The following is a 102,897-nucleotide window of genomic DNA, read 5'->3' on the forward strand; positions in this document are numbered from 1 at the left end:
TGTTGTGCACAGCAGAATGTTGTAACACAGACCAACCAATTGAATGCAGTTTCCTACACAAATAAGGTCCCAACAGATCCTCAAGATTGCCAAACCTGAGCTATGGAACAGAGTAAAGAAAAAGAGAACATCACCAAGACAGTTAAAGGATCATAAAAAATTAATGAGTTCACTACACAACATGACATGATAGCTTTTTAAGAAATTAAATTTATTTTCATTAAATCTTTTCTTTCCTCAAATGATTATAGAAAAATTAAAATTGATTTCTGAGATGTTTACTTTCTTCACATAAAAAAAGGATATTGTTTGTTCAAGATTAATGAAAGAGTGTCTATGTCAACATATAGGAAGAACAGCAAAACGACAACAAGTCATCAATCACACAATCAAGAAATTCAACAATAGTTAAACCATAGCAAATTGATACACCAAAGCTAGAAACCTGGGTAAATAGTCTGATAAAATTGTGAAAATCTCCCAATGGAAAATTATAAAGCAGGGCATACTAATGCTAGTTCATGCAAGATAGAGTTTTCCAATAAATTTCACAAAATCCTACTATCCATGTGATATCGAGGTACTTACAGAATCTCATCTCCCACAGCAATGATTGATGCTGTGAGCATGCTGTTTTTATATGAATCCTGGCTAGTCAGGCCATTGCTCTCTGCAGGAATTTGTCCACCAGTTGAAGTAGATGGCCTTTTAGCCCTCCCTGCCCTCTCTAATCTTCCGTCAGCAAGTAAATATGCAGGTTTGAATTTATTGGAAGAATTGCTAATGCATAATAATGAGTTGGGAACTGTGTCGTATATGCTCCCAATTGAAGTATAACTGCACAAATTCATAAAGAAATAATTGCACACAAAAATCCCCTGAATAAATACAAACATCTAGAACTTAATGTCAACCATGATGGATCAATTATTAAATTCAGCAATAGAGAACGTATCAGTCAGGTTATTTAGTGAAGTCTTTTTAAATAGTTTGCAAATCATGATCAGATCTTCATCCATTTTTTTTCCCATTGACACCTATTCTGGGGGAAAACTTAAACAAAAAAGGAAAATATGACAGGCAGAGATAACAATACAGTTCAGCATATTTATTGAGTATTACCCTTGATCATAAAGGCTGCAATAGTTCACCTTGCAAGTTAAAAGGAAGGCCCACACGTCTCTGTATAGAAATATAAACACCATAAGTAAATGAAGCAATTAACATTATGACATTCCAAAAGCATCAATGTAAATAATCATGGAAAAGAACAAACACTATTTTCCAAGTGATGGTGCTCTCAAGATAAAATGCAAATTGAGGGAAGGAAACCAAATGAATTCCCTGAGTTATTAGGCTCTACTTTCTAAGAAAATTACCCTTTGAAAAATTCTGATTACTGCAAAAAGAAAATTATATTTCAAGTTATAAGTTATAACAACAGCCATTGGGCTATATCAAGAAAATAAGGGCCCATTTCCTGTGTTTTTGTTTCCTATTTTTATTTTCTGTTTTCACTTTTTAATTACAAAATTGTCACTTTGTTTTCAATCTGTTTCCTGTTTTCAAAGATTTGTACAGGAAAGATTGAAAACATTTTTTTTTCATGTTTTCTCTATTTCCTGTACAAATCTTTAAAAATAGGAAACAAATTGAAAACAAGGTTAGTGAAAACAGAAAATGACAACAAAAGTAAATGGGCCCTATGTTTTCAAAAAATCCATTTAGAGTAAAGTCTTTTTTTGCTATTAACAAGCTACCCCTCACCTTTTACCTGAGGTTTTCTAGTTTTCTCTGATTTTTCATTTAAATGGCTGACCAAACATGAGAGTCTGTACATTGCCAAATGGTTATAAATCTAAGAGAACTTGTACCAAGGACAAGAAATAACCATAAATCATACAGCTGTCTTCAAAAGGGAAGAGTTTAGATATAAAGAAAAGTATGCCAAAAAAATAAATCAATTTGGAAATGAGGTAGTCTATCTATTAGTGGCACTGCTCACACAACTAGTAACCACAATATTTTGTCTCCAATACATGTTTTAGGGACATGAAACATATCATCCAACGCTAGCAAATATGAGACAGCAGACCTTGTAAGAGTCAAATTTATTACAAAATGAAAAAGATTTACCCACAAATTGGCATCAACCACTAATGTCTTAAAGAGAGAATTCAATTCTTTCAGATCTTTATATTGCTTGCTCGTCCAGATAAGAGTTTAAAAGAAAAGCACCAAATATAAGCACTGGTTTTAATTTTATTTAATTAAAAGCAAGAAAAAGAAACAGCATAGAACAAAGTATCAAACCTGTATGACCAATCTAAAATGGGATTCAGCCTCATGAAAGGTGGCCACCCAGGTGAACTAGGGGAGAATTGTTCTTGACCAACCTGTAAGGTAGGAGCACACATGTATGAATATAATATGTCAATAGTCCAGTTTTCATTAAACCATGGTAATTAAATATTGGTTTAAAGAGCAAACACATACAATTTTAAGCTTTTACAGTTTACTAAGGCCATACACTTGATACTTTTTCTCAAAATTGTTTTTGAACGAACATGTTTGAAAATTTCCTGAAGGAAGTAAAGTGGAAAATGAAGATTCTGATAAGTAATTTGACACTCTTCAAATAGATGATTTTTCACATGTGCCCTAATTATCCTCTCCTCAACAGCTTAGAGTAATCTTTTCAGCCATATTCTGGTTATTATTCTGGTGATTTCAAACTAATAGTAAGTTTATACAGAAATTGGGGAACCTAACTTTAGGTTGAATTTGCTCTATGGGAAAATTTTACATTGATTTTGAGCATGCAATAGTGTGGAAAATTGAGATATTTAATGCATGCTGCAATTGTTCCAAAATTGTAGTATTGGCAAATCATAAATTATGCATAATATGTCTAATGATCATATATAGTGAGATTAATGACAATGTTGAGGTATTCAAAGAACATTTAGAAGTTACAATGAGTCAATGACAAGTACCACTTTATATTATAATAAGTATCATTTTGTCATCGTTTAAGCCATTTTATCTTTACTAGATTGCAAGTTTGCAACTTATTGAGTAATGAGAATGTAGCTAAGCTTTTTCCTTAACATATATCTAAGAATAATTATATATGTGTGTAGTTTTTTTAAAGATGTTCGTATATTGTTTGTAAAATCTTCACTTACCGCAGTAGGGTCTCCAATTCGAACTCCAAGGAAGATAGCTCGAATCGGTTTTTCCTTTAGCAAAGCCTCCAAACCAGACTTGAAATCTAAGCTGATGGTGTCAATTTGCAACCCATAGCTGCTCAAGAAAAAAAATCATTAGCTGCTCTACCTTTAAAGGAGGACAAGCCTCCAAGTTTAAAAATTACAAACAATGGTAGAAATTAAGGGAGGAATATATCACCTCTCAATATTATCTAAACTTCAATGACAAATAAAAAAAAAAAAAAGTAGAAAGGAAGAAGAAGCTTCACTCACATGGCAGCAGTATCATAGGTAAATGAGTTGATTTCTGGGAATGCACAAGGACTCTCAAAATATATTGTTCGAATTGGAAAATCTTTTAGATCCCCATTGACACTATTTTGCCCCTTTTTATGCAAGAAATAGCCAGCCCTGAGTATGTGCAACAAAACCTGCATGCCGAAGGTCAATGTCACCATTAACGAGTCCATAGATTCTGATAGATCATAAAAGATTACAGACATTAAAACTTACTGTTGAATCCTTTCCTCCATTGAAACTGAAGGCAACCTCCTCAATACTGTTGGAAGAAATACATTAATACAACAGACATAATAAGACAACTTACATTAACAAGGACAATCAGCATTGAGAAGATAAAATTGTCATAAAAGATCATAATTTTTTCTCCATTCATAATTTAAAACAAGGTATGACTTATAGCAAATGAATTAGCAAAAAGACACCAAAAAGTAGGGAGACATCACTCTTTGATGTATATGCAGTTGTCCCCAAAACAATCAAATTTCAATCCCCAATTTGGCCATCATCAATGCAAAATAGTCTTCCTATGTAGCTGTAAGAGTTGTTGAGTTATTTGGAATGGGTACCCTGTTAAAAAATCAACAGATGGAGTGCATATCGTCCCTTCTTCATAAACTTACATACAATTATAAATGTCAAAATAAAAGCTATTTCCAGTTTTCAGATAACACCATCGTAAGAATTCTCCAGTGACTTAGACCACAGAACATCGTCACAGATCGTTGTTTCCAGATATCACATTTCCAGCAATATTTTCAAGTTAACAGACTCAAACATTTTCAACAAATGCTTGCCCCTAAGACAAAAGCAATCAAGGAAGGAAATTCAATATACCCCATAAACTCATAAAATGGATCCAACATAAATCAACAATAAATCCTCATTGAGCACCTATTCATCTTTCCAGTCAAAACAACATCAAAAATCAAGTCAACACTCCTCATTTTCTGATTTACACTAACCAACAGAAAAGGGGCAAATGAATCCAATTCCTCACACATGAACTCTAAACCTATCTCATAGAAAGGTTCAAGACAACAACCCCACAAATTGCATGTCCCAGTTCATAGGAGACAAAGAACGACTTACGAATACAAAGCCAAAGCTCTCTGAACAACATAGGTAGCGTTGTTGTACTTGGTCTGAAGTCTTCGATCGTCACACTCTCTAATTGCCTTATCGATCTCCATGTTGAAAAGCCTGAGCAAACGAAAAACAGAATCAGAGCAAAAGGGGTTCCGAAAAGATAGCGAATTTAACGTTGTTAAACGAAAAGCAAACATGGGTCGTCGTCAAAATGGTACCTTGTAGCGAATTGGAGAAGGGGGGGGGGGGGAGCAAGGTGTGAGTGTACGACAGTGAAGTGATTGAATGAAAGATTGTGGCGTTTTCAAAAGGGGATTGGATGGGAGTGAGAAGACGATATATATTTAAGAAGAAGAAGAATTGGACATGCAGAATGTGGTTGGTTATTATGTGACAATGAAAAAACGCGCAGAATCTGAACAAAACAACGATGGTCTTATCTACGTTGTGTTGTCGCTGCGCACGAAAAATGAAGTGGCCGCTCCAACAGAAATTTAATAAGATAACCGGATCCAGGGGGGGTCACCCTCCTTCGCAGATAGAAAGCCTAAGATATTACCCAATTATGCCCCGTCGTGCTTTCGTTATGAATGCTTTGTTTTTTTTTTTTGTTGTTCAAACTTTCAATAAATTAAAGGTGATTTTCTTCCTCTTTGTACTCTCACCTAAAAGCTTTATTTATTTAATTAATAGTTTAATTTTTATGTAAATTTAATGTAAAAAATAATAAATTTATCATCATTTATAAATTATAATAATATTCTCCGTGTGATTAATTAATACGAGATTCTTTTATTTTAATCAAATGTCTAGATATTTGAATCATGATTATGAAGTTATGTTAAATAAGAATTTTATTATCAATGATCATTTCTAACTTAAACATAATTATCTAATAAAGAATACTTGTATCATAAAAAAATAAAATCATCTTATCAATATATTAATTTGTAACCGAATAAAATATAAAATTCTTTTGTATTTTTAATGCATGAATTATTTACTATTACTTTTGGTTATAATTTTTTTAAAAAAAAATAGATATAAAACTTATATTAGTACATGTCATTATATATATGAAATTAATTTATCAGTATGTTATAAAAGAAAAAAATTAATTTAATTCATTAAGATGGACCTAATAATTAAAGTTTGAATAGTTTGCACGTTTCACTTGTTATTCTGAAAAGTAATATAAAATTAATTATAAGTACCAGTAATAATTAATTATAAGGATTAGTATAAAAAAAGTAATAATTAAACAAATATTTAATCTTTTTTAATATGTCAAATCACTATGTGAATTTCTATCAACAGACGTGTTGTAGATAATAGAATCCTATTATACGACAAAGATTCACAAATATTTTTCTTGCCTACCACCCTACCATGTCGAAAGAGATTCTGAAATAAAGAAAGAAATATCTTCGGATTAAGCAAAAAATGGAAATATTTATTTATTTATTTTCTTACAATACTCTGACTATGTTTCCTTTCTTTTTGGATTGGATGCTTGTGAGGAAGCAATACGGACTTTTTATGTTTGGCCATTTTCATAAGAAAATTGTTTGCAATTAATTAATAACTAATAACGAGTAAAAAAAGTGCCAACATATGTAAAGAAGAAAACACTAGGTAAAGGCCTATTTTTAGGAAGCATTAAAGTGAATTTTCAAGTAAGAAAACAATAATTGAATATTTTTTTTAGACGCGATTGAATCAATTTAATATAATTGGTTTGTATGTATTATTTTTTATCAGAATAATTTCATTTTTTACAACATAATTTCAATGATGTAAAGTCATTTTCAATACTTTTATGATATCTTTCCATTAATCTTCTTATTTATTAGGTGAAAATATCGATTATTGTATGTATTTCAGATACCATTTTCATTCTTTTTTATCTATTTACTTATTTATTAAGATTTTTTTATGTGCTTTTCTTCTGAAAGAGTATTTTTAGGGGTTTTTTCTTACCCTCTTTTCTCTTTCAATTTATCATTTTCAACATCTTTCATTGTAACTTAAATTTTGATATTTTTTAAAATAAATTATCATTATCAATAATTAAAAATAATGTTACATCACAATATTAATTATTTATCAAATTTAAAATATAATAAAAAATTATATATAAGTATATATATAAATTTTTCATTCGTTAATCTTGTTTATATAATCAATCAAATTCAAAATAAAATTTAAGCTTTTTCAACAAAATGAACTTGAACAATTAAGCTCATCTATTAGCGTTGATTTAGGGTTTACTGGATTTAGGTTGCAACAAGGGAACTTCAAAGTTCAAAATTTGGACTAGTCATCGTCTATAAATAATTGGTCATGACAAAGGTTACAAGATGCACGCTCTTCGTGTAACATACTCCATGCTTTATTATGCTTTTAGACCAATAACTCCGGTCCCTTATACAACAATAACAACAACTATGTTCACCTCTTTTCTTTTCTTTTTTTTCTATTTCACAGTTCTTATTATATCACATCAATTATCATATTTTTTAACTTCCTTTTTCTTCGTTTATTTTTCTTTTCTGTTTCTACCTCCTATTTCCTACACCCAACTATAAGGTATGTATCTACCACTTTTTTGTTCCACAAACGCATTTCTCAAGCCCGACATTTCAACTTAGTAAACAGTAAAAAAGATTATAACAATGTTATCCTAACTCCTAAAAGGTGCACAAGGAAAAGGGGATGGAAAAGTGGATTATACGGAAAGCAACGAGACATTCCACATATAGTTTTTTTATGATTTAGATTGCTCTTTTAAACTAGGAAAACTCACACGAATATTCCAAGATCCAAGTTAGAACAATTGAGTATATTAATGGTGTTAAGTGAAACAAAATATTGTTTAATATTTTATGATTATGATATAAGGAAAAATGAAGCCTGGCTGTTTTTAACCTTATTAGCAAGGGGCAGGGGCACGGCTGTAAGCCTTTAGCCTTCTGCCCTGGCTCGTCTAGTAGGGAAAAAAATGATAAGTTGGTAAGTGGTAGATGAGAGGGAATTTCTTCATATGCCTCAAAAAAACTCCACAACACCCCCTTTCATTAGCGAAAAATGCCTTTGAGGGTGGTGGTAGAAATTTTTTGGGTGCAAGAAGTTTTAACCCAAACGAGATCAATATTCCGTGACTTCTGCATTATTAACATAACATTATAAACAACTGAACTAATATGACAATTATGTTAAAAAAATAATTAACATCACTATATATAACTCTAAAATTTATAATTTATATTTAATACACATATAAGTTTTCATAATAAATTTAAATTTTGTAATTGAGCAAAGAGCCTGAGCTAAAAGAGATTTGGTACCCATGCAAAGAGCTTTTAATTAAGCAATTGAAAAAGCAAATTTAGACCTTAAAGAACTAAACTGTGCACTAACTGAAGGCCAAATGAAATAATACTTTCTCAATTTGAAGTCTCCTTTTCTATACCAAACTTTTTCAAGAATAAATAATTCCATAAAAAAGTTATCATTGATTGGCAAGAATCAGTTACTTACATTAGAAACATTACATTAGTAAACCAACTAAACAAAGTTCCAGTAAATTTACTAACTGTTCATGTTTCATGCAAAGCATCCCTTCCCTCTCTGGGCAAAATGATAACTACGAATCAAATCAAACTCAAAAGTTGGGTCCAAAAAAATTTTGTTCCCAATTTATGCCATTATCAAACATATGTTTTTGCTAACAATACATTGCTGATGAAGGGCTGTCTAAATCTCCTTTAAGTTACCACATATCAACTTTCACCAATTTACAGGCACAACGCAACATCTCAAAATCTAACACACTAAATCCGAAAAGAATAAATGAAATCAATAAACCCTGTTTTCCAATTTTCATTTTACTTTTGTACTACAGTTACCAACACCAACTCACATTTACCACAAAACCTAGCCATCAAAATCAAACAACACAGCAACATTGATTTGACCACAATAAATTATCACTCCAGTAAATCACTTCGGCTTCTCTATTCACAATAAGTGCGGAGAGAAAGCAGTGTATCTTTTGGTGTTTAACTTACGAAGAAAGAATGATCTTTTTATATTTCTCCATTTACAATTTAACAACCATGGTACAACTGCTAAAGCTTCCAGACCAACTGAAAACGTATTCATATCAGCTTCCATGTTCTGCAACCAAATTACCCAATCCATAGGTAGTGTTTGGCCCGTCATTTTTTTAGGCTTTACTTCTCCTTTTAAGGAGAAAATAGGCCAAACATTAGTTTACAAAAGCTCTTAAAATAAAAAGGAGCTTATTTATAACAGGGGGAAAAAATTAAAAAAAAAAAGAGCTTGAACAGATACTTTCACTATCTTTTATATAACTTCTCAGTAGCTTATTACCAAAGGCCTCTCTTTGATCCCTGAACTTTGGCTTTTTAAAAGATTTTCTCTTAATTGGTAAAAGAAAAGCTTTTCTTTAAATTATTAACAAAAAAGGTCTCTTTGCGCCTGAGTGACTTCCAGCAAAATCGGGTCATGCACCAATTTATCCTCCCTTAATTAGTTAATTGTGTCATTAATATCCAATATATCCTCCATTGAGTGCAAGTAATTGCTCATCAAGTAATTTAAAATGAACTTTTAAGTTTTAAAAAATAAAATTAACAACTTTCACTTTCTATTTTAAGTTCTTACGTTTAGCTTTAAATTAAAATTAGCTTTTAAGTAGAAAAAAGTTGGGCCAAACATAGCCTTCTCCATACATGGAATACCGGAACAACTCAGCCCTGGACTAAATTTTACTGGAACCAGGTATCTTCCGCACTCTCCTTTCCCTCATCTTACTTCTCACAAGGGAAACATCTATCCATCGCTCTGCTGCTGCATAGATGTCGGACAACAGCACATAATTAGCTGCATTTAGAGGCTCAAGCTCAAAAAGTCGATTAGCAACAATCTCTCCCAACTCTGAATCACCGTATAGTTTACATGCCCCAAGAAGTGCACCCCAGGCTCCAGCATGAGGCTCCCGGGGGATTAATTTTATAAGTTCATAAGCATCCCTTATGTGCCCTGACCGGCTTAGAAGATCCACCATACATGCATAGTGATCAGGCAATGGACTAATGCAGTATTTTTGCTTCATGGACTGGAAGTAGTTCCGTCCCTCATCAACAAGCCCAGCACGACTACAAGCTGTGAGGATGACTGTGAAGGCCACCTCATCCGGAGTTAGCCCTTCCATCAGCATCCTGTTAAACAGATTCACGGCCTCTTCACCGCGTCCATGAATTGACAACCCTTGTATCATCGAACAATACAAGACTACATCTCGCCTAGGTTTTTCATCAAACAATTTCAACGCCCTTTCCATGTTTCCACACTTTGCATTCATATCCAAAAGCGCTGCAATTACATGGTCCTGCTGAAGATCAATACAGATCTTGCTTACATAAGAATCAACCCACTGAGCAAGTTCTAAATGACCCAACTGTGCGGAAGCCGACATCAAGCTAACCAATATAAACTCATCAGGCTTCACATTCATCAATTCCATCTCGAGAAACACTCGCAACGCCTGATTAGGCAGCCCATTCTGGACATAACCTGATATCAAAGCAGACCAAGCAACAACATCCTTCTCCAGAGAACAATCAAACAAGAACCTCGCCGCCGCCATGTCACCAGCCTTGGCATACCCATCAATCATGGTGGTGAAAGAAACAACATTCTTCTCAGGCATTGCGTCAAACACGCCTCTAGCACCGCTCAAATCCCCCATTTTCACAAAGCCCTGCAACATTGAGTTCCAAGAAGCCACATTTCTGTGAGGCATCTCATCAAACAGCTTCCTGGCCTGAACAACATCCCCAACAGCAACGTACCCAACAAGCATAGCAGTCCAGGAAACCACATTCCTGTCAGACATTCCATCAAACACCTTACGAGCATCAGCAATCTCCCCGCACTTCCCATACATGTCGATCAAACTGGTGCCCACGTAGAGATCCTGGTCGACGCCGCACCGGAACGCGGAGCCATGAAGCGATTTTCCCTCCCTTGCCTTGCACGTGCCGGAACAGGCCTTAATGACAGAAGGGTAGGTGAAGCTATCTGGGAGTGCCCCATGTGCCTTCATGCGAGCGAAGGCGGAGAGGGTGTGGGAAAAGAGATTCTTTTGGCAGTGGGATTTGATGAGAGTGTTCCAGAGGACGGTGGAAGGGGCGAGAACGCGGTGGAAGACGGAGGAGGCGTAGGAGAGAGTGGAGAGGAGGGTGTGCGCGCGGGAAATGAAGAGGAAAACGAGGAAGTGGTCTTGCTCGAGGCCGCGATGGATGATGCACGCGTGCACTTGTTCGAGGTGTTCACGTTTCTTGCAGGCTTTGAGGAGGGTGGTGATGCTTGCAGCTGAATGAAGACGGAAAGGAGAGGAGTGAGAGATTGAACGCATGGAAGTGGAAGTTGGAATGGGAATGACAGGGAAAGCCTGCATTTGCATTCCCGCAGTAGCTTTTGAGACCAAAATGGACATTTTAACTCACTTTTCGATGAAATCAACCATCTCACTCTTTTTTTTCTTCAAAATTGAACGGACTCAAAATATATAATATTTAATTAAAAAATTATATGTTAAATTGTTGGTTGATGAACTATAATCAGGGTAGAGAATTAAGTTGAAAATGATTGGATAATTATATGTTATGTTAATTGTCTGATCAATCGTTAGCATTTAGATTGGATAGATTTAATCTTATCCAAAGTACAAACTAGCAATTACAATTGATCACGTAATTATAGAGCACCCTTATAATTACAGAAATTGTGAACCACTTGGTTATGACTATTGAGATCTTCACCTCTGTCAATTGTTGTTTATATATTAGGTAGACATGGTATAAATTTGATTAACGAAGGAAGTTTGAATTATTATTGAGCGTATTACCCAAATAGAATTACCTCCTAAATTCCTTCGCATCATTGTTAAGGGACATAAAATAATATTTGGTAAAGAGATAAGAAAATGAATAAAAGTGAGAAAAATAAAAATGAATTGAAAAATAATAGAAAGAAGTGAAAAGTAAGATGGTTTTTGAAGTGAAAGAGAGTGAAAAAAAAATAAAAGATTTGAATTAAAGTAATTTAAAAAGAAAAAAAAAGAATTTAATATTAAATAAAAATATATTACCATTATTATAATTATTTTATTTTATCGTAAGTATATTATTATCATTTCGTATTATTTTTATTTTTATTGTTAATATTATTATTAAGGGACACGAGTTCAAAGAAAATAACAAGGGAGGGGGGCATGACATGAGACGAGAGTGGTCCGTGGAAAATAAGAAGGTTGTGAAGAAAAAAAAAAAAAAAAAGGGATAATCCATTTTATCATTTAGTTGCAAGATACATACACATATAATATGGGTTTTCTTGAAAGTTGTGTCATTTTTATTTATTTTCATCTCATTTTGTAATGTAAAACTTTTTTTATGGCCCTTTCATTTTTTTAAATCTTTCCGCCTCTCTCTCTCGTCACAACCAAACCATCCTTATTTTTTAGTTTTCACACTTTTCAACTCTTTCACTTCTTCATACGTTCGTCTCAACCAAACTGTCATCAAATTCGAGTACAAAAATGGCTCAAATTTTTCAAATGGTTTGCTTTTTTATGGTTTGATTCGGTTTTCTTTGCACAACTCGTGTATGACTCGGTTCTTTTCAAAAAGACGGAACAAAACTGAACCATAATACTTAATAAAAACTGTTCAGTTCCAACTGAACCGTTTTACAGAAATAGTTGAGTTTTTTTTTTACTCAAATGATATATGGTTTCATTATGGAATGTTTCGATGCAGTTCGATCGTTTCGCACACTCCTAGTAAAATTGCATTAGAAAGCTATTGAACAATGGCAATGCAAATGCCATTTTCTTTTCAAATTTCATTACAAATTTGAGTGAGATTGCCCACTTATCACTATGGAAAATGCATTCTAGTTTAAAAAAACGTAACTAGTCCGATGAATGTTTAGCTGCAGCAGCCACAATTTGACCAAAAAATCCAAGGTGTTGCAGACATAAACTGCTATGAAGCCTACCTGTGCTAAGAGAACCAATTAAACTGTCATTCAATGATTTCAACCAATCTCGCGATAAAGGATTTGTATAAATATAAACAATGTGCTTCCGAGGGATCTGGGCACAAATAAAACTCTGCCGAGTTCTCACTTAAACTTACAGTAGAATTACCTGTCTGTAATCTAATCATAGAGACCATCCTCGAGCCAAATTTCAACCAAAAAACTTACCATCTCCTGCAGAACCCAGCTTACCATCATTCTTTTCTTTTTACACAAGTATTTCCCAAATTTGAAAAGAAAGCATAGGAATGTATACTAAACAACTTACAGATAATAGTATTGGTCGTTTAAAAGGTTCTCTAGATGCAAGCACCTCTTCATAAGTCCTTGTGACGCTGCAAGAGATGTCTAAGTTATGTTTGGCAACATATAAATGGATAATGGTTTCCAAAATCCTAGTGGATGGATTAGGTAAAAACAATAAGAGTGATTCTGGACCTCCCATTTTATAATAAGCAAGAGTAATGACTTTTGGCTACATTTATAGGCTACATTTATAGGTTCTTGGTAATTTAGCTATATATACTAGGAAATTTGAAGTCTAACCTGATTGAATCTTATGAGGAATTTTCTTTTCTGAACATAGGAAAAAGTATAATTACATCATTGACTGAGCAGACCCCCCTCCCCCTACTTTTTCAATCATTTGTGAGAATGTGAAACTATTGATACCTTAATGTTGAACCTTTAGGTGACCTCCGTAATTTTTTTGATTGATCACCAACCCATTCTGTCCTCATTTGATGCCAGGCTAACTCAGCTGCATGAGAAAATTAGCATACGTGAAATTATTCCACAAAGAGGCACACAAGTGGACTGCATTTGATACTGGAAAGTTGATTACGAAAAGAGTCTCATAGCAGTCAATATAAAAGGAGAAAAAATATATTAATATATTTTGTATTTCCTGAGAGGCCTTCAGGGGACTGAAAAGCATTAACATCAGATATTTTCTATAAAATGTTTGTTTCAATCTGGCTAAGTTAATTTGTAAGTTTGCAATTGTCTGTGTGTCATATTGAATAAAGTGTAGCAACTAACATAACCATATGCCAAACTATGTAGCTTGATTAGTTTTTACATTTTCTACCTTTTCCTACTTGGAAACCACAGGGTATGACTACGCATTTTGTCTCAACTTACCTAGAAAACAAAGAACAAAAAATATAGGATTCTAACATATGAGTGAAAAAATTTACGTTCTAAGTGATGAGGAAAACAAAACTACTTGTGAATTTAAACACGAATACATCAATCTTGTTGCAGAGCCAAACCTATTAAACCTGAATACTGAATATGAGCATTACTCAGCCCGCCCACATTGCCTTGTGCTCACTGGATACTTGAGAAACTTGAACCATGAATGAGGTTTTTTTTTGTTATTGTTGAGTGTTAACATATGCAAGCTAATTATTATTATTTTTTCTAAAGTATAACTAAAACATACCATGGTTTACATAGACTTCTTTCTCAGTTAAATTCTTGTTGCCAGCATTGCTTGAGCCCCTTGAAGAGTGATTCTGATGGGGAACGGCATCTGAACTAGTACCAATTAGTTCCATTTTTTTTTTGGAGCAGTACAGCATTATCTTCTAACCTATTAATCTGCATAGAAAGTATATGAACAAATCAATGATAAGAAATAAGAAATTAGGAATATAAACACATTCCTATTTCCTATGCCACCACCTAATAGTTTGAGCTTTAAGGAGATTTGGTACCCATGCACAATAGCTTCTAATTAAACAATTAAAAATGCAGATTTAGACCTTAAAAATCTATATAACTGGAGGCCAAATGAAATAATACTTTTTTCAAATTTGAAGTCTATTTTTTATACCAAACTTTTTCAAGAATAGAAAATTCCATTATATATATATATATATATATATATATATATATATATATATATATATATATATATATATATCTTACATTAGCAACATTGCACCAGTCAACCAACTAGCCAAAGTTCCAGCAAATTTACCAACTGTTCAGGCTTCATGCAAAGCATCCCCTCCCTCTCAGAGCAAAATGATAACCATGAATCAAATCAAAACACAAAAGTAGGGTCTGAATTTTTTTTTTCTTCTCATTTTATGCCATCATGAAACACATGTTTTTGCAAACAAAACATTGCTGATGAAGCATTATGTTTAAAGCTCCTTTTCATTTTCCACATATCAACTTCACCAATTCACAAGCACAACACAACACCACAAATCAAACACATTAGAACAGAAACGAATAAATGAATCAATAAAACCCTTTTCCTCTCTTTCTTTTCTTCAATCATGTTTTCCAGTTTTCATTTGACTTTTGCGTCACAGTCAACAGCACGAACACTCACACTCACCACAAAACCGTGCCATCAAAATCAAGCAACACCGCAACATTGATTTGATCACAATAAATCACTTTTTCTCCGTTCACAAAAATCTTAGTCTTAACTGCAATCAAAACGAACCAAGTTTCTACTCCGCCACCACCATTCCAATAAAACAGTAATAGAGAGAAAAATATTCATCACAATCGAGCCAAATATAAAACCTTAAAATAATAATAATCATCAACAAAATTAAACTGCAAAAATTGCAATATTGCATCAAGAAGACAAGTGGTTACCAGAGGAATTCAAGATTTACAGTGTAGACGAAAATGACGGTGTTATTTACTGAAAGGGGAAAAAAAAGAAAAATAGATTAGAAAGGAATAAAAATGCAGAGAAGGAAGGGGGAAAGAGAAAAACCTTTAGAAGAAGAAGAAGAATAGTGCAGTGCAGAGAGTAAGCAGTGCTTTAGCTTAGGAAGTAAGAAAGAAAGATCTTTTTTATGTTTCGCTATCACAGTATTTAAAGCCAGAACAGAATCACCGTACAGAAACTCAATTAGTCAATAGAGTTTAATTTTTAAGCTGTGAATCTATTAAAAATTACTGAGGAACTGTTACAAAAGTCATTCGGCTTCAACCGCTCAATCGAGATCAGTGGTCGTTGGATCGCTCATGTATTGGACACGGGATGGTCTGGTTAAACCCAACCAATTTTGTGAAAATATGTGACCCAACCAATTTAAAAACCTCTGGGTTGTGCACATTAGGAAAAATAATGGGAGTGAAGAAAACAATCATGTGAGTGCACCTTTTGTTTAATAGAAAACTGGATTTGTGTCTAATTTTGTTTTGTTTATTGAAAATAAGACTTATGTTTTAATTTAGGTAATTACTATTTGCATTTTTTTTATTACTAATACAGGTTATTTGTATTATCAATTTTAATATTTCAATTGTTATTTTAGATTTTGGAGTACGAAATTATGGATAAATTTTTCTTAATTAAATAATGTTAGTTATACTTATATAATATATATATATATATAAAATTTTAAAATTTTTAATATAGAGCGGTTCAAATTAAGTTAATTACTAACCTACCAATTAGACTATTGATCCATTATCTGGATCGACTCAATTAACAGACCAAATTTCACAGCTATGTATGGTATTAAAAATATTCTTCAGCCCTTTCAAAAAATATATTCTTCACCCCACGTTTTATACGAGTAATATTTTAACATTTTGAAGTTATGTGTTTTATCTTTATAAATCGAATTAAGACTTTGTCTTAAAAGTTAATTTAAATATTTTTAGTAATAACTTATTTTAATTACATTTTAAAAATATAAAAATAAAATTTAAGAAGAAACAATCTCGAAGGCAGCCAACAAAATAATAAAAACACATTCAAATTATAATTTTGATTATTTTTAATTCTTAAGTAATTTTTATCTTTCTATTTTTTATAATTTTAGTCCTTATATTTTAAAAAATTTAATTTGATCCTATTTTCAATTTTATATTTTTTATTTTTTTTATTTTCATCCAATTTGATCCTTAGTTTAACAAATTCATTTAAAGGATCATAAAAAATAATTTAATAAATTAAGACGTAAAAATTTAAAGAAATAAACATATACAAGATTGAGTATCTAACTAAAATTACAAATTTTCTCAAATTTCCAGAGTAAAATTGCAAAAAAAAAAGTTTAAAAAAGCAAAATCACAGATAAAAAAATTAAAAAATGAACAAAATTATAATTTAGCATAAAAGCATTTTGCTACCTAATGTCTCGATTTAACTCTTAACGAAGAAACCATCACGAAGCCCACCAATTAATTTTATACGAGGTGTCCGTTACTCGTCGGGGTTTTTTTAGTGAATAGTTAGTTCATTGCCAAAAGTCAGACGGACTAAAGGCCCACTAAGAACAATGGACCTTTGCTTACTTGTGTATCTACAAAATACTGAAATTTTTGTCCAAAAAAATAATATAGTATTTTTAATTCAATTATATTCAGTGTTAGAACTTTTTCATGTCATATTTTTATCTTATCTTATGTCACAATATTATTTTTTAGACAAACATTACTTGCATTGTACTATTGTAGTGCTTTTTTCATGTGTATATTATTTAGATTCTGAAGTAGTAAGATGTTTTGTCTCCTTACCTTACGTCATGTTCAATCCTCCTTAAACTATAGAGATAAAACAACAGATTTCTCTCTGCTATTTGAAATTGTTTATTTAATCAATTTTATTTCTTATTTTGATGATTAATCATTCACTTTGATGAAGATTGGACTCCTACCTTGGGACTAAAAAATTACGACCATGTTCAAACTGAATGTTTTTTAAATATTTTTACTGTATGTTTTAAAAGTTCATTTAAAATTTTTCTATTATCTTCTAGTGTCATAAAATTGATAGTAAATAAAAAAAAATGATACATTTAAAATGAATCTATTTACATTAAAAATGAATTATGATATATTTAAAAATATCCATTTTCAAACGGAAAAATATCTAAAAAAATCTATTTACATTAAAATGAATTATGATATATTTTATATCCATTTTCAAGAAAAAGGAATATATATTTTAAAACAAGTAAAAAAAAGTATAATTTAAACATCTTTCAAAAAGAAAGAAAAATATAACTTGCTCGATCTAACATGATCAACGCAAGTCATATGCAAATTTATATTCTTTCTAGAAAGAAATGAAGATTTATATATATATTGTTTTTGTTTTTGTTATGGAGCATTGAAAATGCATGCCTTTACACTGATAATGAGTTGGATCAAATGATCTTGGCGTTAGACTTTGTTCCTTACGAACCCTTCAAATATACTATATATGAAACTGTAGCTAGAAGCTCAAGGTAAAACTATGGCATTAAAAGTGCATACTTGATGTTCAAAATTTATGTAAAACCTAATCTGAGTGTCGGTGGGACAATCCTTTCAAAATGTCCACAAATGGGAAGGGGGATTTTTCCATGAATGCAAGGCTTTTAGCAAAGCTTTTCAGATGCTTTTTTTTTTCTTCTTCTTCCCTTCTCTCAAAAATGCTGTGGATGATGTGATCAGTATCCAAAGGCTTTGTAGAAATTAATTCCCATCTTATGGTTGCGATTATCCGCTTCATGTTCATGTCTTGTGCAATCAACCCATGTTGGATTCCGTTTAGAAAAATATATTTAGTCAAATACATATCCACATAAATAATAATTCTATTATCTGTATCCTTATCCATTTGGATATCTATGAATTTGTATCTGAAATCATTATATATCTTTTAGTTAACTTAAATGTCAATTCTTATAATGTATTTATTTAAGAAACTACTAGATTATGAATGTTATTATAATTATAATATTAAAATTTGTGGCTTGTGCTAAGTGAGTATTTATCGTTCCCTCACTTAGTTTTAATAATTTTTTGGATTTATTAAAAAATTGTAATACTAAATTTAATGATAAAATATAATTAAAAGAGCATTGATTAAATATATATTATATAATTTAATTGAATATTATTCAAATATAATTCTAATTTTAATTATGATGCATTAAAAAAATATTTCAAAAATTTAAAAATTTAAAAACCTTTCAAAAATTGATTATATAATATATTAAATAAATTAAGTGAATATCAATAAAATTAAATATTATAATATTTATATTCATGAAAAATTGAAAATAATTAAACATACTCTAGACTTATTTAATATAAAAAAAACTTAGTTATTTTGAATGATTTTTGTGAATACTCGTTAAAACTCAATCCGATTACTGTCCTTGATTGAAATCGTGGAAATGCATGAAGCCATCATAGTAACAATGAGAAAAATACATACATTTCGTAAAACATGAAATTTTGCGTGGCATAAAACTAAAAAAAATTTATGGCCCCTCGTTGTGGCTTGTAAAAAAAATTAGTTATTTTTTTAATAAGTTTGGTCACAAATGTATAAGCATAATCTGACTCTAACCAATTCTTATACGCAAGCCCCATTTTAGCAAGATAAAGTGGTTTGATATTCTCTTTTACGGTGAATATATGAAAAGTGTCAACAACAACATCTGTGGGTTTTAATAGTTAGGTGGCATGTCGGAGGCCAAAACAAACAAACAAAAAAAAATCGAAGTGACAATATTATCGACTTAAACTAATTTTAATATAAATTTTGGTAAAACATATTTTATTTATGAAAAAGTAACTTGCACATCGTGACGGGATTGCATTTTTTTCTATATTTTTTTTAATACATCACTATATTGCTCTACTATCGATTTGATAAGTCTGCTTAGTAAATTATAGGATTGCCTTTAATAAATAAATTAGAAAATGATAGAACATTATATATGAATAAGTTCTGTTATATGTTTAATACATTTTAAAATAAAATAAGACATAAATTCAAAAGTGATGTATTTATTTTAACTAAAAAAATACTAAATTAAAGAAAACGCACTAGCATAAAATTATTCTCCTCTATTTACCAAACAGGATGTAAAGGTTACTTAAAAGTATCTGTTAATCACTTAATCTACATATATTCATTATATTTGACCACTTTAATATATTATTATTTAGATTTTAAATATGTTTTATTGATAAAAAAGCTTAAGAATATTTTTTTCCTCAAATTTATAAATATGTATGTTTAGTTGGCAAATAAAATTTTTCGTCAAAATCATGAAATACTATATTTAGTTCCTCATGCGATAATTCATTCAAACTATTAAAAAAGTTAGTTAAGAGTGATAAAAAAAGTATTTGGTGAATTTAAAGGATTAAAAAATATAAATTTTAGTTAAAAAGACTAAAAAAGACAAAAGATATATTTAATTTTTTCTTCACAATACTATAAATGTTAAGTATTTATTAGTTTTATTAATAATTAATTTACGCTAAAAACCCTAAAACTTAATAGACTTTATTTTTTCATTTGCATTTTTTTATTTATAAATTTTGAACCTAAAATTTTACTTAAAGAAATTAGAATGCAACACACTCAAAGTGCATAATGTTGGGTTTATCAAACATATATAAATGATAGTTTTTTTTCATCCTTAAGTTTTTTCATATAAAAAAGTACTTGATAATCTAAATTTTATTCAAATATTAAAATACATTTGTTAACAAAACTCAAATATATCTTTTTGAGTTCAGAACACACACATATATATATATCGAGAAATATATCTAATAACTCTTACAATCTTATTCAATATCTTTAAAATAAGCCTAAATATATTTGTAAAATTACTTTATCAACTCTATTATATATGCAATGCCATAATTCTGACGACTAGGGACATAATTCCCCTAACTTCACGTGACTTATAAGTGACACCTCAATTATGTGACAAATAATAAGACTTTTTTTTTTGGTGGATGACTAATAATAAGACTTAAAAACAAAGAATGATAGACCATTCAAACTGAAACAATTATTGCAATCAGCTCTTGAATCAAGTCGCATTTACTTACAAATGGTAAATGCTAGAGATCGAATGCTTAATCATCAAATAAAAGTATAATTTTTTATTAAAAATATTGATTGCCTATATAAAATGTTAATATTTTTTCCGTGTGAATGCCTATTGCCGTTACTAATTAAATTGTTTTACTATATAAAATGTTAATATTTTATAGTTTATTCAAACTTTGAAATGTGTATTATTATTTTTAGAATGCTAGCGATATATGAGTTTTTTATCCAAAAAAAAAAAATATTTATTCAAATAATATAACTCAAAAATATTTATGCTAATGATTAAAAACACTATAGCAAGTGAGAAATGGATGCTTTTAAAACTGATTTTTACTATAAATTAGATCATGAGAAATCGATTTTTAAAGTAGTATTTTTTTTTATACACATTGGTAGTTTTTTTTTTTCATAACCAACAAAGGTGTGGTGCTTGTTTGTATGCCCCCGCAATTGCAATTTTCAAGTTGGCTAAAGAGACGCTTACTGCTACTAAAACCCATAACTGTATCTTCACCACCTTCCCACACCAACCCTCAGGTAATGCCTTCTTCTCAACATTGGGTGCATCATCCACTATGTTCCCTTTTCGTTTCATAGCCCCTTTTGCATTCTTGGTTACCCAGTTCCCGTGATGGGTTTGTTTGCGTTTTTGAGTCTTCTTATAGGAGACCATGGTTGAAGCCTGAAGGGTTTGTTCTGCACTTTCACTTTCACTTTCCCATGTGAACACATCTTGCTTGATGAAATGCCAATGTGGGGGGTTGGTTTTGCTGTGCTTGTTGGAATGTGAAATGGTCTGGTGGGAAATCAAAAGATCAAACATTTTTTATGTGTCTTTCCAGATACATTGATGTTTCCCTCCTGCCCACCTGCATCTCTACCGAGAAAAGCTTTAATTAAATGCTCAATGCTTGTTTATATGTGTTTGTTTGTATTGGTAAAACATGGGTACTAGTTTCTTGCATATGGACTAGAATCTTGAAAATTAAAACAATTTTTTTAAAAAAATACTTTTGGGGGAACCGATTTCTAAAGTCCTAAAAAAAAATATTTCTCACTTGTTATGATATTTTATATCATTAAGATAAATACTTTTTGAATTGTATTATTTAGATAAATATTTATTTTTTTATATTTTTTGGGTAAAATAATCAGCGATATCTCTTATAATTTTTTTTCAATATTCTTGATCAGTTAGAATTTGTTAAGAATCAATAATTTTATTGGATTCCATACTCAAATCAAGAAAAATAATTATTAATGATAAATAAAATCCATTAAAATTGATGTTTTTTAATAATTTTTAATTGATTACTCTTAAAAAAACGTGTGACAGATAAAGTATCATTAGCATTTTTATTTATTGAGACTTTTTTTAGAGGTATTTATTGAGACTTGATATATATCCAATCAGTTCCTTCTTTGTTAATTAGACTATCATTTATTTAACATGTGTGCATGATTACATGAGCAATGAATAGAAAAACTATTAACTAATTTCTTATCATAATTTTTTTTTTTTGCTTCTTTAGTGTATTTATAAATATTTAATATAATGCATTAATAGTCTTTATCATGTGTTGATAGTCGCACACTAAAAAGCCAATCGAACTTAAAACATCATATATAATTTAATTACATAAGAATGACAATAAATACAATTGGGTGACAATAACTATTTATTGACGCGTATTTCATGGGATAAGTTTTAAGCTACCATTTATACGAATAGCTCTTCTAAGTTCTAACCAAAGAAAATTGAATTGACAAAATCAATATTTTTTTCTATAAAATTTATTTATTTATTACTTGAGTCTCTATTTTTTAAATTTAATTCTTTATGTTTGTACCATGCAACATATTCGTCTTTTCTTTTAACTTGGTTTAACGCTAAGCTACTTTGTGTTTGTGCAACAATTTTATATATTTTTATCTAATTTTAATTTCATCATTTTCCAATAAACTCACTTTTTTATGGAAAACTCGCTATTTTTTTAGTCCGTTTTGGATGGAGTAGTTAGAAATAATAAACTTATAATACTTTACAAAATACAAAGACCTAAATCAAAATAAAAATACAGAATTTAAATAAACAATTGAATAGAATGATGAAGAAATTAATTTCACCAAATAAATCCACACGTGTATTACTTAATTACTGGAAGCGTTTATGGTGTTCCTTGTAATGGGTTCATGCACGGTTCACTTTAGTTACATTTTTCCTTTTAAGAAAAAAGTTCGGTTAGATTTATGGCAAAAAGTTATCCATGATAACAATTATATAATAAGTCTCTTATAAAAAAAACATTATACATCATCATTTATAATCAGTATCATTATTCTTAATTTAATAAGTAAAATGTCTAATACACATGAAGTTAATCACATACAATCATTACCGAAAGTATAAAATGTAATTACATAATTTTATCGATCAATATAAATATATTAAAAATGTTGCTCAATTTGAATTCTAAAAAAATAGAATACTTATATAAAATATAAAAAGAATAATATATATATATATATATATATATATATATATATATATATATATATATATATATATATTCGTTTATTTTAAAATTACTCTTTCACGTATAAAGAAAAGAATGAAATAATATTGATCCTATGACAATTATAACAACTCACACCTTTTATGTTAGAGTTGGTGAAATTCAATGCAGAGAGAATTTAGTATCTAATAAATTTTTTTCTTGATGATATTAATAAGGTCATGAAGTTTCACTCAATTCAATATGAAAAAAATTACAAAAAAAATTCCGTTTTCATAAATAAAATTAATGGTATCCTTATTTCTAATAATACTTATAAAAAATGATAATAATTATTTAGAATTAGAGAAAAAAAAGAAATATATTTGATAGAAAATCTTTAGTAATTATATTTTTTAATCTAATCAGTAAATTTTCAAAAAAAATAGTATCAAGCTTAAGTTTTGAAGTCGGTTCTTTATTTCCAGAACATGAACAAGTCAAAGTTAATTATGAAGAAGAAAAAAAAATTATTTGATGCAATTAGAACTCATTTAAACGAAAAAACAATACTAAATGAAAATAAAACAAGTGTATTAGAATCCATGAAAACTGAAAATTAAACTGAACCATAGTAAAAAAAATAGTTTTTTCAGGGTTAGATTTTAATTGATTTTTAGTCTTTTATATTATTTTTTTCCTTTTTTTACTATAACATTGGTGTCAAGTCTTTTCATTTTCAATTTATTTCTATCAATTTAACAGTTTAAAATTATTTAATACAATTTTTAATATTGAACTTTGAACACTCCAAGTTACATCCGATGTCGAAGGAACCTAGTCCACTATTTTTTTGGAATATTTTTTTTCAATCACGATTTTTTATCAACAAAATTTGAATTCAAAATTTTATTTAAGAAAACTGAATTTATTACCCATCAAACCAATAATTTATTAATAAAAAATCATAATTTTTGTTAAAAAAATGTTATACTTTTTTTACACATAAGTCTCTACTATCGTTGGAAAACCCCACAACTACACTACTGCCATGCATGGCTCTATCCGACAATGCATGGAAACTGTCAATTCGAGAGGCGAAATCCGACTTTAGTAAACGTTTATGGTTCGGTTCGGTTCGGTACAAAACACTTAACCTAATCGAACAAGAAATTGTTCTCACGAATTTAAATAAACTGAAAATTAATTTGTCTAACTGTTGACGGTAAATTTGATGTTTATTTTGGTCAACAAACATTATCTCATAAAAATTCGAAGAAGGAAATAATTATTCCTTTAGAGGTTTTGTATCCTCTACATAAATCATTTACTATGTGTCAATGTGTTAAATTTTTAATGTTTAATATAATTTAAAATATATGATTATAAATATAATAAAATAAATTAATAATATGAATTAAATAAAAGATATTATAGAAAAAAAAAACAATCAAAAAGAGAAATATGTTATAGGAAGAAAAAGAAGATATCTAATGATGTTATAGGAAGGAAGAAAATATCCAAAGAAAGAAGATGTGATAAAAAAAAATGAAATGATTGAAAAGATTATACTAATGATCCATGAATACGGCACACACTTAAAATAGGAGGTGTTTATAAGTTTCAACTCTCATTATAAGATTTAAGTCTAATATTTATAAAGTACAAATCATAACTTCTCTTACTACTAGACTTTTTCTAAATTTTCAGTATTTATTGTTTTTTTATTCAATCTCCACCTTTAATTGTTTTGGCTTTTTTTTATCTTTATTATTGATAACTTTATTTTTAATTTTTGCCGTTGATATCTGATTTTTATTTTTGGATAATCATCAAATAACAGTTTTTGATACGGTCTAAAAATGACAGATAAACTATTTTTTTATTTGGTTTACTATTAAAAATAGTTTGATTTTTAACTTCTAATTCAGTTTAATTCATGATTCAGTAATAACTTTTGAACGGCCCTGTGAATCACTAAAGTAATCGTAACATCTAAAATTCTTTTTTTATTTGAACGGAACATCTAAAATTCTTAATCCGTGCAACAAGCATTATTCTTTTCACCTACTGTTAATAATTGGGTAAAAGTTGGCCTCTATTATCTTCAATAAGTTACGTTGACTTTCAAGGTCTGAGTCCAGCACATAATGGAGGCTTTTTTTTGGGTTACAGCACATAATGAAGTTTGCCATCCATTATAAAATTTGACTGTGTTAAAAAAGAATTAAAATAAATATTAACATGGAAAGATCAAATTAAAAAATATTTTAAAATCTTATATATTGGATGCTTTATTTTTAAGAAATTTTGTTAAAGATAATAAATATTAATTTCTTAACATATATATATGTCTTTTTTGAGGAGAACATATATATGCATGTCTTAAAGATACATGCACTTTACTAAAATTCATAAAAATATAAGAATAAAAAAGTCAAGTCTACAAATGGCTAAGCATTAGAAAATGCACACTCAACTGAGTGCACCAATTATATGCAAAACCCATGTTTGTAATTTCCATCTCTCAAAAGAATTACTCTTTTAATTACTATTAGTCGGTGGATAAAAATAAACCACTTTTGATATAAAATAAAATAAAAACATAATAAAGTGGATGTTTATATGCTTCATCCAAAATTCAGCAAAAAAAATATGCTTCATCCCAAGAAAAGGGAAGTTCATATGATAAACTTAATATGTAGAATATCTAAAAAAAATATACTTAATATGTAGAAAATGAAAAAACAATTTACTTTTATTCTTCTTTTTAATCAGTATTAATGCTTAGTTATCATTTTATTCAATTATTTTTTACTTAAACATAAGGATTGTGAATATATCTTTAGTCGTCTGTATACCCACTTGTAAAATTGGATGCTTCCCAATAGTTGTTACCTATAAGTTAGTGCAACAATTTAAAATCATATAATTTACTCCAGTATATTTGAAAAAGACATGTTCCATATCTTAATTAGATTCTTTACTACTGCTAGGGATCATTTTCGGACCTAGATCAACTAGAATTTGCCATTTTAAAGTTAAATTAATAATATAAGAACTGTGTTATGTGCAGAAAATTAATATTCATAAACTACAAATAAAGATGTTACGTCCTAAACTATAGAAAATATAGCATATACAGGGAAATGTATTTAAGAGTATATTTTAGGTGTAATAATTAACATAAAATTTGTTCCAATTTAATTAGTAGTCACGGGTTCAAACCATGGATAAACAATCGTGATAAAAGCTTGAAGAAAAAAAGTTATCTCCCTTAAATTATACATGTAATTTTTATTAAAAAAAACTGTATATCTATTTTCTAATTAAGGATCTAAAATGTAAAATTCTAGAGTAAACTCTTTTAGAGTTGTTTTTCATCTTTATTATTTATTTCCTTAGAATCTAATGAATGATTTATTACAAGCATTGATTTTAATAAAATGAATGGTGAGGTTTGGTGTAAGTTGATCACTCCATATATATATATATATATATATATATATATATATATATATATTTGTAACAAATTCAAATATTAGCTGTTGACATATGCAGGGCAAAAGCAAAGGCCTGAACCTACTTTATATAATTTAAATAAATAAAAAACCACGGTTATATGTGTGCCAGTGAGAGGGTGTGTGCATAAAGCCTATGATATAGCTTGTCTTGTATGCAAAATGTGATTAAAGCAAAAGCATCTACATTTAGACCACAATACAATAAAACCTTCTGATTATTGGTTGTAACACAACAAGTGATTTATCCCTTAATAAGTCTAATGCAAGATGATGTAGAACTGTAACTTCTGTGGTGATTCTATGCACAATGCCCTCAATTGTCACGGAAACAATGCATAGAAGAAGATCCATTTGATATAGCAGACAACCAATTCAATTGAATTGAATTCAATTCAACCCTCTTGTGATCAGTTTTTTTACTTGTCGGCCAAAGTGGCCCTACCACCATTCCCCACCATGCTCCAACCTTCCTCCATTTCTCTTCCTCCGTGTGTTACCGACAAAATAGTGCATACCCCAATCTTGTAAAGTTTGTCTACACATAGAAGCTCTTGCAAGTTGTAGTAATTGAAAAATTCAGCGTGCACAAGTCCCCATTAAGCATATTTCTCCTAGCTCATTAATTATTTTCTTCACTTGAGTTGAGGCTACACGTATGTGTGTTACTTTCAAATCTTTTTTTTTTTTTTGTGGGGTTGTTATTTCTATTTTCTACGAATTTTGTTCAAGCGGTGTGTGTAGCTAGAACTCAATAATAATGCCCCCGTGTCTTGTGATTTTATGGTTTGCTTCCGGGGAACCATGCCTTAAGTTCATGTACTTTGACACCTCATACTTAAATACTCTATGTATTGTTAGATTCATGGGCACTGATCCACACAAGATCAATTTGAAAAGAGGTTCGAACCTTCTGCTTCCATAAGCAGACAAAAATGAAGATCAAATTATTGGTTCAGCACAATGTTCTCTAATATGATCATTTTATTTTGATTATCCAAATTCGCTTATAAATCACATAATTCTTCCTCTTAATCTAGTTATTTGCATATTTCGGGTTATGGCATTAGTTATAGTTAAGCAAGTTCTATAAGTTAAAAGCAAAATAGTGCATGTATACCAACGTATCGAGAGCAATTAACGATAAATCCACTATGATTAGTGTTTGTCCCTACTAATCTCCATATATAGTAGCTTCCTCAAACTATGAATGCACATTAAGCGTTTTATTTTAAAAGGTTTGTTTATACCAAAAATGTGCATGGGTTGCAATCTATGTGGACTCATTTTCTTGATTGATCTAGATATCAAGATTATAAGCTATACTATTCGTACCATATCACTAAGTAGGATTACTCTACGTGTCAATCAATCATTCATGTGCCCCCATTTTCAATCAAATCAAGTTTTGGGGGTCCATTAATGGATGGCTACTGACCCACCACTCTATTGATGAAGTTCACAGACTATAACACACCGTTACTCACCTTTGATTCATGAGAATTGACTAAATCAGAATCTGTCCCACATTTCCTTTCGTATTTAACTTTTATCTGTTTTATCATTTTATTCATTGGCTCATTTTGGCCCTTATATGGGCATGTTATGCTTGACTGAATGGTAAGTGACACAACGAAAAAGGGAAAATTGTGTGGTGAAATGAAAAGCACCAAACATTGGGGTTAATCCAGCTATTGCTTTCAGAGCTCAGACAAAAATACCTGCAGCCTTCAATGAAGACGGGAAAAGCCTACAGACACAAGCCTAGGTTCTAGTTTGAATCTGAAAGCCATGTAACACTAAATAAAAAGAGCCACATTTAAGACACATCCATCTACCCCTTCTGGATCCCATCACCTGTTTTGCACTTTCCAACCAAGCTAACAGATTTTTTGTCATAAATAGAGGAGGGAAAAAAAGTAGTAGTAGTAATGAGAAAAGGGAAAGTTACACTTACACTAATGACTAACCTAAGTGCCTATGCAAGTGAAGGTATAATTGAATGCCATCCAACAATTACTGACCTCCAATTTGTCTCTAATGATCTATAAATAATTATTGGTATGTTTAATTCATCCAATCCCTCCATAATTCCACCACCATTAATTCTCAATTGGGGACCCACAAATTTTCTTATTTATATCAAACTGGCTACCATACTATTCTTCCATATGCACCTTACCTTGAGCACTTTCCCAAGTTTTCTCTCTCACACCCTTCATTTACACACAACGGAATCATTCTCCTTTCTGCTAACACTTTTGCTTTTTCTTCATGGCTTTCTTTCTCTTTGCTATTTTAATCTTGATGGTCCCTTCTAGTAATGCCTATTGGCCACCTTCACCTGGCTACTGGCCAAGTTCCAAATTCAGGTCCATGAGTTTTTACAAAGGGTTTAGAAACCTCTGGGGCCCTCAGCACCAAAGCCTAGACCAAAATGCATTAACAATCTGGCTTGATAGAACCTCAGGTCTGAATCTTATCACTTTCAATTTCAATTCTCTCTCTCTCTCTCTCTCTCTCTCTTTCACTTGCATAATATCATTGAAATTTAATCCACTTCCACTTTTTGTTTCTCATAAACAGGAAGTGGATTCAAGTCAGTAAGGCCATTTCGATCCGGGTACTTTGGTGCTTCCATTAAGGTTCAACCTGGATACACTGCAGGTGTTATAACAGCTTTCTATGTAAGAAATAACAGCAAATGTTGATTGGTTAAAAACTAACACATTCTGTTCAGATTATTTATTAATTAGTATTAGTAATTATAATGATTATTTGATTAATGTGGCAGCTCTCAAACAATGAAGCACATCCCGGTTTCCATGATGAAGTGGACATTGAGTTTCTAGGGACAACATTTGGAAAGCCTTACACTTTGCAGACCAATGTTTACATAAGAGGGAGTGGAGATGGGAGAATCATAGGCAGAGAGATGAAGTTCCATCTCTGGTTTGATCCTACCAAAGATTTTCATCACTATGCTATACTGTGGAGTCCTAAGGAAATAATGTAAGTCACTATATGCATAGTACATTGTAACTGTACTTCTGAATGTATGTGTAATGTGTGTGAGTGTGACTGTGACTATACGTGAATTTCAATGCATACATTTTCAGTACTAGTCTAAAAGAAAAAGGATAGATAAGGTAGGGACTACTTCGTTTTCTCCTGAAGTAGATAGGTTGGAGTGAAGATAAAAGGAACTGTGGAAGGTTGGATTCGGGGTATGTGGCTTCGGCTTGATTGGTTCTTATATATCATCAGGTATCACAGTTTAGGCACCACTTATTGGCTAGACATTTTCTATAGCTAAAACTTATTATATATATAATTATTTCCACAACTGAGAAAGGGGTAAAAAGAATGGAGAAATTGGTGTGAGATTAGATAAGTGATGTGATGATAATGTCTTGTAGAAAAATGTGTACAAGAATAATATAACTCGATTGATAATTTGGAAGATTAAACGGAAATAATTTCGTTATCTCTGAAATTAAGGAAAGCAAGTAGGGATTTGACAGGAATATTAAATCATGTGGAAAATTAGAAAATTTGTAGAACCAAGGTCACATGAATGGCACAAAAAAATATGCATCGAAGTGTGGGGTAAACAAAATCTCATGACACCCAACTTAATGAAAAGTTAAAAGTAACATTTAATTAATTGATCTACTGGTTCCTCTCCTAGCCACTTAGATATAATTTTAATTATAAAATGAGTTTAAGTGTTCAACAATACAGTCACTTTTTCATGAATAAAAAAAACTATATAGTCACTTTTTTATTTATGTGTCAGATTCCTAGTGGATGATGTGCCAATTAGGAGGTACCCGAGGAAGAGTGGTGCAACATTTCCTCTGAGGCCAATGTGGCTATATGGTTCAATATGGGATGCATCATCATGGGCAACTGAGGATGGAAAGTACAAAGCTGATTATAAATACCAACCTTTTGTGGCAAAGTATACCAATTTCAAAGCTAGTGGTTGCTCAGCCTATGCCCCTCGTTGGTGCCATCCAGTTTCAGCCTCACCATATAGGTCTGGTGGGTTGAGTAGGCAACAACATAGTGCCATGAGATGGGTGCAAAGATACCACATGGTTTATAACTATTGTCAAGACCCCAAGAGAGATCACAGCCTAACACCTGAGTGTTGGGGTTGAATTGAAGAATTGAAGTATTCAACATTTGGAAATTGGAACACTTAGGCCAATTGGGTATATTATGATGCTGATTTTTGGTCCCCAAAACCAAAACACTGTTCTCTTGTGATTTGTTTTGTCTTTTTTCTTTCAGAAAGTTTCATTTACTTTATGGGGGTCACTTGAGATGGGGGGCCCCAGCTTGGCAGATACATTATGCAAGTGTACGGGGTTGTGCATCCAAGGCTCTCAAGACACGAGAATATTTGGAAGATTGTGTGTGTGTGTGTGTGTGTGTGTGTGTGAGTTTTCTTTTTAGACAAAGGAAAAAAAGAAAACAAAGGGAAGAGCGAGGGAAAAGGAATAATGATATCTATGTCCAATGGAAAAGCAAAGTGGCCAAGGTGTATGGGTTGGTGAATGTGGCACCATTGAGTGCGAATACTAAAAAGCACACTCTTCATTTAATAATGTTATTGTCATTTTAATGATGAAAACGAGAATCTGTGTGTGTGTTATGGGGATGGGGGGTTATGTGTTTTGTTCCAAGACTTTGTTTCATGTGAAACTTGTTTATTACCACCATGGAAAAGTTGGTTGCATGAAAAAAGATCGGATGATTATGTAAGAGGTTGTGGGCCATTGGTTTGATCCGAAAGCAACTGACAAAGAATTGAAAATAATTACAAGATCGAGCATGTAAATCATATCAAAAACTTTTTTTATGGATAAATAATTGCATTACTTTTGTCAATGATAACATCTATAATACAAATTAAAGGACTTAATTTTGCTGATGAATTGTAGGACTTTAGCTATACATTATTGTATAAATTAAATGTTCCATTTAACTCGATAGGATCATGCCTTGAGAGAAATTTTATCACTTGTGAACAGATAATAAAATTTGGTTTCCATATTTTAAGGAAAGTTGATAAATTTCGTGGATACTTAAAAGATCTTTTTTTTTCATCACTTTGATATATATGAAAAAAATTCTGAATTTTTGTTATGATATTTTTAAATTGATCATTTTTTATATATTAAAATGGATGACTCCATTGTTTGTAATTGAAAAGAATGTTTATGAGAGATTTTTCAACAAATCCTAATTTATATTTTTTCTCTCGTTAGTTTTGTATAAATTATTCTCTTTTTTCAAAAAAATGTAAGGAAAGAGATCTTTATTGTTGGATTTTTTTTATCCCACAAAAGCTTGTACCAGTCGGTTTAGGGCTAACCAGTGATAGCTATATAATGGTCCAACCAGAACTTAGGCGATGAAATGTTACACTTGAAGTTTAAATTTTGGGCACAAATTAAATTTGTGCATTTTTAGCATGATTTTGGCTTAGCCGGCAAAAGTTCATACAAATTGGATTTGCACCGAGCTTAAGATTCATTTTAGAAGATCCAATTGAATTTGACATTTTTGGTCTAACTCTTTATAACTTGTAATTCACATCAAATCCTAAACCAGGTTGAACTCATTAACGAAATGTATGACTTATAGTCTTTAAATATTGAGCTCAAATAAAGTCTGTTTGTTTAGCCTAATTCAATCATTCTTTAATCTTGGTTTAGCACACAAAACACTTGATACAAATTAGATCTTCATTGGGATTTGATCTCATTTTAGAAACCAAATTGAATGTGTTTTTTTGGAAAGACTTATTGTAGTGGCAACCTATAACAAGCTTACAAGTGGCCTAGCTCAAAGATGTCAAACAGAAATTAAATTAATTCTTTTCAACGTAATTTGCTCATGACTCAATCTAGGTTTAATCATAAAAGCTTGTAAAAAAACTTGCCTTTTCTTTTTATGGATTTTTTTCTTTTAATTCAATTCTTCTCATCAAAACCTCATGTGAAGATACTTACATTTTTTAATGAACTTTTAAAAGAAAAATTATAAGACTAACAACAAATTTTGAAAACTCGAAGGAAAAAATGAAACTAAAAACTAAAAATTGATTTTGCTTTTTAAAATTTAAAACTATAAATCACTCCAAAAAGATCCTTACTAAAATATTTCTAAAAATAAGTGGTTGTAACAAAGCCTAATGCACACCTACATATTACACTTTAAATGTATTTTTAAACAAGTTAAAAAATATAACTTATTAAATACTCCTTTGAAAAAACAATAAATATTCCTCAACAAATTACATATCTAAAAGGATTTAAATTAATTACATTAGTAATGTAAAGCTTTTTATATTATTATTTAATTATAAATTGTTACATATTAAAATTATTAATTTTTTATAATAATTATTTTAAAAGTCATATTAAAAATAATTTTTAATTAATTAACCATATAATTTTTTTACACTTGCAATATATAAAAATTAAATCTATCCAATAATAATATTTTTTCATTTACCAGATTTGAACTCAAAATTTTATTTAAAGGAATCGACTACAGTGAAATTTGATATAAAAAAATCACTCTCAATATTTTTGCCTTACCTTTAAATTTGAATTTTTGTGAAATTTATAATTTATTTTTGTTGAGTATATTTAAACCATTTGACACTTTTAATATTTCATATATTTATTAACTTTCCTATAAAATAATATAAAATTTCTATTGTTTAGCAATTACTCATTTAAGTGTGATTTTGATTCATATATCCCACCAATATTCTTTTTGTTAAATTGCTTTTATTATGTAGATATTTAAATATAAATCTCTTCACTTCACTACAAACATCTTTCTTTTATATGTTAACACCCGCTTCTTTTCATCTAACTTGATTTTTGACACAAAAAAATATCATGTCTTTTCATCAGTTAAGTTACAAACGTAATTAGTTCAGGAACTTTAATGGTACTATTGGATTATTCGACAGGATTCAATGAAACAAATACAGCACTTAATGATTCATGAACGAAAAATCCAGATTCGATCAGTGGATTGTCTGCTCTGCTCTGAAGTCTGGAATCCATTAACAACGTGTAATTCTATATATCCATGTGTTGTACGATGGTTTAAATCGTGTGTATGTGTGTCATATGAGTTTTTTTTTTATTAATAAATGTTTAAATTATTTGTTTTGCTTGCAATAGATAAAAGAGAATATTTGGTTCAAAAAGTAACATAAATATATTAATCTGAACACATTTTAATGGAAATCAGAGATTCATTTAAAATATAACAATTACGTGACTTAATTTTATTTTTCTTATGGTAAATGAAAAAAATCGTTATATATACGTTAATATCAACAGTGAAAATTGTTTTAAACATGAAAAATATGTATAATTATTACACTTTATATATATATATATATATAAATTCTTTAAGATAATTTTAATATAATTTGATAATTTTTCTACAAAGAGATATGTATTGAGCAAGATCTCTATTTACCATGTTATCTTAAATATTTTAATGAGAAGTTGCAAAACAATAATTCATAAATATATAAAAGAATATTAGTTACAAGTATTTTACTATCGTGCACCTTTTTTCTCTATTTGAAATCAATATATAGAATAAATATGTCTTTTTCTTTATTTACTATAAATAAATAAACCGTATACTAGCATAATTATCCCTATCATGTTTGTGTGGTTATGTGTGTAAGCAATTCAGACCATACATCAAGACATCGAGAATGAAACAAAAGCAAACATTGAAATGGTAATCTACCGGCAATCTCAAAATTATAAAAATATCACCCTTCCTCCAAATAATCAAGCATGATTGTTTATTGAAGATGCTCGAAGACGATAATAATGCATAAAGCATAGGGCCATAATGCCAAGATCAAACAAATAAGGTAGTTGGTGGATAGCTTTTAAACCATTAATAATAGAATGAAAATGATTGAATGTTTTCCAAATGATAAATCCCTTCAAGTCACTCCACTCCCTTTCTCTGAATTTGGCATTTTTTTAAGGATTAGTTATTTGATGTGAGATGTTTTATTTGAATAATTAATTACGAAGATTATATTGACCCCAACGCATTTGCACCCTATTGGGCAAGTAGTTAGAATTAATTTCTTTCATCCTGTCACATTTTATATGAAGGTTATAATAATTGAAATGAATTTTTTTTATACAGAATTGAAATTAATTTGAACACACATTTCATTTTTTCAATATCCATTTTACTTAACTTTAATACAAAGATTTGCAACTTCAACGTATCATAAAGCCCTTAACTACATCACTCATTTCGTAAGAATTGTTTATCCCATGCAAACCAATGGTTAAGGGGTTAAGTAGGGACTTCTGATATAAGATAAGGACAAGAAAAAAACCACTTTTTTTCTTGGCGTCTTGTAGGCGAGAGCATTATAGATATTATCCGCCTCCTTCGGTTATTAAACTGACTTCAGAACAATAAACTATGGCCAAACAAATAATGAATAAAAGCTTTATTTGTGGAAAATGAATGTAATTATGATTTATATTTCCTGTAAAATTTGTCGTACTAAAACTGCGATGGTATTCAAGCAAAATTTGAAAAACAAACGATACTTCGTATTATCAAAGATTTGATTAATTCTCCAATGCAAAAAAAAAAAAAAAAAAACACACTCACATACATACATGGGGGAGGTGGGTAGCCACAGAAAATACTAAATACTAGGACTTCATGGAAATTCCGTTAGTATGTAAGGTCATGCTAACCAATTCTCTAAAAACATTGGATAAAAAAAATATTAAATACAATAGTAACATAATATAAGTTTTAAATAACTTAAATTCTGAAATTTAAAAATAATCGATCCCCTTTTTTAATTTAAAAAATAATTTATTTTCCTTAAAAATGTTTAATATATTATCAAATAATTATAATATATAATACGTGAAATAACATCATGGAAGTTACCTTTGAATTTAGGATTACGCTAATGGATTTTTATAAGCATTGGATAATTTTTTTCTTCAAAAAATAAATCTCGTTTGTTGTTAATACTGAACAAAAGAAATTTTATATATGATGAAAATTGAACACAAATTCTTTTACTATAGATTATTATCACTCATATGAATGAAACTAGACTTTAATCATTGGATAAAAAATATTAAATACATTTAATCATGTATGAAAAAAAAAATTAAATAACCATATTATATTATATTATAGGTGAGAAGTTTAAGTATTGATTTTTTTAGATAAAAAGTATTAAATGAATTATATTTAAATACAATAAATCCTCTTTTTTTTTAATAAAAACTTTATTCTTTTATTACATTGATATCCTTAAAAACATTTAATAAACAAAGCGCTTTTAAAAACATAAGTTTTAAATATTTTTATATTTTAAAATTTTTCTTTTTATTTAATATTTTTTACTTTTATTTCTTCGTGCTCTAAGAAAATTCGTTTTATAAAACATCTTGTACAAGTTTAATTTCGATTTCCCTTTGTCACATCATCAAAGTATTTCATCCTTTTTAATTACTATTATAATCAAACACTTCTAAACCTGTTAACTTACACATAAATTATCATACAAATATTTTACTTTTAAATCAAAATCAAATATTAGATGATTGAATAATTTTGCGTTAACTATGTGTTTTTTCCTTTAATTATTTTCAAATTTCATTTTAAAACAAAACATTAACCGATTTTAATCCCTAATAATTTTATTCTGTTAACGTTTTTTTTGTCTTCCATCAAATATCATTAGGTTATCACACAATCAACTAGTCTAACATAACATTTATGCTTAAACTTTTTAAATTATGTTTTTAGTGCATTGCCTTTTTACATATTGTACATTTAGGTCCTAAACAATTGTTTTATCAATCTTAGTCTATTTTTTTTTTTTACAAAATTCACTTTTAATTGTTAACAAGTTTTTAATCGATCTTAATCTCTTAACTTTTGTTTGTCATTAAGTTTTTTTTTTGAAAGATACATGTTGGTCATTAATTTTAGTTTCTTCCATCAAATATTATTACTAAGCAATGTGACAGGCACATTAACAAACACATGACTTGTCATCCGAGTCATTAGTTTGACATAGAAGTTAAAATAAAATTTTGTTTAGAAAAGAAAAATAAAAGTCACGTGATAAAATGTTAATTCAAGACATTTTTTTAATGATTTTAAAGTGTTACAAATTTTCTGACGTATGAAACCGATAAAAAAAAATTGAAATTTTGAAGGAAAAAAAATCACTAAAAATACATTAAGCAAAACCAACAACTCTCGATATACGAATCAACACAGCAAACCATGATTGAAAACACAATCAATAACCCATAGTAAACAAAACAAGAATAAACAAAATCACAAACTACAATCAAAACTTCTAAACACCTCTAATCTTGGAACTCTTTCGAACCCAAATTCTCAACCTCACTTCTTAAACAAACGTTAAATCCTTTCATTTTAATCTCACTCTCACCCACATTTTTGCTCCACAAGATGGGCATAGTGCCAAGAGTGAGGTAACAACAACGAATTGTAAGAATTTTCTAATAGGTTGTTAATTTATGTATTTTGGGTTGTTGACTTATATATTATAATTTATTAATTTTGCTTACTGTATCTTCTTTATTTTTCTCTTTCAAATTTTCAAACCTCTTTATAGCAAGTTTACACTATAAAAAAAATTTCAAGAAAATATAATTATTAGAAAATGCCTTGAACTAACATTTTATCACATAACACCAAACTAGTAATCCACATTGCAAATCACACGATTACTACATTATCACTTAATAGTGATACTTGATGAGAAAGAATAAAAAATAGTAAAGGATGTGTTTAATTTAGAAGATGAAAGAATGAAAATAAAAGATTTTTTTTAAAAAAAATTAAAGTATAAAAGGTGTGAATCCAACAAAATAAAATATAAAATTTCTCATCAATATTATTTCTCTCTTTTGTACCAAACACACCATAACAATAATCGAAACACTAAGACTAATTGAAATTATTGAGTCTGAACATAAGTTACATAAAAATGAATGAGTAAAAATATTTAGAAAAAAAATATTAAGTGAGACCAATATCCAATCAATATTTTATTTAGGAGCTAAAATAAAAATTCCTAAAAAGACTAGGAATGAAATATAATTAATACAATAATTTTTCATTGCATCAAAGTTAATAGTTTTAGTGACTTTCACGTAATCATGGTTTGTTCTTAACGACAATCTGTATCTTACCATTGTCACATCAATATCAGCATTACTGCTCCAATTTACAAACAAATGGGGAAAAAATCCCTACAAAATAATTAGAGAAGAATGAACAAAGTAATTTAAGGAAAGCTATCAACTACTTTAAGGAAACCTAAAATTCTAAGAATAATTTAGAACAACAACAAAGTCTTATCCCATTAAATAAAGTCAGTTACATTATTATACTACAGTACTCGACACAACACAGAAGAAAATCAAGGTTTCAAAGATATTGAGTCTAAGGTCTCCCTTGTTGATTTCCTACAATGTCCTCTTCAGTCTCCCTTTTCTCCTTTTTGCTCTTCAGTCTCCCTTTTCTCCTTTTTGCTGGACTAAAAAATCATGTTATCCACCCTTCTAATTGACGTCTCTTGTGGTCTCTTTTGTACATGTCCAAATTACCTTAAGTGGTTTCCCGTTTTTTCTCAATAGGTGCTACATCAATCTTTTCTCGCATATCGTGAATGAACCCCCAAAAAATCAACCCCAAAGAACCCCTTATTCTTGAAAGGACATTGCAGGAAGAATTACCTTTACCACGAGCGTTTGGAAAAAAGCTGCAATGTGTTCTCACTTAAACAACCAAGAATTCCATGGCTAGGTGAGTACCTAAGATCACGACCCTGAGCTTGCATTTTCAATTGCTGAAGAACACTAAAAGATGGCAACGCATGCAAGACCAAATCACGTGTATCTTCATTCAAAGACGCAAACAATCTGCTCTGATCCTCTATGTCCATAATTACACATTTTGGTAGTAGAAATTTACTTACGCTGGCATACGAGGAACCCACCTTTTGGAAATGATGACTGCCCATTCTATTGAACAAGACATGAGTGCCCTGTACTCCGTGTTGCGTCCTAGGAGGAGTTGGCGATGGTTGAGAGTGACGCAGATCCATGGACATGTCATATTTCGGTCGGTATGAAGCAACAATGTCATCACTGCTAGGGCAATAGGCAAGGGATATGCAAACTCCTTGATTATCAGTTTCAGGAACCATAAGCGGCCTTCATGTTAAAAAACTGAAACATTAGGAGAGCGAATTACAGCAATAAAAAACAGAGCATGACAACATTTCTAAGTGATTGCTTGCAAAATCACCAGTCCTTATGGAACCAAGTTGAAATTATGCAGAAGCAAATAGGAACAATCCATCATATACCGTCTTAAATGCAGGGAAATGTTCCAAGTCCATCTGGAGTTAAGACATAATTTAATTCACTTTTTATTTTAAGGAAAAATAAATCATTTGGTCCTTATAGTTGCATAAACTTTACCTTTTAATCCTCACACTTTAAAATCATCCCTTTTAATCCCTATACAAGCACTTTCGAGTCCCTTTTGGTCCCTGTCATTACAAAATGACAAGGACGAATAGGTAAAGATTGTGTAACAAGGACCAGAGTTACCTAAAAATGCTTTGTACAGGGGCTAGAAGGGATGGTTTTTAAGTACAAGGCAATGATAATGAACATATGTAAAGAAAATATCCATAAAATATAAGCAGCCTACCGCTCTTCAGAATCAAGGTTCCACTGACAAAGGCCAACAGCAGATGCAGATAGGATGGTTTTAACACCAGAAGACAAACTTGAAGTTTGTGCAAGAGCATGTACAGTATGCACAGGGTTGCTAGTCAAACCAACAAGGGATTTCATGGGTCCTGCAGTTTGGCGCATATCAAACACCAAGACAGAACCATTCTGCAGGGAAGTTATATGAAGATTAGCATTTGAAGTTCCCACATCAAATAAATACAAAACCAAAGTGCTGACCTGTAGTCCAGCATATATGTAATGTGAATTGTTGAGATCCCATGAACAAGACCATGCAGGAACCTGGAATACAATTCTAGTAAAGGTGAAACCACCCAAAGAGGGACTAGTAAACTCAGCTTGTGACAGATCACAATCTTTGAGCAATAAATTAGTAGAACAAGGGGAAAGGGGGCATGAAAAAAAACTATTTTAAAAATTTATTTCTAATTTTCTACATGTAGTTTGGAGGATTTTCTCTTATGTCATTTGAGGTTTTGGAATCAGGGGAACTAATGGCGATTGATGGCCTTGCCCTCCTGCCGTATGCTATTTGCAGTTAGTTCATGCCTAAGGTTGGAGAAAAAAACTAGACTTTCTGGATATCTACTTACAACACTGCATCCTTTATGGAAATCGGTGGTTTTTTTATCTTCTTCATGGTGTTTAGTTAATGGTTACTTTAAAAGGCCATCTCTGGAGACTGAAAACCTTTACAGAGATGACTTGCTGTCTTTTTGGCTGGTCCTTATGAATTTATATTACTCAACTCAAGGAGGATAAAAAGTTAAATATACAAGCAATACCAATCTTAAAACCACAAAACATAGCAAACTATTTCCAACAGCTTTATTACTACTAAATTACCAAATCAAAATATTGAATCAAACTTCACCTGTAGGTCATAATTGACAACAAGGTTGCCGCTGTCCAAGCTGTAACAAAAGGAAATACATCAATGACCAAATTTTTACTACGTCAGACAAGATGAATTAGTACTTAATGCAACCATACCTGAGCACTGATAATTTCTTTCCTAGAGAAGCAAAGAGGGCCAGGCTACTACTACTATGAGAAGCAGAAATGTGTAGGTCTTTAACACCATTTGTGCCAGAAGGCAGTAAGATGTCTTGCATCTCAAATGGAGACATCAAGCTCATCTACAAAGCCGAGTTCCCATAAAGGTTAAATTGAAATCCTTCATTGTATAAGAGTTAAGATATACTAAAGCCACATACATATACACATAAATACTTCAAATTGAAGAATCTTACTTTAGTTAACAAGTGCATTCCACCTATTGCCTTTCGCTTTTGTGCAATTAATAAAATTTGATTTGAAATGTCCATATCAAAAACACGAGCACCATCCAGATCAAATGTTTTCTAAAACAGGTAAACAACTAATTAAATAAAATTAAGTCATCAGCAGTCAGCACAAATAGACAACATCATATAATTTTTTTTAACAAAATAAGCTTATTATAAAAGAGGATATGTGACTGAAAAAACCTAGGGTATATTACACTTTACCACTTTATAGTTCCACATACTCCCCCAACTTACCTATCTAAACTTATTTTTAAATCACTAAACCTCCCTGAAGTTTGGTTTAAAGTGAATAGTTAAATTAATAAAGTCCATTTACTTTGCTTAAATTAATCATGGTTTCAGGTTTGATAGCCACAATTTTGACCATGCATATAGTATATTTTCACTTAAACACAAACTTTGAGGGGTTAACGATATAAAAAGAAAGTTTAGAAGGTAAATTGAGAAATGGTGATACTAAAAGACAATAAAGTGTAATTTTCCCAAAAATCTGTCCGGCAGATGCAATATGTGATGCTGTTAAGTAGGAGAGGGAGGGGGAGAAAGTGAGAGAGAGAGAATGACATACCTGCAATTCAAAATTGAACATCAATTGCCTGTTCTGCATATCTAGTAGCATCTCCAAATAAGTGTTTCTCTACAAGAACAAACGTACAAATAATAATTATTTAAAACCACACACACAAAGATAGAAAAGCATAAAAAAGGCTCATATGATTTGCACCAAATCTTTATGCAGATTCTGCCTTTATGCGCCTCAAGTAAATACCTCAATTGTTAACATCTAGTCAAGGTTATCAAACTCGAGAATCTACTTAAACTCGCGGGGGCTCCGTAAACTCGACTCATAGACTTGTAAGAGTCTATTTTATATAAAAAAATGATAAAATAACTATAAATAACATACCAATTCAACATTTCAACACCATAATAAAGCAAAATAGTAAACCACAAATTCCACAATACTAAAATAACTAAGTCTAGTAGTATATCACTACTGAATAAGTTCAAACTACACCAAATAAAACATAAATAATAAGTTCACACAATTACAAAAAATAAGTTATTAAAATGATAACATTAAATAACTAAAAAAGGACAATGTCACTTAGATAATCTATAAAATCAATAAAATGCAGTACATTACATGAAAGTTTTGGGTTAAATTTCTAAATTAAACACAACCTTAAACTCACTAGTCAACCAAGTTTGGTCCAAGTCTACCAAAAAGCGAGTTTGTTAACGAGTTAATCGGAAGCCAGAAGGTACATGTGAACTGTAAACATAACTCGAGAGTTTGATAACCCATGCATCAAGTTGTTAGAAACTAGGGCTTTGTTCAAGGTGGTTTTTCATTTAGTTTTTGGAATTTTTAAAAACTAAAACCAGTTTTAGTTTTGAGTTTCAATATATTTTTTTATTTTAGTTTTTAAAAGTTGTTGCAAATTGAAGATGGATAGAATGAGTCAACCGATTTATCTCGTATCACTCTACAATGAAATAATGGTGGTGGCAACAAAGATGATGATGGTAGTGGTGGTGGAATGGTGATGATGGTGAGAGTGTGATTTTAAAACTAAAAACCAAATTCACAAATCTTCTTTTCTTGATTTTGAAAATGAATGTAAAATTGTTTTGAAATTGAGTTAAAAACCATTTTAACTGCATTTTTGCCAAACAGAATTTGTTTTGAAAATTGCATTTGTAAACGAAAAACCAAAAACTCACAACCACCCCGAATGCGGTAAGAAAACCGATTGTTTCAAAGTAGCAAAGTAGTTGATGTTAAATTCCTGGATCTAAAGAAGGTAAATATGCAAACAATGGAAAGAGTGTTATTCTAAATGATCTAACAAGGCAGGGCTTGCGGGAAAAGGATGCAACAAAGTTGGCAAACATAACACACCTCTGTCATCTATTTCCTATAAAGTAAAATATTATCAGGTACGAAAAAGTGGCTCAAACAGGAAAAGGGTTCTAATATTGGAAAACCACAGATTTACCATTAAATGGTTTGTATCATGTATACTGTATAGTATTGCATATGGGATACCTCAGTAAGCTTCTGAACTTGAAGATTCAATGCAGCTTCCTTCTTCTGCCATCCGGCTTCTTTCTTGTGGCAATCACTTCCCTGATAACAGAACCAATATAATGTTCTTAACCAAAAATAACATAAATACAGCCATCAAATCCCACACAAAGCCACGAAGAAAATATATTAAATGGTTTGTATCATGTATACTGTATAGTATTGCATAAGGGATACCTCTGTAAGCTTCTGAACTTGAAAACTCAATGCAGCTTCCCTTTTCTGCCATCCAGTTTCCTTCTTGTGCCAATTACTTACCTAATAACAACCGATATAATGTTCTTAACTAAGAATAACATAAATACAGCCTCATATTCCAGGAAAATCAAAGTCCACACCAAGCCACGAAGAAAGTATAGCATGTACCTATGGCAAAAGGGGGGAGAGGGGGAAACTTTTTTTTAGACTAAGAATTAAATGCACCAAGCAACCAAAGAAAAATCTTCACTAGCATCCTACCTTGCTTTCAAGGGCAGCACATTTGGCCTCAAGTGACCGAATTCTCTGTCAACAGAAAGAGTAATCAGGCAAACAATTTTGTTGAAAGTTTCCTATTGAGTTTTCATATTTTATAGAATGCGCATAAAATTCACCCAACCTTCTGATTTTCTTCCTCGACGGCCACTACTTGAGAGGCATAGAGTTTCCTCACATCCTTCAACGAGCATTTCACTTTACATTGAGGACACTAGGACAAATAAACACAAAAAAGATAAAATGTCAATGTACAATTTTTGGCTACACAAACATCAGAAACTACCTCTCAAGTCTCAACCAACCACAGTCTACGGTTACCTTATTGGAATTTCTGCGGTGTTGAAGCCATTTTTTGATGCAAGACATGCCATATATGTGTCCACAAGGGAGACAGCTGAACTCATCAACCCCCAAAAATTCAAATATATCACAACATTGTTCACATATATTATATATACAACTAGACAACAATTTTAAAATAAACTAACAAACTAACTAACTAATATAAGGTGTCCGATTAAAAAACAAGAGAGAATGTAAATTAGGGTTAAGTAAAAGGGGTTTGGGATTGCACCAGATGTGATGCTCGCCGTTATTGGTCCAAGCGTCCATACAAATAGGGCAAAGGAGACCGTCAACGTCAGGGCTGGCCCACTCGTTCTCTTGGCTCAGGCTCCCATTCGCGAAGGAACAAGAAGCCTCGCCTCCTTCGGTTCTACGGCGCTTGTTCTGCGATTCGATGAGGGTAACGACTTCGCTGTTGGATGTACTGACACGGGGAGCGTCGTGCGAAACCCTAGGAGGCGCCCCGGCGGGAACATACTCTTCGTCTTCGTCGTCGTCGTCGTCTTCTTCTTCATCGTCGGTTTCGTCGTCGTCGTCGTGGGATAATCCAAAGTCTGCGGGAATTTCAATGAGATTTGCTTCTGCGTTTTCGTCGTAGTCGTGGGGTAATTCAAAGTCTGCGGGGTTTAGAAATAGTGTTGAATCCATTACGAGAGGGGAGAGCCCAAACCTATAAGGGCCACCGAGGGGAAAAAACTAAACGGAGGTGAATTTCAATCGTTTAATTGGTGCGAAAGAACTCAAGGAAAGGATCAAAGTGAAATAACTTAACATTGTTCGTGCACATTACAAAATATTATCCTTCATTCTCTCACTATAGGATGCTCTCGGATGTGGTTTTGGTTTAGTTTTTAGACAAAATTCATCTAAATCAAATATAAATTAAATATTAATGATTAAATTTGATTCAATTTTAATATATCATCAAATCCAAATCAAATCAATTTTCAGCCATTTGATTTGGTTCATCATGCGGTTTTTCATTTTTCTTAATCTATTATTAAACTTACATGATTATTGCTATACTATAATATTTTTCTATTAAATTAATGTAGAGATATCATACCAAAGGTTTTTTTTAGAAAAAGCGTTTCAAAACAGTAAAAGGCATCTATTCCTTTTCCTATGTGAACCAACCAAAAAACACAGAGGAACGCAGAAGCAGGGTTCAGTTGATTTTTCTCATTCATTTCATCCTTGAAAATAGAGGAATAGTCGTTTGCCTCTTGAAATCGTTACAATAAAATCAACTTACAAATATTACAATTAATATAATCAACTTGCAATCGTTACTACTACAAAGAAGCAAACTTTTTTTTTACATCGGCATTAGGAAGGAAAAGGGTCATGCAGTGGAACCAGTTTGGCAAAAAAAAAAGGTGTTTTTTGTTAGAGGAGACCACTTTCTTTTTAATTTGCTAACATTTATAACCACCATCTGCTAAAAGCCTTATCGATCTTCTCCAAGTGTGCCACTACTCGATGAAGGAGTTTGAGACTCTGAGTCTGCCACGACACACTAAGACAGAAGTTTGCAAGTAAATCTGCAATGTGGGCAACTCGTCCTTCCTCTTGCGTCACACCCATCGAGACCTCACCAATCTGCGTTTGATTAACACGTTGTTGATAGTCCTCCTATTCAATCTCAAAAAACAGAAAATCAGTAAGGAACTAATTTCATCTAACAACCAAGTTGTATCCGAGTCTCTCAACCTTGTAAAACAAGGCAATTAATGTTTAGTCTTAAAATATAAACCGTTTAAAAATACTCAAGTACTTAACTAAACTAAACATGTGAGAAAATAAATAAGCATGCTCTTAAAATTCTCCTTCCAACATGTCCTTGAATTAAAAAAATATTAAATTATATTTTAATTGACTCAAGATTGTTTCAAAACATTACTCTAAATCAATATCTGAATTTGATAGAGTCCCCTTATCCTCAACAGTCAACAACTTCGCTTTAAGATTTATTTGTAAGCTTTTCAACTTGTATGATAAGAGCATGCTTCAAATTTTAACTATAACTTTATTGTTAATTGAGATTAAATTGTTTTTGACCTAACGAACACATCTATATTAACCTAACTAATTTAATGCCCCAATTCGGTATTAAAAGAATGTTTAAATATAAATTATTATTCAACAAGATAATACCATAAATAAAACTTTTGGAGAACTACAACAATTGTTTAATACTCAGTTACTGAGCCATGATTGAATTAATTGTTTACATTGTTATGATCTGCCCTTGGGTTTACTATGTAACTAATCGGTATCAATCGTACATATTATGTAACCTCTGCAAACTTTTATTTACCGAAGAGAGGGTGACATACCTGCAATTCAAAATTGCTATTTATCGATGCAGATTCCCTGTTCTGCATATCTAGTAGCAGCTGCTCCAAATAAGTGTTTCTCTACAAGACCAAACTTACAAGCTATAATTATTTTAAAACCATGCATACAAAGATCCAAAAGGATAAAAAAGGCATATATGATCTGCACTTAATCTTTACAGGGATTCATTCAGCTTAAATTTCTGTCTCCTATGCTCCTCAAGCAAATTCCTCAATTTTTGAAATCCAATTAGTAGAAACTAAGAAACATGGTTTCAAAGTAACAAAAAAGTTTATGTTAAATTTTGGGTTCTAAAAGAGGTAAACAGGTAAATACCAATGGAAAGGGGTGTTATTCCTAATTATCTAACAAAGCAGGGGCTACGGACTATGGATAAAGGATGCAACAGTGTTGGCATACACGACACGACTCTGTCATCTGTTTCTTATTAAATTATCAGGTACCACAATTGGCTCTAAAAGGAAACAGGTTCTAAATTTTGAAAACCACAGATTTACCAACAAATGGTTTGCAATTGTATCGTCTATAGTAAACAGTAATGCACAAGAGAGATACCTCTGTAAGTTTCTGAACTTGAAGATGGAAGGCAGCTTCTTTCTTGTGCCAACCAAAGCCCTAAGAACACATTTGATATAATGTTCTTAACCAAGAATAATAGCAGTATAGCCTCATATTCCAGGATAATCAAAACCAGGAAGAAAAGACAGTATCTACATATGACAGAGTTAGTCTCAACGGCATCCTACCACAGTTTCAAGGGCGGTACATTTGGCCTCAATTGACCCAATTCTCTGCCAACAGCAAAAAAAAGTATAAACTAATCACTAATCAGGCAATCAAACTACTTTCTTAAAATGTTTCTTTCGATATATAAAATAAAATGCACATAAAATTGACCCAAACTTATGAGATTCTTCATCGATGGCAACTCCTGGAGAGGCATAGAGTTTCCTCACATCCTTCAACAAACATTTCATTTTGCATAGAGTTTCCTCACATCCTTCAACAAACATTTCATTTTACATTGAGGACAATAGGACAATTAAACACAAAAAAGATTATAAAAAAAAAAGAGTCAATGTACAATTTTTGGGTACACAAATATCAGAAAGCACCTCTCAAGTCTCAACCAACCACAGTCTACAGCTACCTTATGGGAACTTCTGCGGTGTTGAAGCCATTTTTTGATGCAAGGCATGCCATATATGTGTCCACAAGGAAGACAACTGAAGTACTCATTCACTACCAAAAATTCAAATATATCACAAGATTGTTCACATATATTATATAAACAACTAAACATTACAGTAAACACATCCAATACACGATGTAAATTAGGGTAAGGGGTTAGCGGCTTAGCGGTTTCACCAGATGTGATGTGCTCCAAAGGTCCAAACAAAGTTCTGCCACGCGTGATCGTGGCGGTGTCTCTGTTCCGGTTAGTGGCATCAAAGTCATGAGTCATGACTACCAAGCAGGATACTAGAAATTTTAAAGGTATAATCTTTTTCCCATTTCCTAATCCTATTGCAAATGAAGCAAATCTTTATTTCCTTAAAATTTGTATTCCATGTTTCGTAGACATTCTTTTTTCGTTTTTAATAATGCAGGATGAAATCATTGGCTTGTGAGATAAAGTTCCACATCAAGGAAAAAAATTGAGTATCATATAAAGAGACTCATAAAACTGAATTTTAAGGTTTTGAATTAAAATATGGTGTTAAATTTTTTTTTTTTAGAAAAAAATGTAAATTATATTAAACTCAAAATGATACAACAATAAACGGGATATCAAAATGCTAAAATAAATGCAACAGATGCGCTTATCTATCGATAAGAAACTTAATCTTGTGTCAAATTTCTTTATCTCGTGGTTTATGATGATATTTTTAACCACCATTTCAATTCTAACATTTTACTTTTTACATCAAATAACTTAATTTATTTGCTTTCATTTACTTTTATTGCACATCTTCTTCTCACCTTTTTCATTTTTATATTACTTTTTTTCTTTAAACAACTTTTTTTCTTGATACGTATTCATAATTTATTTGTACTTGCAATTATATATTTTAAATTAAATTAAAAATAAAAAATTTAACACATAAACCCGTAACAAATAATTTATTAGAAGGATAAAAGGTCTCGAAGAGAAAAATTATTCTCTTCCTTAAATATAAATATAGTACTTATGAGATTATGTTTATTAATAAAAAGCATCACAAAATTTACTGTTAACACTTACAATAAGTGTAAAAAGAGAATGAGATGAAACTTAGTTATCAATAATAAAAAGACTTTTCTAATACATTGTAAAGAGAAAGAAGATTTTTGGGGTGCTGCCACACCTTATATGTGTACTGATTTATAGTTTATGCAGATAATTTAATGGTGGCCACTAATAAAAGTACTGCTAAAAGGTTGGGGAGACCTTTCAAAGCACTGTTTATATTGATGCAGCGAAGAGAAGCTTGTTTGTACTAAGTATATTTAAAATGTTTTTAAATTATAAATTATATTATCAAAAAATATTTATTTAGTTTTGTTTTTATATCAATAAATATTTATCTTGCATATTGCATTTGTTAAAATACTAGTTTTTTTGTGTTGAATTTATTTTCAAAAAAAATTTACTTTCACAACTTGTTTTATTATCACGACTCCCAAAATCTGACAAGTGGACTAAAACTCCCCATTATGTGGTTGGATTAAATGCAACACAAATGGTGTTGAAAGAGGATCACAAGGCATGGCAGTTTGTGGGGGTCCTTCCATGATTACAGGGGTAGCATTCTTGGTTGTTTTGCATTATATATGTGCATATATGTTTCCTTTCATGCTGAACTCACAACGATCATGCTGATTATGCTCCAGTGGTATTGACAAAATTTTATGATTATTACTTTAAACATTTAATTTTATTTGTTACACATATGTAGAGAATGAAATGGATGTGCTGAAAAGCTAACTAGTGTTGACATCCACTCTCATGGTTTCATGTGGTGGGACTATATCCCTAATTTCATCAAGCACATTTCAACCAAAATAGGCTTTCCCGAGTCTTAACTATAGAATCTGTCGAATTGTCTTGTCGACTGATTTCCTTTGCATGGGTTTTTTCTCCCCAATGTTTTTCATATTATTTTTCTCTTCTTCTTTTTTGTTAACAATACACGATAGTTGGGATCTTTTGACAATATTCCACGCTATGGCACGTTAAATTTTGCAAAATATTTTAAAATTTTAGTTTTAATAATTAAAATTTAAGGATTTATTCCGCGCTTACAAATAGTTTATATGATTTTTTTAGGGATTTTTTTAATACCTAGTTTTTTAATTAATTTGATCTGTGTAATTTACAAGGAAAAATATTAATAAAATCATATAACTTAATTAATTGATTTTTTTGTAACTTTTTGGATAAGTTTTGTTAATTTAATTAAAACTTAAACTGTATCAAAAAACAAACATGAAAAAGTTACACTGAGTAATGTGAACAGACAAACAAGTTTATCAGAGAAACTAATCATAATCCTTTATAAATTTTGAATTGATTATTACACTCTAAAATAAAATAATATTACTCGCTAGTATTTTGTCAAGTGTTAGATACATGCTCGATACGCAACAAAGGTACACTTAAGCACCTAACACTACTCGCTACACTCAATAAATTATCATTTTACCCTTTATTGTTTTCTGGGTTTAATGATGGAAGCTATGCATTAAACATTGTTAATACTGAACATGAACCACTATAGGATTGTATTTTTTTTTCTTCTAAAAATAAGGCATCCAGCCAGCTAGAAATTGTTAGATTAATCTTCGAGGAAGGAAATAAAATATGAGTAAAGGAATAACTTCTCTCCCCCACAAATGTTCTATTTACATAACCAGAAATCAAACTCTATAATATGCTTAAAGGACTCAAATTACTAATTATTTGTGCCACATCTTATACACTATAAGATTACACTTTACATTAAACTAATATAAATGCTAACAAATGTTCTTAGGATATTGATTAAATAATTAAAAAATAGTAATATTTTTTTAGATGTGTAAAATTATTTTGTTCATAATTTTTTTTACATTTTTCGATGATCTCAACAGAAAATACTTTTTCATTTTTATTTCTTAAGTAATACCCTAAAACACTGGTTAACAAGACCCTTGAACTAAAAGTTGACACCAACAAAAATCAACTTTAAATGCAAATTTAGCGCCAATTTGGTCTAAATTAGTAATTTTTGGCATCCACTATTTAAGTAAGTATCGTGGACATAGATTAGAAGTTAAGATTACAAAAAAGAAGTATCTATAGTCAAGCGTCATTCAAAATATAATTAGAAGTTAAGACTAGCAAAAAAAAAAGATCTCTAGCTCTAGTTAAGCGTCATTCAAAATATAATTAAGACTAGCAAAAAAAAGAAAATAAAGTATCTCTAGTTAAGCATCATCCATATTTCCTACTCAAAGTGGGGCCTCAACCTCCGCTCAAAATCTGCAAGCCACAGCATCACGGCCTCCATTAGTTGCTCAATGATAGCAATCCTCTGCTCAACAGCCATATGCTCAGATTTAGCAATTCTCTCCTTAAATGCATCAACACGACGAGGATACTGACTCAATAACTCTGCAACCTTTCCTTCGCTCTTGCCCTCCTGCTCATTGTCAAGCTTAGCAGCATATTTACCAACAAAATGGTTAGTATCATAATAATGTACAACACAAGAGATACCTGTCTAAGCTTCTGAACGAGAAGATGCAAGGCATCTTCTCTCTTCTGCCATTCGGCTTCTTTCTTGTGCCAATCAATGTCCTAACAACATATTTGAAAACAATGTTTTAAGCCAAAACAATGGCAATTAATATAGCCTCATATTCCAGGATAATAATCATTCATTAATCAAAGCCCGGAAGAAAAGATAGCCTCAATGGCATGGCATCCTATACTACCTTACTTTCAAAGGCAGCACTTTTGGCCTCAAGTGACCGAATTCTCTGCCAACAGCAAAAATAAGAAGTAATCACTAATCAGGCAATCAAACTACTTTCATAAAAGGTTTCTTTGTTTTGATACATAAAATTGACCCAATTAACCTTCTGAGATTCTTCATCTACGGCAATTACTGTTTCCTCACATCTTTCAACGAACATTCCATTTTACATTGAGGACACTAGGAAGAAATAATACACATCAGGGTCATTTTTTGGGTACATAATAAATTTAAAGTATCAATCAACAAGCCACAGCATATATACAGTTACCTTATTGGAATTTACCTTTTGACAATTTTTATTTCTTTTTTATGACAAGTTTTACCGTCAACTTTTATTCTTATGTTATGTAAGTGTGGCAACTCAACTAAATTATTTTTAATTATTGATAATTTTTTAAATAATATTTAAATTTAGGCTATAACTAGTAAAAAAATTTAAAATAATATATTGGAAAAGATAAGAAATTAAGTTAAATCGTTGAGTTAATAATAAACATAATATTTTTTAATAACATATTCGAATTTTGAAGGAAATATATAGAGAGAGATGAAATTTGTTAATGATATTCAGTTATAGTTTATTAAATCGTAGAATTAGTAATAAAAACATAAGAGAATACACATGGTAAAAGAGTAAAGTTCATCACTTTGTGAGAAGAGAGTGAAGGTCCCAGGAATTAGGTATTCTTAGAGAGGGAACTTCTTATCTATTTTTCATCTATAGTCACGAAAAGATAGTATTCGAATAAAAAGCAAATTTGAGAGAGTGAAGAAAGTGAAAACCTTTTTAAAAAAATTGAGATTGATATAAACTTAACATAGAGAAAAGATAAAAATATCAATGCATTAGTATTTATTAATCAGCTTAGTTACTATTTTAGTCCTTAAATTTGAGGTGTGTATTTTTTTAGTTCATAATATTTATAAATATTTTTTCCTGAATTTTGACAATTTTTATTTTATTTTTTGGCATAACAAATTGACATTTTATGATGATTTTTAACTGTCATAAATTAATTTTTTACTTATAACTTGAATTTGTATTTTAAAATTGGTCCAAAGTATTTTTAAAAAAGTCACAAAGTACTAAAAATCGCCACAAAGTATCAATTTATTATATCAAGACCTAAAAAAATTAATTTGTCAAATTTTAAGGACTAAAAAATTATTTTTAAATTTTAGGGACTGAAAAGGGTATTGTTAAGTTAACTTATTAAATGATAAATATTCGATAAAATTAATTCTTGAAATAGTTAAAAATGTAACATTATAAAACTAGCTTATTAAATTATATGATATTTTTATATAAATTTTATTTGTATTTTATGGGTAAAAATATATTTTAAGGTGTTATAATTTTAGTTTCTTTAATGGATTTTAAATTATTGTGATTTTAATTTATAGCTAAATTATTTTTTCTTAAAATATTTTTTATCAAATCTAAAATAAAGTAAGAAAACAGTTAATATGTTAATAGTCAAAATAAATCGTTTAACATAAAATCATTCAAAAATTCATATTATTTAAAAATTTTATTTATCTAAATAAAGTTTTATTTAACATTTTAAGAATAAAAAGAAAATAAAATATTAAAAAATTAAAAGTTACAAGCCAAAGTTTTAAAAACATAGCACTTAAAGTGGTGTTTTGTAAAACTTAGAAACCACTAGAAAAAATTTGTTTATTAAACAATCGAATAAATTTTTTTCTTAGTAAAAAAAACTTAAAAACTGACTTAAATGTTAGCAAAACGGGCATTTGCTTGGGCTTTTATTTTTTGTTTTCACTTTTTAACTAAATAAAGGCTTATGAAATGCTAAAGCCATTTTTATGTTTAGCTTAGTAGAGATATTAAGTCATTAGTGACACGCCCAAGAACCCACACTCATCATTTTTTGTGAGTGTTATGGACACACACTTCACTGAGCACCCATATATTATTTTTTTTATGGGCTTTATTAAGTTGTCACAACACCCAGTTTTTTTTAATTAATTTGATTTGTAAGTGTAAGTTCTAATTAAATCACATAATTTTATTAATTAATATTTGGTATTTTTTTGAATAATTTACGGTTGTCGTCAATTCAATAAAAAAACGTAAACTATATTTTAAAACAAACAACAACAAAATTACACTAAATAATAATGTGCACAGACAATCAAGTCGACTGAGACGAGATATAAGATAGGTGGATTGATTAAGAAGAAAAAACAAAGTACTCCTGCTGATAGAAACTAACCAATTAATTATTAATATTAGAAGATAAAAAAAAATATAAATATAACACCTATCTGGTGTAAACTATTTTGTAGCATCCACGCAATAGACAGTAAATTGATAGTTGCTCCAACATCTTTTTAGTTTCATCCATACACGACAGAAGGCCATCTGATAGCAATCCTCTGATCAAAACTCATGCTCAGCTCTACCAAGTGTCTCATTAAATGCTTCAATGCTCACTCAATGAAGGATCTCCAGCGTCATAGACCGGTTGCCTCTTGCCACCACCAATATCCTGCCCAATGTCAACCTTAGCGGCCACATTGTTTTACCAACAAAATTTGAATAATCCATAATGCATTCGAGGTATACGTACCTTTGTAAGCTTCTCAACTTGAAGATGCAATGCAGCTTCTCTCTTCTGCCATTCGGCTTCTTTCTTGCGCCAATCATTGTCCTAATTAATATCATATTTTAAACAATAATAAATACTATAAGTAACAGGATAATAATTTATCAAAGCCCACACAAAGCCAGGAAGAAATGATAACTAGCCTCAATATACCTTACTTTCAAGAGCAGTACATTTGGCCTCAAGTGACCGAATTCTCTGCCAGAAAATTAAAAAAAAAAAAAAAGAGTATTAAGGCAAACTATTCTGTTAAAGGTTTCTTTTGATATATCTATATATTGACGCAATCAACCATGAGAGATTCTTCATCAACGGCAACTCCTGGAGAGGCATAGAGTTTCCTCACATCCTTAATCGAACAATTCCTATTACATTGAGGACACTGGCTAGGACGAAACAACACACAAAAGATAAAAGTCAGTGCCATTTTTTGGGGTACAAAATAAATTCAAAGTATCAATCAACCAAGCACAGCATATATATATATATATATATATATATATATATATATATATACACACACACACACACTTTACCTTATTGGAATTCCTGTGCTGTTGAAGCCATTTTTTGATGCAAGACATGCCATACATGTGTCCACAAGGAAGACAACTGAACCCATTCACCCCCAAAAGTTCAAATAGTCTTTATAGTAAACAAGAATTTTACGACAAACTAACATAACGTGTTCAATAAAACACAGATAGAGAGAGAGTGTAAATTAAGGTAAGTAAGGGGTTTGCGATTGCACCAGATATGATGGTCGCCGCTACTGGTCCAAACGTCCATGCAAATAGGGCAAAGTAGATGGTCAATGTCTTTGGAACGAGAAGCCTCGCTCTCTAATTCGGTTCTGCAGCGTTTGTTTGACCCGTCCTCTCGAAAGCAATTCTGTGATTCGTCGTCGTCGGGTATAACGATTAGTTGTTGTTGGTTATATGAAGAAGGATTAGTTGTTATTGTTCTTGGCAAAGAGAGGACGTAGGTTGCGTCGTAGTTATCTTCGTCGCTGGTTCCATATTCTTCTTCATCGTGAATGCTAAGAAGGTCAAATGGTGGGTCGGGGTCGGGGTCGGGGTCGGGGTAGTCGAATTGTGGAAATTGGTTGAAGAATACTTGTACCCGATTCGCCATTACAGGACAAGAGAGTCCCAAACCATTCAATTTAAAACCACACCAGAAGGAACCACGTACTTACTGTTTACGCTGGCTACTTATTAAATCAAAATAAATTATTCAAATTTTAAAAAGTTAAAAATATATTTGATTGGAATAAAAAGTTAGAAGATAAGATTAGATTAAATCAAATATTTTTTAAATTTAAATTATAAAATATACTGGATTCGAATTAAAAGTTATAAGTAAAGATCAAATGCTGCCATATATTAGGATATCTATAATCTTTATCAGAGAAACAAGATGATAGGTATTTTTCCCGTCCAAAAGTAAGGATAATACTGATTATTTCGTACACACATGATTAAAAATGGTAATTTTTTATGCAACCAATTTATTATTTATACATTAAAAATTAATTATTTGACCGTAGGATAATTTAGGGACCGTTTGTAAGTCATCAAAACAATCCAAAAAATAAAAAATCTCTTAAATAAAAAATGAAAAAAATCTTTAAAAAAATCACATATTCTTTTATAATTAGGTTCAATTTGTAAATTTTATTATAAAAATCAAACTAAATCAAACCGTATATTATAATTATATTAATTTTATTCGGTTGATATTCAATATTAATTATGTAGCTAGCTAAAATCTAGAGTCTAGGATAGACATAGCTTGAATGAACTTCACGAAGTATGTGAAGGAGTTGAAAATGAAACAAAAAAGATTATATAAAATTTAATATTTATAGCTTGCGATGAAAAATTTGAAGATCATTAATGATAAGACTTGTTACATTAATAACTTATAAATAATAGTTAGTAGATAATTCATAACTTGTAAATAATTCATAACTTGTAAATAATTTATTACTTATACATAATTCATCGTTTATAAACAATTCATTATGAATAGATAAGTAGGTAGCTTCAAATCGATAAAAAAAACATTAATATTATCATTAAGATTTAAATATATAAATATTTGTTAATATCTTCTCAATCCAATTGCTGAATGCTGAGGAAACTATGTTTGTGTTTTGGCATGAGAACGTATTAGGAGGACTGATGTACACATTTTAGCGTCACATTAATTGTATGGACCCCACACAATATACTAGTAATATAATTAATAAACGGATTCGACCTAAATTTTTAAATGATGGTTGTAGTAGAGGTTACCCCAGACAATTCATATATGGCCTTGTAAGCAATGTAGTGAGTGCATCAAGTCAGATGAAGAATGTCTCGTGCAACCATATTTTTGGGAAACTAACCAGGTTGCAGATGGGTTGACGAAGAGAGGCCTAAGGATGGATGAAGGAGTCCATTCCTTTTAAATCCCCCCCTCCACGAATTCAAATTTCTTTGTTGGCTGATATTTCATCTGTTTCTTTCTTTTTTTTATTTTAGCTTGGTTTTTTAGTCCTCCATGTACCAAAAAAAAATGTGATTTATAGTATATTTTTTCTATAATAAGTTTATGATAATATTTGTTGTAATAATTTATGAAATTTTCTTTGCTTTAAAATTAAGATACATATTTTACTTTCGATCGTAGCATTAAGTCTTGCATTAATAGGCAATGGTTGATAAAGGGCATCCCCTTTCCTTGGGCTTACATTGTTTGGTGTTGCCTCCTTCTGATTGTAACCTCCTGTTAATGGGTGACTTCATAGGAACTTCCTATCCTAGAAGTCTTCGTGTGTAGTGGCCTTAGCTTGGCCTTCCCCCGAATCAAATAAAGAAAAAGGTAAATTTTTATTTTTATATATTAAAAAAGGATAGATGTATCAATATTATTAAAAATTAGTATTAAATTTCAAATAATTACAATGATATTACAAAATAATTGTTAATACTATTTTATAATAATCCTAAATAGAAGTAAAAATAATAATTTTTAAGTAAAATATATTCCAAAAAATTAATAAAAATTATTTTAAAAATAATATACCGTAATTTTGTAAGTTTACTTAATAAATTTTTAATTATAATAAAAAATTCTCAAACCAAATTGTAAAAATTTTATTTTATTTTATTTGGATTCGATGTAATATTTAAACTAAATCAAATTGAATTACAAGTTTATTATATGTTTGATTCGGCATCCCTAAGATATATCACTTAATTGTTTGGCTGGAAAAAATATTTTAAAAATAACAATTAAATATTGCAAATAGTTTAAAATTTAATTCATTATTTACAATTATTTAGAATATCATGAATTTATTATTATTATTATTATTATTATTATTATTATTATTATTATTATTATTATCATTTCTTCTTAGCAATTATTTTGCATCTTATTTAATGTTGTTTTTATCATTCATACTTCTTCTCTCTTTTTTCTGGATGGCGTGTGCTGAAATAGAATATCTTATTACAGTTTTGCCATTTGAAATAAATAATTGTTTCCAATAGATACTATCTTTATAATTTTTTTAAAATCAATTTTTTTTTGTATTTATTATTTTCATGAACATGCATGAACATATAAATTAAAATTATTATTTTTTGACACAAGCCAAATTAAAATTAGAAAAGCATGGTCTGAATAATAATTTAAAAATAGATAATAAAAAAAACCCGTCTATATAAAAACATAAGATAAGTATCACTTAGTGAACAAATGACAGCTAATAAATCTAATGTTTGAATTTGAATATACTGAGAGATAAATGATAACAGTTCTGAATCTGCTATTATCCAATCGACTGTTCATATATTGACTCTTAGTTTTTGCAAGTTTGCCATTAGGGCATGGATCTGTTGCTCCAAGTTAGCAAGCCGCTGTCTAGCACTCATAACCCACTTTCTATCCAGAATAATTAGTTCGTCTTCTTTCTTGTACCAATCATTTTCCCAATTAACAACATATTTGAAAATAATGTTTTAAGTAACAACAATGACAATTAATATAGCCTCATATTCCAGGATAATAATCATTCATTAATCAAAGCCAGGAAGAAAAGATAGCCTCAATGGCCTGGCATCCAATCCTACCTTACTTTCAAAGGCAGCATATTTGGCCTCAAGTGACCGAATTCTCTGCCAACAGCAAAAATAAGAAGAAGTAATCACTAATCAGGCAATCAAACTACTTTCTTAAAAGGTTTCTTTGTTTTGATACATAAAATTGACCCAATTAACCTTCTGAGATTCTTCATCAACGTCAACTACTTGGGAAGCATAGAGTTTCCTCACATCCTTCAACGAACATTCCATTTTAATTACACATTGAGGACACCAGGAAGAAGTAATACAAATCAGGGTCATTTTTTGGGTACATAATAAATTTAAAGTATCAATCAACCAGCCACAGCATATACAGTTACCTTATTGGAATTTTTGCGGTGTTGAAGCCATTTTTTGATGCAAGACATGCCATATATGTGTCCACAAGGGAGACAACTGAACTCATTCAACCCCAAAAGTTCAAATAAATCACAACATTATTGCTCAAATATATATATATATACAACTAAACAACAATTTTACAATAAACTAACAAACATAAGGTGTCGAATTAAAAAACAAGAGAGAATGAATGTTTGTTTGATCCGTCCTCTTATACGTGATTCTGTGATTCGTGCGAAGCCCTAGGAGATGGCACAGCGGTTCCATATTCTTCTGCCTCTTCAATCAGTTCAATATCGTTCTCGATGTTGTAGTATAGTTCAAACGGAATCGCCATTAATTACAGGAGAGGAGAGCTAAAGTGATTAAGTGAGCTCAGTCAGTGCCGCCAAACCTAAATACGACAGAGTACAGTGCTATGCTGGATTTGCACATTTGATTGCAGTAATATAATTTTAAACTAAGAAGACATCAATGTTTTTTTTTTTAAAAAAATAATACTGTTTTACTGTTACACAACGAATTTGATTATTTAAATTTAAAAGATAAAATAAGATTTTTTTTAGATGGTTTTTAAAATACAGTTATTTTATCACTATACGCGTTCATTGAAATGAAATTATTTCCGTTTTAAAAAGAAATAATTATTTCAATCTTATCTTTCAAATAAATAATATTTTTTATCAATTATAGATGATTAATTTTTGTTAAAGAAATAAAAAATTAATTTATTACTTTTGGAATCTAGACCTAGGGAATTGTAGGTAGCATTGTCTTTGATATTAGTATTTACATGAATTATTTAACTTTAAGTGATGTTATTTTAAGTTTTTTTTTTCTTAATGAAACATACACAGTTGTTTATATAAATATCATTGGTTATATAAATAATTGCTGCTTAATAATATTATATTATAAATAATATATTTTTAAGTATTGTAGGACTTACAAAATTAATTTAAATACTTATTTTAACAATCTTAACATAAGAGAGTAAATTTTTGTTTAAAATACTTAAATTTATATAAAATTAGAAAACTCACAAAATTATGATAAATAACTCATATAAATAACTATTTTTTAAGTGTCCTAGTTGGATTGGATTGGACATCAAATTGAGTAATTAAAAAAATTATCACCTCTCTAATTATTAACAAAAGAAAACCCATCAAAATTGTCCAAATATTAAACTAAGAAACCGCCACAAGCAACTAGACCTATAATTTTCATATTAAAGCCCAATGAAACATTTTGCCCAAAACTAATTAAGAATTTTTTTTATTAATTATGTCATATAATTTTCATATTAACACTCTCACACCTTATCTTGATAATTAATATAATTTAATTTTACCATATAAACTATGGTGACGCTCAGTTAGAGTGTTTTTATTTTTATTTTCAAAGAAAATAAAAAATAAAAATAAAAATACGTTTTGATTAAAATTTATAAAATATTTTATCTAAAAATATTTTCAAAAATAAGTCCAAAACAAAAAAAATGACAAATCAATATTCTTAACTTTTTTTTAAGAAGTAAAAATATATTAACATGATAAATATTTTGTTTTCTAAATCTTAAAAATTTGAAATACAAATTATTTTCAAGAAGAAAACACTCAAATATGAACCAATGACGATTACAAGCTTCGAATCTATGCCTTGGGCTTTGACCGTGAAAGAGATGCATCTTCCATGGCTGGAGTAGTAAGTTTTTACGAAAACACATTTTTTCCGCACAAGTTGTAGAATTCACATTAAAAATTTATTGTGGGGACAACTTTGTGCCTTTTTTTTAGGGTCTACGATGAACTATATAACAGTGAGACACCGGTAAATTATTTCTTTTTACATGTTGTAGGAGGTTATTTACTTTTTTTAACATGTAATAACGTGTTAATCTGTTTGCAAAAAACCTCACGTGACAGACACTTGTTTTTTAAACATTTTTCCCCAATATGCCCTTACCTTCTCCCCCTGTCCCTTTTTGTTCCAAACCCTAGGATGAGAGGGATCAATTATAAAAAATAAAATACATCTAACTTTTATATATCATTAATTTTAATTTGATGTTTTAATATATTAAATTACATTAATAATCTATCAAAACATATAGTATTTTATCACCAAAAAAACACACATAACATCTTTTTTATATGTTACAAAAATAATCAATAATTACTAGTTAATTTTTAACTATTTTTCTTTTCAATGCATATTAATAAATATTCAATAAAAAAATTATCTTCAATCTTACTCTGAAGTGTAATCCTTTTAGTAAAACATTAAACATAAAATATGAAAAATAAAAAATCATTCTTTTCGTCTGATGCAATATTTTTTCAACTTTTTTTTATCTTGACAATGTCACAACTCGTACCTACAATGGCCGCTATTGTGTATTTTCATTGTTTGAAAATTATAAAATCTTGATCCAATAATACTTGTTTGTATGAAAATTATAAAATCTTGATCCAAAAATATAATGAATTTCAAATCAGATTTCTTTACTTAATAGAAAAATTATTTTTTTTATAATTAATAAATGATATTAATATATTAAATTTTTAAATTAGAAAAAAATCAGGCAACCAAGACCCCCTCCTCCTAACATAGGTCCGCCTATGGCAGTAGTAGTGGATTGTTTGTTAACCGAAAACCCAGAAGAAAGTGATTCAAGCTATTTTTATATTTTGATAATAGCTTACTGTATATATGAATAACAACTCTACAAGATAACTTGATTTGGATTGGAATAACTTGAATTGAAGCGCAAATATGTATTGGACAGATTAAAAAAATTGGTCATAAAAATTCTCTAATGCAATTTTGATTTTCCAGCGTCTTGGTTTAACGGGTCCAGGACAAAAAGAGAGGGGAATAAGGTAAGAGTTATTATGGGATCCAAATTTGCTCCCCGAAAATTGATCTATTAAATTAGAAATGAGAAGAGTGGAAGGGAGTTATGAGATAACATCTCAAATCTCATTCAGAGAGAGAGAGAATATTGAAAGTGTATTAGAAGAGAAAGAAGAAAGATTAGAGAGTTAGCTTGTCAGTTATGATGAAGGCTGGCTCACCAAATAAATAGAGAAGCTGTAAACTGAAGAGCGGGAGAAAAATTGTTCCAATTGTCACAAAACAAGTGTTTCAAAATAGGGAAAGCTGATACTGAGGAAAGTCAACAAAACTTATTAACCAAATTTTTCATATTTTCCTTTGACTGTTTTTACCATCTTCCATTGTCTGTGACAAAGCGTGGCATTGAATATTCTGTATCTGATTCATTTTCCTAGGATGATCTTAATATTTAGAATTTCAAATTATACATGATCGATTGATCAGCTTCTTATATGCATATGCCGATAGCCTGATACTTAGATTATTTTTTGACTTCCCATTTCCAGTGCCTTTTTAGAATGTGCACAGTGATGTCAATGCACACAGTTTATATAACGTGCAATGCAAATTCTGCATTTTAGCTGATTCCAAGATACAATGGATATGCTTGACTTTACCTTTTTATATAATATAGCTTTGTAGTTATATCTTAAAAACCTAAATATTCAACTTGACATGTCAGAAACAAGTTTCTACTGATTATGACATTTGATAAACTTTTTGTAATGGGACACTTATCTTCCTATACCCTTTTTGTATAATACCAGAATTTGTCTCTCTAAACTGAAAGTGGCATAAACTATTTTGTAGGTTCGTGGCCCAACTTGTGCTAGGAGGCTTGTCAATTATCTTGAGGAGAACAAGGAAGATACTTGGATAAAGAACATTATGGTCTTGGAACGTGGCTTCAATGGGTGGGAAGCTTCTGGTAGACCCGTTTGCCGCTGCACTAATATTCCTTGCAAAGGGGAGTGAGAGCCTTAATCAAAGATATATTTCTGGTTGGATGGAATTATGGAGGAATCTAATCTTTCTTCTGATATGTGCAAACATTTGTAATTGCTTACAAAATGTCAAAAACAGTAGGATGACCACTATGATTGCATCTTATATCGTGGTAAAAGCCTATATATATTATATATCATAGGTAAACTGAATACCGTGTTTCTGTTTTTTGTCCTTCACTTAATAATGTAAGAAATCCTTCGATGGAGACTGCCAAGAATTACAAAGTTACTTTTTTTCTTTCTGAACTTCCCTAATGTATTACATAACATAATTTGATGAATGATTGAGGGATTCTGCGTTGACAAGATTCATGGGCTAGTCCTAGGGAAGACTAGCATTTTGGAGAGTTCCTAGTAACTCAATTAAAATTGTCTGTAACTAGTTTGCTAAACTAAAAATGGATGTGCCCAATAGCCATATCAGCGAATCTCAAGATTGTGGTGTCATGGTGCAACATTTTTAGCCTTTGACGTGCTATGAAATTTTGCTTGAGTTCCATTTGACAGCCAAAAAAATCCTCAAAACTGCATATAACCCTTAAGTACTTTAGTTACGATTGAGTTATTGTTCACTAGCCTCAAAATGACGCTTGCAAAAGGATTTCACTCGTTTCTTATGCTTTAAAATTGCATTGGAATGAATGCCACCAAAATCACAACGGGTTTACAAGCATGTGCTTTATCTTTGGTCATCAACATTCTCCATATATATGTTTGTCCTTTGTCTCGTGCTATTTTGGAGGTACTTATGAAATGCTTGTGTTCCTCTGGATCTCTAATGCTAATACACATTGAAAATCCAAGCGACTTAAACAAGCTGTAAAAACAGATTTCAAGAGTCATTATTGTCATATATCATAGCCTATATCGGGTCTTTATTGTGAACGAAAGTATATTAAATTATTAATAGATGTTGCAGCGGCAGGAATAACAAGTTCAAGATGTATGTTTTTGGGATGTTCGAAAGCCGTAATATGATCCAAAGAGTCTAATATTTCAACTTAAATACCTGGAGTAAATTCTGTTTTCTAAAATTTTAATTCAAAGATATATATACTTCTTAATCGGGAGGTGAAACAGGAAAGTGTGCAAGAGAAAAACTAAATGAAATTGATAAATAATTTAACGTGAATAATATTAATATAATTTGGCCTATTAACTCAGTTGGTTAGAGCGTCGTGCTAATAACGCGAAGGTCGCAGGTTCGAGACCTACATGGGCCATTTTTATATTTTTTTTTTGCCATGCACTAATAATATAAAACCCATGGATTTAGAATTTTAATTTTTAGAATACAATTTTAATTCGGATTAATACATATTACTGTAATATTAATATCCAGTGTATTAAAAAAAGATATACAAATTAAGTTTATAAAATATATCAAAATTTTAAAATTAAAATCAAATTATAGTTAAAGTTAATAATTTTTAAAAAGACAATTTATAAATAAAAGGTTAAAATTAAGAGAAAAAAACCCTCAATGTGAAGTTGCATATTGTTCCAGGCGTTGTGTGTTTTCGTTTTTTAACTTTTATTTATAATTTTTATTTTTATAAATTATTAATTAATTATAATTATAAATAAAATAAAGTCTGACTCCACTTTTCTGAATATGTTGTTATACATTTTTTATTTGTTTCTGTATCTCATACACTTCATAAAACCAAAATTCATGAAATGTCAATCATTATGCATACATAAATTCAAAACCACTTTACCAACCGACCTGGACTTGACGTTGGCGATCGAATATGTTTTGATCGCTATGTTATGTTGGTAGCGATCAAGTATTTTTCGGTCGCTATTATACAAAATTGTTCTGAGGCTAGTGACCGAGTTTATTTTTCTAAAAAAATTAAGAAATTAAATTTTTATTTTATTATAAATCATAATCAATATGTAATATTTTTAAATACTTTTATACTTGAAAATTATTGAAATTAATATATTAGTAATATTTTTAAATTAACAAATCAATATTTTCATTATTTTGTAAATCATAATAATTATATATTATTTTTAATTATACTTTGATGATTTATAATAAAATTAAAAGAATAATATTTACATTATTTGATTAAGATAAATAAATCATGGTTATCATTAATATTTTAATTTGTGTTTTATACAAAATAATTTTTTTATTTTATAAAATTATTTAAAAATTATAATAAATATATACCCTTTATATTATGAAAATATGTCATAATCAAATTTTGTGAAATTAAGAATTTTAAAATACTAGAAAGTTGACCAACGTTTTCTTAAAAAATAAAAACTTTAAAAGGTTTGAAGAATGACTAGAACCATAGTCTTTGAAGGACGAACCACACTTATTTACACTACACCCAACTACTCATTTGAATGTTTGGTACAAAATATAGTATTAATATAATTTTTACACTATACCAAACTACTCATTTGAATGTTTAGTACAAAATATAGTATTAATATCAGTTTTAGGCGAAAATAGTTCAAAATTCAAAGTTTATTTTTTAAAATTTATTATATTTTTAGTCTTATATATTATCATTTAAAATATAATATAAAATAAAGCTTATATAAGTATACACATTCTATTTTATGTGAAAAATAAAATTTAATCTTATATATTATATTTTAAAGATAATATATAAGAGTACAAAAATATAATAAATTAAAAAATAAACTTTGAATTTTGAACTATTTTGGCATAAAACTTATATTAATACTATATTTTGCATCCAATATTCAAATGGCCACATGGTTGTAATGATTAAAGAATGTGTCATTCACTCCAAAGACCATGGTTCTAATCCTTTCAAGCATTTTTTAAACTTCTTATTCTTTAAGAAAATATTGGTCAAGTTTCTAGTACTGTAGTCAATGTTTAAAATTTATTTTGAAATATAGGGGGACTCAGATAGTGAATGAAAAAAATAGGGAGACTGATTTGGTTGTCAGTCTCTAATCCTATCCGGGTCAGAGAAGGAAAAAAAAGGAAAAGAGAGAGTGTAAAAATAAAAAAGAATAATAATAATAATAATAAATAAAGAAAATACATTTGTAGCTTATTGGACTCTTAAAAGAGTCCATTAGGTCATGAGAAAGCACAAGATAAAAGAAAAAAGAGTAAAGGATCAACACACAAGTTTGAAGGGTTTGCAACCATTGTCTACCTTTTACTCGTTCTCTCTCCTCTCCCACACAAAAAACTCAAAGCCTCTTAATTCCAACATTTCTCCATATTTTCCACCCACACACACAAAAAAAAAAAAAGCTCATTCCTACTCTATCTCCAACCTCCGGTCTCTCCTTGCAAACACACCTTTCTATGCTGCAACATTTAGTTTCTTGTGAGTTCAGCGGTAATGATTGAATGAAACCCAATCAAGGCCTAATATATGACTTTAAGCCAAAAAAATACAATAACCAAAGCTTAACAATTAATTAAAAATTATTAGTGCATGTTCGCATTTGATGCATAACTTAACCACTTATTTTTCCTTTTTTGAGATATCACTCTCACTTGATTATGTAAAAGAGTCAAGCTTAATCATGATGCCAGCGTAAGTAAATTTATTTTTTTAGCACTACCATTGTTAATAGATAATATGAATAGTATATATTAAAAAATAATTTTAAAGATTTTTTTTTCAAATTACTGCCATTATAATTCATTTATTTAAATTAGGTGTTTAATTGTTTCTATTATATAAATTATGTATTCTTTTACAATGTTGTTTGTGTTCGTGATTACACTTTTTCTTATCATACAAAGGAAATATACTTTAAAAAAGAAAGAATATTAAATTTAATTTTATTTGATAATCTGATTTTTATTTATTTTATTTTATAAGTAATAATTTTTTTATTGATTGTGTCTAAAAATAATGTGTTAAGTGTGTGTCTATTAAGAGTTTATTCATGAATATAAGGTGTAATGTTTATTTGATGGCATGTACATTAGTACATGCCTACAAACACATGTTAATGTTTTAATGCTTGAAACTGGCATGAAATATAAATTGTACAAATCCGGAGGAGTAGATGTCAAGCATGACTAATCAGGGGTAGCCACTCTGCAATAGAATTTGAGAACATGGTGTGATCGAATTCAAATCCCATTTGGATGGTTCGCACACGTAATTTTTATTATTCTTGTTATTGGTAATATTATTGTTATAAAAACATAATCCATTGGATCTGAGGTAGTTTGTAAGTTATTAACAGAAAGGTTGCAGTCCAAAGTTTTTCTGGTTTGAAAATGAAAGGCTATTCCTGTATAAATTCATTATAAATATCTCATCTTATGCTCATTTGATTTGATCGGCTAAATAAGTTGTGTAGGAAAATAAAAGGTAAAAAATTGTATTAGACGCTTAATTTTTTGGGGCCAAAAAAAAAAATAAAAAATTTGTTAAGGATCAAATTTTTTTTAAAAAAAGAGTGAAGATGAATTATTTATTTACTTATTTATCAAGAATTAAAAACACATTTAAATCTAATTTTATTATAATATTTTGAAGAAAAATAATCTATCTTCCTCACTCCTAAATATTGGAGAGTATGCATTAACTCTTAGAAAGTGAGGTCCGTTGGGCCTTCGTATTCATTTCTTGAAGCCCTAAAATAGGTGGATACAAGTTCAACGCTCCCACTTTCAGCTGCTACTAGACTAATGTAGGATCAAATGATAAGGTTACCTTGCAGTTACGATACTCACCCACAAATACTATGGGTGATTGAGTGCGATAAGTCGATAACTAATCAATTAAGATCGATTAAATTATGTTTGATTGCTTTACTTAGCTGCCAAGCCAAGGAATACTAAGATTCTAGAAACATTAAGTTACCAGCTGCCCAAATAATCAGATGTCATATATTTGATTGTTTATTTAGTGTCATGCATCTTTTCTACATCAATTCAATACTACAATTATTTATTCTGTATTATACATCCTTTTTTTATACATATACACCAGTTCGGGATTTCCTTAATGCATGCTTAATTATTTACTTAGAATTATGCATTATCTCCACCGGCTTCAATATTTATATATTGACTATTGTCATTGAAAGAAAAAAAAATTATATATATATATATATATATATATATATATATGTTAACTATATAAATTAAATTCTTATTTCTTTAATTTTTTAAAAATGAAAAAATAACATATGTATTGACAGTAAAAATGTCTTCTGTATTATAATCATCTAATCACACTTCATTATGTTTTTTTTATGTGAAGAAAAAATAGAAAAGCAAAAGAAATGATTACTCCTTCACAAAAGAAACACCAGTGGCATCTGCAAGCAAAGCCTGAGAGACCAAAGAATCCAAGAAGAAAGGAGCTCCACTCCAAACTTAGCCAAACAATCAACACATTGATTTTCTTCTCCCAAGGTGTGGGAGATTAGCACTCTCCAATCCCTTCTAAGGAGGTCTTGAATAGACTATTGTGTTTTATGTATAATAAGTTTATTATTTTTATAATAATTATCTTATTGATAATATATAATTATCATGAGCAAGGACGGATGTAAGGAGGGGCAGCCATGGGCTTTAGCCCCCCACCTGCATGACTTCAATAAATTTGGCTGAATTGCCTTGTAGTTGTAGCAAGCTAGCTAAGTAACAATTAGTAAATAAGATGAGTAAACTAAAACACACCGGAGGAATTTCACAGATTTACGAATATAATAGAAAATCTAAATTTATGTTCACAGATTATTTTGAGTATCAATTTATCATTCATTTAATACTTACACGTCAACATTAATCGCTTTAATATACTATTATTTTATTATTAGCATATTTGTATGTACGATATGTTGTTATAAGATTTGATGACTTTTAATTATTATTTTTTTTAGATTGTGAGATTACTATTGTGAATCTTGTTCGATAGTTATTTTAGCTGTAAACTAAAGAATCTTTCAAAAGTTAAAAAAAGTAGTATGAGTTATAATATGTGGAACCTTTAACAATAATCTTTCAGAGCTAATTCTTGTGTGTTAGTGACAAAATGGGGGATATATAAAATGCAACCCATGATAATGGTTGGTGTATTTTTATTTTATGGAGTTTTAGAAATGTTAGGCACCTGTTTAATTTTATTTACTATATCAATGTACTGGAAAAATAATGAACAAAATTGACAAGTAGATAAAAATCATAAATATTCATACACATTATTCAATAATGTAGTAAATCTATAATATATAGTTATTACATTAACAAAATTTTAAGAAAAAATTATTACATATGTAAATCAATAACAACTTTTTTGAAAGTTATTATTATTAGGAACCTGCATTTTTTTTATAAAAAAAATTCTTGTAAAAGAAACTACTTTTTTTAAAGTTATTATCTGTCAAATAATTATTTATTAAAAGTTAGTAAATATTTAAATAATAGAAAAAAAATTAGCTCCACTCTTATAGGTTTCTAGATTCGTCCCGGATCATGAGTCATCAAGGATGGTTTTATAGATAATGTAAAAACTTTTATATTGACAATATATACTTATTAAACTCAAATTTTTAAATTAAAAAATACTTAGTAAAAATTAAAAAATATCCTTTCTTATTTTAATTTTTTAAGATTTGACCCTCAACCTTTTGATTTTGTCCAGATATATTTTCCACTTTCTAAATAGGTTTCGAAAATCGTCAAAGGATGTCTCGTCGTGATATGTTCGTCCCACAGTTTCAATATCAGAATCTCGAAGTGTCATAATAGGGCACGAGATCAGAAGCATAAAATATAAGGAAAAATGCATTACAAAAATGATATTCTTGCTTTTTCCTATAAAGTGAGTCAACCTAAACAATTTGTCTGAAATTGCTTGTAAGAAGAAGCAACCGTAAAGAGCACGTTACATGGTGATACCTAGGCGACAAAAGGAAATGAGGGATTTTTTTTAAGGAAAAAGAACCACTAGAAGTCATTAGTCTCCCCCCAAATATGGTAGAAGATTAGGAAATTTCAGGGCCATCAGCGTATGGATATGCAAATACCTCGATAGGATTATTTCAAAGATATATAAGATAAGACAAGGTATTTAATTTTGATTTTCTATACATGTAAAGTTCATAAAGCATGATAACTATATAATTCTGCACATTTAAGTTAAAAAAATTATTTTTAGACATTATTTAATAATTTATAAAGATCAGAAATCACCTTCTATTGTTTTTTGTGTGGCCGTCACCTTTAATTGTTTACAAATAGAAATAACTAGTATTTTACAAATTGATATAAATTTAGTTTATTTTCTTAAATATGAAGAGATAACATCTCCATGTTTTTATCTCACGTATAATTCTTATCTTTTTAAATATTTTTGGTCTATATCATATCTATTATTCATTATCTTTGAGTTGGATATAAGATCACGCGTCATAGACGATAAAATATTTTCTTCAAATATTTAATATAATTACATATTTAAAATTCGAATTCAAAATGTTTAACTTAAAATAAAATAGTCTCACACTATTACTCAGCATGCTTGTTAGTTCTTTTTAAATACTTTGCACATATGATACGGGTCTCGAATGTATATCTAACACGGAAATATGAAGCTAAAGAAATTGTTCATATTTCATAGGTTGACAAAAAGAATTTGGTTCACATAATTGAAACGTGAATAGATCGACCATACTTGCTTTACTTTATTTGGTCGATGGGTAGGATGTTGCTCTTTTCCTTTGTGGAAGAGCAGCACTACTGCACCTTAAATGGATGCGAGATAGAAATAGTCAGCTACAGGGGTCTCCTATCTTCTTCTTCCTCCTTCTTCCAATTAACTTCCAACTCATAAATTGAATTTGAAATCAACTGATCAGAGCAAGGTAAAAACTACTTAACACCAACGTACGGTATGACAAAAGTTTTTTTAATATATGTATATAATGGTCACACACATATGACCCCATGCTTATTACCCAACCCCTCCTCTATGCTAACCCCAGTGGTTAAAATATAACACAAATTTTGTGTCAAATCACACACAAACGTAAATGGAAAAAACTATTAGTCTCTTTACAACTTAGTAAATCAAGATTTTAATTTTTATCAAGAGAGATATTTATATTTGACGGCTGATTACATTTTTAAAATCTAGATACTTGTAGGGAGAAAAAAATGGAGAAAACTTGTTTCATTTTTCACTTTACATGAATAGTCATTTGAGAGAACTTGTTTGTCAATTTCAAATTACACTAAAGTCTATATATTATTTTAAAAATGTTTGTAACACATTTTTTAATACACTCTTTATTATTAACTGAAATTTGTTAAAAATTATAAAATGTGAGTCTCATTTTTATTTTTTTTAGGAGTCTCTTTTTGGTTTGTGTAATTTTCCAACAAATTTTGATGAATAAACAGCGTATGCATTCACATTTTTTATCTTATTTTTTGTTTATCATATAGCTCATTTTGTTCATATTTTTTTCTCTCTTTCTTCCTTATTTTCACATATTAATATAGTATAATAAATCAATAATACGATCAATATAGACAAAGTTCGTTTGGAATTAAAATTAATAATTCCAAGTGGACCGAAGTGGGAGTATGAAGACGACAAAGCATGTTGTTTCTTACATGTTTCCTCCCAAACGGGAAGTGGGTGCATACTTTGTGTTTGTGCACTTATCCACAATAGACACGACACTGATCACACAGTGGAATCTACTCTTATTTTTTTTTGGGTGCATAATGGAATCTACTCTTAATAATTACTTAATTGTATACTTTTTTCCACTTCAATAATACTATCATATTTTATTGTTCACGTCTCGACACTGGTTGCTTCTATCATCCATGTGGAAAATAGGGATTCCAGATTCCAAAAGCTGGATTCTGAGTACATGATAAATTTATATTAAAAGTTGACGTTGACTGAATGGTCATAAAATAATTTGATAGCATAAAATTGTCTCGATAAAAGATTAATTTTAACCAATTTTTATTGCTCAGCACTATCCCATCTTTTTGTTTTTGTTTTTATTTATATTTATATTTTATTCGGAAGAATTTATATTTGAAGGTAACCAACTAATCATATTCAATAGGAGTATATGTTTAGATATTAAATGCTAGTATTTTTCCCAGGTAAGATCTAGGTCCTTGCGTTTCCAACTTCTTTTCATAATATATAAAATCACTTCTTTCAATGTACATTCTTCATGAAAACAAGTAGGTATAAATTAATAACTTTTTACACAAATATGTATCCACTTATAGTAAAATTGAACTCTAACCACCCCAACTCCATATTATATATAATTAATTAATCTTATACCAATGGCGCCTTCCTCATTATTTTCTTGCATGATCTTCTAAAGATTTTTCTCCTGTCGTTTCAATTCAATTTGATTTGAAAACTATTTCATTTTCGAATCTTTAGAAGAAAAAAATGGGTTTGGGTCACGGTGGTTTGGTGTTGCGACTATGGAGTTTCTGACAAAGAAAATAGTCACGGTGCACGTCATCTCTATAATTGGAACACAACCAAACAATTCATCTTAAAGAGGAAGAGAATTAATTTTTTTACAGTTTTTAATCAACAATTATTGTTTTAAATTTAGAAATAACTACTGTTTGAACAGCCACAAATTATCTTTCGAAGTATTTAAGGTAATAACTTAACAGATAATGAAAATTTAAAATGATTTTTTTTTAAATATCATGAAAAAACCAATTTTTTTTAATCAGGAATAAAAATTAAAAGTAAAATATATATAAAAAAATCACAAACATATTTTAACTTATTTTATTTTATATTTCAATGGACTTTGTTGCTCTTCTCCGATGGCAAGTATTATTCCACTCGTGAGTCGGATGAGCAAAAGTTATACATTTTTTAAAGGTTTTTTCTCCTTTTAACTAATTAAATTCTGAATTAATTGTCTCAGGTTACTTATTTGTTAACTAACTCGTCAACAGAAATTGAGTTGAGTTAATTCATTTTTATTTCAACCTACAGTAGATCAATTCGAATGATTGCTATATTTTTCTTAAAGGCAAATGAGTGCTATTTACTTATTTTAACAGCTCTAATAACCAAAGCAAACCGTAATCAAAATCAAACGTGTAAAAGCATTATAAATGCAACATTTTTCGTAAATCAAAACCATGTATTTTACAAGTACTTTATATAATTTTTAACAAGTTCAGTGTTTAATTTTCATACGATTCTTTTTTTCAACGAACCCTTGAAATTGAATGAAAGAATAAAGTTGAAATTTTGGACTAAAAAGTGTGCAGGGACGTCATAGCGACGTTAAGGCATGACGTCATCTTCTTTTCCTTTTCTTTTATTAGGTGGGATGCTTTTAATTTATTAATCAGAGTGACATGTATAGACAACTTTTTTTTCTTTTTTCTTTTAATGTAGGATAGACAACTTTACATACCATACGAGCAATCAATGGGTATTATTTTTCTCCTGATAAAAAATATGTATTATTTGTATATCTTTTTTCTTATCAATTATCATATTCTTCTTCTTATTATTATCAAAAAAAGTTTTTTTTTAAGTACCAAATGTTCGCTCTTGTTCGAAGTTCCCACGTGATTTAATGCCTTTTTCAAGGATATGTGTTACTGTGTTAAATCAACTGTCACGGTGGGTCCCGTAGATCACTAAACCTGGATTAAGTGATAAAATGAGTAATAGCTTTATTGCTTTCTTACGTGTCTAAGTCCCCTTACACTCACGTTTCCAAATTCTCACGTTTTTTTTTCTTAAAAAAAAAGAGAGACACAATCGCTTGGGTAGATCTTGTATGTTCCTCTTATAAAACATATTTTCCATTTTTCACCTTTAGATACCATTTTGAACACATATGTAAAAATAGTTAAACTCAAAATATGAAATCGCTCAAATTTCTTGTTATTTTGTATTTTTTTCAGTACCGTAAAAGTTTTTTACATACTTATAAACTTGAAATTTTATTAATATATTATTTAACAAGGTTTTAACTTTGGTCTTTGGCATTGTTAAAAACAAAAAAAAAAACAAAATTATGGTCTTTGGCTTGAAGAAAAAAAAATGTCGTCTTTGTTGTGATTGATGTTCTGAATTCAATTCCTTTATCTTTCACTAGGAAAATTGCAATCATGCCCAAAACAAAATATATGATTTTGTATTTAATTTACTTAATAAGATATGAGTTTGATTAAACTCTCGTTGTAGATTAGATACCTCAATATTTATTTATTTATTTAAGTCATTTTATATGATAAACACTTGTAAAAAAGATTTATATGTAGGATTTGAAGTTAAATATAAAAAATTACAACAACTTGTGATTTACATCTAGGACACTAGAGTTTCCTCAATTAATTTGAATAAAATAACAAAATATAAACATATTTTATATTCTTCTATATTATCATTATGATGAAGTATAACTTAATTGGTTGAATAGTATTTAATAATTGATACATTTTTTTGGTATAGTGGAAGTTTAGATAGGTTAGATTTCTAAAGTTTAGAAGACCAAGATAAATTTCAAGCCTAAAAAAGTATTACATATTTTCAGTCAATTAAATTTTTAAATCGAAATCCACAGCTAAAATGGTATTCATGTTTTTGTGGGAAATGAGTATTTTTTTAACAAGTAGATTGATTTTTATTGACATGTTATAAACGTTTTAATATTTAAAAAAATTCTTCTATATCTTGACTCATTCACCCTGTTATTATTTTCAATTTTTTTTTACCTCTTTAATTATTTTATATTTATATTTTAATAATGCATTTTGCGCGTGCACGAGATGGCTCCTTCCAACTTCTCCGCACGAGATGTTCCTTCTAACTTCTCCACATGAGTTCTTTTATGAAACTTCGAGGAAGCCACGCCTTCTTCTCTGACTTTATCACTCATTTTTCAAAATAGTTTTTTGTACATTTTTTTCAAAAAGTTAACAATTTTTTATAGTGAGAATAATGTTTCTTTTTTAATAGAAAAATTATTTATAAATAATAAAATTAAATATTAAAATAATTACTTTTCCAATTTTTTAAATATTTTTTATATAAAATAAAAAATGTATGATATTACATATAATATTTTTTATATTAAATAAATAGAATAAATTATACTAACTTGAAGTTTTGTGAAAATACACAAACTCCTTCCCCTTTTATTTACTCTTACACTAATTTTTCTTAATTTTGAAAAATATACATCGACACCCTTTTACATTAAACTAACTCCCTTGAAAAATATTACACATGGCTCACTTATAATAGAGGTTATTGTAAATGTTATATATATATATATATATATATATATATATATATATATTTGATGTAATTTCGTCAAAACACCAAAAGTGATTAACATAATTTAATCTAAATAATACTCATTTTAGATAAGTGTCATATTTGAACAAATTATTCCAAAATAATTGTGAAGTTAACTTTTGAAAGTAATATTAATTATTTTTTTTATTAATACTCTCAATAATGTCATTTTAATTTTTTTATTTGTGTAAAATAATTTAAGACTAACACTTATTTTTGAACAGAAAAATATAATTGTTTGTAGGTTAGATCAATCTTTGAGTCTTTATATTTTTACAAAATTTTCAATTATGTCCATGAACTTTTTTTTCAATTGGGTCATTCTGTCTAATTACTGTTATAAAAAAAATATCTATATACACTTAACCAGAGATATTGACAATTCACAGGTGCTTTTGAAATGTATTATATATAAAGCTAAGTTGTAATACATCATAGTTTTCTATAAAATTTTAACCTTCGGTGAAACCAAACAATTATAAATAGCTTATGAAAAATACTTTGGTAGAATTAAAAAAGCAAATTGTGCTAAGTAATCTTGAGGTTTTATGAAATTATACAATTTTTATTATATTTTTTTAATCCTTAAACTAATTCCCTTAATTATTCGAAAAACATTGTTTCAACACTCTTTATGCATTACAATGAGTAAACTAAGTCACCAGCGGGTCAGCATTGCATGTGAAGTTAATTGTAAACAAGTCTACGACAACATGTCATCTCTGTGTTGCACCAACACATGGACTGATTTCATTATATCTTGTGTAAACAAAAATTGTATTTAGTTCATAACTCAAATCTAGAGTATTGTTCGCAAACACGCCAATTAATTTTTTAGCTAGAGGGTCTCAAATCTTTGCTAGTCTGCAAATTTTCTTAACGTTTCCAATTGTATTACTATACTTTTTTCTTGATGATATGAAATAATTATTTTGCAGTAAAAAAAAGTACTCCTTAATTATTTGTAAGACATTACACTTAAAGGAGAGTGTTGTAAATGTTAAAAAGAAAGGTTTTTTTTTTGTAAATTTAGAAAATCTTTAATGATAGTTAAAACAATTTATTCTTAATAAAATTATAAAAAACACATAACAAAGTCACTTACTACCTCTTTTTTTAATGTTGATGTCACCTTAGAATCCAATTTTCAGGAAATAACGGGTCCAATTTATCAAGTGGGCTATTTTTATTTTTTTTTGAAATTACTAATTGAGAGTGGATTTTAAATTATTATCTTTTGAGATAAGTTGTAACATTTGTTAATTTTGAGTTAAAAGTCGTAATATTAATTACAACTTATATTTGTTAATTGAAGTTGTAAATTTTTTTTATCACTTCAGTTATTTTTTTTAATTTATGATTTGTAGGTATTTTTTTATGTCTTTAAAGTAGTAGGTTTTTTTATTTTATTTTATGACTTTAAAAGATGAACTTTTTTTTCTTATGACTTCATGGTCATTATTTTTACTTTTTTTTTTATTTTTTTTAAATTGTAAATAATTTTTTTATTTAATTATTTAATAAAGAAATGTTCTTTTTACTTTTTATTTATTTAATATTTTGTATATATTTTTTATATGGTTTCATTTAATATTTAATATATCTTTAAATATTGTTTTATTTAATATATTTTGTATATTTTTTAATTGAATAATTTAATAAATAAATATTTTTTTACCTTTTTATTTTTATTTAATATTTTGCATATATTTTTTAAATGGTTTATTTAATATTTTATATATATTATTTTATTTAATATATTTTCTATATTGTTTTACTAGTATTAAAGATTTTTATTTGTTTTACAAATAAAAAAAACAAAGAAAAGACTTAAATTTAAAAAGACGACGTAGTAAGTGACTTTAAAAAGACTTAAATTTAAACAATTTAACAAGACTTTGTATGTGATTATCACCTTCTTAATGAAGTGTTTGTCTCTTCTTATGCGTGCAAAAGGTATTAGTAAACATGTTTAGTCGGCATTTAGTTACTGTTGGTACTACAACGACCGGCAACACTAACGAAGTGAGCGAGGGTAATTTGAACACACTGAAAAGGCGATGAATGTAATTTCACTTTTTCATTTTCCATTAGTCATAATCCACTACCACTACCACTCACAACCGCCGCTCAAATTCTGAAAACCAAGACCAAGACAGTGACAAGGCAAGTTCCATTCCGTTGCGCCGTGTTTTGTTTCTCTCTCGTTTCAGTTCTGTAGTACTGTAGTAGCACACAAAGAAAGAAGAATATCATGGGGATACTGCACGACGACGTAGTGATAATCAGAGAGCCAGAGAAAGAAGGTGAAGCAACCGTCATAACCGTCAATTGCCCCGACAAGACCGGTCTGGGTTGTGATTTGTGTCGCATCATTCTCTTCTTCGGTCTTAGCATTGTCCGAGGAGGTAAGCCGCCTTCCAATTTATCTTCACTTTCTTGTGTTACGTTTGCGAGATTGATTCGTTTTTTTTTTTTTTTTTAGTTTTATTAGAATGTTAGTTTTCTTAGGAGAGCATATCGAATCCACCATCTTTTTCTCTTTCCTTAATCATTCAACTCACCTTGTATCTCTACTGATTTGTTTGTTTGTTTGTTTGCAATGAAGACGTTTCCACCGACGGAAAATGGTGCTACATAGTATTCTGGGTGGTGGGGAAGCAAAGGATGAGGTGGAGTTTGTTGAAGAAGAGGCTAATTGAGGCGTGCCCTACTTGTTCTTCAGCTTCTGGAATTTCCTATTACCGTTCAGAATTGCAGCCTCCTAAACCACCAAATGTATTCCTTTTGACATTTTGTTGCCACGACCGTAAAGGCCTTTTACACGGTACTTGGTTGCTGTCTTGAACTTTCACTTGGAGATTTGGGGTTTCTACTTTTATGATTTGCTGTTACTTTTCATTTTTGTTGCTTTCCATCTATCTTGGTGTTGTTTTACTCAACCCTTGTTTTCCCAAATGTTGGGACTGGTAAACGGATCTTAGGGTTCTGTTTGTTGCTTGAGAAAATCATGCTAAAAGGAAAAATGAACTGATTGTTTTACAGTGACAATTGATGTCATAGTCTAAAACACTTTCCAATTGGATTCTTTGCCTGCCTTGGATTTTGCCATTTTTTCTAGTTATATTAACAAATTATCTGATGGAAGCCTTGTTGTGTATTATTCTTGACTTGACAAAATAACTGAAGGCTTTTATTATCGGGATTTGGGACAGATGTTACAGAGGTTCTTAGTGAGCTAGAGCTCATCATACACAAAGTGAAGGTGTCTACTACACCTGATGGCAAAGTGGTAGATCTGTTTTTCATCACGGATACAAGGTTGTACATTTCTATACATTCAATTTTTGGAACATACTAGTGTTGCAATTCGGTACTCTTATATTGTTAGTTCATTTCCATTTGAAAATTCTTTTTCTATTAACTAAGGCTATCTTTCGTTAGATGATGTTGAAATACATTTTATGAGAGTGGAGATTAATTTGTTGTTGTATAGTGTGCATTTGATTACAATTCCATATATTTTTACTGAACTAACTAACCTATTGCTTAATCTTATATGCATATGATCAGGGAACTTCTACATACAAAGAAGAGAAGAGATGACACAATCGAACAGTTGGCAGCTATTTTGGGGGATCCCTTAATTGCCATTGACATTGAGTTGGTTGGCCCAGAAACCGCTGCTTGTTCTCAAGCATCTTCATTCCTTCCAAGTGCAATTTCAGAAGATATGTTTGATTTGGAATTACCTGATTCAATACGAAGTGGGACTTCCACATCAGATTCGGTTTCTATTACGATGGACAATTCGCTGAGTCCTGCTCACACGCTTGTCCAAATTATATGTCAAGATCACAAAGGTCTTCTTTATGACATCATGAGAACTCTGAAGGACTACAATATTCAGGTATAGTAATTCAAGACCTGAATAGTACAATATTTTATAATCATGCTTTTAAACTGCTATGACTTGGATAGTGTTGTCAGCAGAAAGAATTGATAAGTGTATACACTTCTATTACATATTATATGTGATTTTTTTTTTGTATGTGAATACTGTGTTGTGAAATTTCATATTCCTTTCAACACGGGAAGTTCTGTTTATTGTGCCAAGTAACTTCACATTCCTTTCCACTTTTCTTGGTCATCTTATCAAGTATGCTAAAATTAGACCTAATTTGTCATTTAAACAGATTTCTTATGGGAGATTCTCACCAAAACCCAGAGGAAAATGTGAGCTTGACTTGTTCATAGTGCAAGCAGATGGGAAAAAGATAGTTGACCCCAGCAAGCAGAAGTCTTTGACATCACGCCTTAGGATGGAACTACTTCGTCCGCTCAGAATAACTGTTGTAAGCAGGGGTCCTGATACAGAGCTGCTGGTTGCAAACCCTGTGGAGTTGTCGGGCAAAGGACGACCTCTTGTTTTTTATGATATTACTCTTGCTCTCAAAATGCTTGGCCCTTGCATATTTTCGGTACTTTCTGATCACTATGTTACTTCCTACTGTTTATTTTCACACTTAATTTTTCTGTGAAGTCATAATCTCCCATAGGAGACTAGCTCAATATGAATTTTCATACTGTTCCCATTTCCCAATTTCTAGAATTATGTTCACAAAATTAGATAGGGGAAGAATGAAAAGAGAGGTAGACTGAGAATTACAGCATGCCAATTTTTTTTGTTTCAACAGGCTGAAGTTGGAAGACATGTGGTTGGAGACCGCGAGTGGGAAGTTTATAGAATCTTGCTTGATGAAGGGGAGGGTTTATCCATTCCAAGGAATAAGATTGAGAAAGGAGTTTGGAAGATGTTGATGGGTTGGGAGTGATCCATGGCTGGTGGCATTGTTCATCTTGGATGAACCTGTGCCCGTGTACAGATAACATGGTTATAATGTAGTTATGATATGTAACTTGTAATTATGAAATGTATATGGTGCAGATGTTGGTCTTTGCCACGCTATATTTTTCAGAGCTCTTGTAATTTTAACCTAGTATAGAAAGAAGGACTAGCAACTAGCAAGTACAGGAAAAAAAGGAGAAAGACTGGCAGATTATTTAGAGTATTTTATGAAAGAAAATGAATTATTGTAAAATGTTAATTTTCAGTTCTTTCATACTATATATAAACTTTTTATTGGTTGCATCCTACTTGAAAATGAAAAAGCATCATTACAAACTAACAGTGTAGAAGCAGTGACACGTTCAAAGGAATTCAAACAGGTTGACACGAGTTTGTCTGTGGATTTATGGAATGAAAGGCGCCATTTTTAGCATATAAATTTTGTTAGCTACAACCATTGAATCGGTTGGTTTCCTTAGTATTGTGCTTTTATTTCACCCAACTGCTCGTTGTTCCTTATGCTTCATTTTTTCTTATGTCATTTTCCTAAGATACAGTTTCTACAAGTAAGTTGCCCCCCTGTTGTGATATTTTATCTGGTATTTTAATTCTAATTGATACGTTATTTCAACTTAGAATGTCACCTACATGGATATCATCAAAGGGAGCACTATGTCACATCCACAGATGGCAAACCCTGATTCTGTCTAATTTGATTCATTAGTTTGTAGGCACATGTTCAACGGTCTTTGGCCATTTTTTGCCGCTGCATTTTTATTAGGACACGTTTCAATTATTGACATAGACATAGCTTGATAATTGATCAGTATCAAGGATATAGTGAAATATATGGGGATTCCATGGTCATTGCAAATGGAGAAACACTAGCACAAGTTTAATTTGTTGGCTGTCTCATCTTCTGATGCTAAAATAGAATATCTGTGATGTTAATCTCTTTTTTAAATTGTTTTCTCTTAACATGTTAACATCATGAAAAGACCCGATTTGTTGCTATGCCGTAAATATTCTTCACATTTTGTGTCACAAACTGATATTTTAAGATTTTGTTTGTTGTTATTCCCATTTGTCAGTATCGTATATAGACTCCGTGAGGAAGAAGATTCAAGGCATACTTGACAAAAAAAATGTTGCGTTATATTTTATCTTGTGCCACTTACAGTAGATAAGGTATTTGCTCTGGTTCTCTGTTTTTAATAAATAGAATATGGTGGTTGCCTTTCAGTTGTCCTTCTCGGTGTCGTTTTGAAATGGTGAGGGACTTAATGTAAAAAAATAGAGAAAGCATCGTTGGTGCACTGCCGGACAGTGTCTTAGATATTTTTGGGTTTTGAGTTAATATTTTTATTTTAGTGGAGCAGTTCATCTGTCAATGACAAGTGTTTTTTTTTAGTTTAAATTAGACTTATAGTCGTCGAATTTGTTGTGTTACTGCTTCGGTGCTTCCTTATTAGTTTTTTCTTATTTTTTAATTGATGTTTTAGAAGAAAAAAAAAATTCTATTTTATCTGTTATTTTAAAAGTTACAGATAATATTAATATTTATTTTTAATTATATTCTTATCTTTTAACTCTTAATTATTTTACACATTAATATAAAATTAGATAATAAATTATTGAAAAGTTTAAACGTAAAAAAGTTCCTAGGTGAACCTTTTTATTTATTCCTAAAACATTTATAATTTCATATGTTTCGAATATTTTATGGCACTGATGTCAACTAAAATTGGTAAATAAAAACATATACCAACTGAAAAAAGATATATTAAAAATAAAAGAATTCATATAAATAAGAATATTAACTATAATCCTTAATTTTTGTAATATTAATATTTTAAACTCTTAAAAAATGGAAGGAGTAATTTATTATAGATTTCTATCAGAAAAAAATAAGGAACTGATAGGTGGGTTCATTTGTAATTATCTAAATTGCAAAGCAAGGTTTTGCCATTTGTAACAAACCATTAAGTTTTGATTGCTGCTTTATCACCTATTATTATTAGTGGAGTTAAACTGAACTTAGCTGGTTGTAAGTTGTAACAGCTGAGAAATACCAGTACATATATTGCAGGAAATGGAAAGGAGAAAAGTTTTGAGAAATACCAGTATATATATATATATATATATATATATCGATCCTTAACATATAGTATTTTATTTCCGTATTAGGTTTTCTCTCAGAAGAATACGATCTAGCTTAAATTCGGAAGTTCCAATGCAATGATGTTTCGGGCGATACTCTCTCGAAATGTCAATGCTGTATACTATCTTTTCTTACCTCGTGGGTTTTTTAGTGGCATTGCAGTGAGTATTTGTCCTTTCGTTTTTATTCCTTTTGGACCACAATACGGAAATTTTGGAGTGCTACTCTCTTTGAAAAATTGAAGAGAAAGTGACTGATTAGGAGAATTTGGATGCAGAGTACAATGAACCAAAATAGCAAAAAGAAGAATATAATAGAGGAATAACAATTCCAGATTGACCATTAATAATGCAGCTGATTGTTATAGTTTCCAATATATTCCTAATTTGTGTAAGACGCCAGCAACCACACTCCAGAAAGTGATTTCTGCAAAGATGACATATAAGATGGTTCCCACCCTCTCTGAGTGCCAAACATTGACAAACACATGCTTCTTGATCCAGTGTACCTGGTTAATTTATTGTTTCACGTGCAACAATATTGGTTAGCTTCTTGTCCTAAATGGTAAAAAGGGGAGAGAGATCCAGAGGGATAAAAATTGTCAAATTATCATAATTAAAATAGGGACAAAACTTAGACAATATTTGTTAGGTTCTTTTGTTACTATTCACCTATCAAATTTAAGTTTTACCTTAGTAATGCTAACCTATAATACCAACTATAAACTATTATTATTTAGACTAGTTCAAAAATTGACATTTTGTGCCTTAATTATTGTTTTTTTTAGTTAAACGTGGTGGTAAATGACTGTCATGTTGAAAACTATTGTAAATTAATTACTTGTGATCGTGGGATGGTTTTTAAGAGTAGTTAATTGATAATTTAAAAATAATAAATGCGTACACGAAATTATAAATGAGGTAATTATCTATATTAATAATTGTAGATTAAGGAAAACTAATTGAAGAACACTAAAAATACTTAAAGAATTAAATTTAAATTTTTTTCTAATAATATCCATTAGCTAAGTAAAAAAAGGTTAAATTAATTAGTTTTTTTCAATAATTTATTATTTAAGTTTAGTTTGATCCTTTATTTTTTGGGTTCAATTTATTCATCTATTTTTTTAAAATAAATTTAATTTGATATTATTATCTAAATTAAATTTACAATGTTAGAAAATATGTATTTTTAGCATTTTAAAACTATTTAGTGACCGTTTTAAATCGTTGATATAATTTAAATAATATGATGAAATTGAATCGATTTAAAAAATTAGATAATTGAATTGAAAAAAAAAACTAAATGATCAAATTTAATTAAAAAATAAAATAGAAAAACAAACTAATTTAACCTACAATATAAATCAGAAATTGGCGATTCTTACTAGTGAGCTACGTGGATCTTCATAATACCATCCATTTACAAATGCTGCAAAGATGCCCTCCGCTGCCATCACAAACACTAGCATAGCATTCATTCCTATCCACTCCAAGAACAGGAATGGTGTGCGGAGCCCCCAAACATCGATCTGTTTAATTTTCAAGAGTGTAGATCAGAATCATCCAATGAGAGATAAAACCAAAAAGGGGGAAAAAATAAAAAATTATTAATACTAACTCAAAAGATTTTTTTTTTTCACTTGTACCTACCAGTATGTAGAACCCAGAGAAGACAATTCCAGCTGCCCCAGCTGTGAAACAAACATAGCTGAAGCTGTAGAGTTGCTTGTTAATTGGTAAAGCTGCGTAGTGTTCCATTAAAAAATTTGTTAAGATTCATCTTTGCATGCAAATTTTATGTTTCTTTATTAGATGGATATTTTATTTAAGGTGCATATCTCACTAGCTTACCATCTGTGAAGTGAAGGATGATGGCTATGATGAGTAACACAAACCCCATTGAGACCCATTGTTTTAGCCTCTCCGAATGACCCTGCCAAATTTTATACTTTTATAACTAAATTACATTTTTTTTTATAATAGATGTTAATAGGCATGCGTATAACACAGGTGAAGTTTTGTAACCTTGAAGTGAATCAGGACGTGCCCGTAATGGATGCCGATAGTGCCACTGAGGATTGCTGATATAGAACTGGTTTTAAAAAATTATTTGTTAAATACTTCTGATAGATAAATAGAGATTGCTTATTGATAAAGTAACCCAAATTTATATATAGGAAAAGAAAAAAGAAAAAAAAGCTCAATTTAAATAAAAATTTTAATCACTACTTATATAAGAAGAAAAAAAAACCAAACTCCTATAAATTACAATCAATTTGTGCAAATGATTTTTTTTATAGAAATTCTCACTAACTTCTCAAAAAAATTAAGTAACATAATTTGATTTTAATTTTGGAGAAAAAATATTATTATTTTTTTATTTCTTTTACGATAACTATTAAAAAAAACCATCAACATAAACCTCAACAAGCCTTCGGGTTCAAAAGGAGCAAGACACCAACTTGGGGCATCATCACGAAAAGGACCACTGCCTGGAGAACTGAATGTACACGCCTATAAACGTCATAGAAAAAAAATAGAAAAACAATAATTAGAATAATACCAAAATGGCAGTATTAGTTTGAAATAAAAATTAAGAAGTTTTTTTAAGGCAAATAAAAATTACGATGTACTTGGAAAGGTTTAATACTAGCAGCAAATAAGACTTCCACACAATGTGGACTAATTTCTCACTGCTAAGATCATATATGATAATACATCTTAGTTTTTATTTTTTTTATTATTTGAAATTTGATAAATAATTTTTTTTAATAATTTCTAATGTTTATGAAATGTTATTTAAAGTAACCCCTAACTTAATCTCTAACTTCTAATCTTTTATATTTTTTTTCTCACTTTTATTCTCGATATATTTATTCATTTTTTTGTCACATTTTTTTAAATAAATTATAATTTATTTAATTTTTTTATCATTTTACATTTTTAACTATTTTAACATCTAATTTTATTTTTAATGAACTAATTTTTTGCAGATAATTTTATTAAACATATCTTAAATTACATATTAGTCACCTTCAAGCGTCTCCAAACTGGTTGAGAATAAAGATGGTTGACCCCCCAAACCTGTCGGTCCACGTGCCCAACAGCATTACATGCTGGCCCTAGGTGTCCTCTCATCCCACATATGACCTAACAAATGGAAAAAAAAGCTTAATAGTGTCAAGTTAGAATTCTGAAGATAGAACAAATTAAGGTATGCACAACACAGTGATTAGAGAGAGAGAGAGAGTATGCACCGTGTATCTCTTTGGTTCATCGCCGTTAAAGTGATCCACGAAACTCCAATCTGGAACGTAGAGGCTGAAGGTTGTGATCATATAAATGAGAAATGCCACGAAGCCCCCAAACCTAAACCGCACGTGTACACATATATGTACTATTAATCAAAGCTAGTTCACAATGTTCATTAATCAATTTAAGTTGAATTCCTATTATAATCTGTCTTCAATTCTTTTTAATCCCTCTTGCAATTAATCAGCATACTTGAAGTTAAATATAATTTGTGTCGAATTTTCTCACCATTGCCATTTATAAGCAGCAAAAATGGATAGGTGTCCAGAAGCCAACGTAGTGGGTCTAAGCTTGGTGGTAAATGTTTCTATTAGAGCTACAACACAGTATACAAGAGCGATTCTCTGCACACAAAATATTCAGAAACGCGGTTAATTATTCAATAACTGCGTTGCAAATTGCAATGGGGTAATTTTTGCATTAGCCCCATGCATATTCATTTAATTTAATTTGAACCATACCTGGAGAATGCCACACCATCGTATAAATTTCATGTTAACTCCATATTCGAGATCATCAGGGGCATGAGAGTAACCCCCTATAGGATGTTATACAATCAAATTTATCAGTTTATAAGGATTTATTTACCTGTGTATCTGTGCAACAATTAATGCATGGGTTTTATTTTTTGATACATCAGAAAATGCAACAATGTGGATTTACCTTGCAAAATTATACCCCAGAAGAGAAGCTTCAATGTCCTAAGGATTATCTTCTTTACGGAATGCTTTATCTTTGAGATTCTCTGCATTATTATAATCAGTTTATCAATATATGAACGGAATTTTTTACACCACACATGCTAACTTAATTTTTATATACGCACGCAACAAAAATAACTTGAAAAAGAAACTAATAGAAAATAGAGAAGCATAACTTGCATATTAAATAATTCAGATGAAGCAGAGAATCTTATATTGAGAAACATTGTACGTGCTGAAATAAGCCAGTTATGATTAAGAAGCTAGATTGTGATCGTGTACATAATAATTAAAAAATAAACCTCTAATTAGAAAGTCCAGAGACCCAAAGGAATAAAACAAGTAGAGATTGCACAGAGAAGCCTTTTTTTTATATATGATAAAATAAAATAAATCCCTACCTTTAGTGCAAGGGCTATGGCAACCCCAACAATGAAAAGAAAGAAAGGCATAACGAAATCGGCCAAAGTACATCCATTCCAAGGGGAATGATCAATGCGTGGATAAGCTTCACCAGCATCGTCTACCAGAATCATCAACTACACATAAATGATCAAAAGAGAGAAAAAAAATTAAGAATGATTTATTCAGAATCATAAATAGGAATGGGAAATGTTCATATAATTCGTCACATTTAGGTTTATATATGCTATGCTTTACTGAATAAATTAGATTAAAATACTTTATAGAAACATATTCAATTAAAAAAGTTCTTTATATACTTTCTTTTATTAAAAAATGAAGCCTAATAAATTTTAGGCCCACTTAGTTAAATAGATACAAATAATATATTAATATTATTATATATTAAAACTTTTATTATTATGTTGAAAACTTTGATTATAAAGTAATCTTTAAATAAATTTTAAAGTCATAATGCTAATTTTAAAAAATAGTAGGTTGGGCCTTAAAATATCAAGTAAATAACTGAAACTTGTTCTTGAATTTGAGAGTACACTACATTTATTTAGAGTAAAACCTAACTTGGTTGGTTTATTTCTACCTTAGACTACAGTGAAAATATTTCATGTCTCTAGATTAAGCCTCTGCTTGATCATTAGGTATTAAAAATAATCAGCTTTTTTTTTACTGAAAATCGCATGATTCATTATATATTTGTGGCTACAATTTCCAATTAAATGCGATTAATTTTTCAAAACTAATTCTATAAAAGTTATTCTGTCCCACTTTATTATAATACATTGTAAACTAGTTCTTTACTATGCAGAATGTTTGCCAAAAGAAAAGGGTTTGGAGTACACTAATTACCACTATGGTGAGACCCCTAAATGCATCAAGGGTTGCAACCCTCTTTGTCTTCTGCTTAACCGGTGGTTGCTCCTGTTCAGCTATTTGCTGTACGGACTCACCCTCAGCCACAGGCTTAGCCATTGTGTCTTTGTCATGCTCAAAAATAGAACCTCCATTACTGGTTTTAATGGTTGCCCTCTTCTTCAAGTCATCCTTATTGCCATCACCATTCAATGCTGAATTGAGGCCTTCTTCCATTCTCTTAGGATCTTCATCCATTATTGCTGAATACTGAATATTCTACAAAGTTCAAATGTGTCCCTTGTCTTGTGTCTCTTTCTCTTGGGTGGAATAGAACAATTATAGGGAGAGTATGTTAGAGATATAATTAAAGAATTAATGTGACAGAGAGGTCCAAGTTAATGAAGTAGAAGGCCGGCGTGTTTTGGTCTCGTCATCAAGGTATGAAATATAGTAATAACTATGCTAGCTAGTAGCTACATTACAAATATAAGGAGACGGATGAAGGACTTTGGAGAGAAAGAAATGGAAGAGGTCCACGCTCTCTAATTTGTTAAATTAGTATAATCACAGGCTGGTCAGTGTTAATTAATTAGTCCAACCCTTTATTTTGTTTCTTCTGGTTGGTTGCTCCTCCATGGCTATGAACTTTTTGAGGACGTAGAATTGTTTTGTCTTTGTCTTTTGTACCTAAGATTCCTCCTCATCTTAAGGTTTGACCAAATTTTCAAAATGGAGAAATTCTGTTGTGTCTACAAATTAAACGATCCCTTTCCGATGTGTTTGGATAATGGTAATTGTCCGGCTAAATAAAGTAAAATAATAAACATAAATATATAAAAAAAGAAATTTTTAAGAAAGTAGTTAATTAATGTTTTTTTTGTCAATAAGCTTGAAAAAGATGATGTTATACCTTGAGTTATCTTCTAAGAATGTATTACACAAATAGAGAAATCAAATTATAGATTGACAATGTTTTACACAATTACACCTACAAGGACAGATTTAATAAATTTTTACTTATAGAAACTAAATTGAGACTGCATTCTGCAATACGTACAAAGACTAAGTTATATGTTAACAAGATTGTTTTTTTTATCTTTCTTCGTCACATTATTTTATCTTATACTTTTTTATATTTGTTTTTCTTTTTATTACAAAATAATTGTATATTTATTTCTTCAACTACCTCCTCTATATTACATGTAGCTTGGTTAAATATTTTGTGATTCCTATATTTCCACGTGGACCACACAATTGCACACCAAACAGCCCACGATGCTTCCGTAGCTTTCTTCCCTACAAGTCTTCCCAGAGTGTTGCAAAAAATGATCCTCATCATTGCAGTGTAAAACTCGTACTTCACCTAACCGCAAATAACAAATATTCCACAATTCATGTGTGAATGGGCACAAAAACATTAAGTGTTGAGAGGTTTCAACCTCATCATAACCAAAGCCACAATTTAAATCAGAGGAACTAGGTAGAATATTCCTCTTCAAGAGATTATGTTTTGTCTATATTCTATCTTGAAATAGCCTCCATATGAAACCTTTAACATTAGATGGCACCGGCAGCTAGCTTCCACAATTGTCTATACAATGCAGATTAATTTGGATAAATCACCAAAAGAGTGTAGCAATTCATAGACAATTGTTTAACTGTATATTGCCCCTCATCATGACACCATCTCCATCCATCTCTCTTTCCCATTGTCGGTTTTTTACCTTCCAAGTGTTGACAAAGATCTTGCACCGCTTCATGCTCCCAGACAAGAAGAAGCCTCCTCCATGTAAATTTCCATTTCCAGCCAGAATCACTCTATTCCCCTATATCAACTACATTGCTTTGTTTTTTATCCGATTAGTAAACAACCTATTTTTTTATATGATCTTGATCTCTTAATATATATTTTTTGTTAGAATTCACCCCTTAATTTTTCTAATTATATATGATCAAGTCATGCAATCAATTTCTTTCTACATAAAACTCTTTATTATGTAGCAATACAAGAGGCCAGTCTTCGGCCTTCGTGTAGAAAGGAATTGTATTACACCGATAAGTTCTTAATTAAGTCACTTGAGTTATTTTGTTCTTTAATTGGCTGACTTTTCTTCCCGTGAATGGCATGGATGCTCAAGACACAAGTGTAAATATTATTGTTAACGTGATGAGACATTTAGTCCCTCATGTTCTTCAGATTAAATTCAGAGCGCGCTTCAATATAGTATTGGAAGAATATATATTTTGCTTCCATAAAATTAATTGTTCCACTTATTCTTCGCCAATTTGATAATCCCGGTCTTAATTAATATTCCTTGTTTCTCAGTTGCTGACTGGGGACAATTACATTTCTTGGAATCGAGCCAATTAGTGAACCGTACTTAGTGTAACAAGGACTATATGGTCACCAATTCCCATATATCATCATCTTTAGATTTGAAAATTGCAATTTTTTGTAGCAATGATTCCAGCAGCACAAGTGGCAGTGGTGGAATATATAAAACAAATTGTGTGATCAGTGATTGGTGTCGATCCGTCTTCAACATGTGGTCAAGGGATCAAAGGAAACAAAAACAAGTGTGGTACTGGCGGTGATAATGATCAACATTAGGGTGTGATAACGATCACTCATTTCTCAGCTAATTGAGCTAAATGATGGTCATCTCTCAGTTTACCAGTGCCACTGGTCTTCCGATATTGGCTGTGTGAGGAGTACGCTTACAGTGCGCTTGTCACTTCCTCCATTAATATTATATCCTCATCGTGCTTAATTAGCACACCATTGTTATAAAACTCTTTCTTTTCCCTTGGAAAATCTTTTCCACAAGACTATCATCAGGAGATCGATGTTTTTCCTTCTTTTTCTTGTATATTAAGCCATGTATAATAACAGAATTCATTTGAAAAAAATGAATAAGAAGTGTTGAATTGGAAATTACCAGCCACCACAGCCCAAGGATAAAGAAAAACGGTTTCAACATAAAAACAATAAAAATGAGAGCAAACATATAATAACGGTTTCGAAATTGTAACCAAACATCACCTATTGATTCTATTCCCGATTCATAACTAGAAAGTTTCTCTGATCCCTTGCTAATTGGAACTAAAATTCTAGAAATTAGAAATGTCAAAATAGGAATAAAACTTGATATTATTAGAAATACGTCTTTATTTCCACTAGTCAGACCATAATGATTTATATTCCTCTGCAACTGCTTCTTTTTCCACTCAAACAATTTTCAGCAGTCACACTCTCTATTTTCTCCATATAGTCAAACCCAATTACTATACGTGATTCTGCACCATTTATATCCACATAAAAAAGTGTAATTGATCCAAAAACACAACACCACTGCAAAATGAAGACCTTGATCTACAATGTTCTCACGGGGCGTTGGTTCATGCTCTTTGCATCATTACTCATCATGGCTGCAGCAGGAGCAGCCTACATGTTCGGCATGTACTCTAACGAGGTCAAAACCTCCTTAGGATATGACCAAACCACTCTCAACTTGCTAAGCTTCTTCAAAGATGTTAGTGCCACCGTTGGAATCATCATGAACTTCTTTGGTTACTTCATAATATTTCTTGCTGTCACTGGCCGCATTGCCAAACCCCAAGCGTGGAAAATGTGTCTCTACATTTGCATTGGCTTAAATTCTCAAACTTTCACCAACATGGGTGGTACTGTCACGTGTGTGAAAAACTTCCCTGGAAGCCGTGGCAATGTTTTAGGCTTACTCAAAGGTTACGTTGGTTCAAGTAGTGCCATCGTTGCACAGCTCTACCATGCTTTCTATGGTGATCATAACCCTCAGGCTGTTATTTTACTCATTGCTTGGCTTCCTGCTGCTGTTTCCTTCCTTTTCCTTCCAACAATTCGGATATTCAACAGCGTTCACCATCCCAACGAGAACAAAGTTTTCTACCACCTTCTTTATATTTCACTCGCCCTTGCCGGGTTTCTCATGGTTCTTATAATCATGCAAAACAAGCTCAGTTTCACAAGACCAGAATACGTAACCGTTGGTGTTGTGGTTTTTATCTTTCTCCTTCTCCCACTTGTTGAGGTGTTTTTAGAGAAGAAATAAACCAAATGAAAGCCAAAACGCAAGGTTTGATCGATTCAGTAAAAGTAGTCACTGAAGTTATTATTCCACCTCCAAACGTGGTGGTGCAAGAAGTACCATCAACTACCACAAGCTCGCATAAAAGTTCTTGTTTGGGTACGTAACGTATTCAAACCCCCCCAAAAGAGGAGAAGACTACACCATTTTGCAAGTACTTTTCAGTATTGACATGCTGATTCTGTTCATTGCAACAACATTTTTTGCTGGCGGAGCATTAATAGTGAATGGTGTTAGCCATGGTTTTTAAATTGTGTGGTTGTGATATTGCAAAAAACTGTAACAAATATGGTCAATGAAACTACAATTGGGGTCGTGGAGTTCCCAAAAGCCTTGACGTTGAAATTGTGGCTGTGGATTGTTTTTTATTGACTTGGTTTCCCACATAAATTAACGGTCAAACTTAACATTTGTAGTAAAAGTTAAGATTATCATGTTCATGGTTCCCACAACTAGATTTTCCTAAAAACCATACATTCTAAAATGGTTTTTTTTTTTTTTTTGCATAAAACCATATTAGAATTATCATGTTTTTAGTATTTTTTAAATAATACATAAAAGAATCTAAGACGATTTTAAAAAATCAATATAAACACTCATATTCAAATGGTTTCAAAACAATTGTGAAAAGTAAATATTTTTAGCATGATAGATTTAAAATGATTTTTAAACTGTTTTAAAAAATGCCTAATAACCAACTTTGAAGCTTAGTAAAACGTCGTTTAAAATATTCATAAACGCAGATACACTTGCTCAAGAAAGTCTTATCTTATCTGAGTTATACTCAAATAGCGCGCTTTCTTCAACATGCATTATCTTATTTATGTATTCAAATTAAGCTTTCCTAAACAAACGTTATATGAGTTATGCATTCAGATATGTTGCTTTGTCAAACATTATTTCGTTCAGATGGGTCTTTGGAAGTAGGTATTATTATTCAATCACTGAATTCTAATATTAATTAACTTTCGACAAGTGGTCTCAATAATTTAAGAAGGGATGAATTAAGTTTTAAAATTTTTTTCACTCCTTTTAAATGATATATGATAGGCTCAGAATACATAAGAAGAAATAATTAATTTAATAATATTTTTTTAAATGCGCAAGATAAAGTAAACTACAATAAAATAATTGAGATAAGAGAAGAAAGAAATACAAACTCAACTCGATTTATATTGGTTCGGTCACTTTCTGTGTCTACGTTTAGTCCTCAATCACTTAAGTTTTTTTATTATCTCTGCCCGTCTTTGAACACACCTTGTGATCCCTCACCCTTGTGTTCAAGAATTTCACAAGTCAAGAGATAAACACTATTATAATTGAGTTTATGAGATGTACAGATTGATTTCTCTCAATACATTTGTAAGTGTTTGACAAATAGTTGTTTAGAGAGTATTTGACAATTAAGTTCTCTTAGAATATCTCTATTACTTTTCGAAGTCAGACACACACACACACACATATATATATATATATATATAGGTCAATTGTGTCTTTTCAACATTGTTTGAAGAGATGTGTCTTTTTAAAAAAAAATTCCTAAAGTTTTTTCATATTGATAATGGATTACATAATTATATTTCTGAAGAGTCATGACTTTTCAAAGCCTTTTTGAAATCTCTTCACTCGTAATCGATTACACAAATCAAAATTCATATAGTTTTGTGTTGTTAGTCAAAAATATCTTCACAAACTCTTTGATAATTGATTACACAGTCTGCTAATCAATTACCAGTTCAAAAATATGATTTAGTCTTTGATAAGAGAGTGTTTGATACTAAAGATGTTGAGGTCAAACTAAAACAATCAAATTGAGATTCTTTAAGCAAATATATTAAGTTCTTATCTTAAATTTACTTGATCTTGTTCTTGTAACTTGATTCAACTTATGCTTATCAAATAACATTTTTGATATCATCATAACCTGCATGATATTCATTCAAAAACCTTAGATATGGCCTTTGCTTGTAATGAACTCATGGTACCACTGGTACCTTTAATCTATTCAATTTTTTGCCGATTTAAAAAAAAAAAGTTTTGTCAAACATTATATCTCATTCATAATTCTTAATTAGATGCCACTTAGAAGTATTATGTAAGTAAAAAAAATGAATAACTTTAAAAACCTGTTGTTACCCGGTGATCAAATTGATGTTTCATTTGTGTACCATTTCAATTTCATTCACGACTTCATCCTAGAATTCGCATGAAGATATAAAATTGGCTCCATGATTAAGAAAAAATAATAAAAAAATATCACAAATTCAATTATTTTATTTTGTTAACAAAAATTAATAAACTAATAATTAATATTTATTAATAAAAAATCTTAAAACTCACCTTAAACCAAATAATATTTTTTTTAAAAAAAATACGCTTTTTAGGAATTATAAGGAGAACATGACAGCTGAAATAAGTGAGTCTCACATGGGGCTTGACTTGCATTGGCCTACCAAAAACAAATTGTCTCACTATTTTGCTACGCGGTGCAGCATTAGACAGGATCCGAATTTAGGTATTGTTACAAATGAGGTTCATCGAAACCCATGTTCTATTTTCCTCCTTTTGGGTAGTGGAGCGGGTGGAGTTAATTTGAAGAATCCCACGTGTAGGTGTACAAACGAATTAAGAAAAACAGAAAAGAAATAAAAAATATAATCATTAACGTGACGAAATATAAAGAAAATCCGAAATGTAGAAAAGAATAAGATGAATATGTATAAGTTGTAGGATAGACTAAACAAATCAAGAGATTTGAAGCTAGCTAGGATCAGATGTCGAGTAATTACAAGAGGTGATTAATCATTTGAGTCACTTTATTTTGTCCCGAAGTCAAGATATAATCTTATATACAGTTTAAAAAGTTAATTTGGACACACGTTAATTCAATAATTTAAATTCTGTCTTACCAAAACTTAAAATTATTAGTGGACACATAACTCGGGTTCCTTCATAGTACATGTAACCCTGACGCTCAAGGGTGGCTGTGGCGAAATCTAAAGCTTTGGATTTGGCATTTTTCTTCATATGAAAAGTGATGGTCACATTCATATCCAGTAGTTTCCCATTGATTCCCGGCTCTTCTCCGATAGTGGCTAGTTAGGACCACCACTTAGAGTGCTAGTCACTTTCTCAATTCATATAATTGCACTTACCACAAAATTATTATGATACACCTTTTTTTTTCTCCCTAAATTTCCTAAGAAAATCCTTCCCCTGATACCACCGGCGTCAAACCATAATCATTTATTCCGTGTGCAACATTTTTCTCCTCACATGTAGGGAAATCATCTTCACACCCTATATATATATATATATATATATATATATATATATATATATATATATATATATATATCCATATAAATTCACCCGTATATCAGAAATTAGAGGATGTGGTTCCCATTTTGATACATTATTAACTTCATAAATTATAAATAATACGATTATGTATCATAGGGTTTCCCGAAACCAACAGTAATAATTTCTCTCTGTATATATACATGGTTCTAAATAGCCTCATCACTTCAGCACCCTTTATCCACACAACAACAAAAAAAGTGTTTGGTTCCAAAATACAACAAGAGTGCAAAATGGTGGTGGCAGACTTCACTAGTGGTGGTTTGAGGGGAATGAAGGCCCTCAGCTACCATGTTCTCACGGGGCGTTGGTTCATGCTATTTGCATCTTTACTCATCATGTCCGTTGCAGGAGCAACCTACATGTTTGGAATATACTCTAACGAGGTCAAAACCTCATTAGGGTACGACCAATCCACTCTCAACTTGCTAAGCTTCTTCAAAGACCTAGGTGCCAACGTTGGAGTCATATCCGGGTTGGTCAACGAGGTAACACCACCTTTCGTGGTGCTCTCAATTGGGGTCATCATGAACTTCTTTGGCTACTTCATGATATTTCTTGCTGTCTCTGGCCGCATTGACAAACCCCAAGTTTGGCAAATGTGTCTCTACATTTGCATTGGTGCAAATTCTCAAACTTTTGCCAATACTGGTGCTTTAGTCACGTGTGTGAAAAACTTCCCTGGAAGCCGTGGCAGTATCTTAGGCATACTCAAAGGCTACGTTGGTCTAAGTGGTGCCATCATCACACAACTCTACCATGCTTTCTATGGTGATCATGACTCTCAAGCTCTTATTTTACTCATTGCGTGGCTCCCTGCTGCTGTTTCCTTCCTTTTTCTTCCAACAATTCGGTTAATGAACACAGTGCACCACCAACCCAAGGAGGACAACAGAGTTTTCTACCACCTTCTATATATTTCACTTGGCCTTGCTGCTTTTCTCATGGTTCTGATCGTTGTACAAAACAAGCTTAGTTTTTCAAGGATTGAATACATAGTAGATGGCCTTGTGGTTTTCTCCTTTCTTCTTCTACCACTTGCTGTGGTGTTTAGAGAGGAGATAAACCAATTGAAAGCCAAAACGCAAGGTTTAACTGATTCACCACCTCAGTTGAAAGTAGTCACTGAAGCTATTCCATCTTCAAACGTGGTGGAGCAAGAAGTAGTACCAGCAGCTACTACAAGTTCCCACGAGAAAAGTTCTTGTTTAAGGAACATATTCAACCCTCCAAAGAGGGGAGAAGACTACACCATTTTGCAAGCTTTATTTAGTATTGATATGCTGATTTTGTTCATTGCAACAACCTTTGGTGCTGGAGGAACATTAACAGCCATAGACAACCTGGGACAGATTGGACACTCATTAGGATACCCGAACAAAAGCACTACAACATTTGTTTCCTTAGTGAGCATATGGAACTACTTGGGACGAGTAGCTTCAGGTTATGCCTCTGAGATCTTCTTGACCAAATACAAAGTCCCTCGCCCCTACATGCTCACTCTAGTTTTGCTTCTCTCTTGTGTTGGCCATGTTCTGATAGCCCTTGGTGTTCCAAACTCTCTCTACTTAGCTTCTGTGGTCATAGGGTTTTGTTTTGGAGCTCAATGGCCACTAATGTTTGCAATCATATCAGAAGTATTTGGCCTCAAATACTACTCCACGTTGTACAACTTTGGAGCTGCTGCAAGCCCTCTTGGGTCTTACATTCTGAACGTGAAAGTGGCTGGTGTTTTGTATGATAAAGAGGCTTTGAAACTATTGAAGGCCAAAGGACTCACGAGACAAGAAGGAAAGGACTTAACATGTGTGGGAGTGCAATGCTACAAAATGGCTTTTATCATAATCACGGCTTCAACGTTGGTTGGTTGTTTTGCTTCGATCATTTTGGCGCTGAGGACTAGAAAGTTTTACAAAGGGGATATCTATAGAAAGTTTAGAACGGAAGATGAAACAATAGAGAATGAGATAGAGATTACCAAGGCTTGTAATTAATTAATTAATTAATGTTCTGTTAATTGAAACAGAAAGACGCGTAACCTTGAGCAGCACCAGGGCTAGTACTCCACCACCACAAGCAGCTCGGAGGAACACGACAAAAACTATAGACAATGAAGTGTGCTTAAGTTTTAGGCTTTTAGCTACAAGTAATACCTGGCTTTTTCTTGTAAATTGATTATGTATAATTAGTAAATGGGGAATGAATGGTAAGACGTGCTGTTGGAGCATTTTTATATCTAAGGAAAGAATTGTATATTTTTCTCTCACTTCAAATATATGTTTGTGTTTGTAAAGGGGAAGCTATTGTATGCTACACGATAATTACATCTTTACGGGTTCCAATCTAATTTTAGTTAGTTTTAATCTTAACTGTTGACTGAAATTATCCTATTAAAATTTGGCCATCTCACACTCTCATCCCTCATTACTGTTTAGTAGTAGTTCTTTTTAGTTATGATCGATAAATTATTTTTTAGCTAAAGATATGTGATATCAACTAGTCCAAACATTTATTTTTTTTGACAGAGCAACCAATCCAATCATAAAGTTTATTAACTATTTCCACTAAATTTTAAAATATCATTATACATTAAGATCATAAAGTTATTTTTTAATTCTTATGTTCCTCATAACAAGAGACCAACAAGTGGACCACTCAAGTTAAAAAAAACAAAAAAAAAAACAAGTGGACCACTTGATAATTAAAATTCTTTTTATAAGGCAAATAAAGGTCATCATAGTCTAAACACTATATTCACTTGTAGGTCTCTTAATCACCTTTCTCGTCCGGTCCATATATTTTATTTTGTAATTTAAAAATATTCCTATTTTTCTTCATTTTTAATAAATTTATCATTAATAAGCTGATTATTCTTATATTAGACTTTTATATTTAGGAAATATAACATTTTATATGTATTATTATAAAAAAAAATTGTATTGAGTATAATGACGTGTAAGTTATATAAATCAATAATTTTACAATCTTATAAGTAATTATGGATTATTTTATTATTATTAAATTTAATTAACTAATTTCTAACCATGTATTTACATTCTATATTGCTGCTGCAAACTGTACGTCGTGCGTCTTAATTAACACTAATTAATGGGCACAACACAACCATTTTATTTGGTCATGATTGGGGTGAGAATTCAGGTCAGACCCAAATGCAACTTGCATTCAAAATGATTTGGGGAAGGTTGTCCAAAATTGCAAATTAAACCATCTTTATTAGGAAAGAAAGAGAGCCACATTGTCCCTGCATACCCGTCGACATGACAATGACAAAGATTAATGCGACAAAGATGAATGGCCTCGCTAATGTGTCATCGATCACCTTCACTCACCAGCCACAAGAAATAAGTAGTGATCACCCGGGAGTTAAACTTGTGCCTAATGCAGTTATTGAGAGAATGATAACGTGGGTGGGACCAAACCGTGATCGTGAGTGTGTTCAGTTCAGGATTAATTCATTCATGTCAAACCCTACATGCGGCGAAGGAGAATGTTTTGTAAACAATAAAAGGTTACGTGTACATGATGAACAATATTTTCTTTTGGTTACAGAAGGAAAAGGAAATAAAAACACCAGAAAGATAAATCCTATCATGGAAGCAAACTCCCATTTCATTCACCTTTAGCAGCTTCTTCAAACCATATAACATGATGAAGATAAAAAAAAAAGTAAGTGGGACATGTAAAAATTATATAAAATATTACATATAGTGCATGTTTTTTAAATATTCAGATAAAGCAACTGAGTGCTGCAACATGTTTAGTTCAAAATAATTTAAAATCAATGCAAGTATAGTAGATATGGGCCTAAGCCGGGTCAGTAATAATTTTATATTAAAATATGTATGACGATGAAAAAAAATTGATTTTAGCTATCTATTTAGTATATGCTTGGACATATGTTTTCAACATGAAATATCATATCTACATGTTTAAATACATGAAAGCTATGATGAAATATTTAAGAGATGAAGCAAAAAATCACGTAAAATACGTGAATGCAAACACACTATAAATAATCTTAAAATGAACACATCATACGTGTTAAACCAATCGTTTCATTAAGACATCTTTTTTAAAAAATACTATGGGGTTTAATACTTTATGTCCCAAATTTCCCTTTTCTTTTTAACATTCTTTCTTAGATTCTTTAGTGACAATTTAAATCATGGAATTTTCTCTTAATTTTTATTAGGTCTTAGTGTTAAAAAAGTATTCATCAATTGGTCGATGTAACCTATGCTACACTAATTGTCACATAATTTAATCTTTATATAATGTGTGAATTTAATCAATCCATCCACTGAATTATATTCATTATTTATGTAAATTTTTTATGAAAATTGAGCATCAATAAAGTAATCAAATAATTCATCTATATTGAACTAATTTTTTAATGAAGTATCAATTAATTAATTTTCTTATAAAAAATGTATGTTTGATCAGATCACGAAAAACGTTTAATTCAATAATTGATAAATTCTTATATATATATATATATATATATATATATATTAATAAAGATAGATAAATATTAAAAACGTAATTTCACAAAAAAAAACTACAAATAAAATAACTCTTCCTCGCAAAATATATAGAGAGAGAGAGATAGAGTGAAGGAGATATATATAAATATCCACCACACACCGAGACCGTATCCCGCAAATGTTTGAATATGTTCTCTATACGGATACCTTTGCCTTAAATATTTTAAAGGGATTTTTCGTAAAAAAAAACTTAATTTCAAAGTTTATCATCAATCTTTTATTATTTTGTGAATTTTATCACTCATATTTTATTTTTTTAAAATTTTATCACTTAATTTTCATAATTTTACAAATTTTATCACTCAAGATTTTTTCACGAATTTTACTATTAAACTTTAAACAAACTTTATTATCTAATTTTTTTTAATTTTATACATTTTATCATTATGTCAGTAACAAAATGACGCAAGAATTTTTTTTTTTTAGATTTTTATATATTGATTATAGTTATAATTAATGGAGAAAAAGTGACTTTTTAGATCTGTTATGATTATAATTGATATAAAAAATTGCTTTCTATATCATAATTATAATTAATATCTAACATCAAAATTATTCATCTTTTTGGTAAAATGTACAAAAATTTAAAACTCAATGATAAAATTTACGAAAATAAAACTTTAGTAAGAAAATTTACAAAACAATACAAGTTAAATTATAAAATTTGCAATTAAGAAAAAAATTAAAGAAAAGTTTCAACCTCTTTGCATTAATTGGTAATAAGAGTATATGGGCTAACAGGCTAGGATGGATTGAATTTAAAAAAGAATAATTTATAAATATTATTATATAGTCTAAAATATTTTTACAAAAATATTTAAGAAATATATTTTGATTGTTTTAATATTCCATTTCATATTATTTATTAATATGTTTTTATAATAACATTAATTTATATTAAATATGTGAATAAAATATTTAATATTAAAAATATATATAAATTAATCTCTCCCTCAAGTATTTTTTTTATAAGACTCAATTAATAACCCTCAAGAAGTAAGAAAGTTAATTACTTTTTTTAGTAACATTAAACTTGTCCTAACTTGACATGTTTTTCAAAATTTGCCTGAGACATACTCTTATTTTTTAAAATATTTTTATTAACTTTAATTTTTTTATAGTTATTAATTTTTTTAGTGATGTGATTATTTTTCAGGATTTCTTCTCTTTTTTTTTTCTTTCTTTATCTTATAATTCTTAAAATATTAATGTATTCTAATTTAATGCCAAGACGTAGATGAACCAAGCACCAGTCTCAACTAGACAATTTCTTTCGAGAGTGTAGGCCTCCACAAATGTAATGCAGACCTGCAAAAGTTTCTTTAGGTCAGATGCAGATTGAGCTTCGAGTGCAACGATAGAAGAGAACTTTGATCGCAAGAGCCACTTAGAGCAACAAAAATTAGTCTTAATAATCTAAAAGGGTGTCGAGTGGGAGTGGGAGCCTGCAATTTAATTAATAAATAAAGTTACTATAGGAATAACAAATTAATCTCCCTTACAACTAGTTCATGTTGTGAGAAAGTCTAACACTTCAGTGTTGACTCTTAAGGTTGTCTACTATTTAGTAAACTTAAAAAAATAAAATTCATAATTAAGAATATTTTTTAAAAACAAAAATATTAATACAATAATCAATATAAATTGATTCTTATAAAAATGATTATAAGCTACACCTTTAATTTGAGTTTTATAAAAAGGAAAGAAAGTAGTACTTTATATTTAAAAAAAATAGAAAAATTAATTGTGAAAGAGAAATTTTTTGCAGGTATAATTAATTTCGAAAGACAATGTCATCTGATCTCAACTATAGGCACGTTATAGAAGTGGTGAGTTGCAATTATGTTGATGCATTGTGGTAGGGACGTAGGACACATACAAGATGAATGAATAAAGTTATCGACGCAGTTGCAACCAATAACCAATTATGGCGTATTTTGGTCGGCATTTCCCCCAACCAAACGCACCTTCATATCCTCAAACTTCCTTTTCCTCTTATTTTATTAGGAGATTCAAAATTAAATGATTAGTTGCTTGTCCATTTAATTTCTTTGTGAATTTACGTTGTCTTACTCTTTATTACTTTCTTTATTTGAGGGTAAATAGAAAATAAAGAAATAAAATGAATAAAATAAGATAGAAATACTATTTTTTTTTAAGATAAAACAATAAAAATGAATTAGTTTTTTTTTAGATTCCACATATAAAAATATTTCTCCTAAGTTGCCTTGAAATAGGAAAAAATGGTTGTTATATTTTTTGTTTTACTTTATTTAAAAATTAAATAAATATTTTAATATAATAAAATAATAAATAAAACTATATTTAAAAAAATATATAACATTTTTCAGTAAAAATATGTAGCATTTTTTTAAATAAAACGAGTTAAGTTATTTTTAATTAATATAAAAACTTTATATAATTTATTCATTTATTTTCACCTACTTCTCTATTTAATCAAATAATTTTTATTTTATTTTTTAAATCTTTCTTTCACTTATAATCAAACGATTATAAATGTTTTTTTTTTCTTTTTCTATTGATCTATTTTAATGCAACAATTTGTACAGTAACACTTTTTTTTATAACAATTTATACAATTACATTTTTTTTCTATCTCTCTTGTATATCATGTATTACATGTCATGATATAAAAAGATAAACAACAGAAAATGTTGTATAAATTATACCAATTGTTATATGTGAATTATATCTCAAAGAAATATATGATATGTTTAGTAGGAAGAAAAAAATATGAGTATGTGTGAAATAGAGTGGGTGTAAATAAAGAAGAGAGAAATAGAGTGAATGAAAACATATAATAAAAAAATAAAGGTGTTTGACTTAAGAGAAATGATAAATGAATAAAAAAGAGAAAAATCTATAAAACTAATAAAACATTTTCAAATGATAACAGGCATACACCCAGGTCACATATTTTACAGCCTTTTTCTTACCATTCGAGAGTGTAAATGTTTCCAAGTGGGCCTGAAAATATGGACTTTTAGTTGTTTTCGATCAAAATTACTTTCATATATACATTAAGGTCAGTTTAATAGGGTTTAGAAAGTTTGAATAGATCCTTAAAATTAAATTTCATTGTGAATAATATACAATATCAATTTTTTTATTTGTTAAAACACTCCAAACAAGAAGCGATACAATGCGTGTTAGTACAATACTTTCATACAAGTTTAGTTACAATTTTTTTTAAGACACTTTTCCAAATATAAATCAATTCTCATAAAAAATACTAACCCAAATTATTTTTATAAAATAAAGATTGTTTAATATTATGAGTGACAAAGCAAATTTGACTCGTTGGATAAGCTTGCTTAATCTACTTTATTAGGCAAGTAGGTTTTTATTAGTCCATTTGTCCGCCTAAAAAGAAAACAACTTGCAACAGGATGAGGTAGGGTAGCCTATTGGGCTAATATATAATTATGTAATAAAAAAGTAGTATAAATTTTGGGTTAAAAATATTATTTTAGTATCAAGTAAATGCTGTATTTAAGATCCCAATATTATAAGTTAGGAGATGATAAATGAATGTAGTGTCTCTCTAACCATTTTTGTTGTTGTTGATATCAATATTAAAAACAAAAACAATTAAAGAAGTTAGATGGATTAATGCAATTAAAAATTATTATGAGAATGGATGAAAGGGATAATAGCTTGTAGGAATAAAAATATTTGCTTTCATAATCTTTTAGTTTTTATAATTTTTAATTTTATTAATTATATTATTTTCTTATTATTTTGGAGAGGTAGTTGTTCTATAAAACAAAATGAAATATATTTTAAACCCATATTCTAAAGTGGACCAATCCATCCTAATTCATTCTTTGGCATGCTAATGCGACGAGCCCAAGCAGTTAGGATGCCTCAATTTGTCATTCCTATTTCAAAAAATGCAAGCAGATGATTAATTAAACATATAATTTAATTACACTGACATGATTTTGTGGAAGGTATAGTTGGTAGATAATAGTGTTTTTTAAGCGTATGATTAAGGGTTTAATGTTTAGATATGTGTGTATGAGATATTATTTATTAAGAGAAATGAATCTTTAAAGATATATTGTGTAGAAAGAAAAGTTAATTTGAATTTTGGAGTGAGAAGTATAACATTCTTTTTTTCGAAGTGGTGAAGTATAACATT

The 102,897-nt window shown here is 30.0% G+C and overlaps 9 protein-coding genes, 1 non-coding gene and 1 pseudogene across 17 annotated transcripts in view; 5 read left to right on the forward strand and 6 right to left on the reverse strand.

Moving 5' to 3' along the window:
* LOC114407107 (FAD synthase-like) overlaps positions 1-5,155 on the reverse strand; it is an 8,558-nt gene extending 3,403 nt beyond the window's left edge. Inside the window, exons 1-9 of one of the 2 annotated variants that reach the window (XM_028370080.1) lie at positions 4,820-5,155; positions 4,605-4,715; positions 3,726-3,771; positions 3,486-3,643; positions 3,189-3,306; positions 2,314-2,396; positions 1,123-1,182; positions 589-837; positions 1-95 (exon numbers count right to left, since the gene is read on the reverse strand). The exon at positions 1-95 is cut by the window's left edge and continues 2 nt beyond it. In XM_028370080.1, coding sequence (XP_028225881.1) covers positions 1-95; positions 589-837; positions 1,123-1,182; positions 2,314-2,396; positions 3,189-3,306; positions 3,486-3,643; positions 3,726-3,771; positions 4,605-4,705 — 910 coding nt within the window. In that variant the 5' untranslated portion in view covers positions 4,706-4,715; positions 4,820-5,155. The other variant, XM_028370078.1, reaches the window with a different exon arrangement.
* Positions 5,156-9,286: 4,131 nt separating this feature from the next.
* LOC114407108 (putative pentatricopeptide repeat-containing protein At5g37570) lies at positions 9,287-11,163 on the reverse strand. The gene has a single exon (XM_028370081.1). It carries the CDS (start codon positions 11,125-11,127, stop codon positions 9,388-9,390), a length of 1,740 nt encoding a protein of 579 aa, XP_028225882.1. The 5' UTR covers positions 11,128-11,163; the 3' UTR covers positions 9,287-9,387.
* Positions 11,164-12,347: 1,184 nt separating this feature from the next.
* On the reverse strand, positions 12,348-15,592 carry LOC114407109. 4 transcript variants are annotated; one of them, XR_003665598.1, is made up of 7 exons: positions 15,484-15,592; positions 15,360-15,408; positions 14,670-14,755; positions 14,182-14,339; positions 13,407-13,494; positions 13,003-13,069; positions 12,348-12,908 (listed from the first exon to the last, which is right to left on the reverse strand). XR_003665598.1 is itself a non-coding variant. In XM_028370082.1 (6 exons), the coding sequence occupies exons 3-6, from the start codon at positions 14,318-14,320 to the stop codon at positions 12,855-12,857; spliced, it is 348 nt and encodes a 115-aa protein (XP_028225883.1). In that variant the 5' UTR covers positions 14,321-14,339; positions 15,360-15,408; positions 15,484-15,590; the 3' UTR covers positions 12,348-12,854. The 4 variants fall into 4 exon arrangements, 1 of the variants encoding a protein (XP_028225883.1); XR_003665599.1 differs by lacking the exon at positions 14,670-14,755 and having other exon boundaries at positions 12,348-12,697; positions 12,844-12,908; positions 15,484-15,591; XR_003665597.1 differs by lacking the exon at positions 14,670-14,755 and having other exon boundaries at positions 12,460-12,692; positions 12,844-12,908; positions 15,484-15,591.
* A 13,170-nt stretch (positions 15,593-28,762) lies between these two features.
* On the forward strand, positions 28,763-31,363 carry LOC114407110 (probable xyloglucan endotransglucosylase/hydrolase protein 32). Its single transcript, XM_028370083.1, has 4 exons — positions 28,763-29,060; positions 29,177-29,277; positions 29,385-29,602; positions 30,390-31,363. The coding sequence occupies exons 1-4, from the start codon at positions 28,865-28,867 to the stop codon at positions 30,754-30,756; spliced, it is 882 nt and encodes a 293-aa protein (XP_028225884.1). The 5' UTR covers positions 28,763-28,864; the 3' UTR covers positions 30,757-31,363.
* A 6,456-nt stretch (positions 31,364-37,819) lies between these two features.
* On the reverse strand, positions 37,820-44,533 carry LOC114407111 (E3 ubiquitin-protein ligase RFWD3-like). 2 transcript variants are annotated; one of them, XM_028370084.1, is made up of 13 exons: positions 43,910-44,532; positions 43,654-43,729; positions 43,457-43,546; positions 43,318-43,362; positions 43,036-43,116; positions 42,820-42,900; positions 41,335-41,403; positions 40,710-40,820; positions 40,450-40,595; positions 40,331-40,370; positions 39,676-39,738; positions 39,413-39,603; positions 37,820-38,907 (listed from the first exon to the last, which is right to left on the reverse strand). In XM_028370084.1, exons 1-13 carry the CDS (start codon positions 44,326-44,328, stop codon positions 38,430-38,432), a joined length of 1,890 nt encoding a protein of 629 aa, XP_028225885.1. In that variant the 5' UTR covers positions 44,329-44,532; the 3' UTR covers positions 37,820-38,429. The 2 variants fall into 2 exon arrangements, with proteins under 2 accessions (XP_028225885.1, XP_028225886.1); XM_028370085.1 differs by lacking the exon at positions 40,710-40,820 and having other exon boundaries at positions 43,910-44,533.
* Positions 44,534-44,844: 311 nt separating this feature from the next.
* Positions 44,845-47,541, reverse strand: LOC114407112. Of its 3 annotated transcripts, none has more exons than XR_003665601.1 (5): positions 46,945-47,541; positions 46,788-46,832; positions 46,597-46,656; positions 46,020-46,100; positions 44,845-45,315 (listed from the first exon to the last, which is right to left on the reverse strand). XR_003665601.1 is itself a non-coding variant. In XM_028370087.1 (5 exons), the coding sequence occupies exons 1-5, from the start codon at positions 47,504-47,506 to the stop codon at positions 45,106-45,108; spliced, it is 711 nt and encodes a 236-aa protein (XP_028225888.1). In that variant the 5' UTR covers positions 47,507-47,541; the 3' UTR covers positions 44,845-45,105. The 3 variants fall into 3 exon arrangements, 1 of the variants encoding a protein (XP_028225888.1); XM_028370087.1 differs by having other exon boundaries at positions 47,192-47,541; XR_003665600.1 differs by having other exon boundaries at positions 46,597-46,832.
* A 15,674-nt stretch (positions 47,542-63,215) lies between these two features.
* On the forward strand, positions 63,216-63,289 carry TRNAI-AAU. The gene has a single exon. It is a non-coding gene; the product is annotated as a tRNA-Ile (tRNA).
* A 13,107-nt stretch (positions 63,290-76,396) lies between these two features.
* On the forward strand, positions 76,397-79,532 carry LOC114407113 (ACT domain-containing protein ACR10-like). Its single transcript, XM_028370088.1, has 6 exons — positions 76,397-76,788; positions 76,989-77,207; positions 77,596-77,701; positions 77,954-78,290; positions 78,577-78,861; positions 79,078-79,532. The coding sequence occupies exons 1-6, from the start codon at positions 76,635-76,637 to the stop codon at positions 79,213-79,215; spliced, it is 1,239 nt and encodes a 412-aa protein (XP_028225889.1). The 5' UTR covers positions 76,397-76,634; the 3' UTR covers positions 79,216-79,532.
* A 1,854-nt stretch (positions 79,533-81,386) lies between these two features.
* On the reverse strand, positions 81,387-87,012 carry LOC114405546 (heparan-alpha-glucosaminide N-acetyltransferase-like). Its single transcript, XM_028368025.1, has 13 exons — positions 86,675-87,012; positions 85,807-85,944; positions 85,368-85,449; positions 85,166-85,242; positions 84,933-85,048; positions 84,650-84,761; positions 84,426-84,542; positions 83,815-83,906; positions 83,418-83,484; positions 83,244-83,325; positions 83,043-83,134; positions 82,778-82,921; positions 81,387-81,898 (listed from the first exon to the last, which is right to left on the reverse strand). Exons 1-13 carry the CDS (start codon positions 86,933-86,935, stop codon positions 81,752-81,754), a joined length of 1,527 nt encoding a protein of 508 aa, XP_028223826.1. The 5' UTR covers positions 86,936-87,012; the 3' UTR covers positions 81,387-81,751.
* A 3,027-nt stretch (positions 87,013-90,039) lies between these two features.
* On the forward strand, positions 90,040-91,057 carry LOC114405285 (annotated as a pseudogene).
* A 3,191-nt stretch (positions 91,058-94,248) lies between these two features.
* On the forward strand, positions 94,249-96,499 carry LOC114407114. The gene has a single exon (XM_028370089.1). It carries the CDS (start codon positions 94,311-94,313, stop codon positions 96,159-96,161), a length of 1,851 nt encoding a protein of 616 aa, XP_028225890.1. The 5' UTR covers positions 94,249-94,310; the 3' UTR covers positions 96,162-96,499.
* Positions 96,500-102,897: the final 6,398 nt, after the last annotated feature.

This window comes from Glycine soja, chromosome 3, assembly GCF_004193775.1.
Source record: "Glycine soja cultivar W05 chromosome 3, ASM419377v2, whole genome shotgun sequence".
In the NCBI taxonomy this organism is placed as follows: Eukaryota; Viridiplantae; Streptophyta; class Magnoliopsida; order Fabales; family Fabaceae; genus Glycine; species Glycine soja.

What these genes read in the sequence shown, in the direction of transcription:
- LOC114407112 (XM_028370087.1), bottom strand. Translation starts at nt 47,506, where the DNA reads ATGACTCATGACTTTGATGCCACTAACCGGAACAGAGACACCGCCACG. An exon ending in ACCGCAGAAGTTCCCATAAG is followed by an intron (nt 46,833 to 47,191) that starts GTAGCTGTAGAC and finishes TGCTGTTGGCAG; the next exon opens with AGAATTGGGTCAATTGAGGC. An exon ending in ATAGCAATTTTGAATTGCAG is followed by an intron (nt 45,316 to 46,019) that starts GTATGTCACCCT and finishes GAGATTGAATAG; the next exon opens with GAGGACTATCAACAACGTGT.
- LOC114407114 (XM_028370089.1), top strand. Translation starts at nt 94,311, where the DNA reads ATGGTTCTAAATAGCCTCATCACTTCAGCACCCTTTATCCACACAACA.
- LOC114405546 (XM_028368025.1), bottom strand. Translation starts at nt 86,935, where the DNA reads ATGGATGAAGATCCTAAGAGAATGGAAGAAGGCCTCAATTCAGCATTG. An exon ending in CATCCTTCACTTCACAGATG is followed by an intron (nt 83,135 to 83,243) that starts GTAAGCTAGTGA and finishes AACACTACGCAG; the next exon opens with CTTTACCAATTAACAAGCAA. An exon ending in AAGATCCACGTAGCTCACTA is followed by an intron (nt 81,899 to 82,777) that starts GTAAGAATCGCC and finishes TAAATTAACCAG; the next exon opens with GTACACTGGATCAAGAAGCA.
- LOC114407108 (XM_028370081.1), bottom strand. Translation starts at nt 11,127, where the DNA reads ATGTCCATTTTGGTCTCAAAAGCTACTGCGGGAATGCAAATGCAGGCT.
- LOC114407111 (XM_028370084.1), bottom strand. Translation starts at nt 44,328, where the DNA reads ATGGATTCAACACTATTTCTAAACCCCGCAGACTTTGAATTACCCCAC. An exon ending in AACGGCGAGCATCACATCTG is followed by an intron (nt 43,730 to 43,909) that starts GTGCAATCCCAA and finishes TGATGAGTTCAG; the next exon opens with CTGTCTCCCTTGTGGACACA. An exon ending in ACCGCAGAAATTCCAATAAG is followed by an intron (nt 43,547 to 43,653) that starts GTAACCGTAGAC and finishes TATTTGTCCTAG; the next exon opens with TGTCCTCAATGTAAAGTGAA.
- LOC114407113 (XM_028370088.1), top strand. Translation starts at nt 76,635, where the DNA reads ATGGGGATACTGCACGACGACGTAGTGATAATCAGAGAGCCAGAGAAA. An exon ending in TCTTAGCATTGTCCGAGGAG is followed by an intron (nt 76,789 to 76,988) that starts GTAAGCCGCCTT and finishes TTTGCAATGAAG; the next exon opens with ACGTTTCCACCGACGGAAAA. An exon ending in TTGGCCCTTGCATATTTTCG is followed by an intron (nt 78,862 to 79,077) that starts GTACTTTCTGAT and finishes TTGTTTCAACAG; the next exon opens with GCTGAAGTTGGAAGACATGT.
- LOC114407109 (XM_028370082.1), bottom strand. Translation starts at nt 14,320, where the DNA reads ATGCTGTACTGCTCCAAAAAAAAAATGGAACTAATTGGTACTAGTTCA. An exon ending in CCTAAAGGTTCAACATTAAG is followed by an intron (nt 13,070 to 13,406) that starts GTATCAATAGTT and finishes CATCTCTTGCAG; the next exon opens with CGTCACAAGGACTTATGAAG. An exon ending in AACGACCAATACTATTATCT is followed by an intron (nt 12,909 to 13,002) that starts GTAAGTTGTTTA and finishes TGGGTTCTGCAG; the next exon opens with GAGATGGTAAGTTTTTTGGT.
- LOC114407110 (XM_028370083.1), top strand. Translation starts at nt 28,865, where the DNA reads ATGGCTTTCTTTCTCTTTGCTATTTTAATCTTGATGGTCCCTTCTAGT. An exon ending in CTGGCTTGATAGAACCTCAG is followed by an intron (nt 29,061 to 29,176) that starts GTCTGAATCTTA and finishes TCTCATAAACAG; the next exon opens with GAAGTGGATTCAAGTCAGTA. An exon ending in TGGAGTCCTAAGGAAATAAT is followed by an intron (nt 29,603 to 30,389) that starts GTAAGTCACTAT and finishes TTTATGTGTCAG; the next exon opens with ATTCCTAGTGGATGATGTGC.